Consider the following 144179-nt stretch of genomic DNA (forward strand, 5'->3'; position numbering starts at 1 on the left):
GTAGTCTGAAATCTGCCTTCTATTACTCTTGCTAAACAGATAAACCTTCCTCCCTTTTTTTATATTCCTATTTACTTCAATATTCATGGATGCTGCAATGGCCTTATGATCACCGATTCCCTGTTCTGCGCTTACAGAGTCGAAAAGTTCGGGTCTGTTTGTTATCAGTAGGTCCAAGATGTTATCTCCATGAGTTGGTTCTCTGTTTAATTGCTTGAGGTAATTTTCAGATAGTGCATGCAGTATAATGTCACTTGATGCTCTGTCCCTACCACCCGTCCTAAACATCTGAGTGTCCCAGTCTGTATCTGGTAAATTGAAATCTCCACCTAAGACTATAACATGCTGAGAAAATTTATGTGAAATGTATTCCAGATTTTCTCTGTTGTTCTGCTACTAATGCTGCTGAGTCGGGAGGTCGATAAAAGGAGCCAATTATTAACCTAGCTCGGTTGTTGAGTGTAACCTCCACCCATAATAATTCACAGGAACTATCCACTTCTACTTCACTACAGGATATACTACTACTAACAACGACAAACATGCCACCACCGGTTGCATGCAATCTATCCTTTCTAAACACCGTCTGTGCCTTTGTAAAAATTTCGGCAGAATTTATCTCTGGCTTCAGCCAGCTTTCTGTACCTATAACGATTTCAGCTTTGGTGCTTTCTATCAGCGCTTGAAGTTCTGGTACTTTACCGACACAGCTTAGACAGTTTACAATTACAATACCGATTGCTGCTCGGTCCCTGCATGTCCTGACTTTGCCCCGCACCCTTTGAGGCTGTTGCCCTTTCTGTACTTGCCCGAGGCCATCTAACCTACAAAACCACCCAGTCCATGCCACACAACCCCTGCTACACATGTAGTCACCTGCTGTGTGTAATGGACTCCTGACCTATCCAGCGGAACCCGAAATCCTACCACCCTATGGCGCAAGTTGAGGAATCTGCAGTCCACACAGTCACAGAACCGTCTCGGCCTCTGATTCAGACCCTCCCCTCGGCTCTGCACCAAAGATCCACAGTCAGTCCTGTCGACGATGCTGCAGATGGTGAGCTCTGCTTTCATCCCACTAGCAAGACTGGCAGTCTTCACCAAATCAGATAGCCGCCGGAAGCCAGAGAGGATTTCCTCCGATCCATAGTGACACACATCATTGGTGCCGACATGAGCGACCACCTGCAGATGGGTGCACCCTGTACCCTTCATGGCATGCAGAAGGACCCTTTCCACATCTGGAATGACTCCCCATGGTATGCACACGGAGTGCACATTGGTTTTCTTCCCCTCTCTTGCTGCCATATCCCTAAGGAGCCCCATTACGCACCTGACGGAGCTCCCAACTACCAGTAAGCCCACCCTCTGCGACCACCCAGATCTTGCAGACTGAGGGGCAACCTCTGGAACAGGACAAGCAGCCATGTCTGGCTGAAGATCAGTATCAGCCGGAGACAGAGCCTGAAACTGGTTCATCAGACAAACTGGAGAGGCCTTCTGTTCAGCCCTCTGGAATGTCTTTCGCCCCTGCCACACCTCGAGACGACCTCCCACTCTACCACGGGTGAGGGGTCAGCCTCAATGTGGGCAGTATCCTGGGCAGCCACAGCCCTAGTCTGATTGGGGGATGCGTGGGACGAGATGGCCATCCCTGACAAACCCCCATACGGACCCCCACAGTGATGCCCATTGGCAACAGCCTCAAGCTGTGTAACCGAAGCCAACACTGCCTGAAGCTGGGAGCGAAGGGATGCCAACTCAGCCCGCATCCGAACACAGCAGTCGCAGTCCCTATCCGTGCTAAATACTGTTGTGCAAAGAACGTCCGAACTAATCTACAGAGAGCACAAACAATTCGACACAAACTTTAAACGGTTATTAAAATACAAGATTGCCTAGTAAATGAAGTAATGCTGTTACTTGCGCACTGCTGACACACTGCTCGGCAGTAGAAGGGGACTACGCAATTTTACACTATTCAGGTACTAAAACGCAATGCTACAACTCGCAAATATTATAATACGCCCGAAATTTATGAATTAAAAAATGCAAGTACCAAAAAAACACGCAAAGAAATTAAGAATTAAACTATGTAATAAATAAGTGAGCTAAGAGTATACAACTTGCCGCTGGCAGCTGCTTATCCAACGGCGGCTGGGAGCACACTGGCTGTGACCAACCGACACTGGCTGTTCAAAACAAAAACAGAAGACAGACGACTACGCGAATTTGCACTATTCAGGTACTAAAGCGCGATGCTACAACTCTCAAATACTATAATACGCCCGAACTTTATGAATTAAACAATGCAAGTACCCAAAAACACCCAAAGAAATTAAGAATTAAACGATGTAACAAATAAGTGGGCTAAGAGTATACGACTTGCTGCTGGCAGCTGCTTATCCAACGGCGGCAGGGAGCACACTGGTATTCCTGAGAATACATAAGGTATGTTCCCCAAAGGAGGGGAGAAAGAACAGGAAGAGGATAAACACCCAGCACAGAAAGGGGAGAGCTGCTGCAAAGGCTGGGGGGCCAATGGTAGCCAAGCATGAACTCACTAAAGAGTGGTTAGCCCCTGGGGGGCCGCAATTCTCTGCGACAGGTAGAATGGCCACCACAGTGCATTAATGTTGTATGTGTTTAATGGTGTTACTAGACCTGGTACAATATATAAGAGGAGTGAATGCCATCAGATGTTAAGTGATCATTGTGAACAACACGGAGATGCCGCACACCCACCTGACACACAGTTATCAACACCTGATAAGAGTTTTGAAAGGGCCTCACTGTGGGTCTCCCTTTGGCTGGCAGGCTGAAACGTGTAATGTCGAGACAAGTGGCACATTCAGATGTGACAGTGGTCCAGTTTTGAACAACTGCTTGGGAACATAAGGGCAGGCATACTCATTGTCAAGGTTCTGGTCAACCATCACAAGGGAGGATCGCTGTATTGTGCATCAAGCACATCAAGATTAATCCAAATCTGCTCCTTCCATCAGAGAACAAGTAATGGCCTCCTTGCAATATTCTATGTCATCCTGCCCCATTGGTCAGAGACCAGTAACAGCCAGACCGAAGAAACGCTGTCCCCAACATAGGCTGCTGTTAACAACACGAACAGCTGAATTTGGAGTTGTGCCATGACCAAGAAGCATGGACTTCTGATGAATGGCACTGCACTGTCTTGGACGACCATTGTCAATGAATATGGTGGCAACTTATGGAGAGGTCCCATTTTTCTATTGCTTTGCAGATGCCCTGCAGTGTTACTCCTCACATCTTGGTAATCCCTGATAGAATGTATGGGACCAACTCTAACATGAAATTCATCCTGGTGTTTGTATCCAGGACATCAAGGACCAGGTAGACCAATTGTGGGTCAGCTTGCCTCAGGAGAGGCTAAAATGGGTTTATGATACCATTCCCAACCAAAACAGTACATGCATCCAAGCCAGATGGGGGTACAATGTCATACTCATAAATGGGCTCACACTGCCAAGTTCTTTTTATAATTCACTCACACACACACACACACACACACACACACACACACACACACACACACACACACACACACACACACACACTATCTCTCTCTCTCTCTCTCTTCATTGCAAACAAGATCACTGACGAGATGTTGTCATGTATCATTTACTTGAATTTTCCGTAACGGAGTCTTATATTGTCTACCACAGCACCACAATATCTCCGAGGTAGTACTGCTAACAAAACCACCAAATACAAATAACTGGCTCGTACACAGACTCGGCAAGTCTTGAGAGAAACATAGAACAGCAACTACGTCAGTCATGTGTCTGAAGCCCAACCGTGTTGGTGCCATGTGTTCTTCAACTTCGTAGATTCCACTGTGAATAATTTGAGATACATTTTTAGGAAATGGCTCTTCGAACATTTTGCTCTGAGCAAGATTACAAACCATACCAACGAATGAAACCCAAAATGATAAATATTATTGAATGGTTTTGTCAACCATTCTTTTTGTTCATCAAACAACCTAGGGTATATAAACGTATCCCATCTGGTCCTGCTGTTTTCCTGTCTTTCATTGCCCTTACTGCTGATCTCATTCTACTATAATACCTCGTCCTGTTCCTCCAGCAACTTAAAGTGGTTCTGACCTATCATCATGAAAAAGTTCTTCCTCGTAGTTCTTCTGACCATAGATTCTTTTGTTTTTGTTGACTACCATCATATACAAGTACATGAGGGTGTTGTATGGAAGTTTCGTGTCATATCTTTTACTTTCTTATAAACACTAAAATTGTCATATCTACTTCGAAAAGTTTCAGTATTTGAGTATTTTTGTTCCAGTTTTTCTTTTGCTTCCCTGATCTTCTCCTTCACGACTTTATGCAGTCTTATACATTCGCCTAGGTTTCTTTTGCAGCTGCTTCTTTGACCCTTTTAGTTGTGATATTTTGTCAGTCATCCACAGCATCCTTTTACTTGTTTCAGGTTGTAAGATTTCTTTTTTAATTGCTTTGACTCTCTCACATAAATTATTAATCATTTCCTCTACTTTTGTATCAGACAGAGCTCCGAGGTTTTTGTTCAGTTTGACTTCCACCTTACATTTTTACCAATGATTCTTTCAATTTTCTTATATCGTATTTTACTGTCACTTTATTTTTGATCCTTTTTAATTTTACCCTGAAAAATTTGACAAAAGGATTGTGGTTTCAGGGTACATCAGCTCAATGATGTTTTAACCAATATAAAACTATTATTTTGTTTATTCTGATATAGTCAATCTGATTTCCGATTATGCTATCAGAGCTATATTCCAGTGAATTCCAGGTGCACAGACTTCTTGGTGGGACTTTGAAACATGGTAAGTATTACATGTACCTGTTCAATAGCAAAAGTACTTAGGCTGTTGCAATGTTCATTTCTTTCCCTTGCCCAAAAGCACCTATGTCATTATCCAGTTATCCTACTTTGGCAATGAAATATCTCAGCATTATCGAAATTGTCTTGTTTTGTTGATTTATGTAAGACATCTGAAACAGGAAAGCTCCACTGTCCTGGCCTCAGATGGGCCAACAGGGACTAACTGACCACTATGCCATTCCCAGCCAATGGCATCATTTGGATGCAGTATGGACATTTGTGGGATCAGCACACCTCTCTTCCTAACATTGTCAGTTTTGCCAACCTTGGAGCTGCTACTTCTCATTCAAGTAGCTCCTCAGTTGGCATCATGAGGCTAAGTGGACCCTGCACCAGTCCTCCAGATGATGGAAAATCCCAGGCTGTGCCAGGAATTGAACTTTGTTTCCCACATTGCAGTCAGCCACACTGACCACTCAGCTACTGCCATCTGATATACGAGTACAGAATTATTATCTTTCTTCATTATTATGCTGAGTAGTACAATATTTATCTGTGCTCACTTAGTATTGGAGAGGATATTATTATATCAAATAAATGCAGTCACAAAATTTGTAACCCATTGTACCAGCGATTTAGCCACTAACATACCTAATCCATGTTATCACCCTTTTTATTTCTTTGATGGCACTGTATTTTTCTGCTTTTTGCCATTGTCTGTGCATTTCGTGTGCACATCCTTGTGTCTATATCATGAAGTTTCTGTTTCCCTGGTGCACGACTCAAAACATTCCTACCCACAGATCAGAATGGACGACTGTATCTGTAACACTTTGCTTTGAGCCCACTCATAACCATCATAATACACAATCTTCTTATTTTTCAGATTATATGTTCCCTTTGTGATACAAATTTTTCAGGTATTTTTATGTGACAAATTTACATAAATATGTAACTTAACAAATTTTTCAATTACATTTTATGCAAGTCTGTTCTTCATGGCTATCTTTGCTCACTCAGAATGTGTCTGTCTCAAATAACTTTTGATCGATTCCACACACGAATACTCACTTTCCTTTCAACTGTTGACTGATCAGCAACTGGCTCTCTTCTTCAATAGTAACAGTCCTTAAACCATTGTCATGTGCTATTTCCTGAAGTGTTTATTAAAAAAAAAAAAAAACTCTCTCTTCACTTATGAATCCTTGACAATCTTCATGCATATTTCTGCAGTTGCCGCCATGGTTGACGCAGAAATTCTAATTCTGATCTGCAGTTTCTCAGCTCCTATGTTGGAGTTTGTGCTGTTCTCAATAATTCATTACGTCCCACCCAGGCAGTGTAACACTTTGATATCCAGTTATTTTACAGAGCCACAAACTGTAGAAGAAAACCATTAATGTTTGCGTGACAGATGTCCGTTTTATCTCATGGAAGTAATACCTGAGGAAGTGCTCTGTCTGCCACAAACAAGCTGAAGATATTGTTCTTGATGTGACTTACCTTTCCTCTAAAGAAAAAGACTACTGGGGTGGTCCAGACTGAGCTGTATAAATTAATGGCTGGTTTTGTTTTGCCTTCTCTATAGCTACTATTGGGCCACTGACCCAATGTCACCTGCCCAATACGATTTATCAATAAAGCATGTTTTCATTTAAGGAAACTGAAGTACATAATGTATCCATATTAGTTAATGATACAATTTATCAGGCCAAGGTAATACAACTCAAAGTTGGTGGTACACTTTTTTCTGGATTTTTCATTTTGGAGCATCCAGGGGCACATTTTCCCTTCTCGTACCGAGTCCAAATTACACACATTCCAGCGTAACATCAAGCGCCAGCACGTCGGCCTGGAACATTACAGCAGAGGGGGCTGTGAGACGATGTCAGCCAATAGTACACTGACTAGGACAACACCACAATAGGAGCGGCCCCTATACGAAGAGAATATAAGCACTGCTCTGCCTAGCCGTGGCCGCACTAGAAGATAAGACAAGCCGTCATCCAAACACTTTAGCCATGACTTATGAACTGTTGTTTTTAGCTTGAACTGAAATTGTATATGCCAAAGGACATTGATCATTAGCATGTCGCCAATTGATTGAAACACCTCTTTGTGGAAACAAAGTTAAGTATTGTCAATTTAACCTCCTGTAACAAACTCCAGTAATACGATTTGCTTGAATTCTTGTCCAGCTATCCGAGAAAACAGCTTCCTAGGCACCCTACATTAGACAAGTGGGCAGGAAACGACGACACATATCTCACTTTTACATGGGATACAACCACGCTGGTGTGGTAACCCAAGAAAAATTTCAACAGGTGTCATGAGAGCCACTCTTGTGTATACACGTACCATTTAATGGTTAAAGCCAAAGTCCTTGTGGAGTTTGCATATTTCTTCATTCAGCCTTGTGTGTCAAGTTAAGACTGTAACTAATGGTAACTGGTCACTGCACATACAAAATACACTCCTGGAAATTGAAATAAGAACACCGTGAATTCATTGTACCAGGAAGGGGAAACTTTATTGACACATTCCTGGGATCAGATACATCACATGATCACACTGACAGAACCACAGGCACATAGACACAGGCAACAGAGCATGCACAATGTCGGCACTAGTACAGTGTATATCCACCTTTCGCAGCAATGCAGGCTGTTATTCTCCCATGGAGACGATCGTAGAGATGCTGGATGTAGTCCTGTGGAACGGCTTGCCATGCCATTTCCACCTGGCGCCTCAGTTGGACCAGCGTTCGTGCTGGACGTGCAGACCGCGTGAGACGACGCTTCATCCAGTCCCAAACATGCTCAATGGGGGACAGACCCGGAGATCTTGCTGGCCAGGGTAGTTGACTTACACCTTCTAGAGCACGTTGGGTGGCACGGGATACATGCGGACGTGCACTGTCCTGTTGGAACAGCAAGTTCCCTTGCCGGTCTAGGAATGGTAGAACGATGGGTTCGATGATGGTTTGGATGTACCGTGCACTATTCAGTGTCCCCTCGACGATCACCAGTGGTGTACGGCCAGTGTAGGAGATCGCTCCCCACACCATGATGCCGGGTGTTGGCCCTGTGTGCCTCGGTCGTATGCAGTCCTGATTGTAGCGCTCACCTGCACGGCGCCAAACACGCATACGACCATCATTGGCACCAAGGCAGAAGCGACTCTCATCGCTGAAGACGACACGTCTCCATTCGTCCCTCCATTCACACCTGTCGCGACACCACTGGAGGCGGGCTGCATGATGTTGGGGCGTGAGCGGAAGACGGCCTAACGGTGTGTGGGACCGTAGCCCAACTTCATGGGGACGGTTGCGAATGGTCCTCGCCGATACCCCAGGAGCAACAGTGTCCCTAATTTGCTGGGAAGTGGCGGTGCGGTTCCCTACGGCACTGCGTAGGATCCTACGGTCTTGGCGTGCATCCGTGCGTCGCTGCGGTCCGGTCCCAGATCGACGGGCACGTGCACCTTCCGCCGACCACTGGCGACAACATCGATGTACTGTGGAGACCTCACGCCCCACGTGTTGAGCAATTCGGCGGTACGTCCACCCGGCCTCCCGCATGCCCACTATACGCCCTCGCTCAAAGTCCGTCAACTGCACATACAGTTCACGTCCACGCTGTCGCGGCATGCTACCAGTGTTAAAGACTGCGATGGAGCTCCGTATGCCACGGCAAACTGGCTGACACTGACGGCGGCAGTGCACAAATGCTGCGCAGCTAGCGCCATTCGACGGCCAACACCGCGGTTCCTGGTGTGTCCGCTGTGCCGTGCGTGTGATCATTGCTTGTACAGCCCTCTCGCAGTGTCCGGAGCAAGTATGGTGGGTGTGACACACCGGTGTCAATGTGTTCTTTTTTCCATTTCCAGGAGAGTATTTAGCTGCTTCACATGACTGACTATACTCAGAGAGACGATTGCTTATGAAGCCAGTAAAAAATATTTGCAATACACAATAATAGTTCAGGCACAAGAAAATGTACTTTTGATAAATTCTGTTAAGTCACCACAGATGATGACCATCTCAGCCACAGAAGATACATAGTAATAACATTTGAAATCAGCCATTCTAACAGGAACATGTAGAGAGAATTATTGTGATATATTTGGTGTAATCTGTTATGAGTAGAATTTATAAAAGTTAGTGATGAATTAAGAGACCACTTTTGTTTTTGCAGATTTTTATGAACCATCACGTCCATGTATCTGTTGCTTAGTCCCTTGTTTCCTCCAGTTTTAGTTTTCTGTTCATACATTTACTTGAAGTAAAACAATGTCTCTTCTCCAGTAAGGACAAAACATACAAACAGAGAAATGTTCTGTATTTTAGTGTGTCATTGCTGTCAGCCACACTGTGGTTATTCTGACAACTGATTAAAAATATTGTGACTGACGTTATGTTAACTTGCATATGCAAATTTTAGAGTTTCATAAATTTAGGTAGCAAAATTTATAACTTTATATAAACATGATGAGCACTTAAGATTAATTGGAAAAAAATTTACACAGAAAAGAACCTCTTCATCATGGTGAGGGATTCCTCAAACAATTTTTACCTTTTTTCTAAAAAAAAAAAGCAGTCTTAATTCCATAAAATATTTATTAGAATGGTAACTGGTTTTGACCAGTTGTGATAATATTCAGACCAATCTCTGAAACACAGACAACATTACACCTGATAGGGATACAAAAACAATGAAAGTTAAAAACTAAGACCTATAGAGAAAAACAAAATTAATGAAAAGATGTATGCCATCATTCATTGAGCAGAAGCAGTGGGCATAGCACGAACTATATGAGCAAAGGCACAAACTTTGACTGCTGAATGGCGTAAATTTGCTTTGGGTCAAATAGGAAAAGCTCCGCCCAATGCCTCCTGCACGACATTGGTAGTAGGAGCCAATGAGGAGAAACATCCAGTAAAAATGTGTCAATAATATTATAATTACAAATCTGAACATAAAAAACAGAAATAATACATTAAATTACATCAGCATTATTAATTGCTGTGAGCAGCATTTAATCTGTAAAACGATAAAAAAGTAAATATAGAAACCAACAACAATCGGTTTATGGGAATGATAGCTGCTCTCTCTCTGGCCAGTACGTGAAAGTACAAAACAAACCAGGGGAACTTGTCTGCAGCAAACTTTACCTACTGATTAACTACTACTCATAGCAATTAATGATGATTTAATTTATTATTTCTGGTTTTTTTTATACTCAGATTTACAATTCTAATATTGGACACTTTTACCTTGTGTTTCACCTCAGGTGGCTCCCTCTGATGTCATGCAGCACAGGTGTTCGGCAGAGCGTCTCCTATTTAATCCACAGCATATTCACAGTATTCAGAAGTTGACGTTTGTGCCTTTGCACATAATGTTGGTGCTCCACCTGCTGCCTCTGCTCATTACCCGAGGATATACATCTTTACATTAACTTTGTTTTACTTTACAGGTCTTAAAATTTTAACTTTCATTGCTTCTGTATCCTTTTAAGTTGTAACATTACCTGGTTATCAACTACTGATCGAACGATGATAATAATTTATTGAAACCAGTTACTATTTTAATAAATATTTTATGAAATCTTTTATGAAATCAAGGTTTTTTTGTTGTTAAATTTTACATATATCGCTGCTTTTGCACTAGTGTTTTCCATAATCATCCTCAAAACATATCAAAGATTCAAGACCATTCCTGACTTCCATAAGCAGACTTCTAAAGAGCAGACATCTGATTTCAAGAACGAGAGCCTGGAATCCAGAATAGTAGCTTGTTATACGGTCCTCTCAATGTATCGCCAAGTCCATCAACACTACTCAAATTGCGTAACATCTGGATTCTGACAGATGGAAATTCATTCTAGTGAGTGCCATACAGTAACTTCCCTTGTTGCAATATTTTCTAGTTTGTCTTACAGTTTGAATCACAGTAAATTTTACACATCACTTCATATTAGTAAGTGGTATTATTCAATTTTTTAATTAATTTGCATAAGCTTCCTGGATGAGAAATTCATCAATTTTAACAGAGGATGACAAATACCTTAACTTAAAAAGAGGGTGAAGTGGCATGTACCATCAATATAGTAAAAAATGTTTGGAAGATAATCTGGTACTCAGAAAACTGTGACATTAAGATGCAAAAACTAGTGTATCCTGTAGCAATGCAGTGAGAATTTCTTGTTTTGAATTCCAAGTTCAAAACATTATTCCAGCAATGCAACGATGAAGGAAAGTATGGAACAGAGCTTAACTAAGTACTACATACCCACCATTACATTGGAGAAAAAAACCTACCTAGTCTGTGTAACAAAGTCTGACAAAGGTGAAAGCAGTAATAATGGTGTGTTGTTGCCAAGATGAATGACAGTCTGAACTTCTTAAAAATATAATACATTTGTCTACAGCAACCAATTAACTTAGTTTGTAACCCCTGAAACATGGTTGTCTGCTGTATTCATGTTATTCATTTGATTAGGATGAGAATATGCTGTTGCTTACGTATTAATAAAATTCTCTCATGCTTCTAGCTATTTCAAGTGGTAGAAGCACTCAACCGAAAGCTCATGGGAATGGCCACACCATTAGAAATAATTCATGATGGTAAATCAATCAATGAAACAAAATATTTTATATTCTTAGGTGTTAATAAGAGCCTGAACTGGAAGTCATAGATTATCTGAAACATCTAAGCTCTGTAACTTTTGCATTACAGAGAATGTCAGATTTTGAAGGAAAAATGTAAAAAACTTGACTGACTTTCCCTATTTTCATTCACTAATGTCTTATAGCTTCATAGTCTAGGGTTATATGTCACTGACAAAAAAGTAGTTTCTCGCACAAAAACTTGAAATTAGGATAATGTGTGGTATCCACTCAAGAACTTCCTGTATGCAGCACTTTAAAACAATTGGGCATACTGACAACAGCATCGCAGTACATTTACTCCCTTATGAAGTTTGTTGTCAATAACAGTTTGATTACAACAGTAGCATTTGTAATTATAATACCAGAAGGAGAAATGATTTATACAATCCACCACTCATCCTTAGTGTGGGACAGATAAGAGAGAGGCATTCAGCCATAAAAATCACAGCCAACCTACCCAATTATGTAAAGAACTTAAAAAGACTAACTTCAAACACAGCCAACTGAATTCATGTCTGCTTTAGACATTAAAAAAAGTTACGAAACCGTGTGGATTGTCAGTATGTTGCCATATTTTCCTCTGAGAATGTGTATCTTAACTGTAAAACTGACTCATTTCACATCAGGGTGAGAGGTCACAATTACGATCCCCGCAACATGCACGTAACTGATCAGCTAACCAACCACCTGACATTCATACTTCTACTAAACCACGCATCTGCATACTTTGCTTAAGGACTTTAAAATTTTTCCAGTTAGTGAATAGACAAGCAAGAATAAAACTTTTAGGAACAAAAAATAAGAAATTTAAAAATTAACCAAACTAAAAGAGATACAGTATGTACAAATCTAAGAAAGCATATTTTGTATTTCATGATTCCACAGTAGTTCAATAAGTGTTTAATACGACTTGCTCAAATAAGGTGAGCACTTAAACATAACATCAACCCAGAACTTTCTTTAAAATGTTATTCTTAGAACTTACCAGAAGTTGTCGACAGTATCATAATGACAAAAATATTCAACACACATTTTAATAATGTAGTATGAATGCAAGGGTAGGATGACCTCCTTTGTCTGTAGGTCCACAATTTTTTGTCGTCTTTGTTTAGTTTAAAAATATATAGTCACACAATCTTTGGCATTGTTCACACTTATCTGAACCAACAAAAGGAAAGAAACAAACTGAAAATGTCATAAAAATGTGTGAAAGTACAGTTCATGTACTTAACCTGCTATTTCTCTCTCCTGCACATTTATTTTTATTACCTGTCTGCATAGACGTGGTCCAGCATGTGCCTTAAAAGACAACTGTCTCTTACACTTCTCTTTATTATTACAAATATCTATTTTACATTCAATATTTCTTTATAAATATTACAAGTAAAATTTATTCAGTATTCTTGTTTAAAGCATTGAGTTTCCAAATTTACAATATGGTATGGAACACATCATTTTACCGGTCATGATTTTACAACAGCTTTTAATTCATCCACAACGGAATGTTAACTGTAGTGCAACAATGAAACAAAGGTCCTCTGACTAATCACCAACATCACTATCGTGATCACCAATAATGTACAGAAATTGGAATGCAATTGCTAGAAGTCCAGTGCCTAAAAAATCACCAATGGCAGTTAAGTACGGAATGGCAGAATTGTCTGGATCAATTGCTTTCTTCCACATCCAGTGTACCATCACATGACAGATATACAGCAGCAGTAATACCTGAAAACACAATCTAATATTAATTCCTGAAATTTAAATTTATTTATGTTAATTCAGATCCTTTCAAGGTATCTGAACAGAAATTTATACCACAACATACATATGTGACATGAGATGGGGGAGCCAGGAGTGCTAACATCTGATACATATAGTTTCAGAGTTGTATTAGCAAATGCTCGTGATGTTTTTCCATGATGCTGCTTGGAATGCTAAGCTCCAGGAGGTTTGTGAGACTACTAGCAGTTCCTCTATTTGACTCACAGATGGCAGAGAGAGAATTTCAAAATGGAACTCTGTTGGACTTGGTTGTTTTGAACTGTACTCATCATCTTTGGAGATGTGTTAGCACATTTTGTTCTATGAAGAACCAAAGTGATAGTGATAGAGTGGGATCTCCCACCCCTTCTCTTGCAAGTCACATTACAGATTTAGTTTTTACACACACACACACACACACACACACACACACACACACACACGGGAGTACTTCCCAAACTTTTTTTTTTTTTTTTTTTTGACAATTCTAAATTTATAAGTCTAGATTTGATGTGGGAATTTCATCTCTCCCATGCACAGCAGTCTCAATTTCCCCATTACGAGAGACACAGGTGGTTTCCTACCTTCTCATCTAGTAAATTCCTGATGAAATGTGAGCTGGTTAAAATTACCTGGCAGCCAACCTGCTTGTGTCCTCCAGAAATAAATATAAATGAATTATGAATTGGAAAAAGCAAGATATATGTAGTATCTCAGAAAATTTTAAATACTTCACTGATGAAATTTTGTCTTCTGCTGTTGCTGTGTATTTTCTCACTTTATGCAGGCTGACATTTATTGCACTTTTTTTTCATTTTAGCCAATACTGGGTGTCACCTGGTAATCTCAAACACATTCAATCCATTTCTTTGGTTTTCCTCTTTCCCTGGTGAAATTTCTTCTCTTACAGAGGCATTTGGTACTGAAAATAGCCCAACAAAATGACACTTGTTCATTGATTCCCATAAGTTAGTTTCAAAAGCAGTGTTTCTGCATAACAGCAATAAATTCCCATTGGTACCTGTGGGCGCACTCTGCTAGTATGAAAGAAACCTATGAAAACTACCATTTATATAGAAAAAGCTTCAATATGCAATGTATGACTGGAATAATTGTGATTTATAGGTAATTTCAGTTATTATTGGTCTGGAGATTTGCTACACAAAGTACTGTTTTCTTTTTCCACTGAGACAGTAAGCACAGGAAAAACTATAACATTAGAAAAGAATGGCCTGTAAGTCATTTATTGCCGGAGAAAAAAAAGCGAAACATGACAATGTGTAAACCTAAAAATTTGTATCTACCTCCATTACAAATGAAACTAGGATTTATGAAGATTTTTTTCAAAGCCATGGGAAACACACTTGGTTTCACATACTGAAGACATCAGTTTTCTCAAAATAGTGAAGCAAAAATTAGAGAAGGAATATTTTGTTGTCCACAAATATGATCACTAATTTGTGATGAAAAGTCTGAGGAACCATTGAATCCACTGGGGAAAGCAGCTTGACAAATATTTAAGAAAATTACTCAGTTTTTTTGGGAAATCAAAAGGTAAATTCATGTGGTATTGTCAATGATCCTACAACATTTTATTTAAAGTCAGGTTGTAATATGTCCCGAAGGGTCTACGTCTGCAATTGCACCTACATTTCTTCCTGGAAAATCTTGGCACAGTGAGCAATGAGCATGGGGAATACTTTCATCAGGAGATTTCAGCTAAAGAAGAGAGGTATCAGGGCAAATTGAATCTTAGTATGCTGACCAATTATTGTTGGACCATCAAGAGGGGATGCTCTACATGCAGAATATAGCAAGAAGTCTTTATTCTCATTTTCTATTTGAGTTAGTGTGTTTGAATACTGTATAGTTAAGAATGTCAAAAACATTAGTGTTTGAAATTATGAATGGCTGTCTTTTGGAAACCTGGTGTGATGTGGAAAATTCAATGGCATATTCGAATTCAGGAGAAAAGATACTAGCAGAATCACATCTTTGTCATTCCGAATATAATTATCTGGTACTGGTAATAATTCTGTCTAAACCTATACTCCACCAAACTATTATTATTTCATTTTCATACTCTTGTATGAGCCATACATACATTGGTGCACTAATATATTCTCTCAGATCTCCAAATTTCCTGATGTTGCACTTAACCATATGCTTTCTCTGTATCTATAGAGACCATATGCAGTTCATGGATTCCCTCCCAATAATTTTCCATGAGAATTCAAAGATCATTACTTCTGTTTCTTTGTGTGGTATAAATGTCTCCTTATGTTTTATCTTTGAGAAGTTTCTTCCATGATCTTTTCCCAGACTTTCATGGTGGGTGCTATCAGTTTAACTTCTCTATTGTTAGTGCAGTCTTGCATGTCATCTTTCTCTTTGCAGATGTACGCAACTGTACTGTTGCTTCATCCACTGTCTCAAAGTTTCCTCTTGCCACACCTAAACACTTCCAAGCTTCTATTGGGATTCATCTTGACAAGACATCTGTCCAGTTTTGTTTTATTTGCAGCTGTTATCACTTCTTTCCATAATAAATCCCATGTCACATTCTGAGAGGAATCACCCGCTTCTAAGACTGCTGAAGTTATTTTCCCCCTCCAGTCAGAAGCTTTCCAGGGTTATCGTTCTGTCATTCCTTAATCTTAACCTCATCTTGGACTACAAATTCCACTTTGTACTTTGCTTGTGTAATTTGGGTGTTTGGCTGATTTGACTATGGCCTTTCGTATTTGAAAAAGATTTACATTTCTCTCTTGTGCTCCAAATTTCATCACACCCCTCTTGGCATTTTGCTTTGAAAGTCTCTCACACTTCAACACTCCATTCTTCAAGATAGCCTGGTTTGATGCCTTGATGTTAGAAAGGCAATGCAGCTAGAAGTGTCATTGCAAAAAAACAATTTTTTAAAAGTTTGTGACAAAAAATTTAAGCATTTCTGATAATTCCCTAAAGATGCTATATTCTGTATGTCCAGCAATATGCAATAAAATGTGATATTGTCTTTAGTATTACTGACCTACAGAAGTTCATTGTGTAACAATTATATTAATTCTTATAATTGATTACTGCCGACATAAAAAAATTAAAATTACTGCAACTGACCTGAAGTAATGCAGCTAACAAATAAACTGCTACAAAAATAGGGGTTATTGATGTATGACCAGCCTGCAAGTAACTTATAGTACATGTGAAAATAAGATGGCCTGGTACAACCATCATAAGAAGAACACGAGCAGTTCTTGCATGACCACCTGCAACAAGATGTACATGCAATCAGAAACACACTCCATTTACATATCAATGCTTTCACCCCCAAAATCATCACTATTTACCTCGGCTGCAAAGTGCTTCCAGAGGATTAAGGCAGATGGTTCTGGCATGCTGAGGTAGCTTTCCCAGACGACTAGAGCGATGAAGGGATGTAGAAATACGACTGGCTTGCACAGCAACCAGATTTCCTCCTACACCATTTATAACTGGCTGAAACACAGCTATTCCTTTGAAGTTGGCTACAGTGAAATCTAAGATAAGGCCCCCGACACTGGAATGGTATAGAACAAATCATTACTCCATAACAAACATCCTTTGGTCAATATAAAAACAAACACAGTCTGCTAATTCACAAAGAAGCAAAAAAAGGCAGTGCAAATTTTACCTGCTAATAAGCATTGCAGATATCACTGGTGTCCATCCTGTGTATAACACTTCTTTTGTGAAAGTATTTCTTGATGCAATGACAATCCATACTGGAGTCAGTACTAAGAAAACACCAATTATAGTTGGTGCCAGCCAAGGTTGTGTGTCTATGGATTAAATTAACACACTTTTTAATGTCATACAGTAATAAATATTATGTTATGCACATTTATTTTCTAAATACCAGACAATTAAGTATGTCCCAAAGCAGAACATACAACAACAAAACATTGTGGTAATCCAGTATGAAGTATTCACTGTGTTGCAGTGTGTGTTGTTATGAAATCCCTTAACAATTAAAACTGTGAGCCTGAAAGAGTCTTGAATGCAGTCACTGACAGTTTAGTCAGTAGGAGCTTTGCCCTTGCATGGCAAGGGTCTGGATCCAAGCCTGGGTCCACTGCACAATTCTAACCTGTCAAGCAGTTTCAGTTGATTTTCATTTTTCACTCATAGAATTTAGAGAGAAAATGGTTCAAATGGCTCTGAGCACTATGGGACTTAACTTCTAAGGTCATCAGTCCCCTAGAACTTAGAACTACTTAAACCTAACTAACCTAAGGACATCACACACATCCATGCCCGAGGCAGGATTCGAACCTGCGACCGTAGCGGTCGCACGGTTCCAGACTGTAGCGCCTTTAACCGCTTGGCCACCACAGCCAGCGAATTTAGAGAGAGCATTTACGCATTTATTCCAGTGATTGAAAGTTACCATCTATTAAAAACTACTCCTTATACCTAAATGAAACATTGTCAACATTTTACGGGGAAGAGTAATTAAAAGTGAAGTACCACAGGGACACATTCATTTCAATTAATTTTATTCAACTTAATATGGGAGTTTCATTTTTCCTTCAGTTTTCAGGTGCAGGCTCAATAAATTAATGCAAATGCACACAGTGGAGGAAAAACTATTGCAAAAATGGCCAATTTGCAATTATTTCAGCCATGAAGGGTTACTGTAAAATAATCATCAACATTTATCGTAGAGGAGTGTCTCACATCCTTCAGTTTCGAGAAGATTCTACCAGCTCTACAACATATCATACGGAGAGGAAGGACCATAAAAATGTCTGAACACATCTTTGGAGCTGTTCGAGAACACTGTGCCACCAATAAGTATTTTAGACCTTCTTAATGTTGAAGATACACGCCAATACGTGATGCTTGCACAATAAACCATGTGATATGGCCACTTCCATCATGGTCAGGCTACAGAGTGATCAGAAATGTTGCTAATAATGCCATCCATTTAGATTAAAGCACAACTGAAATCTGTGTGTTAATGAATGTCTGACATGCTCAAAACAAACACAGGTGTTTCACAAATAATGGCTGCAGCTTCAGCCAAACACATAACCAGCTCATCTGTAGCGTATCAGTGCCTTCTGCACCAAATACTTCATATCCGCCTAAGAAAGGAAATCTGTAATACAACATTCTCATCAACACCTTTTACAGCACTATTCACTACATGGCAGTTTGAACACCACCTTTGAACACCTAGCATTACAATTCTCATGAACCGCTATTAGGAGGGAAGCTGTGCACCGACGACATTTTTTTCATTTAAAAATGCCTCTCTATTTACCTCCTCCAAACACTTAAAAATTTTTTATACATCATGCCTTAAACAAAGAAAGCAAATTTCTTGATATCCCTACGTATGAGAAGAAACACGCACTCATGACAACAGAGGGAAAACAGCTATCTGGCTAAAGAAAAGAAAATAATCTAAGAAATTTCCACATTCAGCATGCACACTTAAGTTTTGTCTACGCATCGTGAACTGCCATTTATTTATGGACTTGCAACTTTCTAGTACCTGACCATACACCAACAAGAACAACAAAAGAAGATTACTATATTATTATGGAAAAAGGGTGAAATAATTCTATGAAGTTCAGTGCCATAAAATACTGCAGGAAATTGCCTTGTGTGTGCTGAAAACACTCAAAGAAGTGGTACAGGAAGCACAAGAAAGGATTACACTGGGATGGGATAAAAGCGATCTTACTTTTTCCAGATTTCAAAGTACAAGATGCAGTCTGAGACCTGAAGTTCCCAAATGTGAATAAAATCATGAACATTGTTGTCACACAGAGAGGAGGAAACCTATAAAATGATACTCATACACTCACTCCCACCTCACTCATGTTGACCCACACAATCACTATTTCATATGCCTTTAGAAAATGGAGAAAGGGTGAAAGGTGCTGTATCTGGTGTTAAAACAAAAGTAAAATGACAGGGGATCTAAAAGGAAGGCACAGGGAAACGTGACTGGTTAACCACTTATAAGAAAACACAGGTGAGGCAGTCACCCTGTAAACAAATTAAGAACATCTCCCTAAAATTTGAACAAACACATTGGACAAATCACAAAACCTTAAAATTCTCACCACACTCATTTGAATATTACTTAAAATAGATGGCAGATCTGTCAGCAAATCTGCTGCAGCCCTCTGTTTTGAAAACAATGTACAGTATAATAACCTATGGCACACAGTGATCTGTGTATCATTAGTACCACACATTGGGAAGGTCCTCTCACCGTAGCAAGAAGCCATGTGTCATAGGGCTGTGGCCTATGCAAAGACAAGTAAGGAGAACCTCATCCTGTCTGCATGGCTGGAAGGAGGTACAGCACGGCCGAGTTGTGGGCTTTACTAGACACTTCCAGCCACTCATCTTTCTATCAACACATGACTAACTTAATTAAGGCAGCATACTTTGGGCATCAGGGAGGGGGGAGAATTCTCTCCGCAACTGGCATTTTATGCTGGTTGCCCACATAGGAAGTTTGCATAAAGTTGCTGAGCACAGCTTTCATGACTTGGATTGTTTATACAACAATAAGACACATTCTAAACATGTTGTCATTTAAAGTACTCCATTGGATGTAGTAAATAAAGCTTTAGATCACTACAGCAGACCATGATTTTAACTTTCTCAGGAAGTGAATCTTTGTCAAAAGCGAGGATGAATGGTCCAGAGTGAAAACAGGCTTTGACATGCAAAAACGCACTTCATTAATTTTTTGCCTAATTCTGCATATATCTGCGGCATTAAACTGCGGGGGAAAATTAAACCTTGTACAATGTTTAAGATCTTATGGGGTGTATTGGTGACAGGTCTGTCACCAAGTTTTCTGCAAGCGAATAATGCTTCAGATTTGGGATGAATTGCTCTTTTAAGACAACCACTTCGTAGTTTAATGAGGAAAGAGAGGTCTACAAATACATGTTCACTATTATCAACAAATAACAATGATTAGTTGTTAGACAGGGCCCTATGTCAGACTGGATACAAACCAGGAACTGAGGGGAGTACATTTCTGTAGTTCGTTTGATTTTGCTTTCCTACCAAGGCACGGACATGGAGGGTAAGTTCTTTGGGTCATAACTATCTGTGTTGAAACAATAAAGTCCACCTGGAGAGATTGCCATAAGCTCATGGCCCCTTATTGGTAACTTGGGCCTTTTCACTATGTGAGATATTCACAATGATGCCACCTAATCTGGTTGAGGACTCTCCTGATGAGTGCCAACAGCCAGAGCAATGGCCACCTTGACTGATGGCCATTCTTCGGAGTCCCATTGCCAGCATGCCAGTAAAAGAACAGACACACACTTATAAACATACACATGAAGGTAACAGCTTGGGCATTAATGGTGTGCCCCAATGTAGTTAGGCTGGTTATAACCATTTGAGTATCTGATTCCTCCCCCTCCTCCTCCTCCCCCCCCCCCCCCCCTGCTCCACTCCGCATGCCACATGGACTGGCTACCATACTGAGTAATGGGTATTTTGCGCACTTCCCTGTATGGCCTGGACATCCAGTGGTGGGGGGACATGAAGGTCAAACCTTGATCTAAAAATCAAGCACAATGAACACAAGTTCTGAGTCCAACGGTGTTGGAGGGGATCTAGCACCTTGAGGTCACCAGACAACAAAAGGCAAAAGGAATTAGTACGGCAATGGCTCAGGGCTCCATGCTTGCCATCCACACACTCAAGAATAGTTCTGAGGCCCCAGGTTTCTCTTGTTCTTCACTTTTAAATGTGTCTATCCAGTCAGTACTGGAACTTTTCCACCTGAAGATATGTACTGGCCAACTATTCTTGTGTGTGTGTGTGTGTGTGTGTGTGTGTGTGTGTGTGTGTGTGTAGAGAGAGAGAGAGAGAGAGAGAGAGAGAGAGAGAGAGAGAGAGAGAGAGAGCGGGGGGGTGGGGGGGGGGGGGGGGGACGACGACGACGACAGACTGATGAATTAAAGCACAAGCACTTTTAAGTGAAGTTTTTGCGACTTACCAATGGAATTGTACAGCCACATAGATATGCCCGACAGCAATGCAAGTGTTGTCAGATCTCCTAAACTAGCAGCAATAGGAGTTGCAATATTATCTGGATTGATATTGCACTGTCGAGAGCTCAGAATAACAGCAATCATTACCAGTCCTGCAAAAGGAATGATGATATAAGCCACAATTAAATCACAGGGTAATCAATTTACATACTCACATGAACTTACCCAAAGCAAAACTTGCTAAAGATGCTGTTACAACACTGCTTGCACAAAGTAGTAGTCCATGAGCAACATCAAATTTCCCTTCAGGAACCCATCCCATCACCATTGCTACTACGGATGCTAGGAACCCAACAACAGTAGCCTGGCACTGTAAAGATGTCTCCCATTATATCAGTAATTTTCAGTCGAAAAAAAAAACAAATAAAATAACTAAACCAGCATATATTTACAAGCATAAAATAAACTACAACCTGAGACTACTTTCCAAGCTTTTTACTAGCTATTTATAGGTTTAAGAACACCAACTAAGGTCAACGTAAAATTTAACAGCCATTTTCTACAGTATGTACAGTCATTGTTTGTGGCAGCATTATTATTTTTTTTATTAAGCATTTCTAATCTATGAAAGCTCTTAGTAAATAAACCCAAATAATGTAAGTAAAAAGCTGTGGGAGTGCATATAGGCATTATCTGCTGCATATTATCATACTGTATTAATTGGTACAAGCACTATTATGGAGTTCCTTTAACGCAACATTTATTTACTGCATCATATTTAGGGATATGACGTGTTACAGTAAAATCATACGTACAACTTCCACAGAGATAAGTCAAAAATGGTACAGTTTTCATTAACAGATAAATTGATTCATAAGGAAGGTTTGTATACACATTGCTCAAGGATGAGTTAGGTAAAGTAATGTAGCACGTTAACTACCAGGTGGAAATGAATGAAAGTGCTGGAGCATGTTGCCAGACATCTCCCAGTTGTGCGCAGAAAGTTGGATGTCGTATGACATGAGGTCTGTGCGACTATTTTCACAGCATGGTTTCATGTGCATGGGGAGTATTCCGAACAACTGAAACTACTGTCTGAAAGAGGCAATGTTCACTATGGTTAACAATAGCAACAGATGACTGCTACATTGTGCAAAAGGCAATTACAGGACCCACATCAAACAGCACATGCAATTGCAACCACATTTAACAGGTCTGCAAGGTAGGCAATCTCATGCTCCACGGGGTCATGGCGGCGGTCTCACTGCCCAACAACCAGTACGTTGTGTTCTGTTGACACCTACACATCGGTGGCACCATTTGCACTGATGAGTGGAGTTGTGTACTCTTCTTGGTTAAGAGGAGAATCAGCATGAATAATCATTCTAGATATACCCTCCTATGGCAAGAGGTGGGAACATTTAATGCACCCATGAACAGTGTTGAACGTGATCGTTTTGGTGGTCCAGGTGTTAGGGTGTGGCAATCCATAATACTGCATGGATGTACTGACCATAAAATGTTTTAACACAACACACTCACCAGTCAACATTATTGTGACACCGTACTCCTATTCCATATGATTCTTTTCAGGGTTGCATTTAGCTCAGACTTCATTCTTCTCTCTTTGTAATGAGAAGATATTCAGCAAATGGACTGGCTGGCTGGCTGGCCAGCTCATACCATTCTTTAGAGTGCACGCTTATCAGACAATATTCAGCTTTCAGAACTTGAATGTTGTATCAACACGGCACTGCAAATAATAGCAGCTGTTATAAGGAGAGGCCAGACCCTGTGACACACCAATTTTGAAAAGGTTTGTGTGTGAGACCTGCAATTTAATAGTTATGAAGAAATCTAAGAATTTGAGATTTTGATCCACTGCTGATATATTTGTGGAGAGCCCTCGTTAACTGAAGTGGCGACCAAATGGTCGAATGCAAGCATTTAGATGACATTAAATTTCTGTGATCATGTGTTCGTGTTCAAACCACACTTCTTACAATATTGATTTTCTTTATAGTGTGCTGAAGGGTGTCAAAATCTGCAGATATCAGGGTCTGGCATCTCCTTGTTAGATGTTACATCACTTAATTGCAACCATTAAATGTCTTGGTAGTTTTTAAGTTTATTGTGAATGAGAAGAAAGCATGAATTTTGTATGGGAGATGCTTTAGTCCTCGATACACTTGGGACACTAAGTCATTTGAGGTCAAGGTAAAAAATAAATATCAGGAAGGCTGTTTCAAGCAACCATAGCTTCATTCACAAAGAGATTCCATATGCCAAAATAAGTAAACCTGGCCATGTGATGAAATATGTAAATTTTTGATGGTGGCACAGTGTAAATTCTCACTAATCAAAATTATTTATGATGGAGACAAATAGGATACAAGAGCATCACAGCACATTTCAGGAGCTTTTTCAGCGAGAGACTGTTAGTGCTCTCATGTGGAAGTTATCTTTTTCTTGAATTGAATGGTGAACCAATTATCTTATTTATCCAATTATAAGATGAGGTTTTCTCCCTTTCACCGATTAAATTATTGGTACTGAGGTCAACATTTTTAAGTTATGTAATATATTAATATAGGGGTCTTACATTATAATGAATCTTTGACAATTGAGGTAATGTGCAGATTTATTTTGAAGAACTCTGAAGGTTCTGAGGGGAACAGTGAAACCAGCTCAGCTGAGAACTATGATGAATGTCTGAAGGCGAGTGGAAAGCAGGTAATAAGTTTCATTGTGCTACCAACTCTGGGAATTATGCTACATACCTTGGCTTTTTATGAACATCTGCCATACTTAAACTGCAGTTTACCTGAATCCATTTGTAGTCAGAATTGAACTGGCTTTAAAATTGCACAAATATTCAATAACACAAGTTTCTGCATAAGGTGGCAGAAATCTAGATGGGGTCAGTGGCGTACTTACAGTTTCATGTAGCAATGTTGTCAACACATACCAAGAGGTATTATAGAAATGACAGAGGGTATGTGCCAGCTCTTGGTTCTATGCTCCCAATGAGACAGTAGCGTGCTGAGAAAATGTATGAAAGGAAAAGACAAAAGAATATTGTAATATTATCATGTCAGTATACAGGGAGAAGAAAAATTTGCACACCAGTTTCATAGCGTGAATCCTCACATACTTGCAGGGCGAAAATGTCTGTCACAAAATTTCGTCCTGTGCATATTTTTGTCATTAAATGGATTTTAAAGATTGGAAAACTAGCAACACTGAATGGCAACTACCTCTGTCAGCATATAGGAGGAGTGCTGTGCAGTTGGTGCCAGGGACAGTGTTTTGGGTTAGCATGCAGGAGGCTGAGGGTTCAATCCTGGGTCAAGGCGTATTTGGTTTTATTTGCCAATTTCTTTCTGCCACATGATACTGTAGTACACACCTTTTTCTTAAGCCACATGTATCTGAAATTTACATAGTACATGTTTGGAAATTATTTGCAAAGTAAGTTGCTAGCCCTACTGGTAATGTATGGCCATAATGAAATGTAATGGACCTGAACGAGGCAAGAGTAATAGTTGGTAGTAATTGATGGCACCACTGGGGGAGGCTACACAGAAACAGGTTTCAAATTTTGTAGATGCAGTGATGTGAAACACTTTGGGTCCATGAAATGCAAAAGGATTCTTTAAAAGCTGACCAGTGAAAATGTTTCTACTTCCATTTCTGTGTTCGTAGTATGCAAGAGCAAATGTGTTGCAGAAGACACATTATTAAGCTATGTATGATGATTTAACTAGAGATACCGTACCATGCAGATGACATTCAGCAAATAAAAACAAATATGCCTCGACCCAGAGTTGAAGCCTTCACCTACTGTACGTTAACCCAAGATGCTATCCACTGCACCAACCGCACAGCACTCCTCCCATATGTTGATAGAGGTAGTTAATGTACATGAGCTGTGTTCTCAAATTCCACTGTAATCACAACCTGAAAAACTGCTGCATACTGAGAAGAAACAGCCAAGTATTTGTGACAACCAAGAAAGCTGATCATTTCACTCGCAGAAACTTAAGCCCTGTAATTATTTCCCACCCTAACCTCCACCTCTGAGGCTTTTCAGTATGTACAGGAGAAAAACAATGAGGCTTCCTGATTGCTCAAGAAATATCTGGATGCAGGTGTTGGAGATTACGAATTTTTCCAACTGCATCCCTCACAGAATTGAAAGCAAGTACAGGTTAGTTCATGAGGACAATGAAGAGGGCAAGACTTAAGTTATGGTGCAGAACAGCAATAAATAAGAAACAACTTCCCATGGTGTATAATGAGGAACTACTTGCCTATTAACATCACATAATGAAACTAAGGAACTGGCACATCCATTTGCTACACCATGTGGACTACACTGACAGGATGCCTGTTTATTTTGATATGGCATCAAACGTTACTGTCGATGTGAAGGGCCCTTTAAGTGTTCCTAGAAGAAGTTCTGCCAATGAAAATGCCTCAATGGTGAATGCACTAGCTGATGGGAGGAAGATACAGCCATACATGATTCTTCACAGGAACAGGATACTGCAAGAAAAACGGCATCTAGGACTTGTCTGTAGATGCCAAGAAAAGGTATGGACAACAATGATCTGATCCTAGACTGCTTTAAGATTGTTTGGAACCAGAAAGTTATGGATCTGCTGGCAAAGAACAACACAGACCCGGTAATAATTCATGTGACATGACCTGACAACTCCATGTAATGGATGTAATTGTGGAAATATCTTAAGGCTCGCATGTGACAGCTTTACAGTGAGCAGTGTCTTCAAAGAGACTACACCCTCACTCCAGGGGAGAAGTAAAAGAAACCCTCCATGTTCATGTTAGGTCAATGGATCATTACTGCCTGGGGTACAATGTCATGTGATTCAGTTATGAAAGGATTCAAAAAGTGCTGCATATCCAATGCTATGGATGGCTCAGAAGATTATACACTATTGGAGGAGTGTCAGAAAGAAATGCCAACAGGCTTGCAAATGAAGACTATGTCAGTGGTGGTTAAAAAGTGATACCACAAATTGGTTTAGATAGAAAGAAAAAAAGGAAGTGAAGATAAAAATTAAAAACAACAATTAATGTACCCCATTTCTCTTATTTCTCCTTGTACTATCAAAACTAGCTAATATGGCAGTCATGTCAACCCATCTCATTGTCTGTGAGAAGTTGAGAACAATCTGGTGCACTGGCACATGTATAAACTGAACTTTGCTCTACTGTAGAATATACCTTGCTGATATATTTTACAAATTTCATCTGAACATTTACTGAATATTAACTCAAGATAAACACACCAAACCAGCTTCTACCTTTACCTTACAAGTGTTGCTACTGTTCTATTCAGCAGCCAAAACACACACACACACACACACACACACACACACACACACACAATTCAGATGACATACTTCAAACGAAGTAAGAGGTTGATCAACGTATTTCCTGGACACACAGAAATTTCAGACATTGGCTGTGAGTGGGCACTGATTTAAATCAATGTCCTCCCACAGCCACTGTCTGTAATTCCTTTGTATCTTAATTCATATCGGGTGCTGGATCAAAATACCATCTGTTCTTTTGGACATGTCCAAAAGTACATACATCACATATGTATTTCCTAGACATGGGCCACACTGCAAAACCATTCACATGAATGGAGGAAAAACCAATGACCAGCTGTAGGACATACAGACAAAACATAACACACTAGAATAAATTGCATGAATTTCCTCTAGTGGCAGATACAGTATGAACCAAGATGCAGCCTCAAAATGCCAAAAATATCTAAAACATAATTTGAACAAAGACTGACAAATGTTTATGTTCAATGCCTATTAATTGCACAAAAATTACTATTACAAGGAAAAGGTAGAGTTCAGAAATTGGGGGGGGGGGGGGACGGGAGGGGGGGGGGGGCTACTGCCCTCCAAATTGCTGTGCCCAATAACAGAAAATGAAGGAAGGAGGACACTACATGATTTGAGTTTAATTTGAAGAAAGTGTATTCAGAAGAACAATCTGCAACAATAAAATATAATTTGTATGTTGCATAGCCATTGGAAATAGTGGGATATGACAGTACACTGCTAGTGTGCAGTGGAAATTGTGATAGGTAATAGTCCATAGTGACAGTGATCCAAATTATGCAGACGTGTCATATCAAGGGGAAAATGGATATGGAGCAGGACATAGTTAATATTAGTAATAATACGGTTTCATTGTTTACAGTCACAATATTTGATCAGGCGAATATCTGCAACTGAGGAAGTTACTGCTCAACTTTTGTATTAACACAGAATTTTTGTTCTTGCACCACATACACCAGATGCCTAAACATGTTGATATAACATGATCATAAAGCTGGGTTGTAAAGAACATGTTACAGTGTCCAGTGAAAGTGGTTGCATGTTGTCACACAGAATTAGAAAATGATAAATGTGGGGACTGCATCATTTTATCTGATTGGCAGCTTTCACATTGGCCAACAGCTTCCATTTATTATATTCCTGCCATAAATTAAAATCAGTCAGTAACATGAATTTTGAATCTGAAAGTATAGTGGCTTCCACTTCCCTGTAGAACAGAAGACAAAAATTCTAAAAAAATCCAACTCTTAGTAGTTATACTAGTCACTTGCCACTTTTTCTTGCGCGCGCGCACGCACCCCCACCCACCCACCCACCCACCCACCCACCCACCCACCCACCCCCCCCCCCCCCCACACACACACACACACACACACACACACACACACACACACACACACACACACACACACACACACACACACACAGAGAGAGAGAGAGAGAGAGAGAGAGAGAGAGAGAGAGAGAGAGAGAGAAAATGGCTCTGAGCACTATGCGACTTAACTTCTGAGGTCATCAGTCGCCTAGAACTTAGAACTAATTAAACCTAACTAACCTAAGGACATCACACACATCCATGCCCGAGGCAGGATTGGAACCTGCGACCGCAGCGGTCACGCGGTTCCAGACTGAAGCGCCTTTAACCGCACGGCCACACCGGCCGGCAGAGAGAGAGAGAGAATACTTTTTGCAGTTACCATCTAAAGGCAAAATTATTAATATATGTATCTTGCATCTTATAAATCTAAAATCTGACAAAGAACTGTTATTATTATTATTATTATTGATTTTTTCCTCAGTCTTCCTAATCATTCATCACTAATACTGGTATTCTGTCGTCTTCCATTCTTCTGATGTGGTCCTTCCAGTTGTTCCTGTATCCTTTAATCTGCTCAATGAAGCTGTTTACTCATATTACCTCCCTTATATCAGCATTCCCCCTAATGTTGGGTAGTACTTACCCAGCTTCTCTTCTTAGGAATCTCATCTCCGATGCCTGTATTCTTTGTTCATTTCTTTTTGTTGGAGTCCACCACACAACACTGCCATATGTTGTGCGTGGTACAGACATCATTTTGTAGAACTTTGGTAGTGTTTCCTTTCTTACTCCATTTCTGAGGGTTCTGCAGATAGTTCCATTAATGTAATTAACTTTTTCTACTTTGTTTTATATGTCAATTTCTGTCATGAATGAGATAGAATTTCCTAAGAAGTTATTCAATAATTAATTAAAATTAATTTCAGCCCATCTGAAACTTATGACAGTAATTTATAGAATAAGATTCCACTTTAGATGCCAGTGGGCTTCTGATGGATGTGGAACAAGAACAAAAATTCTGTGTTAATAGAGAAATTGAGTACTAAACATAAAATAAGTACTGGAGTGCCCTTTATTTTTTGATAAGGGGATGAAGAAACTGCCTATTTAGTGGGAAAAATCCATTTCTGTTGAAGAGAACTATGTAAAAATAACTTTTTTTAGTAATCCCCATCACCAATAAACTTGTTTGTTTGTGTGTGTGTGTGTGTGTGTGTGTGTGTGTGTGTGTGTGTGTGTGTGTGTGCGTGCGTGCCTGTGTGTAGGAGGGAGGGGGGGGGGGGGGGAACAAAATCAGTATTAAAGTAGAATTATGCTCATATTATGATTTAATTACTGAAGTAATATAGCTCATCTATCCACAGGGCAAATGAACTGTAAACCACATCATAAGGCACAACATGAGCCTAGAGAGAAAATTCCTCCTCCAGGTTACTAGAAAAAGCAGGTTCTACACATACATAACACCAAATTGTGTGACAAAATCAATTGTATTGTCCAATGCACTGCAGTTAACTATGGTTCCATCAATGTGTGCTAAAAGGGTCACCTCCTGTCTTTCATACTCAGCATTAGAACATACTGAAAGAATGCGTATGAAGTGGTCCCATGATGTTTGCTTGACCATTTTTAAATATTTTAATTTTTTTATACGTGATTGCCATGTATTTGAGAAATTCAAAACAGTTTTTTTACAATAATCTATCTTGCACCTTTACTGGATGGCAGCCATTTTCATTTGTAGGCATGCGACGATTTTTCAGTCCGTAGACATCAGTGAAAATTTGAATATATCTGCACTGGGTTAAGTTACAACATTGCAATTGACATGATTGTTTTTAGAAAAGTGTCCTCTACAACATTGTCTAGTACACAAAATACCCTAAATTCAAAAATAACCGGCCAAAATGACCTCCAAAGTTTGGTATCCAAATTTCCAAAAATCCACTTTTTAGGCCCAAAAATAACAAACAAGGAGTGATTTATGAGAGTCTATTTTTTCCTATAGTTAGATATCATACACTAATAGCCTCAAATAGAGCAAGAACACTTACAGATGTTTCCTTAATTTTTTAAATGAATTTTTGAACTTTGATAATTTTCATTTCTTGTAAAGTTTGAGGTTAGTTATCTCAGGTGGGACTGAATATACAAATATGATTTTTGCACAGTTTGTACACCTATATGATAGCAAGATACTGTACAAATTTCAACATTGGTATATGACTGAACAAAGATATGAATTTTTGAAAATGAGGAAATAATTCACATTACTCTACAACTGATCCTATGGCTGTTGCCTATTTAAATGGTTTATTGTTTCATTGTAATAAAATTTAATTGTAACATTTATTTAGTTAACACTATCACCCAATATTCATTTAGTTTATTTTTAATAATGCAATATTAAACAATAGGAGCTTTTACTTTTGTTCTATGGTAATAAAAATGCCCATTTACGTCAATAAAGAAGTACATTATTGCTGGGTGTGGCACTGTAGGAGTACATTATTGCTGGGTGTGGCAATGTTGTAGTCAGTCTGTTCTACAACCTCTGTTAGAGTGGATGTACATCCTTCATCGAGAGTGTAGAATGTGATATGTGCTTTGTTCTGTGTGTAATTTGAAATTAATTTTGAGAGATTAACTGGAATGCAATAACATGGATGAACAGTGCTCTGTTGGACAGACAGCAAGTGAAGTGTGTCACAGAACAGTTTATGGTTCAATTTCAAAAAACTTGAAAAATGTCAATGACTTTGATGAAGTTAGACAAAATTCGTTTAAATTTCGAATGGTTCTTCTGTATCATCAGTGTGCGAGTATCATGAGAAGAAATATATTCTGAAGTACAACCACATTTTCGGAAGAAAGTGCTGTGATCCCTTAAAGTTCATAAAAAAAGCCTATTATTAAAGGTTTGAGGGAAACAAAACTTGAACATTTGTCCTTGTTATGTGAGAGTTTTTTTTTTTTTTTAGGGCGCAAAACTGCTATGGTCATTAGCGCCCGGTCAGTGACTTAGGAAACAGTAAAAACCGAAAATGGAAACCAGCAGCAATGGGAACGAAACTCAAAAAATTGGAGAAACTAAAAGCAGAAGGCAGGCTTAATATCCACTACAGAAAGGGGTTGGTTGTCCCCCCCCCCCCCCCAAAAAAAAAAAAAAAAAAAAAAAAAAAAAAGGAAGCCTCAAATGACCGACGCCACCCCACTGGCACCAATAAACTCGAGAACGCGATCGGCCGAGCGCATGTCATCTGCTAAAATTGACGATATATCAGGCAACAGCTGTAGACGGGCACGTAACGGATTAAAATAGGGGCACTCAATTAAAAGGTGTCTTACCGTCCACAGCTGAGAACAGTGGGGACAGAGTGGGGAAGGATCACCGCTTAAAAGATGTCGATGGCTAAAAAGACAGTGCCCTATCCGGAGTCTAGTTAAAATTACCTCCTCCCGACGACGCGTTCGGGAGGAAGAGGTCCAAGCACAAGGAAGAGCTTTCACATCCCGCAATTTATTATGGGGAAGTGTCGACCAATGCGTGTGCCATAAAAGAACGACACGACGACATAAAACGCTCTGTAGATCGGCGAAGGGAATCGATTGAATAGCTGGCCGAAGAAGAGAGACTGCAGCCTTGGCTGCAATATCGGCCGCCTCATTTCCACAGATACCAACGCGTCCCGGGAGCCAGAGGAACGCCACCGAGACGCCCCCCATGTGGAACAAGCGCAGACAGCCCTGAATCCGGTGGACCAGAGGGTGCACAGGGTGAAGAGCTTCGAGACTGAGGAGAGAGCTGAGAGAATCTGAGCAGATAACATACTGTATCCGCTGATGCCTGCGGATGTAGTGGACAGCCTGGAGAACAGCGTAAAGCTCCGCAGTATAAACCGAACACTGGTCGGGAAGCCGAAATTGATTTGGGGTGTCGCCAACAATATAGGCACTCCCTACACCTAAAGATGTTTTCAAGCCATCAGTGTAAATAAATGTGGCTTCCTTCATTTGTGCACATATAGCAGAAAATGCCCGACGATAAACAAGTGAAGGGGTACCATCCTTGGGAAATTGACAAAGGTCCGGGGACGGAGCCAAGACGGTGCTGTACCCCAAGTTGTCAAGAAGGTTTTAGGAAAGCGGGAGGGAAGAGAATGGAGCAGTTGACGGAAGCCGACTCCCAGTGGTAAGAGGGAGGAGGGGCGGCCTGCATACCCTACATCAAAGGAGGTGTCGAAAAAATGTCATGGGCTGGATTAGCAGGCATGGAAGACAGATGGCTAGCATAACGACTCAGAAGGACTGCTCGCCGATTGGACAGCGGTCGTTCAGCAGTCTCAGCATAAAGGCTTTCCACAGGGCTGGTGTAAAAAGCTCCAGACACTAAACGTGATCCACGGTGGTGGATAGAGTCGAGACGCCGAAGAATAGACGGCCGAGCAGAGGAGTAGACTATGCTTCCATAGTCCAATTTCAAGCGCACTAAGGCGCGATAGAAGCGGAGAAGGACCACTCGGTCCGTTCCCCAGGAGGTACCATTCAGGACACGGAGGGTGTTGAGCGATCGCAGACAGCGAGCCGAAAGATAGGAAATGTGGGAGGACCAGCAAAGTTTTCTGTCAAACATAAGACCCAAGAATTTAGCGACGTCCGAAAACGGAAGGTTGACAGGTCCTAGATGTAAGGAGGGTGGAAGAAACTCCTTTCGCCGCCAAAAATTAACACAAACGGTCTTACTGGGAGAAAAACGGAAGCCGGTTTCGGTGCTCCAAGAGTAGAGGCGATCGAGACATCCTTGAAGATGTCGTTCAAGAAGGCTGGTCTGTTGAGAGCTGTAGTAGATCGCAAAATCGTCCACAAAGAGGGAGCCCGAGACATCAGGAAGGAGACAATCCATAATTGGATTTATGGCAATAGCAAACAGTACAACACTTAGCACGGAGCCCTGGGGTATCCCGTTTTCTTGGGAGAGAGTAGTGTTCACCCGCACTCTAAATGTGCGCTCTGCCATAAATTTGGGAAGAAAAAGGGGCAGTTGACCTCCAAAGCCCCAAGAGAACAGTGTGCGGAGGATGCCTGTCCTCCAACAGGTATCGTATGCTCTCTCCAGATCAAAAAATATTGCTACTGTTTGGCATTTCCGGAGAAAATTGTTCATGATATAAGTGGAGAGAGAAACAAGATGGTCAACTGCAGAACGATGCTTTCGGAATCCGCATTGGGCAGGTGTTAAAAGACTGCGGGACTCCAGCCACCAAGCTAAACGGCAATTCACCATATGCTCCAAAACCTTACATACACTACTCATGAGAGAAATGGGGCGATAGCTAGAGGGGAGATGTTTGTCCTTTCCAGGTTTTGGAACAGGAACGACGATAGCTTCCCGCCATCGTCTGGGAAAAGTACTGTCGATCCGAATTCGATTATAAATGAGAAGGAGGTAATGCAGACTATGAGTTGATAAATGCAGCAACATTTGGATGTGGATACCATCTGGTCCTGGGGCGGAGGAGCGAGAAGAAGAGAGTGCATGTTGGAGTTCCCACATGGAGAAAACAGTATTGTAGCTTTCGCGATTTTGAGAGAAGAAAGCAAGAGGTTGCACTTCCGCTGCACGTTTCTTCGGGAGAAACGCTGGCGGGTAATTTGAAGAGCTCGAAATCTCAGAAAGTGTTTACCAAAGGAGTTAGAAATTGTGACGGGGTCCACTAACGTATCACGCGCGACAGTGAGCCCAGAGACTGGGGAGAAACCAGGCGCGCCTGATAACCGTCAAATCCGACTCCAAACTTCCGAGGAGGGAGTGAAGGTGGTAAATGAGCTGATAAAGAATTTCCAGCTTGCCTTCTTGCTATCGCGGATGACGCGACGGCATCGCGCATGGAACTGCTTATAGCGGATACAGTTGGGAAAGTAGGATGGTGGCGGAAAACGCGAAGAGCACGTCGTCGCTCACGTATTGCGTCACGGCATGCCTCGTTCCACCAAGGAACTGGGGGGCGCCGGGGCAATTCGGAGGTGCATGGTATTGAACGTTCTGCAGCTGTAAGAACAACGTCGGTAATATGTGTGACCTCATCGTCGACGCTGGGAAAGTGACGGTCATCGAATGTCACTAGAGACGAAAAAAGTGTCCAGTTGGCTTGGGCAAACTTCCAGCGTCGCAGGCGCATATAGGGCAGTTGAGGCTGCAGTCTAAGGACACATGGAAAGTGGTCACTCGAGTGCGTATCATCTAGGGCGAACCATTCGAAGCGCCGAGCTAGTGGAACAGTACAGACTGAAAGGTCCAAATGAGAGAGATTTGTCGTGGAGGCAGACAAAAATGTAGGGACCCCAGTGTTGAGGCAAACTAGATCCGCTTGGTGGAAGACGTCTAGCAATAGTGAGCCACGTGGACAAGGATGTGGAGATCCCCAAAGCGGGTGGTGGGCATTGAAGTCCCCAACCAGCAAATAGGGGGGTGGAAGCTGACCAAGAAGATGAAGGAGGTCAGCTTGTGCCATTGGTGTGGACGATGGAATGTATACAGTACAAAGAGAAAAGGTATACCCAGAAAGGGAAAGACGGACAGCGACAGCTCGGAAGGAAGTGTTTAAATGGATTGGGTGATAATGGAGAGTTTCATGGAGAAGAATGAGTCCTCCATGGGCTGGAGTGCCTTCAACAGAGGGGAGATCAAATCGGATGGACTGAAAATGGGGGAGAACAAAGCGGTCATGGGGACGCAGCTTTGTTTCCTGAAGACAGAAGATGACCGGCGAGTAGGATCGTAAGAGGATCGACAATTCATCCCGATTGGCTCGAATTCTGTGGATATTCCAGTGGATAATGGACATAGGGTGAACAGAAAATGGAGGAATGTGACCAAGGTTGCCGTCAACTCAACGACTGCTCAGAGCTTGCGACCGACAGCATGGAAGGCATTCAGCTGAAGGCAGAAGATCCTGATTCATAGGTTGTTCAGGAGCAGCTCCTGCCACCAGAGATCGGCTGGTTGATCGGCCGCCAGCAGTGTGCCTCAGCGACACAGAAGACGGCCGAGGGCGATTTCCGCCAGGTGGTGCTGTAGATGGGACACGCCTTGGCGGAGAAGGAGATGAACTGGGTTTCTTAGTAGCCTTCTTGGAAAAATGATGTTTAGAGGAAGGAGGAACCGATGGTTGCGAAGTTGCGGTACGTAAAAACTCTTCACGAGAATGCTCTTTTTTGCGAAGACTTGGCGTCTGACTTTTGGGCTCGAGATTTAGCAGAACCCGACGAAGGGTGAGCCAGAGAGTGGGCAGGTGAAAGTGGTGAGGTTGAACGGGCGATCTTTGCGCTGGCCGATCTGAAGACCGTGGCACTAAAGGTGATGTCGCAATTCTGCGTGGCCGCCTCCTTTGTTGGCCGAGGAGAAGCAAGGACAGTGCTGTATTTTCCTGTCTGAGGCACGGTGGGCTGTCGACTGGCGAATAATTTTCGAGCAGCAAAGGTCGACACCTTTTCCTTCACTCTGATTTTCTGGATGAGCTTTTCGTCTTTAAAAATGGGGCAATCTCGAGAGGAAGCAGCGTGGTCACCCATACAGTTGATGCAGCAAGGGGATGGAGGTGGACAAGCACCCTCATGGGCATCCTTGCCACACATAACACATTTGGCCGGATTGGAACAGGACTGGCTGGTGTGATTGAACCGCTGACACCGATAGCAACGCGTAAGGTTTGGGACGTAAGGGCGAACGGAAATTATCTCATAGCCTGCTTTGATTTTCGATGGGAGTTGAACTTTGTCAAATGTCAAGAAGACAGTGCGGGTTGGAATGATGTTCGTGTCAACCCTTTTCATAACTCTACGAACAGCCGTTACGCCCTGGTCAGACAGGTAGTGCTGAATTTCGTCGTCAGACAATCCATCGAGGGATCGTGTATAAACGACTCCACGCGAGGAATTTAATGTACGGTGCGGTTCCACCCGGACAGGGAAGGTGTGGAGAAGTGAAGTACGAAGAAATTTTTGTGCCTGGAGGGCACTGACTGTTTCTAACAACAATGTGCCATTCCGTAATCTGGAACAAGACTTTACAGGACCTGCAATTGCGTCGACACCTTTCTGAATAATGAACGGGTTGACCGTGGAGAAGTCATGACCTTCATCAGACCGAGAAACAACAAGGAACTGTGGCAACGATGGAAGAACTGTCTGTGGCTGAGACTCAGTGAACTTACACTTGTGAGCAGACATAGTGGAAGTTGAGGAAACCATTGCGGAAGAATCCCCATGATTACCGGCGTCTCCAATGGCGCGCTCCTCCCTTGTGGGGGCCCTCTCCGAGGGCACTCCCGCCTTAGGTGATTGTTCACACCTCAGGTCGTACCTCCCGACAAACGGACGGAGGGACCAATCTGCACTTTCGGAAGGTATCAGCTCGGGTAATCACCCCTCCCTGGGCCTGGCCGTTACCAGGGGGCACATACGTGTCCTACCTGTCTACCCGGGGCGGGGAATTACGCGTTACCCCGTCACCAGCTACGCACGAAAATGGTGGGTCGGCCTTCAGACACGCACAGGGAGGAAGAAAGAGAAAGGGAAAAACAAGGAAAGGGAAAGGAAAGAAGAGAGGTCTCAAACGCCGCAGCAGAGAAAAGGGTAAAGAGAAGAGGTAAGGAAAAGAGAAGGACAAAGGAAGGATGAAGACATACAAGCAGAGAAGGCGAAGAATGCGTAACATTTACGAGCGTCCGTCTCCGGACGTAGGCACAAACCATACTCCCAGAGGGGGAGAAAGGGAAGGAAAGAGCCAGAGGTGAGGGGAGGGGGGGGGGCAAAGATGGGGGATAGGGAAGGATGCGGAAAAGGAAGGTATGCAGCCCGGAAAGGAAGGAGGGCCACATTAGCTCGGGGTCCCGTGCTCGCTACGCACGTATCCACAAGAGAGTTGTGGACCTCCTGGGGGGGTTATGTGAGAGTGAAACAGGTTCCCAAGTGAAACGTAATGTGATTCCTGGAAATTCCCGGTGCCCAAATTGTTACTCAAAAATATTTGTTGTGAATCCAGAACCAGGATCACGTAACCTTGTTAATGACATTTATATTCCTAATGAGGAAGCTGTTAGCATATTGGATTTTGCTTGTTCTAAGTTAGACGTATCTCCTGCTTCGAAAATAATAAAATTAAGTAGCAGAGAAAGAAAAGCAGCTATTGAAAATAAGGTACAACAAATTTCAGACAGAGTTCGAAAAGACTTGGAATCACGCTTTAATAATACAGATACCAACATTATTTCTAAAGAAGAAGAATACCTCTCACCAGCATCATCTGACGCTGAATATTTGAGCTTAATAGAGAAATTAAAAATTAAATGTTCAGTGACATCTAAAGAGGAAAACTTTAAAAATTTAAGTTCACTCCCTGACTCATGGTCAAGAGAAAAAATAGTTCATGAAATCAACATTTCTCATCGTTTGGTTAAACTAACCCAAAAATTAGTGAAAGAGCAAGGCATTCTTCCAGTTTTAGGAAAGAAGAAAGGAGTAGGTATTAGTGAAGAAACAATTAAAAAGATACAGCAGTTTTTTAAAGATGATGAAAACAGTAGAATATGACCAGGTTGCAAAGATTGCAAAAGAGTTGTTATAAATGGAGTTAAGATAATGAAGCATAAACAACTAGTGCTGTCAAATTTAAATGAACTTAATGTACCTTTCAAAAATTCTCATCCTGAATGCAAAATTGGAAGGTCAATATTTTGTGACCTCTGCCCTAAGTGGTGTATTTTGGCTAGATCCTCAGTGACACACTCCATATGTGTTTGTTTATATCATCAAAATGTCAAACTGGTGATTATGGGTGCAAACCTCAGTGATCTTAACTACAAAGAGTTACAAGATTTAATGGTCTGTGACATTAACAGTTATGACTGCATGATGAGTTTGTGTAATAAAAGCCCTGGTAAGGAAACCATTATTGAATTGTTTCACGGATATGATGAGGAAATGTCAGACAGTATTACCTTCAAACAGTCTGTCATAACTGACTGGGCAGAAATGATAACAGTGGTTAAATCTCACTAACAGTACTTGGAATCTTTAATTGATAACTTATAAAAACTCAAGAGTCACCACTATGATTCTAAAATGATTTTGCAGAAAATTTTACATTTGTGGTTCAGGATGCAATGCAAGGGTACCACTGGGTCAATGACCAGGCAATAGTGCATCCATTTATTCTCTTCTTTAAAAATGAAGAACATGAAGTTTGCAGTTCTTCAATTTGCATTCTAAGTGACTACTTGGAGCACAACACTTTGGCTGCACTTGTTTCAGAAGTATGTAATAAATTACATAATAGCCAATTTTCCCAAGGTTGAGAAGCTGATATGCTTTTCAGATAGAGGTGGTTGTCAGAATAAGAAGAAAAAGAATTTTTCAAATCTGTGCAACCACAAAGTATACTTTGGGTTGGAGGCTGAATGGCACTTCTCTGCATGTTGCCATGGTAAAAATGCACGTGATTGAGAAGGTGGTACAACAAAACGTGATGTAAGTAAAGCCAGCCATCAAAGGCCAACCACAGACCAAATTCTCACAGTACAGAACATGTATGTCTTTTGCAAGGATAATATTAAAGGCATTACCGATTTTCTGATAAAGAAAGAAGAACTGGTTCTGCATATGAAAACAACACTTCAAACCAGATTTGAGAACTGTATAGCAATAAAAGGAACAAGACATTTCCACAAATTCCTTGACACTGCAGAAAACTTAGTTCGATGCTATGTAACATCAGAAACTGAAATTTATGAGGATCATTGTGTCAGTAAAATTACATCTCTGTCTTTAACGTTGAATGACATAGTGGCATGTGTGTATGATGGAAAGTGGTGGCTTGCAGAGGTTGAACGAATAAGTTTGGAAAACAATGACATTTTTGTGCATTTTTACCACCCTGCTGGCCCAAGAACATCATTCAAGAAATCTACTAGTGACGAAGTTTGGATACCAATGAAAAATGTTTTACGGAAACTTTCAGTGCTTGAACTTACCACAACAACTGGGAGGTCTTATTCTATATCACAGAAGTTGTCTGAAGAAATAAGTGTTCTTAACAGGAACAGTCGCTTCTCGAAGGATGTTAATTGAAAATATTTATTTTAAGTATGTCAAAATAATATAAATGCTAATTTCAGTGATATGTCCATTTTTTGTATATAATCCATACTTCAATAATATTTGATTATATCCCACCAATATCACACATGAATAGGCAACAGATGTAAGATCAGTTTTTGAGTAATATGACTCCTCACTTCCAAAAATTCGTATCGTCAGATATCAATGTTGAAATTTTTACAGTATGTTGCTATCATACAGGTGTACAAACTCTGCAAAAACACTATTTTTATATTAACCATATTTTTATATTCAGTCCCATCTGAGATAACTAACCCCAAACTTTACAAAAAATGAAAATCTTCGAATTTCAAAAATTCATAAAAAATTAAGGAAACATTTGTAAGTGTTCTTGCTCTACATGTGGCTACTAGTGTACGATATCTAACTATAGGAAAAAAATTGACACTCATAAATCACTCCTTGTTTTTTATTTTTGGGCCTAAACAGTGGATTTTTGAAAATTTGGATATCAAACTTTGGAGGTCATTTTGACTGGTTACTTTTGAATTTACGGTATTTTGTGTAATTGACAATGTTGTAGAGAACACTTTTCTAAAAAAAATCGGTCAATTGCAATGTTGTAACTTAACTCAGCGCAGAGATATTCATATTTTTGCTAACATCTCTAAACTGAAACATCGTCGCGCACTTACAAACGAAAATGGCCGCCATTTAGTAAAGGTGAAAGGTAAAATTTTTTTAAAAACTGTTTCAAACTTCTCAATTATAGGGTAATCACATATAAAAAATTAAAATATTTAAAAATGGTAAAGCAACCAACTTCATTTTTATTGGACCACTTCATTTGGATTGACACACATGATTCTGACAAACAGTACAATGTGTGTGTGCGCGTGTGTGTGTGTGTGTGTGTGTGTGTGTGTGTGTGTGTGTGTGTGTGTGTGTTGTGAAGAACAGTATAAGGAATTGGAAACATTGATATCGGTCTGATAACTGCGAATAATCGCACAAATGGAAAGAGTAATTATCTCTACAGGGGACTCCCCCTATCATAGCACTGGCCATGCAGGTGGAGAGATTTGCATGAAGCTGAGGGCTGTTTCAGAAGTAGTGTAGCTACTGGCAAGAACTCCCTAGCTGGACAGGTCTCACTCAGCAAACAAACCTGACACAGCACAGCCTGCAGTGCCCCATCTATTCCCACATCCATTTCCATAGCCCTTCCACAGGCCCCAGGTATCCAACACAAGGCGTGACACTATGTGCTGACAAGTGCATGGCACATGGTAAGATGTGACATGAAGACAGCATCAGGGATACTGGGCAATCTCCTTGAGCAATTAACCTTACACTGGTGTGGGACGCCATCTGATATATCCCCAATTCTCCTGGGATCAGAATGAAGAACAATAGAAACAGCTCAAAAATTGGTCGACTTTTATGACACTTCAAATATACAAACATCAGGCTTGGAACTAATGAAAGCCATTTCAGCAACTGGATTGCATGATACAGTCCAAAAAATGAAAAACTTGACTGAAATTGGACTACATCAGGATCAAATTCTTGTCTGGGGCTTTGAGGAAGAAACTTCTCAGAGAAAAAAAAGAAAAGGAAGGCAAAGAATGACTTCCTTAACATAAATGGAGGGAATGAAAATGTCTTGACCTAATACCTCCAAGAAAGACCGTCTTTCAGCAAAAGGGGTAAAAAGACTCCAGTCACCTCAAAGATAGGGCTCAAGAGAACAGAGGGAGTAGTCTGTTACTCCCACATCTCAGGATAATTAGATACAGAAAAAGTCAAGGCAGAAAACGGGGAAATAGATAAGTCTGGCAACAGGGATATCTACTGGTCAAAATCACCTCACAGCAGAAGGAGCTAGTTCAGATGGCTCTCTTGGGGTTAGAGACACAACACTGCATTTGTCCTACACACTGGAGGCCACATCCACATGGGATGCTACGAATCCCTGTTATTTTAAGTATTCGTGGGTCTTTTGCAGACGAAGACCATCTTTCATCTTAGATGGAGGTTGGAAAATGGTTTTGATGCTATGTTTCCTATGCAGCTTCACAATCTTTGCTACATACACCACATGCGATTAGAGAAGGATAACACCACTTTTCACAAAACTGCAGTTTGAAGTAATGCACCAGGCGTGCCAAAGAATCTTGAAGAAGCAAAGAATAAAACTGCCTGAACATGCAATACCCACCACCTACTTCAAGCACAATGGGAGTTTTATGAAACAAGAGATGGAGCAGTTACACAATCTCTCCTTTCCCCTAGGAATACCATTTTTTTAAATGGAACACTTTGAGGTGGTAGCACTTCAAACTGCCTGGCTAAAACCTACACACTACTGCTGTTACAACAATGACCAGTATGGTGTCAGATCATGGTATAGAGGTGCTAGACAAGTTTTTGCATCACTTCAACAGCATCCATCCGAACACTACCTTCACAATAGAACCAGAAGAGAATGGATGTCATGAAAGATGAAGGTACACTAGGCCATGAAGGTTGTGGGAAGAAGATCCATGCAGACCTATGCCTACGTGTATCAAACTCCCATTATCTGGCTCTCATTTTAAGTGCTAACAATCCTGGTCAATGGGCACAAGCCATGGAAAACAAAGCTAAAATGTCTTGAGAACGTGATTTTTCAAAATAAACAGAGTGAAGGCCAGCTTAGAAGTGTGTTCAAGGAAATAAAAGATGCAGCAATCTAGGAAGAAGAGTAAGGAGATACGAAATTTACTTTTCTTCCCTATATAGGGACACACTTGGCCAAGATTGTCATGTTGCTTGGAAAATATAACATCAGTATCAACTTCCAACCACAGCAGAGGACAAATGATTTTCTTGGCTCTGTAAAGGACTCACTTGAAACTTTACGTATCAGGGATATATAGCACCTCGTGTGAATGTGGCAACCAGTGCATTGGGCAAATGCAACACTGCATCTGTATAACACTGTGAAGAAAGATCAGCAGCGCCAAAGTACAGCCTAAATGAAAGACAGATTTACTTTCTTTTCACAAATTCCCAATGCTTACAGTTAATCTGTCAGTCTTTACCTAGTGAGATGCTGAGGTGATTACCCTCTCTAAACACTCTAAACATTAGCAATTCTGAAATTTTGGTGGAAAAAAGCAATCTGTTCATTATAGCCATCTTTTCTTCCCATTCTATTTTTTTATAGCATTGCTACCACCAAATATTTTCTATTAACCACATTTATCTCCTGTATATGTACTGTTCGCATACCTTCCAACTCTTCAAAACTCACATTAGCTTCCAAATTGGTGTCATTTACAGGATATCAATGTAGGATTTCTGCTTGAAACAAACTCTATAATTCTGTTTATCGTGAGTGAATCTACTGTAATTTTCAGACCTTCCTGATGAACAGCAGCCCCATGTTTCACTCTGTGCTCAGTTTAATCTTGCCATTCAGCATCAGTGTAGTTTGTATAGTTATCATTTGCATAATAACTGATTGACAAACTACTATAGATTTCATGTACTGGTATCTACACAAAAGAATCATTTTAGAATACATTCTTTACATTACAGAACTTTGTACACCTACTTTTATACTTGTTATTTTCACTCTTCCCCACCTTCTGACCTGTATTCCTGGCTTCAGCTACAATAATACTTACAATACTGTAATCCTGAAGGGTTACAATCATAGACACCTTCAAGTATAAACCAATAATGTTGGCTTCTCTACCATCAATATATGTAAATGTGACAAGCACTATACTTTTAGCCATGACCAATTAAGTTTGTGTTGATTAGAGAGCACTTTTTTGAAAGAGGGAAGGAATCAGCAGTGACAACACTACTGACACAAACCTTGAACAGGACACAACAATTTTCAAAAACTACAAATCTTTCAGTTACAGATTCATTGTTTTATTGTAATGTTTATCCAACATTGTGTCAAGAACATCATATTTAAAAGTTATGGGAACAAAAAATCCAGTCAATGTTATGCACATCATGTTTGGCTATTTCGGAGCAGTTAGCCTGTGGATCCTTGCCTAAAATGATCATTGCCTAAATGCTGGTTTTACTATATGAATAAATATAAGGGTCTGCAAAAAGTCATGCTGTAAATCCAGTCTCAGTTAAACAATTAAAAACTTTGAACTACATTATAAATAGTTGTTAGACATTTCAAGATTTAAGCCACAACGCCTCTCCAGAAACAAAAGAAGTGCGACTTCAATGCGTTCTTCACTGCTGCTTGTTGAAAACAAATACTTTACAGCATCTACGTCAATTGTTTATGCATGCACCTATTACTGGCACAAAAATCTTGCTAAATGCAAACCACAAAGTGCAATGTGTAGCTTTGTGATATATATGTTAAAATTAAAATTTTAATTATACCTGTGTAAGGGCCATGTTTCCAACAATTAGGCTCCATTGTTTCTGGCGGCTGTCCATATTCCCTAGGTTTGCATGAGTAGAAAGTCTTGATGCTAGGGTCATTTCCAGATTTCCTTTCAATCCTAGAAGTGCCGGAACGAGGATGAATACTTCAGAGACAACTTTAAACACAACCCAATGCTGAAATAACAGGATGAGACATATAATTCACAAATTAATTTACATCCCAAATATACATCACAAACAGAACACTTAAATCAGTAGCAGCAGGAATTAACAATTTTCGTCTTGGTTGACTGCATCCCAATAACAAATGTTAAGTGACTTCAGCTCTACGAACATGATGCTACACTGGACCAGATGATACATAGTTCCATAAGGCAAATTATTCTGTTATCCACTCACCACTTCTCTATCACTGCCTTCATCGCCCCTTTCTCTGTTACTATTCACACCAACCACCCTCCCCCCCAAGCTAAACTTCTCTAACTGCTCCCGTCCTTCCTCCTCTACAACTTATGACAACCTTTTGTCTAAAGCCAACATTACACTCACAAAACACTACTGAGAAAATTTAGAGAACTAGCATTTGCTGCTGACTGCAAAATGATTATACTGCCTCCAAGTTACATTTCACATATGGACCACGCAGACAAGATAATAGAAATCAGGGATCGTACGAAGGCATACAGACAGTAATTTTTCCCTTGCTCCATTTGCGAGTGAAGCAGGACAGGGAAAGATTAGCAATGGTACAATCTAGCCTCCAACACGCATCACATTGTGTCTTGCACAGTATGTATGTGGATGCAAATATTTATATGCATTACCTATTATTTTACAGAGTTTGGACTACTCAGTATTTCAGTTTATTAAATGTTTCTCGTCACTTACAGTGTACAGTTTTCAGTGATTTGTGCCCATGAAAATACAGTCGCTTTACTAACTTTGTTAGTGCTTCCTTTACTACCAGTTAGATTGGAATGTTATCCCACCTTCCATAGTCTCGCTTTGTGCCCTCAAGTAACTAAAATGTCCCCACTGATTGTAGAATCTGGCAGACATTTTCTTTTTCTCCCTCTTCAAGAAAGCAGTGGAAAATAATACATCTCATTTTAGAGTTGAAAATTAGTGATGGCCTTGACCAAGTCGAGGTCTTCATTATTTTGAGCTTTAAGATTTCCAAAAGGTTAAAGCACAACACAGTTTCAGAAGCGGCACATGTTGCAGCCTGAGTTCTACTACACATCTTGCATACTACTGGTATTTAGAGCAGCAATGTCTACATGCCATATAATGGAGTTCCTCTAGTCCTTTTTACTCCTTCCATCAGAGTACTGTCTAAGTAAAAAGTCGCAGCCTAGAAATCACACTGTGATTAGAGCATGTTTACAAGATTTCAGCGAATATGGCAACTCATTGCAAAAGCGAAAACCCAAATGTGATTTCTGCAGACGAGAAAGAATTTTCTGGTGCAAACTGACAGCAACTCCACAGTTTTTTTTTTTTTCTAATTTATCAAATTCAAGTACAGAATATGGACTGTTCCTCATGATTTGCTTCAGCCAATTCCTTGGTATTATGCAGTATTAAGTTTGTTGCTTTGCCTAATATTGAAACTATACCCAAGAAATGCTATGATCTGCATCATGACGCAGCCGATCTTTCTTACAAAGAAGCTGGCTTTTAAGTTACTGAAATCAGTTCCTAATACACGTAATATTTTTATCATTAAGAGGGGGCAGGAAGGAGGGGGGGGGGGGGGGGGGGGGAGGTGATTGGAGGGGAGAGGGGGATGAAAAGCATAGTACCTGGATAGATGTAACATTACACCTTCTTTGGAAATGTTCATTAGATTTACAATTTGGAAAAAAAACATTCAACATTTAGCTAACTTACCCATGAAAATATTTATAATTTCTGTAGTTCTACAATACTAGAGCAAACCTTTAAAAATCCACTATTTTACATCATTTCTTAAATTTTACAGAAGGTGATGAAAGGATGCCAACTCATAAAGCATTCTAAGATATTAGATACTTTTATATTCAAGATTAGTAACTATTCAGCTTAATGAAAGAGCAAGCTGCATATTTACTTTTCAAAATTTTGCACAGAGGTAAAATTATACAATGTTTTGGTATTTCAAAACAAAATTTTCAAAATTTGTTATAAATTTAAGATTCAAGACCATGCCCATGTTTAAAAGAAACTATCATGGTCTTACACTATATGTATAAAAATCAGTATTTCCATTGTTTTCAATGGTCTATGGAAGGTGAAGCTATTTTTCCTGCAGAGAAATGCTGCCATCATTAATTCTATGGTAAGTTTCACCAACACATCACAGTCTGCAAAAGTATGAGAAGAATAATACCTGGACTTCATCAAGTACAAGCCCAGCAAGCACCATTCCAAGACCTGATATAACAAACGGAATGAACACTTGCACGGCTATGGCCCAAACACTTTCATCAGTGTCCGCACGCTCTGCATGCGACAGAGTCTTCAGCTGACTGATGTCAAGCAACTGGTGTGCCTCTTCTTCCACGTCCGGAAGATTTTCTTCAGTGAAATCGGCGCCCGTCATTTTTCGCGCTCCTCGCCGACGCCGGCTAACCTGTGAGGACCGGCCTCGGCTACCGACAGATCTGCGGGTCATGATGACCGAATTCTATATTACCCTGTAAAAGGAGCACACAAAATTAATTAATTACATGCAGCTGACTGACTAACAGACAAATAATTTTTACAGAACAAATTTACAGCAAATCTGATGCAATGAAATTATTTACTATTTATGTATTTATTCATCAAAGAATCATCTCACAATGATGGAGGATTTGTGAAGACTCAGTACGTCACGATCTTACTGGTAAGGAGCTAATGATAAACATTCTTCCCTTACGAACATGCAACATCATGTGGGAAGCAAGCAGCAGTCTGGAGAGGGTGGGGAAGGGAAAGGAAAGTAGTGTACAGGTGTGGAGAGACACAAATATTGATATCTCTCTCCCCCCCCCTGTACACTACTACCCCCTTTCCCTCCAGATTGTTGCTTGCATCCCCTGTCATATTGCATCCTGGCCCAAGATGCTGGAGTTGGTGGTAGTGTTGCACGAGATGTGCTTGCCTTTTTCTGCGCGCGTGCATGTGAAGTAACCAATCTATCTTTTCCTACATCGTTGATATTCCTATCTGGAGTTTCCATTGTTTGATTTTCTCGAAGTACATAATTTAATTCACAAAAATTTTGACACTGAAAATTGGTGGGATTAGTTTAGTAAACTTGTCGACTTGGAAAACCAGTGGGGTACATGTACACATGTATTTCCATTTAAAAAAACTACTTTTTTCAATCCAGAAATAATGCCACAGTGATATAGGCACGAACTAGATTCAAGACCTTACCGAAAATGCACCAGTGACACTTCGAATAAAGCTCTTGATCAAATGAAGGAAAGGAAAATCAGCTTTCGTGAGGCATCTGAAAGGCGAGTTGCTGACAAAACCTCTGTAGCTATGTTCTAGATTATACATAAATGTAATGTAACTTCTTGCTTTAAGACTACAGTATTTATGTCATTTTAAAATTGGTACTACGTATATTCTCTTTCTTTATCCTCAGATTCCAAATTGCACTGAGTACTTTAATACTGGGAATAAAGAAGATCAAGCGAACAGCAGAAGTACGAGTGCACTACAGAACATGTTTCACATCAGAGGAAGAAAAAATGTTCACAGCTCACATTGTGGCACTTCCTCTTATGGGAATGTAAACAGTTAAAAAATGGGCATTCCGTCAGAATATGGCAGACAATTAAAACTTTGGGGTAATGTGCACAAAGTGGTGGGGGAGCACCACTTAACAAATGGTGATGGCTAAAAAGGCAGTGCCTTATACACAACCTAGTTAAAATGACCTCCAGGTGGGAGTGCTGTGAGAATGTCGTCCAAGCCCCTGGGAGAGGCTTAATAATCCTGAGCTTAATCCCATGAAGGAAGGACCAATGGCTATGCCAAAGTGACACCACCACCTGATAGCAACACAGAGATCATCGCAGGGAATATAGGAACTAGTTGGATGAGGTACGAAGACTGCAGCCTTCGCAGTAATATCAGCAGCCTTGTTTCCTAGCAGACCGACATGACCAGGAACCCACATACACTGCACAGTGGATCCCCTCAAGAGTGAGCAAGTGACAGTTTTCCTGAGCCTGTTGTACTAAAGGATGGGCAGTGTAGACAGCAGAGATATTTTGAAGCGCACTGAGAGAATCAGAGTCTGAGCAGAGAACACAACTGAAAAGCCTGTGTCGCCAGATGTATTCCGAGGCCTGATACGGGGAGAAGAGCTCGGCTATAAATACTGAGCAGTCTACCAGAAGCTGACACTGAAAAACCGCAGCGCCAATGATGAAGGCACACCCGAGACCACGGTCAGTCCGAGAGTCATCAGTGTACACAAAGGTACTATCGCAAACTTCCATGCGAAGGTCATGAAACTGAAGGCGATAGATCGAGGCTGGAGTAGTGTCCTTAGGAAGTGAATGCAGGCGAAGGTGAACATGAGCTACCAAATGAAGCCAAGGTGGTGAACGAATCACACCCACTGGGAAAGTTGTAGGTAGTGTGAAGTTAAGCTGCCAAAGCAAGCACTGAAAGTAGACTTCAGGAGGCAACAGATAGGAGGGACGTGTCCGACACTGGAGATCAAAGGAGTCATTAAAGGAGGAGGCATAGGATGGGTGGCCATGCATGGCAGACAAACAGCATGCATATCTGCTGAGGAGAAAATTGCGGCGATAGGACAGTGGCAGTTCATCAGCTTCGGCACATAGACTCTCAACCAGGCTAGTGAGTGAGAGAGAGAGAGAGAGAGAGAGAGAGAGAGAGAGAGAGAGAGAGAGAGAGAGATGTCAGTGGTCAAACGGACGTCATGATGGTGGACAATGTTGAGAGGGACAGATGTGCAGACGCATAAACAAAGCACCCATAGTCTAGTTTCCAACGGACAAGGGACCCGTACAAACACAGGAGGGTGGTAAGATCTGCACCCCAAGACGTATCATTGAGGACACACAGGACACTGAGGGAACTCTTACAGCAGCATGCCAGGTAAGACACATTGGAGGACCATGAGTGTTTCCTATCGAGCATGAACCCCACGAATTTCATAGTTTCAATGAACTGAAGGGCAACAGGCCAAAAATGTAAAGATGGTGGGGGAAACCAATTGCACTGCCAGAAATTCATACAAAAGATGTGTCAGTCAAAAAGCGAAAGCCATTATCTATGCTCCGTGAGTAAAGATCACCGAGACATCGCTGAAGATGTCACTCAATGAGACAAGTCTATGGAGAACTGCAGTAGATGGCAAAATTGTCAATGAGAAGGGAGCCGAAGGTACCCGGCAGGAGACCAGTGCTTATACGGTTAATGGCGATAGCAAAGAGTATGACGCTCAGGACAGAACCCTGAGGCACACCGTTTTTCTGGATAAAAGCGTCTCAGAAGACAGAACCCTCACACACCCTGAAAACTTCGTCTTTCAAAAATTCCTCAAAAAAAAAAAAAAAAACTGGGCATGCAGCTACAGAAGCCCCACATGTAGATAGTATAGAGGATACCAGTTTTCCGCCAGGTGTCATGCACCTTTGCCAAATCTAAAAATGCGGCCACTGTCTGAGATTTCCACAAAAAAACCATTCATGACATGGGTGGACAAAGTGACAAGATGATCACATGCAGAATGGTGCACTGGGAATTCACAGTATACAGTGGTTAGTAAATTGTGAGACCTGAGCCACCATACCAGCCAGGTATGAACCATACATTCCATCATCTTGCAAATACAGCTGGTGAGAGAGGTTGGGCAGTAGCTAGAAGGAAGGTGTTTGTCCTTACCAGGCTTAGGTATGGGTATGTCGGTGGCTTCATGCCAGCATCTGGGAACCATACCCTTTTCCCAGATGCGGTTGTATGTATTAAGCAAAAAGAGCTTGCACGCAAGAAAAAGGTGCTGCAACATCTGAATGGGGATAGCATCTAGCCCTGGGGTGGAGGATCGGGATGAACTGAGAGCGTGATCCAGCTCCTTCATAGTGAAGGCAGCATTGTACCACTCACAATTCTGAGACGAGAAGGGTATCACTTGAGCCTCCTCCACTCATTTCCGATGGAGGAAGGAAGGGCAATAGTGGCCAGAGCTCAAAATTTCCACAAAATGGCGGCCCAAGGTGTTGGAGATAGCAACAGGGTCCACGATGACATTGTCTACTACGTCAGGCCGGAAACTCGTGAAGGGTCTTGGTCCCAGAGAGCTGTCGAGAGATTAGCCAACACGACAGAACGAAGCGTGGAACTGTTAGAAGAACTAGTGAATGAAATCCAACTTTTTTACTATCCCAAAGAACACGCCACTGTGCACACATCTGTTTATAATGAATGCAGTTTGCCGTCATAGGATGACGGTTAAAAACACAGAGAGCACATCTGTGCGTGAATTGCATGTGCATGCCTCAGTCCACCATGCGATGGCATGCCAACCTCAGGGGGATGGTCAAAAATGAACCGGAAAGAAATTCGGAAGCTCAAAGCAGTTGTGAGGACACAATTTCATTTCCTGAAGGCAGAGTACAATAGGACACTGCAATTCTAAAAGCAGCCGTAAATCCTCTTTGTGGAATCGAAGGCCACGAACAATCCATTGGAGGAGGAGAGTCACAATGAGGAAAAAATGAAGGGGTGTCACCTCAGTGGCTGCCAAGTGACAGCCTTCAAAGTCTCGCTGCTACAGGGCACAGAGGCAGTAGGATCCTGTTCCATGAGGTCCACAGAAGTATTGGCTTTCTTGTGCTGTTTGTCTGTGGAGTCAAACACAGTAAACCGTTTGGTGGTGCGCATCAGTGACACAGAGGTTGGCCAGGCAAAGGTATCACATGGCAACACCATCAAAGAGGATTTTTGAGTAAGTGAAAGAAAAGACCATTTGCCTTTGTTGGACTTCAAGTCTTTCCGGTTAGTATAGAAACACTCAGGTGTTGGTTGGATGGAGGGATGTAGGTGGTTATCACGGGAGTAGTACTCCTGTCCTTTTTGGCCTGCCAGTTGTGTAGCTGGTGGTTTCACCCCTTGAGGTGCAAGTTTGATGGCTTATTGCACAGCTGGATAAGGGGATGGCAATTCTACCTACACATTGGGAGATTTCACAACCTAAGAGCTGAATTTGATGTTGCATGTCTGTGTGGCCACATCTTTCATGTAGCGAGATGTAGCAAGAACAGAACTATGAGTGCCAGATGGTAGAATGCAGAGTTTGGGAGGGGGAGGAGGAGGGGGAGGGGGAGGGGGAATGGCAAGGGAAGGGAAAACATGCTGAATGGAAAAAAAATAGCAAATACTGGAAATGGCCAACTCCAGTTGATGAAATCTCGTGCTCTCATGAGCAAATAGTACCCAAACTTCCAGTTCCCAAACAAAAACGTAGAAAGGTGGTTTTTTGTTGACATGAAATATTGAAAGTTTATTCCTCTGATATTGTGACTTGAGATCCCTTTTATTAATTTTCTGACACTACGAGTGAATTAACTGAGTTAGTAGTATGTGATCTATTGTCATTTCAATGTAATTTTCAATAATTTTACCTAAAACAAAAGAAGCTAATGGACTCGTGAAAAATTTGGAATTGTTGATGAACTGTGTTGCAATAAAACATTCAAAAACAGTAAATGCTGAAATAATTACTTTGCTGTTTATATTTGATTTGGCTTTCAGCAAACATACCTAGATGGGATAAGAATGGTACATTTTGTCTTGGCTATGATTTTCAGAAGTTTTTGAACTAGTACTAAACTGGCCCTATTTTATGTGGTAGCATTAGTACAAAAAGAAAATTATTTCAAAATCTGTTTAATATATAAAGATTGTAACAACAGTTGAATAACTTGAAGCTGGAAGAGACAAAGCAGGCGCTTCTAACAAACACAGTGTGAAACATGCTCAAAAATATGTCAAAACTGTGCTACACTAAGGCATGTACAAGTTGAGCAGTGTGAAGACCACGTATCAGGTTTAGTTTTCCCACAAATGACACTTCCAGTGACATGGAAAGGGAGAATAAAAATTGAACGGTCCCAGCAAAGTGTGAACGAAGTGACAGGAAAAATCTGAAACCCCTGTAGAAGGATATTAGGGAAGACTAAATCAGCATACTACTGCACCCTGAAACAAAGGACTAAACTTCTCAATGGACAATGGATGATTCCTCGAGTCTGATGGAATCACGAAATAGTCATAGTAGCACAAAACCTATGCTGTCTACGTGCTCCAACCATAATGCAGCAGTTCACAAAGCACAACATACATAATTCTCCACATCAATTACCACACATTCACCAACAGGATTTCCCTCAATCTCTCTCTGCCATAACTAATGTTACATAGTTACTCCACTTTGTATTGTCCTGGCCACAATTTGTGACTTGCCACAAGAATCTTACTCCTCTGTGTCCTCTCATCATAACATATAGTACTGAGTCAGTGGACAGTTGTCCATTGACAAACGTAAAAAAATAATTTAACCTTACCTCTCATAATTGGGAGAAGCTATTTTACAGCAAAACAATTAGTCTGATAAGGCAAACTATTTACGTTCAACTTCCAGTCACCGTATGTTTGTACCATGAGGTAAATTTGGGCTATGAAATGACTGGTAAGCTCACTCAGACCTCGTTAAGGCATACCTCATAGTATAGTGTACCTATTAGAATGGTGCCAAAGTTCATAGTATTTAATAAACCCAACAGATACAAACAACAGACTGTAGTCATCAACAATCTATACTCCTTCAATATTTACAATAGCCTGTTAATGCTGGGGTGACTTTTCGATTCCTCGACGGTAGAAATCACATGGTTTTGAGACAAAGAATTTGACAAACCATGGGGCTCAATCAATCCTTTCTTTTGCTTATGTTAGCATAAAGACACCATTTCTTGTCACCAGGAACGATATACCATAGGAATGGTCAGTGTTGTTCATAAGCCAATTGATGAGCCAGTAGAGATGCACATATGGCCACACACAAGTTTTTGTGATTTTGGCTTAAAGCATGCGGTACCCACACAACCAATTTTTAAACCTTCCCCACTGCATGCAAATGTTGCACAATGAAGGCATGATCACAGTTAATCACATTTGTCAGCTCTCAAGTACACTGATGTGGATCATTAATGATTAATGATTTTAAACGACCTTTATCAAACCCTGGAGGTCTTCCTGAATATGGAGAGTCGCTTATGTCTGGTACTCCATTTTCTAGTGTCCACAGCTTCACTCACTATTTCCAACTGACAAAATGTAGACTCAAATAACAACAGTGAACTAAAAATAAAAAATGACAATTGATAAATAAAACCATAGCAAACAGAATACCAAAAAGCAAAATAAAAATTCTATGAACTTATGGCCAGCCTTACAAGTTTAGTTATTACCACACAGAGCAGAAAAAAAGCATAGCACAACATCTACGACGCATCTTACAGAAACTGCTAAATTTCATCAGTGTTCTGGGTTAGTTCATCTGAGGGTGATGTTTTGATTCCCTGGGCACAATTATCAAGACAACACAGCTATTCTCATAAAAATGTTAGTGAGAAACTGAAGCTGGGTAACAGACTGTAAATCTAATCTCAATTACTCTCTACAAACTGAGGCAACTGGGGACACCTCGCGACTGACAAACTGTAACTCACTAAAAAACCCATCCACTTTACTTCCGAATTCCACAAAACTGTCCTCTGGTGATGCGGAGCAAGCACACCTGGGGCAAGAAAACTTACTGCATCAAGTTTAATATTCTGCACAATGTACACACTGTTAAAAAAGTTTGATAATTTTATATCTGAGAACTTTCCTCAGGTATGTGGTTAATCAACATTTGCATCTGTATATTTCCTCCCACTGGTTTGAGTCCCAAAGCAACATGAGAAAATCACTCTGAAGTCTTATGAAACAGAAGTACTACTAACAAATACAAACATTAGGCCAATACGTGAAATGTACCTGGATGGATCAAACACAATAGCCACCTGTCCACAGTTTCAATTTATTACAAACATTATATACTACATATACTTAGATAAAATATAAGACAATTGATCTTCACGTTCTAGTTCTTTATGAGCAGTCATTTATTGGAGTGATCTCAAAATACAGAAAAACTGCACTTTGTCTACATACAGGGTATTTGAAAAACAGTATCTGACATACCTAGAGGAGAGAGTACTGGTCAAAACTAGAAACAAAGGCCTTATAAATATGTATTACAAAAAACTACATACTTGAGACAGGAGCCACTTAAATTTTATTAAAAACTGGTAGTACTCAGTGGTGTGGGTTGTCTCCTTGCTGATCTTCAGGGCTGACTCACTGTTATCCTCATTGCTCATTTTCTACTGGTTGTGCTTGTCCCAACATTTAACTCTCTCACTGTGATGCTGTTGTTTGACATAGCACTTACAACCGTCTCCTAGATCAGCCATTCTTTACACATCTTTTGGAGTTTTACTGGCATCAGATCGGGGTTACTAATTCTACTGAGTGTAAACAATGTAAACAAGAAAATGGAGACCTATTATTCCAAGGTGGGAAATCGCAGACATGATATTCTGTTATGGCTTAGTCAACAGTGTTAATCATGAATATATGAATGAATGTGTCATGTGCACTCAATGACCTTCAATTTCACTGGAATAAAGCAGCATATCATTACAGCAATTTTCAGGAATGGGAGTGTTCACAAGTCCAAGGGACTGCAGTCAATCAACCATACTTTCCATGCCAGATGTGTTGGGGAGATAGTTGTGACAAAAAGATGATGATCCTGAAAGAAGTGAACAAAGAACTGGAGCTGCTAAAGGCATAAACCAAACTCTTGTGAGGTCAGTTCTGCATGAACAGTTAGTTTATCCACATCCACAAGAGCAACAGATGAACACTCTCTCTGATATCATCTAACAGATGAATATCATGGGACAAAACTGCCCTTACCTCAACACTTTGTATTCCCAGATGTTCTTACAGGACTTTCTCCTAGTTTTGACTAGGATGACCTGAAAGATTTCATGACGCTTTTTTTTTAACATGATGTATAACACACACACACACACACACACACACACACACACACACACACACACACACTGCAAGGACCATCAGATAATTTCTAGAACAAACATTGGAGGAAATTACCTCCCTGGCCTTCTTAAGCCCATACACAAAAGGCACACCAGAATTTTAAGACTGCAGTGATAACACAGTTTCCTTTGCCAAAGGCTTTTACCTGTGGACGGCCTCAGTTACGGGAAGGTATACATGGAAGGGGGACAATATGACTGTTATAACCACCAACTTTGTGTGTGCACCACTTCATAGTTTGAGCGTGAAGTTTGTACTTGATTTGGCCAAAAGCGGCCACCCATACTGGTAGTACGACAGCAGTTGCATGCGCAGCCTCCCAGCTGCATCCTTGTTAGAACTAATGACTATACAGGCTGTTGCACAAGGCTCCACTGGCCACTTGGGTGTTGTCTGTTGTATATACTTTGTCTCTCAAGTGTTTATGGTTTGTCATATAATAAAGTTACAGTATTGCTGGGTTAGAACACTTTGGCAATGAGTACAGGATTAGAATCAACAAGTTTCACTTCAGTCATTGGTCCGTTGGATTCAGTTTCCATGGAGACAGTATTTAAATCTCTCTTTGAGTAACAGTAGGCACTGACAGTTGTTATTTCCAGTTTAATGGATACAAGGGCATAATGTGCAGCCCTGCCAACAACATATCCGCCACCATTCCCTGCATATGGTAATGCAGCAGAAGACTGGGATGCTTACTAAAAACACTCCAGACAATATTTCTGGGCATTTGGGGTAGCATACATAAACTTGGGCACGGCTCTTTTCTGCCGTGGATCTCACTTTATGTGTATATCTTTTGTTGTGTCAGCTTGCTCCCTTAAAAGATCATTCAAGTATCTCTTTTGATCGGATGTGAGAGTTACTTTCAACCTATCACTGTAAATGTACTCGCATTATTGGTGCTCATATGGAGTTTTACCATTCCCAAAAGTGGCCAAAACAGTCATACAAGGCATGGGCAGTAGAACTCCACAGACTTAGTCGTCATCGTAATTTTGTGACAAATATTCATAAGGAATTCTACACAGATCAAATGGTTCAGTATGCAATCATACGTCTTGCTCCTGACAGGAAAGTTCATCAAGAGTGAGCTCTACAGTGTGAAAATCCTATGCTTATTGAAGTATTAAACATAGCTCAGTCACTTGAAGTTTCATGGGCTGCAGGTAGTCAGAAAGAAACCTGCTCTCAAGTTTCATAAATTAGTTCCTCTCACCCCTCCCAGCCTTCAGTCAGTTCACAAGGAAACCGAGAAGCTATTGCACAGCAGTGTCACCCTCGAAGACCAAGATGAAGGCACCAGTGGCAACCTGATTATCCCCTGGACCACGATGGGCAGGCCGGACGAAATCAACTCCTCGTCGTTCTAAGTTGGAGCGCAGCTCATCGTCAGACTGCAACAGAAAGTCCCTGTAGAATATAATACCATGGACCAAGTTTAAGCTCTTATGAGGTGTGATGGTAACAGAAACATCCTCCATCTTGTCACAAGCGAGTAATGCCCGTGACTGGGCAGAGGATGCCTTTTTATCCACCTCTCCAAACTTGTCCTCTAAATGCTCTACAAAAAACTGAGGCTTTATTGAGACAAAGGAGTCCCCATCAGCTCTCGTACATACAGGGTACTGGAGCGAATAAGGTTTGCTGCCATCCTTAGCCTGGTGTTCCCCTCATGATGTGACCAGGGAGGGGAACGATTTAAGATCATACTGATCATACTTCCTAGCATTGTACTGAGACTTGAAACACCTAGAGACTGCTGGCATTTGATCACCAGCATGTGACGACGTGGTACACTTCATCACGCGTCATCTGCCCTCATGCCACCTACTCCGACCAGGGGACCTCCCTGCGGGCGCCACCCAGCCACAGCGAAGGCCATGTGGTAGGATGGCCATTGCCGGGAGTCCCGATGCCCCAGGATGACAGGCAATTATTCCTTGGCATACGTGGTGAGTTAAAATGTGCTGGTATCAGCAGTGTGATCCCTGTGTAGTCAGGGGGCTACAACCAACAGGGTACACGGCGGCCCCACCATAACGGACTGGGTACCATGCTGGATATCAGGTGCAAAGAATTCCATGGTCATTGTCAGCACAGAAAATGACACTTCATAGTGGGTTGAGGAAAACACACCCAGGAAGATGTCCTCGCTCAAGAGAGGGAGGATGAGCGGGACTGCAATGCCACAACGAGAAAGTGGGCTAAAGATCTCAATGCACAATGGACACAATGCACCATGTAACGCACCCTTCCCCAATTGGCTCGCTCTTCAGGAAAATTATAAAAATGGAGGTCAAACCCTACAGGGGACCATCAAAGGCCAAAAGGTGTGAGACTCCTTTTCGTTGCCTTTTGCAACAGGCAGGAATACCTCGGGCCAATTCTAACCCCCGGGGTCGCAGAGGAATTAGCCCCAGGAATTTTGTAGTTTCAACGAACGGAAGGGCAACAGGCCCACGACGTAAAGATGCTGAGAGAAAATTTGCACCGCCAGAAATTCAGACAGATAATTTTGTCAGTGGAGAAATGAAAACCACTGTTGATGCTCCAGGAGCAAAGACGCTCAAGACATTGCTGAAAACGCCGCTCAGTGAGACACATCTGTGGAGAACTGTAACAGATGCCAAAATCGTCAACCAAAAGGGAGCCAGAGATGCCCAGCAGGCGACAGGCCATTACAGGGTTAATGGCAATAGCAAGAGGGAGACGCTCAGGACGGAACCCTGAGGCACACTGTTTTCCTGCATAAAGGTGTCCACCAAGGCAGAACCCACATGCATCCTGAAAACTTGGTCTTTTAAAAATTCCTGAAGGAAACAGGGCAGGCAGCCACAGAAGCCCCACATGTAAAGAGTATGGAGGATACCAGTTCTCCAACAGGTATCCTAGGCCTTCTCCAAATCAAAAAACATGGCCACAGTCTGGGATTCCTGCGGAAAACCATTCACGACATGGGTGGACGAAGTAACTATATGGTCAACTGCAGAACTCCATGCTCAAAATCCGCATCATGCAGATGTTAGCAAATTGTGAGACTTGTGCCACCATACCAGTCAGGCATGAATCATACGTTCCATCACATTGCAAACGCAGCTGGTGAGAGAGGTGGGGCAGTAGCTAGGACGGTTTTTGTCCTTACCGGGCTTGCTTAGCTTCACACCAACTTTTGGGAAATGTGCCCCCATGTCCAGATGCGGTTGTATGTATTAATCAGAAAGTGCTTGCCTGCAAGAGAAAGGTGCTGCAACATCTGGATGAGGACACTGTCTAGCCCTGGGGCAGAGGATCAGGATGAACTAACAGCATGATCTAGCTCCCTCATAACGAAGGCGGCATTGAAGCACTCACGATTCTGAGAAGAGAAGGGTATCGCCCGAGCCTCCTCCGCTGGTTTCCGATGGAAGAAGGCAGGATGATAGGGAGCAGAGCTCAAAATTTTCACAAAATGGTGGCCCAAGGTGTTGGAGATAGCAATAGGGTCCACGATAACATCGTCTGCTAGTATCAGGCTGGAAATTGGCGAATGGATCTCGGTTCCAAAGAGCTATCTGAAGTTCGCTCATGCGACAGAGGAATGTGTGTAACTGTTAAAATAATTAGTGAATGAAATCCAGCTAGCTTTCTTCCTGTCCCGCAGAACACGGTGCCATTTTCCACGCATCTCTTTATAATGAATGGAGTTTGCCATCGTAGGATGAGAGTTACAAATGCAGAGTGTGTGTGTGTGTGTGTGTGTGTGTGTGTGTGTGTGTGTGTGTGTGTGTGAGTGAGAGAGAGAGAGAGTAAATTGCATCCTGGAATGCCTCAGTCCACCAAGGGACTGGAACAGGACATGGTAAAGAGGAAGTGTAAAGAATGCAACGTTCTGCAGCAGTAAGGATAACTGCTTGTAAGGTATTCCACCTGTTCATCACAACTGGGGAAATCCTGTTCTCCGAACACCACCACGGAGTAGCAAACTCACCAGCCAGCCTTTGTAAGGTGCCATTTGGGTGTGCATGCAGGTGGGGTAGGAATCAGCAAACGGATAGCACATGGAAAATGGTCACTTGAGTAGGTGTCAGAAATAACGAACCACTAGAGATGATGGGCAAGCTGGGCAGTGCAGAAGGACATGTCCAAATGGGAATAGGTGTGCGAGGAGTCTGAAAGGAATGTGGGTGCTCCAATGTTACGGAAGAAGAGGTTGAGTTGATGAAGGAGGTCAGCCAAGAGGGCAGCTCTCTGACAGGTTCAGGGAGAACTCCAAAGGGGATGATGCACATTAAAGTTACCGAATAACAGAAATGGGGGAGGTAGCTGCTCAATAAGCTGAAGGAAGTCTGCCCTGGTTACATCGAATGACACAGAGATATAAATGGTACAGAGGGAAAAAGTCAGGTGAGCAAGGAGAAGGCAAACTGCAACAGCTTGAAGACAGATAGTCAGGGAGATGGGTCGACTATGAACATCATCCAGTATCAGCAGCATGACTCCCCTATGAGATGGAATGCCAACTTCAGGGGGAAGGGCAAAACAAACAGACGAAATGTGAAAGCTCAAAGCAGTCATGAGAACACAATTTCGTTTCCTGAAGGCAGAGTACTAGGGGACACTGTGATGCTAAATGCAGCCGAAAGTCCTCTTTTTGGGGCTGAAGACCGTAAACGTTCCATCAGAGGAGTGTCATGATGAGCAAGAGATGAAGGGGTGTCACCTCGGCAGCTGCAGAGTGACAGCATGAGAAGAGTCACTGCTACAGCGCACAGAAGCAGGAGGATCTTGCTCCATGAGGTCCACAGAAGCAGCGAGTTGCTTGTGCTGTCAGTCTGTGGAGCCCAACACAGAAAAAAGGTTGGTGGTGTGCACCAGTGCAATGGAGGTCGGCCAGGCTAAGGTGTCATGTGGCAACACCGTCGAGGAGGATCTTTGAGTTGGCAAAGGAGAAGACCATTTGCCTTTTGTGGACTACTTCGAGCCTTCCCGGTTAGCATAGGAAGATTTGGGTAGTGTTTGGCTGGAGGTATGGAGGAAGTCTTCACTGGAGTACTACTACTGTCCTTTCCGGCTTACCGGTTGTGTAGCTGGTGGCTTCACCCCTTGAGGCGAGAGTTTGATGGCTTGTTGCACAGCTGGATGGGGAGATGGCAATGCTACCTTGACACTGGGCGATTTCACAACTTCAGAATTGAATTTGAGGTCGCATGTCTATGTGGCCATCTCCTTCATGGAGCACGGGATAACAACAGAACTATAGGTTCCAGATGGGAGAATGCGGGGTTTGTAACTGGCCAATAACTTACGAGCAACAGCATAAGACACTATTTCCTTTACCCAGATCTCTTTGACAGCCCACTCAAGATACATGGGACAATCTTGAGAGGAGGCAGCATGGCCACCATTGCATTTGACATAATGAAGAGAAGGAGGTGGACAATCGCCCTCGTGCGCATCCCTACCACAGGTTACACATTTGGCTGGGTGTCGACAACACGTTTTACTGCGGTTGAAATGACGACACCAGTAGCAGCGCATCAGGTTAAGACTGTAGGGTCAGACTGTGATAATTTCATAGCCTGCTTTGATCTTGGACAGAAGCACCACTCTAGCAAAGGAGAGAAAAAGAGTGCCAGTGGGCACTAAGGTGGAATCTACTACTATCACTCGATGGACAGCAATGACACCCTGATCAGTGGTATGACTGGATTTTGGTCTCTGTCAGACCATCAAGCAGACTGGTTGTGAGGTAACAGGCAAATTGTGGCGCCCTGAAAATATTCTACATTGGTGCGGCTGCACGGGCCGCTCAGCCAGGCAGCGCCCGGCAGCAACCACGTGGTGGCAAACGTTAGCCGGACGAGAGGGGTGGCCCCGGCGCATGGTCCAGCCGCGTGGTTGGGAATTCCGCTGTGATGAGGATGGTGTTTTGTGGCAGTGAAGGAGATGTCTATGCCAGGAGTGCCAAAGATGGCGGACTTTGTGAAACCATAATAGCAGACATTTCATTTCACAGTTTGTATAGAAATTAATAGTAGCCAGATGAATCGTGATACCTCAAAAAGAAACATGCACATTACTATTATTTGCTCGGTGATTCTGAGGGTCTAATCAGATTTTCAATATTTTTATTAGTTTAAAGTTTAGTATCAGATGGTGAATTATAAAAGTAACAACCAGCAACGAATTTCCAAAATATAAACGCTTCATCCGATTTTGTCGATCGTAATGTCTTTAGAAAGCTATTAGTGTAAACCTAAACTGGTATGAATCACAGGTATGTAACTTAAATAGTACACGAGTTATTGGAGTTCAAAGTGGCCGATTACTATTGATCGCGTCAGGCTACAAGTACTCCACAGTTACACGAAAAAATGGTAGCAGCATGCTTATCAATATATTTATTCATCTATGTCTTTGTATACATCCAATATATACTATTCGTGAAGAAATTGGTTAAATATTTACTGTGTTGTAGAAAGCACAGAAACATTAGGCTACTGACCTACCTTTTGTTGCTATTCCTTTGATATATGTTTAGTTAATTAGTTTATGTCTTTAATAATGTCTGTTAAAGTGTGTTTATGGTCCAGCCATAGGAATATTTATTTAATTTCAAGTATTTAAATGTAAATCCAGTATTTCGAATATGTTTCATTATGTTTGTGACTGTGTGTTGGCATGAAGACATGGCGCGAGCACTCTAGCCAATCACAGCGCTCGTGAATGGGGAGACTGGATGGAAGGGAGTTTCCAGAGAGGACACGAGGTAGTTTGAAGAAGTGCGGCAGTTCGGGAGACTATGGCACAGGACATGGGAGTGAGTGCTGGACACGGATAGTACGGCGCGATGGACGCACAGTCGGCGGAAAGACTTGGACAGTAGAGCAGTCTGCGAATGGTTGCGGAGGATAGAAATATTTCGGAGTGCCGACCTGTCCTCTTGTGTGATTTCCGTGGCTTCTGCAGTGAAGTCTTAGTATGCGTTCAGAAGTGAATGTCTCGCAAACTATGTTGCTGTTCATAACTAAATATGTGAAGCAGGAATCTATTGTTTCCCTGTTATTCAACTTATATTTTATTTAATTCCTGGACCACTGACGCCAATAAGTGTTTTGCAGAAATATACACACTCTTAAAAGTACTTTTACTATCATACTCGTCATTTAAAGTCATTAAGATAGTACCTGCAGATTTTATTTAATTGCAATCTTTCATTTATAAATTTACATGCTACTTTCATAATTCGCAACTGCTGAGTGATAGAAACCTTCGGCCATTCGATTAATGCGTGTATTCTTATCATATACTGTAGACTCAGCAGTATTTGGCCTTTAATGTGGCAACTACATATCCCAGCCCCTAGACAATGAAACCAGACAAAACTTTTAATATTTCAATGTAGAGTCCGAGGGTGCATAGTCATTTTTAAGCTCGCATGGTGTAAATAACACCTTAGGAACAATTTGTAGTTCTATGGGCCTCAACATGAACAGGGTAGCCATGGAGAAGTGAGGTGGCAAGCAGTTTTAGTACTTGAGAATCAGAAGTAGTCTCCAAAAGCAAAGTGCCATTCCATAAACGAGAGCAGCATTTCACAAGGCCAGCAATTACATCAACACCTTTCTGAATAATAAACATATTTACCATGGTGAAGGACTTATCGTCTTCAGTGCATGAGACCACGAGGAAACATGGTGCAGTTGGAAGGGTCTTTGAATCGTTAGCTTCATTACGTTTACATTTCGTAGACACTCAGTGTGTAGATGATTGGCTCATTGCGAGAAAATCCCCAATGATTGCCAGTGTCTCCGATGGCGTACTCCTTCCCACTGGGGACTCCCTTCACAAGGAACGCATCCACCTTAGGTGACTGTTCACATCTCCGTACACCTGACAGAGGGACCAATTGGCAGTGGTGAGGTTGCAGCTCAGGCAGTCACCCCTCCCTGGGCCTGGCCTGTACCAAGGGGTATGTGCGAACCCTACCTGTCAACCCGAGGCTGAGAATTATGAGTTACCCAGTCCCCCGTTATGCGTCAGACCCGTGTGTCAGCCTGCAGGAGTGCACAGGGAGGAAGAAGAAAAAGAGGAACCTCAAATGCCGAAGCGGAGGAATGAGATGAGAAGGGAAACACAGAAAGGACAAAAAACAGTGGTGAGACTGTGCTTATGTCAGTGACAAAACGTGGAACATTCCCAAGAACACCCCAGACATGTTTCCCAAGGGAAGGGAAAAAGAATAGCAAGAGGATAGACATGCGGCACGGAAGGGAGAAGATGCCGCAAAGGCTGGGACTCTGTGGTAGACAAGCACGAACCCGCCAAAGAGTGGCTAGTCCCCAGGGAGAGGAGGAGGGAGTGGGGGGTGAAGTGAGAGCATGATCTAGGTCCCTCATACTAAAGGTGGCATTGTAGCACTCATGATTCGGAGAAGAAATGGTTATCAGTTGAATCTCCTCCACTCATTTCTGATGGAGGAAGGTAGGTTGATAGTGTGTGGAGCTCGAAATCTCCACAAAATAGCAGCTCAATTTGTTGGAGATAGCAGTATGACCCTCAATGACATCATATGCTACTGTCAGGGGAGACATTGGGGAATGGACCTTGGTCTGAGGCAGCCGCTGGAAGTTCACCCACACAACGAAAGACTATGTGGAACTTTTAAAAGGACTGCTCCACGAACTAGTAAAGTTTTTCTGCTATCCTGAAGAATGCAATGACACTGTGCATGCAATATTTGTAATGAATGCAGTTGGCCATCGTAGGATGACAGTTACAAATGTGGAGAGCACGTTTCCGCATGCAAATTGTGTCCTGGTCCACCTCAGTCCACCAACGGACCAGGACACGGTGCAGCAAAGAGAAAGTCCGAGGAATGGAACATTCTGTGGGGATAATAATGTTTATAAGATATTCTGCTTGGTCCTCACAACTGGGGTAATAATGTTCATTGAAAGTCGCCAGAAAGAAGTAAAGCCTCCAGTTGGCCTTAGAAAGCTGCCATTGGGTGTGCACATAGGTGGGGTAGGAGTCAGCAATCTAATAGCATACGAGAAATGGTCACTCGAGTATATGTCATGGAGAATGGACCACTTGAGATGATGGGCAAGCTGGGCAGTACAAAAGGAAAAGTCCAAATGGGAATAGGTGTGAGTGCACTTGGAAAGGGACGTGGGTGATCCCGTGTTATGGAAGATGAGGTTCAGTTGATTAAGGTCAGCCAAGAGGGCACCTCTCAGTTTCTGGGCGAGCCCGAAAGGGGATGGTGCGCATTGAAGTCACCGAGCAGCTTAAAGGGGTGCCCAATACGCTGGAGGAAGTCTGGTACAAAGGAAAATGTGGACTGCAACAGCTTTAAGCCAGGTAGTCAGGAAGATGGGTTGACTGTGAATGTTATCCCGAATGAGCAGCATGACTCCCCTATGAGATGGGATGCAGGCTTCGGGGAAGGTCAAAGCGGACTCTTAAGAAATGCGAGGGCTCAAAGTAATAGTCAGGATGCAATTTTGTTTCCTGGAGGCAGAGAACAAGCAGACGCTGAGATTCTAAGAGCAGCCCTAAGTCCTCTGTGGGATCATGGGCCGTGAACGTTCCACTGGAGGAAGGTCAAAGAGGAAAGGGGAGGAGGGAAAAAATAAAGGGCTCTCACCTTGGTGACTACTCAGTTCCAGCCTTTGAAGACTCACTGCTGCAGGGCACAGAGTGTGGAGGAAACTGCTCCATGAGACCTACAGAGGCATTCTCCCTCTTGTCAATCTGCAGGGTTCAGGGCAGAAAAATGGTTGGTGGTGTGCACTGGCAACACAGAGGTTGGGCAGGTGAGGACATCACGTGGCGACACCATCTAAGATGATGTCCGAGACGGCAAAGGAGAAGATCATATGCCTTTGTTTGAATTCTTGGAGCCTTTCTGGTTGGCAGAGGGATACTCCGATATTTATTGGCTGGAGTGATGTAAGAAGTCCTCGTGGAAGTATTTCTTTTGATCTTTCTGGCCAACCGGCTGTGTAACAGGTGACTTCAACCTGTGAGGTGAAAATTTGGTGGCTTGTTGCACACCTGGAGAAGGAGACAGGGATGCAACCATGACACTGGGCAAATTCACAACTGCAGTGCCAAATTTGAGATCATGTCTAAACGGCTCAGGCTGCAAAGTGTCAAGTTGCAATGACAGAGGCTGCTGAGCTTTAAAAGCTTTTCTTAGCTTCACCATAGGGGTGCATTTCTGAACTTTCACTTTCAACTCCTGAATTTTCCTATTCTCATTATAAGCTCCACACATCCTGCTTCATAATGGGTGATCCCCAGAGCAATTTATATCTTTTGGAGAAAGTGTACAAGAGTTGCCAATTTTTTAGTTGGGCCTCCACTATCTCCACAGTTGGCCCTTTTGTTACATGTTACAGTGGTATGACCAAATCTGACATTTATAGCTTTTGAATGGGAACTACAGTCAAACCTTAAGACAGATATAGCCTGCAACCATACATTCAGGTTATTCCGCAGTGTTGAAAGTTAAAATAAAAGTCTTTTTCCAATGTGCACCTTTGCAGAAGTTACGGGTGTTACATAATCCAGTCATACCAAGATCGTCATTGAAGGAGTTGCATCACGGAAGTTTTAGGTACTTGGCATGACATGGCAGTTTCAACTAGAAATGTACCATTAAGAAGTGATTTAACACTTTTTAAGGAGGTGGTAATGCCCTCCCCCCCCCCCCCCTCCCGCCCCTTATGAATATAGGAAGGGCAAATTATCTCAAAAGTTCCCCTGCTCTCTCAATTAGGATGAAAGTGTTACAGCAGACTAGTGCCCTGTTGTTATAATTCTTCTGAGACTACTTTTCGGATGGATTGAGCACCCAAGCTCGCTCTGTTGGGTGGGTGTAGGCACTACTTGATGGTACATCCATCTTGTTATGGGTAGTTTTAAGCTGAGGTCGCTCCACAGAAATATCAAGAGCCATTAGGGAACAAATGTAAACCCAGGCAGGGCACTCCATGTCTGAGTAAGCCTTATATTACTGGGGTGTGGGGTGGCAGATGCCCCAGAGGCTGCCCACTAGAGGCCGATTTACCTCAACAGCTGTTCACCTCATCAGCATGTAGCACACCTTAAGGATGAGTTTTTGAGATGTGTATCTTCAGAGTCCAGGCAGTGTAGCAAGCGACATGAAATCCCCAATATTCTACTGCGACACATAATTATGGTCCCTGAAGTCCTGACATTGCCCGGAGTTTACGGCAGAAGAGGTCTGGCAGTGCTGACCAGTCTCCAGCTTGGGAAACCTGGGATCATTGTACCCATACCCAACCACTGCTGGTAGAGCTCCCCAGGGAAAAAAGAAAGAAAAACTGGTACACCCTTCCTTCAGCTGTAGGACAGTCTTTGCCTGACCTCTCCACTGATGCCTGTCTAGCCTGGGGTTGACCCACCAATAGCTACCCTATCACCAGCATAGCTCTCAACATTACTGAGGCATGCAAAACCTCCCACCTGACACTGAAGGTGCCTCTGATACGGTGGCAACATCATGGAAGGAGTTTAAGAAAAGAGGTCATAAAAAGATCCTAATTAACAGAGACTGATCAGGGTCACTACTTGCCGATGACAATCGGTTTCAAACTGAAAAGAAATTGCTGCTGTCAGTGAAAGTAGGCCCCATCTCCATAGTTTTCAAGTGAACAATGCAAAGGAAACTGTATGCAATGGACATTTGGAATCAAGTACCTTGCAAAATGCAACTGCTCACAGCAGCATATACAGTTTTAAGTCTTCAATAGAACAAACAACCAAAACTGGATAGTAGCCGACAGAGAAAGCAGGAAGGAATATTAGGGTTCAAAATCCTGTCGACAATGAGATCATTAGAGAGAGAGAGAGAGAGAGAGCATAAGATCAGATTGATTCAAGGACTAAGAAATATTGGGCATGCACTTTCAATGGAACCTTTCCACCATTTGCCTCAGATGATTTAGGGAAATCATGGAAAACCTAAATCAGGATCACATCAAATGAATTCAAACCTACGAATAATGGCTACCATCGGCTGTAGATTGGAATGATGACAACGAAAATTTGTGCCGGACTGGGACTCGAAACTGGATTCCCCACGAGCGGTCTCCTTACCATTTGGCTATCCGTGCACGACTCATTGCCAGACCCAAACCTCCATACGTCGTCAACCACACATCACTGATAGCTAAATGGTAAGGTGACCGCTCGCAATAAGCAGGAAATCTGGGTTCGAGTCCCGGTTCAGAACAAATTTTCATTTTTGTCATTCCATTCTACAGCTGATGGTAGACATTATTTGCAGTAGCAAATTCATCTGATGTGTTTCATAAGGGTTGTGGTCACCGCAGTGCATCGTCATCTGAATAACACAGGCACTGCAATATCGTACCTAAATCAGGAAGGTCAGATACAGATTTGAACAGTCTTGCTTTTAAATGAGAGTCCAGTTTGTTAACCACTGCACCACCACACTCAGTAGTTACTGACTGGAAGCATAATTCTGCCTCTTTTCAAATGAAGCGAGGCTCAAACGCAGTAGTGGCCCTGTGAGGATATTTAAACCACAGTGTGTGAAGGATGTTATTCTTGATACAGATGGTTCTGTGATGTTTTGGGAATGTTTCTCATACTATGACTTGTGCCCATTCATTCAGGTTACTGCAAAAATGGACTACAATGTTTATTTCAACATTCTTGTCGAACAAGTGCTACCCTCTCTCCTGCATGTTCGTTGTTGAATCTTCCTTCTTCCGTAATAACAATAGCCACATTCATAAGATTGCACGCATATACTCCTGGTTTAACAAACACTCACGCATCCTATCATATTTCTGCTGGTTCACAAAATTACCCAACGTTAACTCCAGAGAAAAGGTCTGGTACTATTTTAAAAGCAGGTGAAATGTAGGCAACCATCCTAACAATTTGATAGCTCCTCTGGATCTAATCATCAGTGGGACTTTGAATACCTGAATAAACCTGTGAACACCATCCAACTGATGCTACTACTAAGCCCAGAGATGGTACTGCATGGCATAAGTGTGATATCTACTGGAAGTGACTAACTTTTTGTTCAGTGTGTTTATTTTCCTTATTGCATACTTCTGTGCAACACACACTTGTTTTCTCACTGCCAAATACCCAACAATATGATGATGTCAGACAGTGAATGGCAATAGGTACACTCATTCAAATTTGACATTTTCATCTCTAAAATTAAGATAATAACTAATATAAAAGTAGCAGATGTAAGAATGTCTGTGACATGTGACTTACCAATACAAGATATAAGACTTTAGAATATTTGTTTCGTCTATTGATCTATCCTCGTGAATCATTTTTAATGGAGTGATCAGGCACTGTGCAGTACAGTGGTATGAAAAGACATTTCTGTTTCCCTACACTAGATATGGAACTGGTTCATCTGTCCCAATTATAAGTCTTTTGTAGGGTCATCTTGAAAAAAACACACTTTTGCATTGGGGGAAAAAAAGAAAAGAAATTCGCTCAAATGTATCTGATCACTATAGGCCAACTGGAAATACTTATCTATAACTCGCCACACAAATCAAAACATTGTGTTAGACTGCCAACAGGTTGTTAAACAAGATTGTAATTTATTTTTTCATTCCTCATCACTACCAAACTGAGTTATACCCAGAGAATTTTTCAGAGTGGGAATATAATGACATCTCTCTACGACACCTATAGACATCTCTCCACGACACCTATAAAAATTTCATAGCCAAAACTTCGAAGTAATTGTTGAGGCTTTGAAGCTAAGTGGATCTCATCTCGTATACTGAACGCCACCTCTGCTCCTCTAAACTGTCAGAATGTAAGCCTCCGAGTTAATTGTTTTCCGTTTCAATATCAATTCCTACAAAATGACAGCACCCAACTCCCAATGTGGTCACCTTAATTCATCACATAAATTTGACCTATGACTAACAATACTTTGTGCATCATGTGATTGCCACAGACTTACGTTACTTGATATGTATTAGGCCAAATTACCACCATCATATAACAATGTCACACTTTAGCTTAACTTTAACCTTAACAATTTTCGTAGCAAGTTCTCTAATTGTGAATAAGGGTGAAAGTGTCCTTGTCCCCACAGATTACATCTATACCTAGGACTATATAGAGGTAACAACAGGACGAAAACCAAGTTGGGAAACTAACCTTTCAAACAAGAAACTGATGTAAAGATATTAATATTCTGTAAACTGTCTTCAGATTTACACTTGATAGGAGAAAAAGTTACTAATGCAATTTCAGATTCACAAATAGTAAAATCTGATGACTGTATGAACTGTTCAGTGCTGTGGGTCAAACTGTTATGTACCAGAGTCCACCAAATTTCCATTTCCGCAAGTGAAAAGTATGTGGCTCTGCGTGTGCCTGTACATTCAAACACACACACACACACACACACACACACACACACACACAGTAAAATTTGTATTAATAGTTTTTATATCACTTGTAATGTGTCTCATCAACATTACAGATAACTGATACTGGATAAATATTTCCTCAGCTATGATACGTGTGATAACTTGATTGCACAACCAGAAAGACAGCAAATAAATTCCAAGGAAGGCAAATGCCATGTACATATTGGCTGAGAAGTTTACTCAAGTTTAACATAGTAATGAAGAGCAATTACCTGATCAATTGGAAGCAAACAGTAACACAAGACACAGACAACTAATTCTAAATGCAATCACATTGTTTGCACAAAACAGCACAACACATAAACAACTTCATTAACACTGCTTTTGTGTGATCAGCCTCCCGTATCACATCTAACTGCCTGTAGGTGAGCTTTGAGCCATTTTGGTAACAACACAAATAAGTTTGCTAGATAAAAGGAGCAAAGCAAATGCTATTTCAGGTTCCTGCCACCAATTTGGCGAGCCTCCATGAACTGATTCCAGAATAAGAAGAGCTTCAGCTTTATAGGTAGATTAGTTGTCTACCTTTCTGGCATTGAGCCAAGTGCCTTACAATGCTAAAGGAGGGGAAGGTGGGGCGGGGTGAGGTGAGGTAGAGAGAGAAGGGAGTTTTGCATTTGGGAGCAATGCACTTCCATTCAAATAAAAACACACAGAATATAGACAACCATGCTCTATGAAGTATATAATTTAACCCCCCCGCCCCCCCATACACTCATTCTCCACTGTTTGCTCAGACTCTTGTGCTTAGGAGTTAGTTATACAACACACATTTCAGTGAATGAATTGATATTCATCTCATTATTATTAGACACAGTGATAATGAACAGCTAGTCTTCTTAGTTATAAATGTAACTTCTCTTCTGCAGACAACATTAAGAAAATTTGATTTGTTTATGACTGATTATGGCAAAATATATATGTGAAATGTTCAGATGAAGCACAGTGATAAGTTTTGTTTTTTTGACTAAGTGGTTTGGTAACCCAAACTCAAAGTGCACATGAAGTCTGAAAATTTCTACATGGGAAAATACAGGGAGGACATTTCCACCCTTGATAGAGCCAAATGCACAGTATTTACCTAATTTTAAATCCAAACTACTGCACAATAACGTCCAATGTATGTCCTGATTAAAATGAAGGAGTTAATTGAATATGCTTTTCAGTAGTTCCTGATAGAGGACTAACCTTATTTTGCCACAGGATAAGGAAATATACTGGTTTGCACTTTCCACAGGAAACTTTACAAGAATGGAATGAAACAAACTGCAGTCTAAAGTACTGAGAGTATTTCCAGCACTACATATCAAAACAGCCCATCATTCACTTTTCTCATGCAAATATAAAACAAACAGGTCCATACAGCGGTGTTTCTGGGTCAAGGGTTGATATTAAGAATTATTTCTTCACTAAAAGAGTTTCAGCCTTAAGCTAACCTGAAATCTACTGATTATAAGCAGAATAACATGCCCCAAGCCTATGCTCAAAGGGAGGAAGAGCAGGGTTTAACGGAAGTGACAATGGAATTTTTTTTCACATTTTCGGATTTTTATCTCATAAAATGATTTACATATTTCCCCTCTTCTGGACATGACCTTTATAACACAGCAATCCACTGCCTTCTATATAAAAAATTACCAATTTTATTAGACCTCTAAGTACTGCACGTAAAAATGTTAACATTTTGAACCGGTGTAGATTATATTTAAGAAGAAGTGAGTGTGAGTGTGTGTGTGTGTGTGTGTGTGTGTGTGTGTGTGTGTGTGTATAAAAACGAAGATGATGTGACTTACCAAATGAAAGCACTGGCAGGTCTATAGACACATAAACAAACACAAACATGCACACAAAATTCTAGCTTTCGCAACAAACGGTTGCTTCATCAGGAAAGAGGGAAGGAGAGTGAAAGACGAAAGGATGTGGGTTTTAAGGGAGAGGGTAAGGAGTCATTCCAATCTCGGGAGCAGAAAGACTAACCTTAGGGGGAAAAAAGGACAGGTATACACTCGCATACACACACATATCCATCCGCACACACACACACAGACACAAGCAGACATTTGTAAAGGCAAAGAGTTTGGGCAGAGATGTCAGTCGAGGTGGAAGTACATAGGCAAAGATGTTGTTGAATGACAGGTGAGGTATGAGCGGCGGCAACTTGAAATTAGCGGAGGTTGAGGCCTGGCGGGTAACGAGAAGAGAGGATATACTGAAGGGCAAATTCCCATATCCGGAGTACTGACAGGTTGGTGTTAGTGAGAAGTATCCAGATAACCCAGACGGTGTAACACTGTGCCATTACCAACAAACACTGTCTGCCTGTGTCCATTCATGCGAATGGACAGTTTGTTGCTGGTCATTCCCACATAGAAAGCTTCACAGTGTTTGTTGGTAATGAGGATCACCCTGTGGCTAAACATGCCTTGGTGCATGGCCAGCACATCTTGGCACAGTGTTACACCGTCCGGGTTATCTGGATACTTCCCACTAACACCAACCTGTCAGAACTCCGGAGATGGGAATTTGCCCTTCAGTATATCCTCTCTTCTCGTGACCCGCCAGGCCTCAACCTCTGCTAATTTCAAGTTGCCGCCGCTCATACCTCACCTGTCATTCAACAACATCTTTGCCTATGTACTTCCGCCTCAACTGACATCTCTGCCCAAACTCTTTGCCTTTACAAATGTCTGCTTGTGTCTGCGTATGTGCGGATGGATGTGTGTGTGTATGCGAGTGTATACCTGTCCTTTTTTCCCCCTAAGGTAAGTCTTTCCGCTCCCGGGATTGGAATGACTCCTTACCCTCTCCCTTAAAACCCACATCCTTTCGTCTTTCACTCTCCTTCCCTCTTTCCTGATGAAGCAACCGTTTGTTGACTGACACACACACACACACACACACACACACACACACACACACACACACACACACACACACACACACACACGTAGAAGGCTGTGGACTGCTGTGTTATGAAGGTCATGTCGAGAAGAGGATGGGCACCAGGTTGAAGTTGAAACAAAGCTTGAGAGGCAAGAAACTTTCTGATGGTAAAGCCATAAGAGGCAGGCTCACAGACAAAATGACTGATGAACTACGGCAGTATTATGGGATGGCCATAAGAAATAATGAGGAGGACCTATTGAAAACGAAGCAGGCAGTATGGGCTACCCTCTTCCACAGACTGTCAACTGATGAAAAACCAGTACACTACCTTTGTCCTCCTGGACCTGATTCATGGTGCAATTACCACAATGTTCAGTACTCAAACAGTTCATACAGCCATAAACAATATATCCCAGCAACAGTCATGGATATCACAAAACCTATTTACAGAGACCTGGCAAATCCTGAATTACTGAAGAAGTGTCTGCATGGTCACACTCAAAATCCCAATGAGTTGTTCAATAATCTTATATGGACCCACTTACCAAAAATTGTTTGTGTTGGAATAAAGACACCAAACTGGTGGGTCAGTGATGGCAGCATTGGTAGGGTGAAGATGCTACAGCATATGGTAATTAACCCTGAAGCAAACTGCATCAGGGAACTTTAACAGATGGACGAACTTCGCACTGATACAGCAGAGTATGCAGCACAGTTGGCCACTAAGGAGTCCAGAAAGAAGAAAAAACTTGGAAAAAGGTCAAGAAGATGATATACAGTATGGTGCTGGGTGTCTCTGAATGACAAAGGAAAAAAATTAAGCACATGTTAAGCGAGTTAAACTCTTTTTAAACTTTAGAAGCCGTTCCTGAAAATTTACATTTTCTTTTGCATTTTTCCCAAAAGCTCAGAAACCACTTCGAGTAGAGTATTCCAATTTTCAGGGAGTAATAACATACATATCCTGAGTCTACTGAACTAAAAGAAGAACATATGCTATGCTTAATTAAAATTATTTAGAATAACGCACAAAAAAGTGCACAAAATTTTAACTGTGTAATTAAAAAACGGTACTTCCGAAAGCAGTGACTGAAAAAAATGTTCAAATGTGTGTGAAATCTTATGGGACTAACTGCTAAGGTCATAAGTCCCTAAGCTTACACACTACTTAACCTAAATTATCCTAAGGACGAACACACACACCCATGTCCGAGGGAGGACTCGAACCTCCGCCAGGACCAGCCACACAGTCCATAACTGCAGCGCCTTAGACCGCTCGGCTAATCCCGCATGGCAGCAGTGACTGAAATGCAATTATTGTAGTTCAGTAGACTCAGAACATACAGTTTAGTGTCCTGTAAAACTTTTACGTCAATGACTACAGTGGTTCCTGAAATACAGGGAAGCCAAGTCACTAGATTTGACATTGTTGGGATAGGGCCTTTCAACTCCCCTTAACACCACATCAATGACAGTCATTAGAAGAGTACAAGCTTAGATTGGGGAAAGCAAATGGCAGTGTCCATTTGTGAGGAACTACCCCAGCATCTGCACAAGCAACTTAGGGAAACAATGGAAAAATCTCAACGGTCAAGAAGTTATGAACTGCCGCTCTTCTAAATACGAGTCTAGTGTCTTACGACAGCATCATTCAGTACGTCCCCTATGAAGCAAACTAACGTGCCAGCCACAAAACTGGTGTAACAGTCTTGCGTGTCAGAAGGTAAACTCCATCCCCATGTAGTTCCTCCTCCAACACCTAACATCCCCTCCAATTCCACAGACAAAGTGGACTGTTTATTTTGGCGAAATGGTCCAAAAAATTAATTTCATCAAGTGGTGTGTGTGTGTGTGTGTGTGTGTGTGTGTGTGTGTGTGTGTGTGTCCTTGAGTATGTCAAACAAGAGATGGAAGGAACTGCTGGAGGCAACTGGAGAGAAACACTTTGAGCCAAAATGAATTCAAGATTGCATAAGGTATAACACGAACACCAACTTTGTTAACAAGAATGAAAATAAAAATTTTCATGTTAACAGCCATTTAACTCTAAATCATCATTTTGCTTTCAGACTTTAAGTGTACACATTAGTTAGTAATTTAAATATAAACAGTACCTTGATAATCAGTTACAGAGACTGACTTACCATTGTGTAAGTGAAGCAGTCTGAAAAAAATAAAACAAGAACGATTATTACATTTACATTGCAACTCATCCTATGTGATATTAAAACTACAGGGAAGGATACAAATTTCATATGAACTAACAGACATGGAATAATCAATGGTAGATGATTCTTACAAATTACTTAATAGCAAGTGTATTTTGCTTAAAGTTTGTTGCTGTATAATCAGCAATGTAACAAACAGTAACATTTTGAAAGGATTGATGTAGGAACTACAACTGTCTTCTTGAGAAAAAAACTGCCGTGAATGATTAGGAAAATATCCTAAGACTCTACAGTATAACCATCTCAGATGCCTAGTGACTGTTTAGAACAATAAATCTACAGCCAAATATTTGTGGTGAATAGTTGTGGTGTTAGTAATTTTACAGAAGTATCAAGCCATTCATGACCATTTATTAATGTATTGCCTGCTGGCGTCTATCTCAGGATCTTCAACCAATGTTTGTTTAATGATTTTCCTAACATTTCACCTGATCAAGAGGCTGGCATTGTCAAACATTCACCCACGACTGCAGGTAACAGACCATTGACGATGACAGCTACTCGTACGGGTGTAACATCAAGAGAACCATTAATGTGTGTTTGCTCACTTTATTTATACTCTTATTTCTCATACTGCTCAGAGCCCTTTGACACAGAATAAGGCATTATATTGTGGAATGTCTGTGGAATTTGTAGAAGTTCAATCATAATCATAACAGATCTTCACTTGGCCTTTACTACTTACAGTTAATACAAATTAAATGGAACTGCAATACTGGGGGTTTACGTAACATGTTGCACCTTTCCAAAACAGACTGTAATGAAAGAAATTTCATTACTGGGAGGAATTATTATACTAATCAGGAGTAGGTTAAGTTTTTTTTTAGCTGTAGATGCTACATATAATTAACTGGATGAGTTAATATCACTGAAAATCAGTTTCATGTGAGTAGCCTCTATATGTAACAGAATTCCTACACTCCTGAACATGCTCCTACATCGATATTCATGCATTAACATGTAGGCTACTTCCTTGCCAGCACACAACTGACAGACAAATGCTACACCAAATCTCAAATACATAAAATCTAAAACAACACACCTCTTCAATGGTGGTGATTATGGGTTTAAAGGGTCTGAACAGCTTAGTTACCAGTCGCTCCTTACTAAGAAAGTTTAGTTAAATGGCGATATGAAAAGAAAAAAAGAAGAATGGTCTGATAAAGAGTCTTTGACATCATTGCAGAGACCAAAATCTGTAGTATGTGAATAGTAAGAAAGAGGCAATTACTTCAGAAAACAAAAGAAATTGAAGGAACAACAATTTTTCATTAGTTTCACTATTAGTGGATAGTAGTCTGGTTAAAATAAAAGTACTTAGTTTATTTACACAATAATTTCCCACTACTTTCAATGACACATCTACAAGGATGGGTTACACAGCAACATAGAAATATAGTCTGATTAAAATTACTTATTAACTGACAAAGCACAAACTGGAAAGTTGCTCTTCCAAAGAAAGGGCTCATCACACATGAATTGCCCTGCATTACCAACACATCACAAAAAGATCACTTCATTGCAGTTTTCAAGTAGTGTAGTGTACATATGTAGTACATTACAAGACACTGTCAGCAGCCAATTTACTTTTATCCTGTATAAAACTGTTCCTGTTGATCGCTCACTCCCTGTTGACCATGGGATAATTGGCTGCAAATGTATCAACACTATCGCTATGACAGACATCAAATAGCAAGTAGTTTTAATAAAGAGTGTACAGTGGGTGGATTTTAAATGAAAGTCTCTCAGACAAACATCTTAAATTAACCATAATAACACTTATATGCTCAGTCAGCAGATATGGGAGTCACTACAAAAAGATTGCCTTCACATTAATCAAATGCGAAAAGGGCACAATCCATTTGCCATTCCCAAAGGAATATCATGAGACTAGTTGGAAATGATCACAGAAGAATAGCAACAACTGAGTAGAGTAAATTTTACAAAGAGGGCAATGAAATTTTCCTGTCTTGTCAGTCATGAGACCACTAAAGGAGACAATCTGATGACAGGATGCTTGAATGACTTTGGTAACTGTTCATACTATTAGGTGACAACATTCAGCATCTTCAAAATAAAAACACTGCAAATACTGACCACCAATGTCATATGTACAATACACAAACTGTATCTGTGTAACGAACACTTGCAGCAACCACCACAAAGAGGTCTGCTAAGAAGACCTCAAAACTGTGCAGAAGGGTATGCATGTTATTCAGTCAGATCAGTTTTATGCCTGCAGTCATACTGTGAATACTGAAAGACATAATCAAGATTCTCTTACAGTCTTCATTCTCAGATGCTGTAACAGGGATGCTGGACACTAGATTGTAGTATCTCAGTTCTTCCCCTTTCTGTTTTTCAATCTTTTTGACATGTTGAAAGGTTCCTAGCAGGAAATATGTGCTTTTCAAATTTAGGCGTATTACTGGTAATGTAAAAATGGTTAGAAGTAATAAACAACTTTTCTATGAACAAGGTAGGATATTTTGAATACCAACGTGGCACACAGTTGGAACTTTCAACGTGTTCCACATATGGCGTCACAGTGATACAACTGTCCCCCAAAACAAGCATTACACCGAGAAATGTTCCAATAACTTAGACTTTCTGAATTAGTTTTTCTCTCACATCAATTCTGTGAGGGGACTAAAGTGGAGGTATAATTTCTGGACAAGCACAGAAAATTCCACGTGTTCGTTACCCGCAATGTGGATGGAAAAAGCTCATTCTTAAACTAATTTATGAATGTAAAACTGAGTCACCTATGGTAAATTGCAATGACGTATTGGCCTATTCGCTGTGCAGTAAATGATACGCCGATGGCAGTACATGAACGTACACTACATTGGATACAGGATGATTTAAATGGTATAATGCGACAAATTTGTCATACACAACACCACAAAAAGATTGTAAAATGTTAATGTGTTGGAGGACACGTCACTGGTGAGCGTATAGCTTATGGAGATTGAACCCAGTACCAAGCACAACATATACACAACAGCTATTACAAGGACTTCGTTTTAATTTGTAAGGCTGATGATTGAATATTAGATTGTCAACGTTTATAGTAAACTTGGAACGAGATGAAAGAGTTGTGAATTCAAATGTCAACCCATACTCATACCAATTAGCCATAATACTGGGCACAGCAAGCTGATCAGGTTGTAGAAAACTGTATCTAACCAGCTTCACAGGACATACATACAAGTTTAAAAAGACACGACCGCGGTGAGAGACGACAAAAGGCGAAAGTAGGCGGACTAACACTTAGACGCGTTTAATTTTTTGTGCATTGTAACGAAGTTTACAAGCTACATCTTACTCCGGGAAACAGATACAGTAACTGGTATTTTGGGTAGATGTACACACACACACACACACACACACACACACACACACACACACACACACACACAGAGAGAGAGAGAGAGAGAGAGAGAGAGAGAGAGATATTTTTAGGAGAACAGTCTCCAAACAGAACCAAACATGTGCAGACTTTCTATTTATTTACCTCAAAATACGCAGGCACAAAATATACGACGAAAGAAGTTATTAAATACGCTACAGTCACTTAAAATAAAACCTACTGTACCGTGGCTGAATGCCACCTAACAAATAACGATAATACGTGCAAACTCCGCTTTTATCGCAATAGCATGCAAAACCTTGGGCATGCAATAAATAAAACTTTCTGGATTTTACGGTTTATACCTCTCGACAAAAACGTTCTTGACGCTCACTAAACGGAAGAAAATCCTTTCTGAAAGTTTTTATTTTATGAAACGAAAATCGGGTGACGCTAAGAAAAACTGCGTCAAAAATTTGGTACTGCCCGCTCATTTTTAAAGCCTATACAACATCACCCGACACGCACACGTAAATCCTCACGACCACATCACCGGACGCACACGCAATCCCTCACATCCACAGCATCACGCGTACTGTTGTTCGACTGTCACTTGGTTTACCACGTGTTAGCACTTCGTTCGAAGATATGCACAGCAAGAGATGTGCCAGGAGATCGCCAACTATACAGGAGGTGCTCTGGAACAGTTGCTTCTTGTGGTGAGATTACACACTGTAGTAACTTCATATGAAGATGACATTTCAGATGTATGTGAGAACCTGCAGAGCATTAATTCATTCCTTATTGAAAATTACAAGAGAACAATTTACGTCTATACACTTTTTTTCCAGAACTGACTTGAAAGCTAGTATGAACACATTTTCAATGCAAGTCTGACTGCCAGTAATCTGGTGTATGCGTTATCCTATATTGTAATACATTAACGTAAAACACTAAAATCAATATTTATTTAAGATCTCCAATGGAGTAGGAACTGCACAACGGAAAGTTATTTAATTCAGTCTTAAACACCATCACATTATTTACATGAACATATTAACTAGTAGGTTGTTAAAAACATTTGTACTAACTCCATGTATCCGATTCCTGTATGTAGTAATGGCGTAAGCCCTTCGAAGTCTTAGACATTTTTGTGGCCCTAATGCTCTATTCGTACCTTTCAATATTCTAGGAAAAGAGAAAAATACAATAATTTTACAAGAGTTCTCGGTAAGATTTTCTAGCATAAACATCAGATATAATTGTTGCGACATCATTCTGTATTCTGATATTAATGTCACTGTACTTTGAGTTTTGCCAGGAAACGATTCCAGAACTCATTACTGAATGGAAAATTTCAGATTAAACTTTCCTAATTTTTGACTCCCCTATAGCAGTAATCAGTCATGTGTACTGTTTAGAATCTGTGTACGAGATGAAAGGACAACAATACAAGAAGCGGCAAGTAACTCTACATAACGAAAAGTGTGAAGTCATCCACATGAATACTAAAAGGAATCCACTAAATTTCGGTTACACGATAGATCACGCAGGTCTAAAGGCCGTAAATTCAACTAAATACTTCGAGATTACAATTACAAATAAATTGGAATGATCATACAGATAATTTTGTGTGGAAAGCAAACCAAATACTGCAGTTTATTGTCAAAACAGTTAGAAATTGCAACAGGTCTACTAAAAACACTGTTTGCATTATGCTCGTTCACCCCATTCTGGAGTACTGCCGAGTACTGTGAGATCCGAATCAGATACAACTGACAGATGTGCTGACAAAGAGCAGCAGCTCGTTTTGTATGATCGTGAAATAGGGAACAGTGTGCTGTGGATATGATATGATAATTTGGGTGACATCATTAAAACAAAGGCGTTTTTCGTTGGGACAGGATCTTCTCATGAAATTTCAATCACCAACTTTCTCCTCAGAGTATGAAAATGGTGTCCACCTACATAGGAAGAAATGATCATTGTCATAAAATTAGGGAAATCAGAGCTCACACAGTGAGATTTAAGTGTTAGTTTTCTCTCCACGCTGTTTGAGAGTGGAATAGAAAGGAAATAGGTTGAAGATGGTTCAGTGAACCCTCTTCCAGACAATTGTAAATTTTAGGGTAATCATGCAGATGTAGCACTTCATTAATTCGAAGCAGTGGGTTTTTCAGATAAGGTTGCGACCTACCTAAAGTCCCAAAAATTTACACTATATGCTTTGTGAATTTTATTGTTTGAGAAACTATTTTTATAGTCTGTCAGGTTCTATGCGAAGTACAGAACTGCATTTTTTTAAATTTACATGTCAAGTTCCATAGGACCAAATTCAAGAGCAAATCTCCAAGCTCATGGAACGTATCAGTACATGAAACTACAACATAAAAGTAATAACAGATAAAAATAAATGTTTATGAACCCAAAAAAAGTCAGCCCACAAGATTAAGTAAACTCAATCAACAATACACTAAGAATCAGCTTAATTTTTCAAGGAAATCGTCGATAGAATAGAAGGAGTGACCCATGAGGTACCTCTTCAGTTTCAATTTGAAAGTATGTGGATTACTGCTAAGATTTTTGAATTCGAGTTGTAGCTTATTGAAAATGAATGCAGCAGTATACTGCACACCTTTCTGCACAAGAGTTAAGGAAGTCCAATCCAAAGGCAGGTTTGATTTCTGCCAAGTATTAACCGAGTGAAAGCTGCTTATTCTTGGGAATAAGCTAATATTGTTAACAAGAAATGAAATATATATAATTTATTTTTGAGAGGCCAATGTCAACATACCCAGACTCGTGAACAGGGGCTGGCAAGAGGTTCGTGAACTTGCACCACTTATTTCCCAAACTGCCCGTTTCTGAGCCAAAAATATCTTTTTAGAATGGGAAGAGTTACCCCAAAATATAATACCATATGACATAAGCGAATGAAAATAAACAAAGTAGACTAATTATCATGTCAAACAATCACACCCTTCTGATGCCATTCGAATAGTAAAAATGGCAGCATTAAGTGTTTTTACAAGATCCTGAACGTGGGCTTTCCATGACAGTTTATTATCTATCTGAAAACCTAGATATTTGAACTCTTCGGTTTCGCTAATCATATGCCCATTCTGTGAAATTTAAATGTCAGGTTTTGTTGAATTGTGTGTTAGAAACTGTAAAAACTGAGTCTTACTGTGATTTAGCATTAGTTTATTTTCTACAAGTCATGAACTTAGATCATGTACTGCACTACTTGAAACTGAGCCAATGTTGCACACAACATCCTGTACTACCTAGATAGTGTCAGTAGCGAACAGAAATATTTTAGAGTTACCCGTGATACTAAAGGGCATATCATTTATATAAATAAGGAACTGGAGTGGCTCCAACACTGATCCCTGGGGCACCTCCCACTTGACAGTACCCCACTAACACCCCATGTCACAGCTATTACCAGCAATGTGAATAATGAACTTTTGCTGCCTGTTGCTAAAGTAAGAGATGAACCAATTGTGAGCTACTACTCGTATTCCATAATGGTCCAACTTCTGGAGCAATAGTTAATAAACAACACAATCAAATGCCTTAGTTAAATCAAAAAAATATGCCAAGCGTTCAAAACCTTTTGTTTAGTCCATCCAGTACCTCACAGAGAAAAGAGACTATAGCATTTTCAGTCGTTAAACGACTTCTAAAGCCAAACTGTACATTTGATAGCAAATTGTGTGATATAGAATGATCAACTATCCTTACATACACAACCTTTTCAATAACTTTTGCAAACACTGAGTACTACTAAGTACTGAGTACTTTAATCGCTCACGAAACTGACCATTCCTAAAGGAAAAATTACAAATATTGCTAAATATCTGTATCACAGAGAAGTATTTCAAACAATCTTGGAGAGGCATTTGCCAAGAAAGTTATACGATTTCATGTAGAAACTAAATTTTTATTTAATTTATCAGCAATGCTCAGAAAATGATTGTTAAATACTGTACATATTTCTGATTTATCAGTAACAGAAATATTTTTACTGTGAACTGACTTTATATCGTCAACTTTGTGCTGCTGACCAGACACTTCCTTATCAACTGACCATATGCTTTTAATTTTGTCCTGTGAATTAGCTATTCTATTTGTACACCACAAACTCTTTGCCTTCCTAACAACATTTTTAAACACCTTGCAACACTGTTTGTAATCGGATACTGTAGCTTGATTGTGACTACTTCTAACATTTTGATATAATTTCCACTTTGTTCTACAGGATATCCTTATCCCACTAGTCAGCCACTCGGGCTGCCTATTACTGCTAGTGCCCTGTTTAGAAAGTTCTAATGGAAAGCAACTCTCAGAGCATTAGAAATGTGTTAAGGAAAGCATTGTATTTATCATCTATGTTATTGGCACTATAAACATCCTGCCATTCTCATTCCTTGACAAGGTTTAAAAAACTATTGCTGTTGGATTAAGTTCCCTACATAGTTTGTAATTATATTTGACATTTGTTTGAGTACAAAAGCCTTTTACTGTTAAAATTTGTGCATCATGATCTGAAAGGCCATTCACACTTTTACTAACAGAATGCCCATCGAGTAATGAAGAAAGAATAAAAATATTGTCTATGGCTGTGCTACTGTTCCCCTGCACCCTAGTTGAAAAAACACAGTCTGCAACAAATCATATGAATTTAGGAGATCTACCAACATCCTTTTTCTTGCAGCACCATATACAGAATTTATATTGAAGTCACCACATATAACTAATTTCTGGTACTTCCTACAAAGTGAATCAAGAACTCCCCCTAGCTTGAGGAGATATGCTCTGAAGTCGGAGTTATGGGACCTATAAACAACAACAATTAGAAGTTTAGTTTCACTGAACTGAGGTGCCCCTGCACAACATTCAAATATCTGTTCAGTGCAATGTCGTGATAAATCTATGGATTCAAATGGAATACTGTTTTTTAGCACAGCCGTTGCCGTTGATGCGATTGTTACGGAAGGGTGTGAAATTTAAGTGGGCAGACGAGTGTCAGAAAACCTTTGACAAACTGGAAGAAGTGTTAACATCAAGTCCAGTTCTTGTGTTTCCATATTTTGAAAAGGAGTTTATACTAGCATGCGATGCATCGAATCAAGCACTAGGGTGTTGGTTGGTTGGTTGGTTGGAGAAGGGACTAAACTACGCGGTCATCAGTCCCTCCGACATTGTTGTTGTTGTTGTCGTCTTCAGTCCAGAGACTGGTTTGATGCAGCTCTCCATACTACTCTATCCTGTGCAAGCTGCTTCATCTCCCAGTACCCACTGCAACCTACATCCTTCTGAATCTGTTTAGTGTATTCATCTCTTGGTCTCCCTCTGCGATTTTTACCCTCCACGCTGCCCTCCAATACTAAATTGTTGATCCCTCGATGCCTCAGAATATGCCCTACCAGCCGATCCCTTCTTGTACTCAAGTTGTGCCACAAATTTCTCTTCTCTCCAATTCTATCCAATACCTCCTCATTAGTTATGTGATCTACCCATCTAATCTTCAGCATTCTTCTGTAGCACCACATTTCGAAAGCTTCTCTAGATTAACTAAAACTGATGAAATCCCACATTAAAAGAAGGCACTACAATATTCATAAAATGATAAACTATTGATAGGGAACGAAGGAAAAGGATGGAAGAAGAGGTGAGGGAAAGAAATTGACTAATGACAGGGGCATGAAGGAAGAAGCACAGGAGACAAGAGAGATGCTGAAGACATAACAGACCCCATAAGGAAAGGGGTGGGAAGACGAAGGGCCGGGGTGAACCACCAAGCCCAGTTGAAGCCAATCCAGTTGGGGTGAAGGGGGGAGCAAGAGGGCCTGCCACCTCCTCCACTCACCGATAAGGTGGAAGGTCCCTCTCTTAAAGTGACAAAAAAACCCCACCACGAATAAAACGCAAAACGAGATCTGCCGTTGAGGCATTGTCAGCCAACACCAGGGGTAGCGAGTGTGGAAAGCTGAAAGTTCATCGCAGGGTGGCTAAGTAGGGGCAGTCCAATAAGATGTGACACACACACACACACACACACACACACACACACACACACACACACACACACACACACACACACACAAAAGAGAGAGAGAGAGAGAGAGAGAGAGACCCAAAACCTGACGACCTAATGCAGAGCGAAGGTCTATTTCCGGAATACCAATAGCAAGAGTTGGCCTGGTAGTAGCTAACTTAGCCAGTCGATTGGGAAGTTCATTTCCAGGAATCCCAACATGGCCCGAGGTCCAAATTAGAACCACCAAACATACACGTTGAGCAAGGAGAGAAAGGGAGTCCTGGATAGCGATAACCAATGGGTGGCGAGGGAAGCACTGGCCAATAGCTTGCAAACTGCTCAATGAATCACTACAAGTAGTGAAGGACAGTCCTGAGCTGGAACAGATATGGTCCAGTGCGCGCAAGAAGGCTACCAATTCTGCAGTAAAAACACTACATGCAATGGGCAAGGAAAGAAGTTCTGTGCATCACGTATAGGTGTAAGCAAACCCAGTGCAGCCAGCAACCATGGATCCATCAATATAAATCACTTCTGAACCCTGGAATGAACTGAGGAGACAGTAGAATTGGTGGCGAAGAGCCATCATTGGGACAGAATCCTTTGAGAGATAAAGACAGAGCTGTGGCTGTGAGATGCACCAAGGTGGGGTATGTGCGTGAACAGAGAAGAGAGGTGGTAAAGGGAGTTGATGGAGTTCAGAAAAGAGCGACTGAATGCGGACAGCAATGGTAAGCCCACATCATGGCCGCCACTGTGCCATGGTGATCTCTGTTTCTGGATAAAGGAGACCATCATTAGGGTGCTTTGGGGTGCAGCGAATGCTTAGCGCATAAGATATCAGCTGTTGTTGGCGCAAAACTCGCAGGGGTGGAATCCCTGCCTCTGTGAGAAGGCTAAGTACGGGGTTAGTATGAAAGGCACCAGTCGCAAGTCGGACCCCACAGTGGTGGATGGGGTCTAGGATCCGCAGCGTCGAAGGTGATGCAGAACCATACATTGGACTTCCATAGTATGAACAAGACTGGACCAATGCTTGATACAATCGCAGGAGAACAGAGCGGTCTGCACCCCAGGCAGTATTGCACGGACACGTAAGAGCATTGAGCTGGAGAAGATGAGGGAGCCATGACAACCGGGCATCGAAGACCAGGCGCATGAAGCGATGGGTGTCCACTACATCGAGGGGCTGGCCATCGAGGAACAGTTCCAGATGGGGATGGACTGTACGGTGATGGCAGAAATGTATGACACATCAGGGCCACCAAATACTGAAAGCCATGGGAGAGAGCCCATGAGTGCGCCTGGCAGATTGCCCCCTGTAGACGGCGTTCTGCAGCGCCCATTATGGAGGAAGCGAGGTAGATACAAAAATCGTCAGCATACAAAGAGCGGGAACACCATCGGCCCAACAGCTGTCACCAGACCAATAATGGCTGTGAGAAAGAGAGGGACACTCAGCACGGAACACTGTGGAACCCCATTTTCTTGCCGATGGGGAGTGCTGTAGGAGCAGCCAACTTGGACCTGAAAAGAGCGACAAGAAAGGAAGTTATGGATAAAAATTGGCAGAGCGCCACAAAGGCCCCATTCGTGAAGGGTGGTGAGGATGTGGTGGCGCCAGATGGTCTCATGGGCTTTATGCAGATCAAAGAAGACTGCAAGGTGGTGTTGCCAATGGGCAAAAGCCGACCAGATAGCAGACTCCAGGTGCACAAAGTTATCCACCGCAGAGCAGCCACAGCGAAAACCACTTCGAGTCGATGACAAAAGGTCACATCGGAAAACTTTTCACATATATCATCTGATTACAAATGACACTTCGCCAATGCACTGCCCTTTTATACCTTGTGAATGTGATACCCCCACCATCTGAATACATGCATATCGCTATCCAATGATTTGTTACATCAGTGTGTAACTGCGTTAAGAGGCCATGCTTGCACTTTATTAAAGCAATGTGCACATGGAAACATTTAAAAAAAATGTCGCAAATGGAATACATGCATTCAAACAGGAGTAAGTTAATAAAAGTTTAAAAATATTCGCGTGAACTTTGTATAAATATAGTTTTCATGTTGCACTTTAGTTACGGAAGATTACGTAACGAAGAATGTACGAGAGCGTGCTGAAAAGCAATGCCCCGAATTTTTTATGTGAAAGCTCAAAGCCTTTTAAATAAAACAACCGTTATTAATCTGGTTTATGCAGGGCTGCTCCCTGCATCGTTCGTTCACAACACTTCTGTCTATGTTTAACTTATCGGGTACTACTATAAGTCTGTGTGGTCACTTGCTCACGTGGTACCTCGCCGAATCCTTCAGTACTCTGTTACTTAAGTCTGCGCTCCGCCCAGACGAGGCAGTATATATAAGTATAAAATATATATAAATTTAGAGCACTTGCAAGAAGAATAAATTGTAATAAAAATAAAATGTTAAAACGCTGTGGCTAAAAAGGGACGCCAGCATGCCCTCAAGCAGACAGTCTGACTGCATCGATATCACAACGAGCGAATAGCTAGTTAGGTATTTCGGTCAGCACTAAGGGCATCTTCGCCTTATTCAGCGTAACCTTGTTGTTCTGACAACTCTCACAACTTCGAATGTACTCTTCTATGTATTTCTTCATACCTCTCCATGAGCTACACCTTTTAATAAGGTTGTATGTGTGGCTGATTCCTTGGTGCCCATCTATTGGCAAATCACGAAATTGCTTAAAAATGGTTCGTTTCTCCTCTTCAGCAACCACCGGATGCTGGCCGTCTTGTTCTTCCTCGTAGAGCTCATCCACATTCCTACTGACTACAGCCGGGTCTTCTATGATGTGTCACAACCCATTTACTACTTTGCGATCTTTTTTGTATATTATCTCAAAGTATTTCATTAATCTCGATGACAGATCACTTTATGCGCCAAAAATTTCAAGGGTTTATGATCAGTACGTAGAATGAATTTCCTTCTGTACATGTTAACGATCGAAAGTGCTTCACGGCCCACAACATGGCTAAGAGCTCTCATTGGATCGTACTCTATCCTCTCGGCGCGGTTCAGCGTTCTGGATGCAGAGGCTACTGGTAGATCCCATGCTAATTATTCTGAACTCTGTAAGCCACCGATCCACTGCTTACTAGCATCCGTTGTGATAAACTGCTTCGTAAAATCAGGAAACTATAAGATTGGGGGCTTAACTATTTTCTCTTTTAACTCCTGGAAGGCTGTTTCCTGCTGAATCGAACACCCTTAGTTTGCTCCATTCTTCAGTAATTCCTGTAACGGTTTCGCTATCGGACTGAAGTCCTTGATAAAACGACGATAAATTGACACGATCCCTGGGAAGCTCTTTAACTACTTTGTGGTACTGGGTCTTGGATACTCTTATTGCGCTCATTTGTGTAGGTCTGGTTTAAATCCTAAAGTTCAATTCTTTTATCTTGGCGGCTCGTGCATGACCGCACAGACGCGGGAGACTGCTGTGTTGCCAGTTGCACGCGCCAAGAGAAGCAGCGCCATAGTATAGCATAGTTCGCAAACTTACGTTGCGGGGGGAGCGCGCAGTTTGTGAAGTAAAGCCACCGCGGCCGCATTAACGCTTTCGCTGCTACAGAGACGTGCTCCCCGCATTCCGCGCTGTGCGCGATTTTGTCATTACTACACTGTTCGCCTGTGCAGACACATGGTGTTCGGACTGCTTTGACACACTTATCATTCGATTTCACAAAAGCTATTTGGCCCAGAAATTTGATTTTTACACATCTTCTTAACTGATACCTTCCCCCCATAAATGACATTTTTGTTTCGATGTTCAACGCAGTTATTGTGCAGCATTAAATGTAGTAAACCATTGCACGAAATTTTGAAGAGTTTGCAGAGGTAAAAGTCCACAGCGTATACTTTCCGTATGGTCGATTTTAGTTGCCACTAGAAATTTCAAAAAATTACATTCAAACGAATAAAATTCATGAAGTAAGACACTTCGATATTGTTTTTAAATAAAGAAAATATTTAGTATCATACAAGGTTTGCACTCAGAACGATTTGCTTACCAGCCAAACACCATAACCATTACGCTAACGCAGCTAGTCATTCAATAGAGGACTTTGAAGACATAAAATACCGACAAACACTGTTGGTATAACTATGAATTACGTTTCGTCGAAGTACAATAGGAAAAAAACAATTGCCGCTGTTCTTTATTTCGAAAAAGCGGTTAGTGAAAATGAATTTCCTTGCTATCGCCTGAATTAGGAGGCTTATTGCTTGTTTGGTTTAATTAATTAACACAATATGAAGCAATTGGTATAAAGAATGCTTTTTCCAAATTTTCTTTTATAGAAAGTCTCCTATCAAGACATTACTTTTGTTCAGTTACTTTATTTATGACTGAACGTTTCTAAAACTGAATACACTCGTCCGTGCTCTGCACTGCAGTCGAGCTCTGGCAACATCGTTCTTTGTTCATTGGCCGACTGTGTTTTGTGACATCAGATGCGCAGAAACTCGACCGCCGTCATAAATGACGCGCACTTTAGTGTCTGATGTGTTGTGAAGTAAGTTACTTCTTTCTGTAGGAATTTGCACGTGTACAAATGTAGTTTTTAGTTGTGCTAGTGGAACCTCTCAAACGCTTCTCCAAGTATGGCATTATGCTATTCTAATGTACCACTGAACAACTACATTATTTACTTATATGAACATCTTGTATCCCTGAAGTTCGGTTGGTACTGTGTTCAGCACTCGAAACACTTGTGATGCAACTGCCTCTCTGCATGGTCATTAAGGCTTCAGGCAGATAAATCCCCATTTGCAACTGCTGCTTCTACATTACTTTTTGTAGTCAGATCTGTGTTCTGCACTTTTGACGTTAAAATCTTTTCTTCTCGTGGGCCTATTCGTATAACGACACACATGCCCTCTTTACATTCCGTCTGCTGCTCGTCTTTGTTCCTTTTTTTCCCTTACAAGTGGCACCCTGTCGTTTCTTATTTCTTCTCGTTCCTCGCTCTGAAGGTCTCTCTTCTCTCTCGTTTTTAAGTCCGATCCTACCTGGATTACTAATGATAATTTTGGTGTCGCATTTGCCTTCGCAATCCGCTTCTCTCGGTCGCCTAATGTCAGTTACAGGGGACAATGTTTCTCTCTTTGCAGCTGTCTCCTGGTCCGCAAGATTCGACGGTTTGGCTCCTGTTCTGTCTGTAACCGTACTGGTCTGCCCTTGACCCATAGCGTCTTGTCGCGTAATCTGACTATTTTTTAAATCTCGCAGAAGTGTGCCTAAAATTCCTCTATACGAGACAGTCTCTTACTTCTTCAGTGATCGCTTTAATTTTTATTCTTTCGTCAGCGTTAGTACACATCGTATTCTTCAATGCCGATTCACTCATTACACTCATCTGGGCGACGCTACCTACTATGAAGCTTGTGGCTCCCGCGCTTACCAATGCACATCTTATGTTTACGAAATCATTCCTGCCATTACAGTTTACTGAGTACAGCTTTGCGGCATTGATTGACTGCATACTCATGCTGTTCTTTAATTTCCCGTTTTCTGATTCTTCGTATTTGGTAGCCTAGCATTAAATGATCGGGCGAAGAGTCTTGGTTCTTTACAAACTTAATGTATCATGGTTCTTGTCTTATCAAAAGGCCCTGGATGCCCTCGGAGATCGCATTGATAACACGCCGTTGGTCGCATGCTACCAATTTCCCTGTGATGAACTCTGCACAGTGTCTTCTATCCTTCTCGGCAGTGGAGGAGGAGGAGGAGGAGGAGGAGGAGGAGGAGGAGGATGGACTTTTCGTTTCTCTGCTCCACTACAAGTCAACTATAAGGCGTCTTTGATGATGACATGTCTCTCCGAAGTGCATTTCCTTCGCCTCCTTTACTGCATTTAAAACAGTAACCTCTCTGGTGACTGGATTCACCGAACTTTTCTTTACATGAGACGAAGGATGCTGCTTTCGTTAATGCTAGAGCCACTGCTTGGGCTAAGGTTAAATCCTCTCCTCTCTCTCTCTCACGATGGTTTTAATCTTCTCATCTTCGATTCCCTGTATGAACACTGCTAGCATCAGCTTCCCAATTAGAGCTAGACTTCTCGGAAAGTCCGATTCCCTCTCCACTCCCTCGACAGCTTCTCGAAATTGGTGCTGCAATGTGTCAACGCGACTCGCCCATTCGGCCATACCTGCGGTCCTTTCTACCTGCTAGAGAATAACAAACATGCATGGTGATCCAGAGTCCATTTTGACTCTTACACGGGAACCTCCCCATCGCACCCCCCTCAGATTTAGTTATAATTTGGCACAGTGGATAGGCCTTGAAAAACTGAACACAGATCAATCGAGAAAACAGGAAGAAGTTGTGTGGAACTATGAAAAAATAAGCAAAATATACAAACTGAGTAGTTCATGGGCAACATAATCAACATCAAGGACGATGTCAGCACAGGAGCGCCGTGGTCCCGTGGTTAGCGTGAGCAGCTGCGGAACGAGAGGTCCTTGGTTCAAGTCTTCCCTCGAGCGAAATGTTTTCTTACTTCATTTTTGCAAAGTTATGATCTGTCCGTTCGTTCATTGACATCTCTGTTCACTGTAATAAGTTTAGTGTGTGTTTTGCGACCGCACCGCAAAACCGTGCGATTACTAGACGAAAGGACGTGCCTCTCCAATGGGAACCGAAAACATTTGATCCAGGAAAACACGTCTGATATATTCTATACGACACTGGTGATGGCATGTGCGTCACATGACAGGAATATGTTGTCGACCCACCTAACTTGCACATTTTCCAATTTTTTCCGTGTGAAGACCGTCAAATCCTGCATATGTCCAAGCAAATCTGAACATGTCCTGGAATTTTGGAGAGCGAAGTTGATTATGTGTGAGTGCCTGAACTCTGATAATTGTCCGAAAATAAAAATTTAAACTTTTCACTCGAGGGAAGACTTGAACCAAGGACCTCTCATTCCGCAGCTGCTCACGCTAACCATGGGACCACGGCGCTCCTGAGCTCACATCATCCTTGATCTGGCCTATGTTGCCCATTGACTACTCAGTTTGTATAGTTTGCTTATTTTTTCATAGTTCCACACAGCTTCTTCCTGTTTTCTCGATTGATCTCTGTTCAGCTTTTCAAGGCCTATCCACTGTGCGAACTTATAACTAAATCTGAGGGGGGTGCGATGGGGAGGTTCCCTTGTTAGTTCTCCAATGAAATTCCATTCACATCTGGGCAAGTTGCTGTCAAATCGCGTGCGAGTAGTTTACTCCGAGCTGCACGTACAATCAGAGTTAAAAAAAAAAATTATAGCACATTACGACTATGGTTGGTTGGTTTAAAAGAGGGGGGGGGGGGGGAGGGGGGAGGGACCAAACTGCTAGGTCATTGGTCCCTTGTTCCGAATAAAACAATGCCACAAGGGTGAGAATAAAGCAAGTGAGACTGACAACACAAAACGGAGAGAAAGGAAAACCACAAGAACAAAGGAAGGGTAACAAACACTTAAATGGACAGAAAGGGAGAAGAAAACCTCAAACGCAAGAAACCGGTAGAAGAGATTAAAACGACAAAACATTACCATGGCTGGCTGACAATGAGAATAAAAGCGAGAAGCCAGCCACTGTGCAACACATTGAAACCTCCACCCTAAAAGCACTAGGGTGGAGAACACAGTGGTACAAAGGACATGTACTAAAACTTAGATCAAATGGTAAAACCCACCATCACGAATAAAACGTAAAACTAAATCAGCCGATGAGGCTTTGTCAGATAAAATTAGCGGCAATGAGTCCTGTAACCGAAGATTTCGTCGCAGGGCAGTCAAAGTGAGACAGTGCATCAGAACATGGGCCACTGTCAACGTGGCGCCGTATCGACACTGAGGCGGTCGTTCACGGCGTAGGAGGTAGCCGTGCGTCGCCCAAGCGTGTGGCCAATGAGGAGCTGACAGAGAACCACAGAGTCCCTGCGAGAGACCCGCACATTCGTAGTCTCCTTAATGGCACGCAGTTTGTTGTGCGTACGGTACGGAGACTATGCCATTCCGCCTCCCAAAGCCGATAAACCTGGCTGCGTAAAAACGGAGGTCAGTTATTGGAATGCCGATCTCCATAAGCGGTTTCCGTGTAGCCTGTTTGGCCAGCCTGTTAGCAAGTTCGTTGCCTGGGATTCCGACGTGTCCTGGGGTCCACATAAACACCACTGAACGAGCGGACTGTTCCAGGGCACAGATGGACTCTTGGATGGTCGCTACCAAAGGATGACGAGGGTAGCACTGGTCGATAGCTTATAGGCAGCTCAAGGAGTCAGTACACAGAAGAAACGACTCCCCAGGGCATTAACGGATGTGCTCAAGAGCACGAGATGTGGCCACCAGCGCTGCAGTGAAAAAACTGCAGCCATCGGACAAGGAATGCTGTTCAATATGTCCTCCATGGACATACGCGAAGCCGACGTGACCATCAGCCATCTAGCTGTCGGTGTAAACCACTTCATGGTCTCGGTACATGTCAACAATCGAGAGGAAGTGACAGCGGAGAGCCGCAGGGTGAACTGAGTCCTTTGGGCCATGTGAAAGGTCCAGGCGAAGCCGCGGCCTAGGTGTACAGCGTGGAGGTGTACGCGAATGGACCTCGAGTATAGTTGCTAAAGGCAAGGACTCCAGTTCAAATAGAAGTGGTCGTACGACTATGGCTTGGCGTTTGTTAGAATGCTAGGTCACAACTGTTAACGAATTCTCTGAGTTCATGTCCATTTCCATCAAAATATCTCGGAATCAACTTAAATACGTCAGACAAGACTATATACTGAGGGGGACCTCACGACCTTCCAGATTCATATTACACGTTTTCTTCCTTTCTGAAAGCCATATACATTGCTTCCATGCTGCACTGTAATAGACTCCCCACGTTTGTCGGTCGTGCGGCGGTGCTGTGCTGGCGTCTCGTGCAAGCTCAGAGTTGGAATTTGATGCGGTCAGCAAGCTCTTGTCGCAGATTCGAGTGTCAGTGGCCCTGACCTCGACTGTCTTAACTGCTGCGAAAGGCGCCCTTTCTTGTTTACTGCAGCGGGCTGTCTACTGTTGTCTCATAATTCTGCAACAAAGGATGGTGACTACTACTGTCTACTTTCCTGCCTCACTCCTGCTGCACGCTAAGAAGGAATACTCTGCCTATTCACTGTACCTGATCCACCTCGAAAACTCAAGTCAATCCGTCGTACGATGGGGCTGCTTACTTCTCCTACGAAAAAATCCTCTCTTTCATACTCTGAGGCATCTTGCTTTTTGGTAAATGTAGTCAGCCATTAATCGAAGCTTGGAATCCATACCTGGGACCAGTTTAGATGTCGTAATCCGACAAGGGTTGCGACATAAATACTTAGAAACTCACGCTCAGGTCAGCGGTGACGCGAGGTTTTGGATCATCCGTTTCTTGATACACGGGCGGCTGTGTTCCAGAGTGAAACAGCGACAGGGTCAAGCTCAGATTTTTCATGTGTGATTGTAGAGAGCACTGAATGCCTCGGATATGGTGATAAGGAAACTAAACTCTGCATTGGCTTACTGGTCTGTTGTTTATTTGCTTCTTTGCGTGTTTGCAATTAACATGCGAAAGAGCACTGGCACCAGTTTATAAAACATAGCTGGAGCCTACTAGATTCTCCAAACAATCACTAGATCAAGTGGCCACCCCGCCCTGTAACTTTATTAAGATTCGGGCATACACGGTAAAGTATGGTACTGCAGACCACGAACCATGGAACTGCCAGATTCTATTGCTCTTATCGAACCCTTAGGTCCAAGTACTTGTCACAGCGAAGGAGTCATACAAACATAGGTACATGTAGACAAACGAGCGATAGAAACCAATAACCCTGGTCCAGAGGTATGTACTGGTAAGATTTGCAAGTCGTTCTTAGTGTACAGGCTAATCTGAATATGATGCTCACTTGCACAGGATTTGCTTTAGGCTTTTGGTTACTCGAGCCTGCTCGATCTGGAAGGCTACTCGGCCTGGAACTCTGCTGTTCGTTGGAACTCGAAACCTCTGCCTTGACTGACGTTTATACTCCATTTGGGATTGTTTGCTTACTGATGGGAAGTGAATGCCTCGGTTTTTACCTCAAATTCGCAGTCAGTGAACGTGAAATTGGCGGTTTCCCAATGCATGTGACTTAACGAAGTGGCGAAAGCGGCTTGCACTGTACGTAGTCTTTACCTTAGTTACAAGGCTTACAGCTAATGTTCTTACTTACATGATTTTTCTTTTTTGTCTGGCAATCTTTCACGATTCGGGCATTACAGCATGCGAGACGTGAAACGGTGCCGGTGAACACGAAATAATTATAGTTCAAACAGCTCTGCAGCATATCAACTTGATGCTGAGAAGTCACTGCTACTATAGCTAGACGTTTCATTTTTTTTAATTATTATAGTTCATCGATTCCAAATAGTTAAACGCTGCACCAATATGTAACCGTAAGGAGTATGATTCTCGTGGGTCTGTACTACCTGAAGTCGACTTTTTAAGGAGTGATGTAAGCATATTAATCTCAATACACTTCGTCGTCTTCAGGACGAGTTACTAAAAGCAATGGTTTCAGACTTGCTTTCACTGTCGATCCGGTGTTAGACAAAATGACCTTCACACAGCTGTTGAGCACAGACAGTGTAGGAACTTTACGGCTAGTCGAGCGCAGGGAACGCTTAAGAATGCTTTCCTCATTTTAGCGACAAAATCTCGAGTCGGAAACGGCTAGTTGATTTGATTTCTTCTTACTAAGGCAACAAATTGTACGAAACGATTCAACGCAGCTGGGTGTAGTGTTACTTGCAGGTATCACACCCAAGTCGCGCAACAAGCTATCGAAGAAACGGTCATTTTACGGAAACAACGGAGTCATTGTTTCTGAAATACTGCTTGACAGCAATATCGTGAAGCTGTACATCCACTGCCTGATTTAATCCAGCTGTCCATTCCTATCAGTTGCCACATGCCCTCTCCATTGCAGTATAACTGATAGTAACTTTCCTGTCAAACGGATACAATTTTTTTAATTACTTATGCCGAGCAACATAGCTTACTATGAAAAACTGGCCAAGTACGAGCAGGACTCCCCCTCTGAGGGTTCCGTACAAACTAAATTATATATATATATATATATATATATATATATATATATATATATATATATATAGGGTGTTTCAAAAATGACCGGTATATTTGAAACGGCAATAAAAACTAAACGAGCAGCGATAGAAATACACCGTTTGATGCAATATGCTTGGGACAGACAAACTTTCGAAATTACAGTAGTTATAATTTTCAACAACAGATGGCGCTGCGGTCTGGGAACCTCTATAGTACGATATTTTCCACATATCCACCATGCGTAGCAGTAATATGGCGTAGTCTCTGAATGAAATTACCCGAAACCTTTGACAACGTGTCTGGCGGAATGGCTTCACATGCAGATGAGATGTACTGCTTCAGCTGTTCAATTGTTTCTGGATTCTGGCGGTACACCTGGTCTTTCAAGTGTCCCCACAGAAAGAAGTCACAGGGGTTCATGTCTGGCGAATAGGGAGGCCAATCCACGCCGCCTCCTGTATGTTTCGGATAGCCCAAAGCAATCACACGATCATCGAAATATTCATTCAGGAAATTAAAGACGTCGGCCGTGCGATGTGGCCGGGCACCATCTTGCATAAACCACGAGATGTTCACAGTGTCGTCTAAGGCAGTTTGTACCGCCACAAATTCACGAAGAATGTCCAGATAGCGTGATGCAGTAATCATTTCGTATCTGAAAAATGGGCCAATGATTCCTTTGGAAGAAATGGCGGCCCAGACCAGTACTTTTTGAGGATGCAGGGACGATGGGACTGCAACATGGGGCTTTTCGGTTCCTCATATGCGCCAGTTCTGTTTATTGACGAAGCCGTCCAGGTAAAAATAAGCTTCGTCAGTAAACCAAATGCTGCCCACATGCATATCGCCGTCATCAACCCTGTGCACTATAACGTTAGCGAATGTCTCTCGTGCAGCAATGGTAGCGGCGCTGAGGGGTTGCCGCGTTTGAATTTTGTATGGATAGAGGTGTAAACTCTGGCGCATGAGACGATACGTGGACGTTGGCGTCATTGGACCGCAGCTGCAACACGGCGAACGGAAACCCGAGGCCACTGTTGGATCACCTGCTGCACTAGCTGCGCATTGCCCTCTGTGGTTGCCGTACGCGGTCGCACTACCTTTCCAGCACGTTCATCCGTCACGTTCCCAGTCCGTTGACATTTTTCAAACAGATCCTTTATTGTATCGCTTTTCGGTCCTTTGGTTACATTAAACCTCCGTTGAAAACTTCATCTTGTTGCAACAACACTGTGTTCTAGGCGGTGGAATTCCAACACCAGAAAAATCTTCTGTTCTAAGGAATAAACCATGTTGTCTACAGCACACTTGCACGTTGTGAACAGCACACGCTTACAGCAGAAAGACGACGTACAGAATGGGGCACCCACAGACTGCGTTGTCTTCTATATCTTTCACATCACTTGCAGCGCCATCTGTTGTTAAAAATTGTAACTACTGTAATTTCGAAACTTTGTCCGCCTGAAAATGTACTGTTGTCCCAAGCATATTGCAACAAACGGTGTATTTCTATCGCTGCTCGTTTAGTTTTTATTGCCGTTTCAAATATACTGGTCATTTTGAAACACCCTATATATATATATATATATATATATATATATATATATAAAAGAGAGAGAGAGAGAGAGAGAGAGAGAGAGAGAGAGAGAGAGAGAGAGAGAATCAACGATCTCGACAAACTGTCTATTATCGACACTGATACTGGCAAGATTCCGAGACTTTCGACAATGTTTAATTTTTTAGTTTTAAGTCTTATAAAAAATTATGAAATAAATACACTACTGGCCATTAAAATTGCTACACCACGAAGATGACGTGCTGCAGACGCGAAATTTAACCGACAGGAAGAAGATGCTGTGACATGCAAATGATTAGCTTTTCAGAGCATTCACACAAGGTTGGCGCCGATGGCGACGTCTACAACGTGCGGACATGAGGAATGTTTCCAACCGATTTCTCATACAAAAACAGCAGTTGACCGGCGTTGTCTGGCGAAACATTGTTGTAATGCCTCGTGTAAGGAGGAGAAATGCGTACCATCACGTTTCCGACTTTGATAAAGGTTGGATTGTAGCCTATCGCGATTGCGGTTTATCGTATCGCAACATTGCTGCTCGCGTTGGTCGAGATCCAATGACTGTTAGCAGAATATGGAATCGGTGTGTTCAGGAGGGTAATACGGAACGCCGTGCTGGATCCCAATGGCCTCATCACTAGCAGTCGAGATGGCAGGCATCTTATCCGCATGACTGTAACGGATCGTGCAGCCACGTCTCGAGCCCTGAGCCAACAGATGGGGACGTTTGCAAGACAACTATCTGCACCAACAGTTCGACGACGTTTGCAGCAGCATGGACTATCAGCTCGAAGACCATGGCTGCGGTTACCCTTGACGCTGCATCACAGACAGGAGAGCCTGCGATGGTGTACTCAACGACGAACCTGGGTGCACGAATGGCAAAAGTCATTTTTTTCGGATGAATCCAGGTTCTGTTTACAGCATCATGACGGTCGCATCCGTGTTTGGCGACATCGCGGTGAACGCACATTGGAAGTGCGTATCCGTCATCGCCATACTGGCGTATCACCCCGCGTGATGGTATGGGGTGCCATTGGTTACACGTCTCGGTCACCTCTTGTTCGCATTGACGGCACTTTGAATAGTAGACGTTACATTTCAGATGTGTTACGACCCGTGACTACCCTTCATTCGATCCCTGCGAAACCCTACATTTCAGCAGGATAATGCACGACCGCATGTTGCAGGTCCTGTACGGGCCTTTCTGGATACAGAAAATGTTCGACTGCTGCACTGGCCATCACATTCTCCGGATCTCTCACCAACTGAAAACTTCTGGTCAATGGTGGCCGAGCAACTGGCTCGTCACAATACGCCAGTCACTACTCTTGATTAACTGTGATATCGTGTTGAAGCTGCATGGGCAGCTGTAGCTGTACACTCCATCCAAGCTCTGTGACTCAATGCCCAGGTGTATCAAGGCCGTTATTACGGCCAGAGGTGGTTGTTCTGGGTACTGATTTCTTAGGATCTATACACCGAAACTGAGTGAAAATGTAATCAAAGGTCAGTTCTAGTATAATATATTTGTCCAATGAATACCCGTTTATCATCTGCATTTCTTCTTGGTGTAGCAATTGTAATGACCAGTAGTGTACTTTTTTCTTGTGATGTAATTAGAAACGAACAACTTTCGGATTTTTTCATTTAATTTTACTAAGAGACCTCGCTTCTTGTCAAATTTCATGATTTTAGGTCAACGGGAAGTACCCTCTAGGTTTTGATTAGTGTTTGCGAGTATCAAAACATGCGACATAAATAACCGTATCTTATGACTGCACTGATGGAGAAGCTTCAAGTTTGTACACCAAGGAACCGTAGACCTTACTATGTGACAAGTTTCAACTTGATACGTCTACCCGTCCCTGAGAAAGAGTGTTTTTAACAGACAGTCAGTCAGACAGACAGACAGACAGGGGACAAGAAAGTGATCATACAAGGGTTTCGTTGTTACGATTGATGTACGGAACCCTAAAAAGAAGACGAATGCTTTCTAGAATGTTGTTGAAATAAAGAGATACACGAAGGAAAGCTAAATACTAGTAAGAGGGAAAGTACAGTCTTAAAAATAAATTCTCAATCAGCATAGCATCTTTAAGGAGTATGGTCAAGTAAGAAACCTTATTCCTTGAGCGCTGGAAGTATAATTTAACTCTAATGAGTTTTTGAGATCAGTTAAGAGATGACTAACTTCGAAGTTTTCTGTGACTAATCTGTAGTAGGGATTTGGTTTTCCTACTATGGATTAGTCATGAATGCCCGTCAGCCGCTATAGTTGGAAACGCACGGAGATTGAGATATCATACAGCACATCCTTTTACTTTTTCTGGAGTATCTACTTTATCCTCTGGCCCAGATCCCTAAAAACTTTTTTCTTTCCAATCTTCAGCCTCTGTCTGTACCAAAGATCTTTTTAACTTTCCATCATGTGTAAGAGGTGTGGTGCATCTCTTATGTCAATATGTGAAAGTTAATTTAAGCCGCCTCAAACTAAATTGTAAATGCAAGGCTAATATTATTAATGTTGACATTTCTTGCGTTAGTGTATATCGAATTAAATAAAAGAGAGGAAAGTTAACAGGAAGGCTGCTCGATAGTAAAGTAACAGTGAAGAATATACACAAATTAGACAATATTTCAAGTACAAAAATTTAAAAAATGCTAGTTTTTGAAAAGACAATGATGAATGTTTTCACACTGTGACATATTTCGTTTTTATTTCATATTACTTTTGTAAAAGACAGAGACTGGAAGATTTTCTCCAAAGTAATAGGAAGTTAGGCACATATGAGTGATGGGAAGTGTTACTAATGATGGGGAGTAACATTTTGTACAAAGGCCAGGGGTCATTCTAGGACTGTAGACGAAGAAGACCTAAGGCTTCGATTGTAGATGAATACGATAAGTTGTCACGGAGAGAGTGGAAAAATCTTACGAGAAATAATTAAAATCTGTATGCGTCTGGTCCCACGCCGGGCGGCATTCTGGTCAGCGTGTGGCCTCCATGTTAGGGACGACTCATCTAATGAAGTCTGCGACTTAGTCTCGCTCTTAATTTCTGGAATGCAGAATTCTCCCACAATTTCAATAACTATGCAGATGGAAACAAATAAGGTAGAAATTACTTCACGCTGTAAGCTGAAAGGATAACAGGTCTACAAGTAAAAAACTGCACAGGATTTTTACAAATTTTCTTATTGATTTCAACTGGATGAAAACAAAAAAAAATTCGTTACTGGTATCGGTTAAAACAGTCTCGGTTGCAATTTTTTGTTTTTTTTTATTTTTCAACTAGGCGTTTCATCTTATTTAGGCATCTTCAGGTTGATCTACATAGAAAACAGAGAACAAACACATGTATTTAAGAATCACGGTCGCGTTGTGAAGATTTTGATAACCTAAAGGCATGTATAAACAGATCAAATACTGAAAGAACAAATACCTTAGGTTGGTATTTCTTAGAACAATCTTTTAGACAGTATAGCCAAAGGGCAACGGGGCAACGTCGAATACATCAGGCCAACATCGCCTTCGTTAACCTAAGTAAAAACTAGAAATATAAAATAGTAAAAACAGATAAGAGAATTCACCAATGATCGGACACTCAGAAATGCAATCATATTGCCGAAGCCTAGATGGACGTGACTCCAAGACCTGCATAACGCGTTAACGTTCACAGTTTTATTTATTTATGTTTATGTGCATTAAATTTATAAAGTTTTAGTGGCTACGTGTATCCAGTTTACGATCTCTCATTCTCACCAGCAGCTGCGTGGCAGCGCCACCTATTGAGGTGGTCTGTATTAGGTGTCAGTACTAGCACACGATGCTATGGTGCTTTATGCTTACTACTTGAGCCCCAACTTTTTCTACTACTCGCTCCTGTGAACGGGAACGCTTTATGCCATGTCCTGGAGTCACGTCAATCTAGGAAGGTACGGTCTTATCATAAGGCTTCGGCAATATGATTGCATTTCTGAGTGTCCGATTAATGGTGAATTATCTCATCTGTTTTTACTATTTTATATTTCTAGTTTTTACGGAGGTTAGCGAAGGCGATGTTGGCCTGATCCATTCGACGATGCCCATTGGCTATACTGTCTAAAGGATCGTTCTAAGAAATACGAAACTAAGGTACTTGGGCTTTCAATATTTGATCAGTTTATACATGCTTTTAGGTTATCCAAGTCTGCACAACGCGATCGCGATTCTTAAATAGATGTATTTGTTCTCAGTTTTATATGTAGATCAACCTGAAGATGCCTAAATGGGTGAAACGCGTAGTTGAAAAATAAAAAAATAAAAATTGCAACCGAGACTGTTTTTAACTGATACTGTTAAGCACTGGTTTGCTGTATGCAACAGATGGATTGGTACAATTCATTACGTCAATTTCTTTCCTATACTTAAGGTTTCTTTGTATTTAGCGTAAAATCACTAACTTAATTTTTTTTAAATGGCCTTAAAACTAACAACTTCTTACATTAATTTTATCAACTAAAGTTGGACTGGGCAACAAATGACAAAAAAAAAAAAGTGTGAATGGTTTACGAGAGTAGTGGTATGGGGAGGGGTAAGATAGTTTTTGTATTAGATGGAAGGTTTAATGATCTTGTTGAAACAGATTAAATTACTAGTGATGTTGAGCATGTCTTGACGTGTTATTTGTGGTAAGAAAAATACATGTAAACGAACCTGCCGTTGGATTAGATAACGTTTCAACAAGCTGAATAAGTTCAGTTTCTCGCTGGCCATCTAACGCCACATTCACTTTGTATACCCCATTCGAAAGCTGTTGGGTTTGTATAATTTCTCCTGACTGCTTCTGTTATGTTTGTGGTGAATACACAGTGAAAGTCAACAAAGAAACAAAAGCGAGTTTTAAAGAAAGCCAATTGAAACTCTGAGGTCAAGACGAAGCACGGACTCCGCATAAGGTACACAGAAGACGCGAGGAAGATCTTCGTTTGCGTTTTAAGGGTAAGAAAAACTCTTCGTTTTGTCATTCCTATGATATGGGATGAACAGAAAAATCACCCAACTGACTGTTACTTCTGTTCGGTAGATATGAAAGAATTTTATACAAATATAAAAAGAATGTATCTAAACCTCACCTTGATTCAGCTATTCGTCCAGTGCCCACGGCTCTGAAATACTTGCTCCCTAGCCACCCTCTAATTTAGATGACATCCTGAATGAATCACATGACTGACACATTAACTTCCCAGGACGAATCTAGCTCAGATTTTCCTGTAGATGAGGTTCAAATGGCTGAGCACTATGGGACTTAACTTCTGAGGTTATCAGTGCCCTAGAACTTAGAACTACTTAAACCTAACTAACCTAAGGACAACACACACATCCATGCCCGAGGCAGGATTCGAACCTGCGACCGTAGCGGTCGCGCGGTTCCAGTTGTAGCGCCTAGAACCGCTCGGCCACTCCGGCCGGCCCTGTAGATGAGGGACTTCAACTTTTTCCTGAGTGAGCTCAACGACCTAGTAAAAGACTCAGGGTTTTCAAAAGGTGCAGTCGAATTGCTAATATCAAGACTAAAAAATGAAAACCCACTGTCATCTGGGATCTCATTTTCGTGGTACAGGCATCGAGAGAGAGAGAATTCACTCCGTTTCTCTCCAAAGATGGAAATCTAGTTTATTGTAATGAGTTTCATGGCCTCATGAAACGTTTTGAAATAGAATACGATTAATCAGAATGGCGCATATTCATTGATTCTTTTAAAGCTAGTCTCAAAATAGTCTTGCTATATAATGGAAATGTATTTGCATCTCTTCCTATGGGACACTCGGTTCATACGCAAGAAAACTATAATGATTGGCTACGATACTTGAGAAAATCAGTCATCAAGAGCATCAATGGATGGTTTGTTGAGATTGCAAAATACTAGCCATATTGTTAGGTTAGCAAAGAGGATATATGAGAGATCTTCGCGTTCTTTGTGTGACAGTAGGACCAGACAGCCGTACTGCACAAAAACTTACTAGCCACCACAAGACAGTTTAATCCCCATCGATAAAAACGTCACTAATGCGACCTCGATTCCATATGAAAAATTTTTATTAACACCCCCTTCATATTAAATTGGGGCTTGTAAGGCAGTCTGTCAAATCACTACCAACAGACGTGGATTGTGTTCCAAGTTCCCGGATCTCACTGAAGCCAACTTAAAAGAATAAGTTTTCACTGGCCCTCACATAATAAATCTTTTTATCTGATTCCTCTTTTTGGAAACTATATAAGAAAAGGAAAAAGAAGCGTGGGTCTCTCTGAAGAACGCAGAGAAAAAATTTTTTGGCGAATGCTAAGGATCCTGACTACAAAACCACTGTACAAACGCCTTCTGGCAGTAAATGAAGCTCAAGTATATCAGATGGGATTAAAAGTTCATTTCATACACTCCCATACTGACTGTTTTCCAAAACACTAGGGAGCCTGCACTGAAGAACAGGGTGACAGATTTCACCAGGCTCTCCGTGATATAGAGAGACCTTACTAACGAAATGCGACGTCAATGTGTTAGCTGACTACTGTTGGTTGCTCCCTCGAGAAACCAGAGAAGGAATTCGGGAAAAAAGGAGTTCGCAGAAGAATCAATGATAAGAAGAAAATGTTTCATAGGGAAAAAAGTGGACCTAAAATTGTATATAAATCAGAAACAATTGTTTGATTAGTTGTAATATAAACATAATATCTTTAGTGCATCGTAAATAATAAGTGATGGGACGTTATGGAAGTCATTTTTGGAATCTCCGGCCTTTAAAACTTATAATTCGGCAAAAATATCCCACGCAGCTGGAAAAATAACTTTTTTTGCAGACCCATGTAATCAGTCAGTCATTGCTCTAAAGAATGCAATTGGGCCATTGGATCCAGGAGGGCCATTACCAACGTGCAGGGGTAAGAAAAAGTCGGAGCGTTTTGGAAATGAGAATTCTAATATACGATCGAAACCTAAATTAACGTCAACACAATTTTACAACCAGGAAAATTTAAACAGCTTACTAAAATCCCTTATGAACAGAACATAATAATTTTGGCTTTATGAGGAACAAGATTCGAAGATGAACATGTATTTGAGTTCAATGATTGCAGGCTTTTTAAAGAGAGGCCCTGTAAATGCATGGGCAACGGCCTTGCCGCAGTGGATACACCGGTTCCCGTGAGATCACCGAAGTTAAGCGCTGTCGGGCGTGGCCATGCGCTGTTGCCATATTTCGGGGTGCACTCAGCCTCGTGATGCCAATTGAGGAGCTACTCGACCGAATAGTAGCGGCTCCGGTCAAAGAAAACCATCATAACGACCGGGAGAGCGGTGTGCTGACCACACGCCCATCCTATCCGCATCCTCAACTGAGGATGATACGGCGGTCGGATGGTCCCGATGGGCCACTTGTGGCCTGCAGATGGAGTGCTGTAAATGCATAATGACAAACATGGGAACGCTTTCCTTGCGAACAAGAGAATCACTGACTTTGTGAAGGAATTTACATCTCCCTCTGAAAGAATTTCTCTGCTAATGATAAGATGTGCAAGCAAAACATATTCACTAATTAATGCCCATGCATCAGTCAATGTCGATAGAAAAAAAAGCAACCGAAAGAAAGTAGTTCTGGGAACTACTAGAATCGGAAACCTGGAAAATTCCAGGTAATGATATCGAAATTTTACGGTGTGATACTTCAATGCCAAACCTTGGAAATAATGTTTTCACAAAATCGTCTGAGACTTTCCAGCATAAAAGCGAACAAATAAAAATTGTGAAAGACTTCAAGGATTGTGTCAGTCGTTCCAACAAACTAACATCCATAACTTTCAAGAGATTACCACTCACAAAGACGACCTGGATATCGCCAATAAATTCTTTAGACAATTCCAAATAGACCCTGTAGTTTCATTAACAAAAACCAGAAGGGAATAATGAATGTGTGGTTAAGGAAGGAATAAATATATAACAGACCACTAGTTAACATTTGTCAAGATAAAGTTCATCCCTCTCAAAATCAGTTTATTGTTAAGACAATATAAAACCAACTCCATCAAACTTAAAATGGTTTTCAAAAAAACAGGACCCAAGGCTTCTACAAAGTGCTTAAATATAACAAAAATATACCCCCAAGTCTTCGTTGTTGAAAATAAAATGGAAATACAACAATACCCAAGAAAGAAACCTGAATTATTAACTAAATATTTAGAGAAAATATTTAACTGCAACGAACCGAAAGTGAGACTTCTCACTTCAACTCTTAAAGTGAAATTATCAAAATCGAAGACACGACATAATACGAAACTTGCAGAAATTATTAAAAACATGGAAAAACAGCAAAGCAGCAGGCTAAGATGGAACTGACACAGCACTGAGATTTATTGCAGAAGTTAAATGAATAATGCAGAATATATGGTTAACAGAAGAAGTCCCAGAGGATTGGAAGTGCGCATTAATTCATCTTTTATATGAGAATGGAGGTAATACTAATGCCAATAGGTACAGAGAAACATGGAATACATAGCAAATTCTCACCAAAGTACTACTTATCAGGCTAGAAAAGGGTCTAATCTCGTAATCACAGCAGAATAGCATGATACTTGCACTATGTCGCTGTGTTTGTGAACTTCAGAAAGATATACGACACTACTGTCAGGACATTTCTGTTTTAAACACTGGAAGATATGGTGAGATTGTCTATGATAAAACAAGAAAAACAATTTGGCAAACGCTAATAAACACAAATCTAAAAGTTAAATTTTCATGTTCGCTAGTGTGAAACATCATCTCTATTGCACAAATGCTCATAGCTCTTAAGGTATGCATTTTAGAGCTCATGTTTACTAGAGTATTTTCCTTGTTTTGGTCCATACTACACCTCTAAAGTTGCCTACCCTACAATTTTAGCAACAACAGTACCGGTACATGTTTTCCACAGTTAGAGGTATTAGAGTGGTTTTCGCTTGTATCTGTCGACTCGTTCGTTTCCTAACGAAGGGTCCTGACCTCAGATATATACATTTATCCTTCTCCACCATCCCTGATAGTTTGTATCACCACGGGATCACCCTGTATACAGGGTAGTCCATTGATAATGACCGGGCCAAATATCTAACGAAATAAGCATCAAACGAAAAAACTACAAAGAACGAAACTCGTCTAGCTTGAACGAGGGAAACCAGATGGCACTATCGTTGGCCCGCTAGATGGCGCTGCCATAGGTCAAACGGACATCAACTGCGTTTTTTAAAAATAGGAAATCCCACTTTTTTAATTACATATTCGATAGCAACCCCAGTGATGTCTGAGACTTGATGTTTTGCCGGACTCCTGATATTCACGGTACGCTCGTGAAATGATAGTATGGGAAAATCCCTACTTCATCGCTACCTCGGAGATGCTATGTCCCATGGCTTGTGCGCTCACCATACCACCACGTTCAAACTCACTTAAAGCTTGATAATCTGCCATTGTAGCAGCAGCAACCGATCTGGCAACTACACGACACTTCTTGTATTATACAGGCCTTGCTGACCGCAGTGGTTTACATATATCTGTATTTGTATACGAATGCATATACCCGTTTTTTTTGGCGCTTCAGTGTATACCATGCTTATTAACATGAAGATACGGGTTTCAGCGGTCATGAGAAATAAATATTATTAGTGTATGCATGAAATGACTCAGTAATTGCCAGTGAGGTTCGAGGTATTTAGCGTTCGACGGCTGTAAGAGTAACTTCTGTAACATGAGTGACCTGATTGTCGATGCTGGAAATTGACGGTCATCAAATGTTGCTAGAGAGGAGAAAAGTCTCCAATCGGCTTGGGAAAACATCCAGCATCTTGGGCGCATAGATGGCAGTTGTGGCCGTAATTAAAGGACACATGGAAAATGGTCACTCGAGTGTGTATCAGCAAGAGTGAACCATTCAAAGTGCAGTGCTAGCCGAACAGTACCGACCGAAAGGTCCAAATGAGAGTAGGTTGACGTGGAGTCAGACAAAAATGTAGGTTCCCCAGTGTTGAGGCACACAAGATGCGCTTGGTGGAAGAGGTCACTCAATAGGGAGCCTCTCAGACAAGGACACGGAGATCCCCAAAGCAGGTTGTGGGCGTTGAAGACCCCAATCAGCAAGGGTGTTCTTGAGCTCGGGCGGACGGCAAATCTGTCGGAAAACGACAGGCACAAATGTTGCAAGCAGTGGGAGGAACGAATGCAGGCGTATGCCGTCCTGCTTTGAAGGCGGCCACCGTTAATGTAATAATAGCAAACCTGGCGATGCTTCTCAAATGCTAAATCTGTGTGAGAATTGGTGGTACATCGTAATCTCCTTATCTCCCCCCCTCTGTCCGTCCATCTCCTGTTCCCCTTATCTCTTTTCACCTCCTCTCGCCTCTCTGTCCATCCTCTCCTTCCCCTCGCTATGTCCATTTCCTCCCGCCTTTCTGTTGATATCCTCTTCCCCACTCTCTGTTCTCGAACCTTATTTATTGTTCTTGCTAACGAATCTTCGATCGGGAATTGAAGTCACTTAAAATTAAGTGATAAATCAGTTGGAATTATTGGTATAAGCGATACGAGATACTCTCCTGCTCCTGGATCTGTGAGGATAGTAGCTTCATTTATAGTAATTCGCACAATTTACCCTGCAAACGGGTATCACTGCAAAGTTACGGACGATTCAGATTTCATAGTAGTATTCTAATGATAAGCCGATAAGCCATAAGTACAACTTTCCCGTTAAAATCAAGTGCGAGGAAGAAAAACAACAGTACACAGTTGTGTACAATTTTTGTTTAAAATTATATATAAGGAGAAAGAATATGTATGGAAGAAAGTTTGTCTAATGGTTTAAATGCCCATTATTTTAGTTAACTGCGAGAAATGAAACGGTATATATTCACACCACGTAATTTTCATTCTAGCAGTAAATACAACACAAAACATATACATTTTTCTTTAAAAAATATTTAGCCCATGCTTGAATATTTATTAGAGCACCGTGCAAAAATTTCAAGTAAACTGGTCAAGAACTTTGAAATATTTTCTTACAATATTTCCTGTTTAAAAAATTGTTACGAAAAAATTCAATATGCTCCGCAATTTCCGAGTTAATTAGCACTGACGGTGGCCAATCAGGCCGTTGTGCGCGCAAATTCAAGCGCCTGCAGGATAAAAGTAGTGTCAATTGTTCTCATAGTGCACGAGACGAGCAGTCTTTGGCTCCTTACTACCGTTCTATGTCCAATTTTTGCATACCTCTCATGTTCGGTTTTAGGAAACCAAACGAACACGTTTTTCGACACCGTCTATGGCAGGTCGCTTGACTTTGTGCGCGCAACGGCCTGATCGGCTAATATCAATTCTAATTAACTGCCTAAATTTTGATAAATAATCAGCATTGGCGGCCGAAGACTTCCGGCATAAGAAGTCAGCCTCATTCTGCCAACGGTCTTCTCAAAGAGGCTGGAGGAGCGGATAGAGGTTCAGGGCACTCTCTTGTCCTAGGGGGTGGGAAATTGCCCCTAAAGGCGGAAGAATCAGCAATTATCAACAACATGAGGATGCAGAAGGCAATGGAAACCACTGCATTAAAGACACGTAACGTGTATCCACAGGACATGTGGCCTGTAATTGAAGAAGTGTCATGATGATCTCTCCATTGGCAAAAGATTCCGGAATAGTCCCCCATTCGGATCTCCGGGAGGGGACTGCCAAGGGGGAGGTTACCATGAGAAAAAGATTGAATAATCTACGAAAGGATAACGTTCTACGAGTCGGGGCGTGGAATGTCAGAAGCTTGAACGTGGTAGGGAAACTAGAAAATCTGAAAAGGGAAATGCAAAGGCTCAATCTAGATATAGTAGGGGTCAGTGAAGTGAAGTGGAAGGAAGACAAGGATTTCTGATCAGATGAGTATCGGGTAATATCAACAGCAGCAGAAAATGGTATAACAGGTGTAGGATTCGTTATGAATAGGAAGGTAGGGCAGAGGGTGAGTTACTGTGAACAGTACAGTGACCGTGTTGTTCTAATCAGAATCGACAGCAGACCAACACCGACAACGATTGTTCAGGTATACATGCCGACGTCGCAAGCTGAAGAACAGATAGAGAAAGTGTATGAGGATACTGAAAGGATAATGCAGTATGTAAAGGGGGACGAAAATCTAATAGTCATGGGCGACTGGAATGCAGTTGTAGGGGAAGGAGTAGAAGAAAAGGTTACAGGAGAATATGGGCTTGGGACAAGGAATGAAAGAGGAGAAAGACTAATTGAGTTTTGTAACAAGTTTCAGCTAGTAATAGCGAATACCCTGTTCAAGAATCACAAGAGGAGGTGGTATACTTGGAAAAGGCCGGGAGATACGGGAAGATTTCAATTAGATTACATCATGGTCAGACAGATTCCGAAATCAGATACTGGATTGTAAGGCGTACCCAGGAGCAGATATAGACTCAGATCACAATATAGTAGTGATGAAGAGTAGGCTGAAGTTCAAGACAGTCAGGAAGAATCAATAAGCAAGAAGTGGGATACGGAAGTACTAAGGAATGACGAGATACGTTTGAAGTTCTCTAACGCTGTAGATACAGCAATAAGGAATAGCGCAGTAGGCAGTACAGTTGAAGATTGGCAGGGCCTTCAAGAGGAGACAGGCTGACAAAGTTCAGGAAGAGGAAGAGGAAATTAACAAGAGACTCGCCTTTCTTCCATATTTGGGGCCCACATCAGCCAAAATCGGGAGGCTATTAAGAAAATCTAACATAAATACCGTCTTCCGACCACCGCCGAAGACGAAAGAGCTGCTGGGCTCAGCTAAAGACCCACTCAAACTAAACACACCTGGTATATACAACATTGCCTGCGAATGTGGTGTGCAGTACATTGGTCAAACGCAGCGCTGCATCTCAAAAAGGTGCGAGGAACACATCAGGCATGTTCGACTTGGACAGATAGAGAAATCTGCTATAGCTGAACATAGCATCAAAGAAAACCACACCTTTGACTTCGAAAACACCAGGGTGCTATGCCGAGCCGGGAGCTATTGGGATAGCGTCATTAAAGAATCAATAGAAATACGGGTCCACGAGAACCTTGTGAACAGGGACGAAGGCTATCAACTGAGCGCGGCCTGGAATCCAGCATTAGCCGCAATACGCCAGGAACGTAACAAGAACCGTCCAGCTCACGAGACGCAATCAGAATGCTCTGACAGAGACACGAACGGCGCACCCGCTTCCCCCTCCACCTCGCCGCCGGCTCCTCTGGACCCAGCCTCCCGCGGCCAGGTGGTGGGGGGCACACCGCAGGTATAAAGGGACCGGCATCCGCAAAGTCTCGGCACTTCGCCAGAAGATGATGAGTATGTCACTCGTCGAAACGTCGCTGTTTGAAGACACCGCCACCCGGCTGGAAGCCCGAGAACTCTTCGCCAGCTGTATACGCCGGGAAAGCATACACTCACAATACTTCAGTTGATTGATGAAAGGAGGAAGTACAAACATGTTCCGGGAAAATCAGGAATACAGAAATACAAGTCGCTGAGGAATGAAATAAATAGGAAGTGCAGGGAAGCTAAGACGAAATGGCTGCAGGAAAAATGTGAAGACATCGAAAAAGATATGATTGTCAGAAGGACAGACTCAGCATACAGGAAAGTCAAAACAACCTTTGGTGACATTAAAAAAAAACAACCTTTGGTGACATTAAAAAAAGCAACGGTGGTAACATCAAGAGTGCAACGGGAATTCCACTGTTAAATGCAGAGGAGAGAGCAGATAGGTGGAAAGAATACATTGAAAGCCTCTACGAGGGTGAAGATTTGTCTGATGTGATAGAAGAAGAAACAGGAGTCGATTTAGAAGAGATAGGGGATCCAGTATTAGAATCGGAATTTAAAAGAGCTTTGGAGGACTTACGGTCAAATAAGGCAGAAGGGATGGATAACATTCCATCAGAATTTCTAAAATCATTGGGGGAAGTGGCAACAAAACGACTATTCACGTTGGTGTGTAGAATATATGAGTCTGGCGATATACCATCTGACTTTCGGAAAAGCATCATCCACACAATTCCGAAGACGGCAAGAGCTGACAAGTGCGAGAATTATCGCACAATCAGCTTAACAGCTCATGCATCGAAGCTGCTTACAAGAATAATATACAGAAGAATGGAAAAGAAAATTGAGAATGCGCTAGGTGACGATCAGTTTGGCTTTAGGAAAAGTAAAGGGACGAGAGAGGCAATTCTGACGTTACGGCTAATAATGGAAGCAAGGCTAAAGAAAAATCAAGACACTTTCATAGGATTTGTCGACCTGGAAAAAGCGTTCGACAATATAAAATGGTGCAAGCTCTTCGAGATTCTGAAAAAAGTAGGGGTAAGCTATAGAGAGAGAGGGATCATATACAATATGTACAACAACCAAGAGGGAATAATGAGAGTGGACGATCAAGAACGAAGTGCTCGTATTAAGAAGGGTGTAAGACAAGGCTGTAGCCTTTCGCCCCTACTCTTCAATCTGTGCATCGAGGAAGCAATGATGGAAATAAAAGAAAGGTTCAGGAGTGGAATTAAAATACAAGGTGAAAGGATATCAATGATACGATTCGCTGATGACATTGCTATCCTGAGTGAAAGTGAAGAAGAATTAAATGATCTGCTGAACGGAATGAAGTCTAATGAGTACACAGTATGGTTTGAGAGTAAATCGGAGAAAGACGAAGGTAATGAGAAGTAGTAGAAATGAGAACAGCAAGAAACTTAACATCAGGATTGATGGTCACGAAGTCAATGAAGTTAAGGAATTCTGCTACCTAGGCAGTAAAATAACCAATGACGGACGGAGCAAGGAGGACATCAAAAGCAGACTCGCTATGGCAAAAAAGGCATTTCTGGCCAAGAGAAGTCTACTAATATCAAATACCGGCCTTAATTTGAGGAAGAAATTTGAGGATGTACGTCTGGAGTACAGCATTGTATGGTAGTGAAACATGGACTGTGGGAAAACCGGAACAGAAGAGAATCGAAGCATTTGAGATGTGGTACTATAGACGAATGTTGAAAATTAGGTGGACTGATAAGGTAAGGAATGAGGAGGTTCTACGCAGAATCGGAGAGGAAAGGTATACGTGGAAAACACTGATAAGGAGAAGGGACAGGATGATAGGACATCTGCTAAGATATGAGGGAATGACTTCCATGGTACTAGAGGGAGCTGTAGAGGGCAAAAACTGTAGAGGAAGACAGAGATTGGAATACGTAAAGAAAATAATTGAGGACGTAGGTTCCAAGTGCTACTCTGAGATGAAGAGGTTAGCACAGGAAAGGAATTCGTGGCGGGCCGCATCAAACCAGTCAGTAGACTGATGGAAAAAAAAAAAAAAAAAAAACTGGAGCAACATTTCGAATTTTCTTCTGCTACCTTACAAGCTTTTCAAACTGTTTCGGACCACTCTCGATATTAAAAATATATAGCTTGTATCCATCTGAACGTCTAGTAGAGCATCGTGGAAATATTTGAAGTAAATCGGTCAAGAATTTACGAGAATTTTAGGAAAAACACTAAACAACAACTTGCTTTTATATAGTATAGATTTGTTAAGCACACTAATTTTCAGCGTTCACCTGGATTCGTTTGTAGCAAACCCAATTGACAATATTTCCAGGTTCCGAAAAAACAGCCCAGGTTCCGAAAGAAACAGTTGCGCACCAATACACCACGACCAATAATTCCTAAGTATTGACGTGTAACTGCTTCAATTGTTAAAAAGTTCTTAATTTTACTCCACGACAGTTATATTACAGCCTTTTAGATTGAAATCGGAAGATGGTTTCAATATAAATGCTGAAACCGGTCGAGGAGTAAAATAACGAAAATCTTAGCAACCGGAGCGGCTATTAATCAATTCAGTACACAGTTGGGGGAGCAGTAACGCTCTCGAAAAGTGGGAAAACCAATAAATAATTTCTGATTAATTCCAGCAATTCTTTTTGTTGATTTCATGTTAATACAACGGGTGAAACTTTCCTGGCATATTAAAACTGTGTGCCGGACCGAGACTCTAACTCGGGACCATGCCCTTAATGTGCCAGGAAAGTTTCATAACAGCCCACACTCCGCTGCAAAGTGAAAATTTCATTCTGGAAACATCCCCAGGCTGTGGCTAAGCCATGTCTCCGCAATATCCTTTCTTCCGGGAGTGCTAGTTCTGGAAGGTTCGCAGGAGAGTTTCTGTAAAGCTTGGAAAGTAGGAGGCGAGGTACTGGCGGAATTAAAGCTGTGATGACGAGGCGTGAGTCGTGCTCGGGTATCTCAGATGGTAATTCCGTTTCAGCCGCGCTCGCGAGTGGCCGCTGTTAACTGCTGCGCTGCACTTCCTTGTTTACATCGGTGTACTTGTGCTTCGCCGAGTGCTGTCTGTCCGTTAATCTTCGTGTTCCTTCATATTCCTTGTGATCTGTTCGCTCTTTCTGGTCTTGCTGCTGCTAATTGTAATTTCGGTTGTTGAACTGAAATTGCGTCGCTGGATTAACCATGGCTACAAACCTCAGGAAGAATACTCTGGTATTTGTTTTTGACAAGGAATCCCGTCCTGTGCAGCCGACATCCCTGGAAATTGACTGGATTACACAGGTAATTGGTCTCAATTCTGAAACCGTCCATACCTGGCAACTGGATCAGGAAAAAGTGTTTTTGTCAAGTTAAGCAGTGCTGAGACTGTTGGTAAAGTGTTACGAAAGTGGGGTTATGAAGTAGATATTGTGCATAGAAATGGTTATAAAAGTAAGGTTTTCATCTATAAATCGGAAATTCATTACAAAACCGTTAGTGTCTTGAATCTTCCCACTGAAATTGAAAATGATAAGATTAAGGAAGCTCTTTCGAACAACGGGGACGTTAAATCAATTGCAAGTGAAAGATTGTCGCCTCGCTTTAAACTGCAGTGTTTCAACGGGGTCCGGTGTGTAGAGATGGACGTTAAGACGAATATTCCGTCTCACATAACTGTTTGTGGGTATAAGGCACAAATTGTTTATACAGGTCAGGAAGCTACATGTCATACGTAACGAAACCGGCCACTTTAGACAGGAATGTTCACGGCGAACTTTTGTTCTTAAAAGTAATTTGATACAGCGTCAGAAGCTTACCTTAAATGATCAGTTACCAAAGAATAGCCCGGATCAACTGGTTGAGAAGGTTAACGCAGCGGGCCAAGCTGATGTCTCCTATCACGATAACAGTCAATTCCCCCCGTTAACAACAAAGGGAAACCCTGTTACCACTACTCGTGAACCGAAATGCAACCGGAAAAAAACGACCTCCGGACAACTGATAGTTGTTCAGAGGACGAGCTGTCCTGTCCAACTCTCTCACTTCGAAAGAAAAAACAGTGCGATGAGGAGTCAGAGGAACCGGAAGGCAAAATGCGAGTGGAAACTGATGAACAGAAAGATAATACACATACGGTACCAGAAAATGAAGGGGGTGTAATCAGTATTAATTTGCAAGAAATAACAGGTGCAGTAACCGATTGCAAAGATCAGCAGCTATCTGTTAATAAACAAATTCAGGGACAGGCTGCAAAACTGCAGTCTCCATTTGTTTCCCTCGATCAGAAAGTAAGTGACATTAATAACAAACGAGGCAGTGGTGGCCAAACTGAAATTACGGTCAACACCTCAGGGCAGGCGCCGGAAACAGAAATTGCGAAAGTGTCTGCTGCTGCTGCTGCTCCAGATAAGCTGCGAAGTAAAATACTGACGCAACCAAATGAGAAAGTAGCTCGTAACCATGGGAAGGGAAAATTCGGTAAGGGCGATCCAAGCCCAAAGAATGTTCGGTCCTACACGAATCACTGGAAGAAAAATCAGAAAGTTTACCAGGAAATGAGCCTGCTTGCGGCTCAAGAGAAAACATCGGAAGTAGAAAAAAACCAGACAGTAACTAATGAACTGATTGAAGTGTTATTCCATGTCCAGCCTTCCGAGAAAACTATTATAGCTTAACTGAACCCTGAACCACAGGAAACAATTAGTTCATCAAAACAACATAGTTACAGCGCGATGACGCAATCTTATTCTGTTACCACAATAAACATAAATAAAATTACGTCTGGTTTGAAATTATCGGCCCTTAAGGAATTTTTGTACGAATCCGCGACTGATATTGCCCTGTTACAAGAAGTTCTAATTTCGGATTTAGTAATTCCCGGTTTCGTCAGTTACATCTAATTTTATCCGTCATCCATTCCTGAACAAAAACAACAACAGATTAATTTTACTAAAATTACCACACGATGTACAGCGAACAACACTAAATTAACCTTCATACAAAATCGTTAACTCACTGAAACGAACTCCACTACAAACACAGCCGACACACTAACAATTCTGGATAATGAGCAAAAGCAAACTGAGCCCATTACACCACACAAACGAAAACCCTGAACATACCACCAGACAGCACAACAAACTACGACATCTACAAACACGCCACACTCACAAACCAAACTCCGCGCCGTCATGACGTCACAAACAACGCCCTTACGTCACAGGTCAAAGCCGCCGCGTGGGATCGGACGCTTCTGTCGACCCGACAAGAACGGGAAACCGAGGATTTCTGAGTGTGAACAAATTAAAAATGAACACACGCCACTAAACCAAACGACAAAAATGATAAAATAAAACGACCACAAACTTCCCAAAATCAACTAAAAACAATATCCACTGGAATCGAACGCTTCCCTTGACCTATATAGAGCAACAGAAACCACCGCTACAAAACTACCGATACCAAACCACCCACAGCTACAACCACACATTGAAACTGAATACTTCCCTTCAATTATAAAGATCAACAGCATCTCTCAGTACCAAATCACAAATAACAACAAACAACCAGACGCCCGCCCCCCCCCCCCCCCCCCCCCACACACACAAAATAAACAAAAACCAAACAACTCACCACATAAAAGCTCCAGTGCTGTCCTCTAGGTCAAACATCACAATCACACAGCCACACACGACTATACACACAAAGACACCAACAGAATAAACCACAACCAAATAAAATTCCCCACCCCCCATCGCCCATCTCCCCTCCCCCTCTCCCAAAAAAATCGAAGACCTTGAAACAAATAACCAAAAACAAAAAAGCAGGATCACACACTACAACTAAAAAAACAACAAAATAAATCCTCCACAACAAAATCAAAAACCCACGACAACCCTCAACCACCTACCTACCTACCTCCCCAAACCTTACCAACCCCCCCCCCCCCCAAACCTAACTAACCCACAACCTTTGGCCTATACAGCCCTTAAAAAAACCCTAAAACTACAATAGCCCTCAGGAATGCTCTTCCACCAACAGTACTCATCTAAATGAGCCTGAAGGTTATAAGAGTGCCTCTTCACCCTCCCAATAACAGATTTAACAGCCCCCCCAAAACCTCTTTAGTATTAGTGCAGGCCCCACTCTCACAATTCTTAAACTCGACACTGTGGTTAACTACTAAATGCTGGTACCACTCCTGATCCAACCTGCAAAAAAACGGACACTACAGTACTACCCTCTTCTACATATTCCTGAATCAAACCCACTAACTCCCTTTTTGTACTATGCTCTACGACCCTAAAAACACATTCTGAAGACCCAGCCCCCTACACCCATATACCAACCACACGCTTACCCCTCCCATAGTTTCTCCTCCCAAAACTGCAACTCGTTAATCTCTACAACTAGCCCAGGCCCACCCAATTTACCCCTGTATTTAATATATTCAGAACAAACCTTGCGACAAAAAGAATACCAGTCAAGCACCATTCGCTCGCTCACACCCACCTCAGGCGCACAGAAACTGTAGGAGAATTGGTAAAAAAATAATAACTCATCAACACAATCTCACGCATACCTAGATTTCTCGAACCAGGAACCTTGACGTGTGGAGCGCCATACGTTATCCCTCTGACATCTCAACATATAGCCGTGCCAGGTCCAAGACGCCGGAGCTTTGGTAAGCCTCGTAGGTTCTCCACACAACGCACGAATTCAGCCATAAGATCGAAAAGCTGCAGGAACTTTATAAGCGACAAGGGAGTGTCGCCCGTAAGCCCCCATAACCGAAAATTATTAATCTTCTGGGTCATTTCTATACCTAACAAAGACATAACAGTAGTATTAAAAATTCACACACGGCGAACCGAAAACGACACTACAGTAACTTGGCATAAAAAAAAAACTACACCATCAACTCACTGCAAAATATTCCACTAGACACACAGTCAGCACCACGACACAACCAGTTCATGTCTACCACTCAAATGAATCCAATACTACGCAGTACACACAAACACCACCAGAGAGCACCACAGACCACAGCAAAAACGCCACCTACAAACACACCACCTAACACGAAACTCCCAAATACACCACCAGATAGCACCACCGACAGCTTCAACATGACACCTACAAACACGCGACACACACGAACTAGACTTCGCGTCGTCGTGACGTCACACACCACAACAGCCTTACGTCACGGGTCATAGCCGACGGGTTGAATCGGACGCGTCCAGGACGAAGTCCTCTGTCCATGTCGCTCTTAGCCATTTCGCTGGAACCTTTCCTCCGGCGTGTCCATGCTAGATTGAAAGGCTTAACATTATCAGGAGATAACAGTTATAAGAGCCTATGCTGACGATATAGGGTCATTATAAGGAATAATGACGAGGTAACCACCCTAGAAACAGTGATTGATTCGTACTGTAGAGCATCTGGAGCAAATGCAAATGAAAAAAGTAAGATGTTAAATCTCAGAGGTTTTGATAATATCAACGTCGAGTGGGCAAAATTAGTCCGACAACATAAAACACTTGCGATCACCCCACAGCATGCCCCATGAAAATGACGGCTTTAAATTGGAAAGTTGCTGCAGATGAAGCGCAAGGAGCCATTATAAAGAATTTAACTCGATATATGAACCAAATTCAAAGAAAGTATATCAACTCATTCATCCTTGCTGAAGCTTATTATACTGCCCAACTGTTTCCATTAGTCCAAAATCACCAACTTTTTGTGGGGAGGAAGTTTTCAGAGTACCTGCTAGAGTAGCCACTTTAGATCCTAAAAAAGGCTGGCGCATTGCCCTGTTCATTTTTGCACTGTGATGTGTAAGTCAGTTTAGCAGTGAAAGACCTATATAATAAGTCTGATCACTTCAGATATTTAACATTCAATTAATGTCCAGAAAGTGTAGTTGGAAGACTAGACAACTTTACAATATCTCCATTCTGCCATTCTCAAGTATTTCAGCAATTGTCTAATATGATTATTAAATTGTTTTTATGTGCGATGGGTATAAATCTTCCATATTCTGTATTTGGTGACTTCCATACATTTGTGTAAAATGCTCATAGCTAAGCTGAGAAGGTTAAAGATCAGTTTCTACCCTTAACCTGTCTCTCACTGAGACGATTTCCTTGTGTACATTATTATATTAAAAATTATCCCACCAACTTGCTGATATCCTTCATAAACAGCTATTTATGCTTCTGTAAAGATTGTAGCATATGTAATTCAAAGTGCAGATTTAATTTTTCATGTTTGAAGTTTGAATGTCTTTAAAAAAACTTTTATTGATGTTTAACTTAATTCTTTCTGGTACTTTAGTCAGTAACACAACCTTCTGTTGTATTTCTTTAGCATCAGCATAATTGCAATGATCAAACTTTTTGTTTAAATCATTTCCTGTGTGACATGTGTACATGGTTAGTACATGTACTTATGTCTTTGGAATGTGTAACATTGTTTCTTTAAGAAATGTTTTTATCAAAAAAAAAAAAGATGGTAGAGTACTTGCCCGCAAAAGACAAAGGTTCCGAGTTCGAGTCTCGGCCCGGTACACAGTTTTAATTTGCCAGAAAAGTTTTATAACAGGGCACACTCCGCTGCAGAGTGAAAATCTCATTCTGAATACAACTGATGTTTGCTACATCAGCCTCATGGGTTAGTTTTATGATTTTACGACAGTGTTTCTGGTAATAATGCAATTTTTGCCTCCCAGAATCTCAAATATGCTTCAAGCAAATTGTCTTTAGATCTTGAAACATTCGGAAAGAGGATACGAGAAAATGTTGAAGCAGATTCCGCGAAACACTGTTTGTAGTCATGGATGAGACGAGCCTATGTTGCTGCTATAGCATGCGGTAGAAAGGGTGATACGAAAGATAAGGTAAGGTAAGCTAGTAATGAACAGCAAAGGTAGTAGAAGAGCGGGGATTTATTGCCGAAAACATAATGTAGGCGGTGAAATATGATAGGAGAGTGGTGATAAAGTGTAGCTGAAGATGACGCACTAGATAGCTTCTGTTGTAACGTAGGTTCACTGCTCGACAAACAGATATAAATATGCTTTCTCTTGAGTAGCAGAGAATTAGACTGTCCTCCCAAGACAGAAACGTGTTGCTCATATTTGCGCGTTATGTGCCAAGTGCTGCGCTCCATAGTGCAGCTGAAAAAGATACTTACGTCTTCAACGTGCAGGTGGGTGCGTACAGAACGGTTGGCGCCGCTTCCTGATATTCTGATAACGTTTGCAACTGCCTCAAGAACGTGCTGAACACGCTTACAGAAGCGGGACGCCTTTGAGATTAGATAACAGCTTACGCTACAGCTGTTCGTGTATCACTGGCTCGCCGAAGTATTTCCAGATCCTTCCTTGCTGGACATTTTAATTTATTAATATGTCAGAGACGTTCCCGTAATGTTCGCCAACGCCCTTAAAGTAGCTGAGTAAGCAAGAAAATATTTTTATCGTAGCTGCGGCTTCCAGAAAGAAAAGTTGTCTACTAACAGCGATCATAATTTTATGATTTATCAGTAATATTAATAGTTATTGAAGAATAAATCTCATTTTCTTCTACTATTAGCAACATACAGGGCGATTATAATTGAAGTTAAACTTTCAAAACGCTGTAGAAATAACAGCACTGGTCAGAATGACGTCATATTGCAACGGCATATTATCGGAGAAAGGGGAAAACGTATAGCAGAAGAAAAAAAATAGTGTGAAAATTAATCAATAGATGGCTCTGTAAATGGAAACACCTGTCATGAGCACGACACGTTGATGGTATGTGTAAACATGCCGGGTGCACGGCTTTTCCTTCTTTCGCGTCTGCGAATTCGCCATGACTGTCTCAGTGTAGGATCGCGCTCTGCTTGTAAAACTGTATCACAAGGATGATGACAGTGCACACGTCGCTCTGCAGACGTTCCGGATACTGAAGGGTTCGAAAAAAAGGCATGGTCCGAAGACTGTCGTGTGTCTGGAGAAAATGAATCGGAAATTGGAAAACACGTGTTCTTTTTGTGTGCAACCTGGTAGAGGGAGGAAACGAATTTATTCGACGTCAGTCGAAGCAGTGGCCACAGCAATGCAGGAGGAAACGAGGGATGGTGTGCAAACGTGTAGTGCACGGAGACTTGTCCGAACACGGAACATATCCGTGAGCACGGTGCGTAAAATTGTACGAAACATCCTTCTTTGCTATTCATTCAAAATTACCCATGTGCACAAGTTGCTTCCTGTTGACCTGCCACAAAGAGAGACCTTTGTTTTAGAATTTCTTGCTCACATGGAATTGGACAATGTGTGGTGTCACCGCCAGACACCACACTTGCTAGGTGGTAGCTTAAATCGGCCGCGGTCCATTTAGTACATGTCGGACCAGCGTGTCGCCACTGTGTGATCGCAGACCGAGCGCCACCACAAGGCAGGTCTCGAGATACGGAATAGCACTCGCCCCAGTTGTACGACGACTTTGCTAGCGACTACACTTACGAAGCCTTTCTCTCATTTGCCGAGAGACAGTTAGAATAGCCTTCAGCAAAGTCCATGGCTACGACCTAGCAAGGCGCCATTAGCCTTACATAGTTTGATAGTTATCGTATGAAATGCCAACAAGAAGAACGATGTATACAACAAGGATAAGTATTCGAGGAGCTGCATACTTTTCTTATTAGCTTTCACTACTTATCCTGTTCCAGAAGTCACGCCCGTCTGCGTTAGATAGCGTGCATAAAGGCCTCCTCTATCTACAAGGTGTTGGCACATTTACCAACACATCATTGGCGACGAGGCAACGGAAAGGGTCTTGTTATTTCTAATTACTTACATTTACTTGTGTCATGGCTTCGCCAGATGTACTGTCCGAATTTTATCGCTTGCAGAATCAGCAGACGCAGGCGTTATTGGATGCCCTTGGACAGCTCGTCCAGGGTCAACGTGCCATTCAAACCGATGCGGCAGCCGCCGCTTCACCGCTACCGCAACCACAACATGCAGTTGCACCGCAGTTTCGCAATTTTGATGCAGAGAAAGAGACCTGGACTGAATGGTCCCGCCAGTTTGGATTTCATCTCGCCGCCTACAGAATTCAAGGTAACGAGCGGCAGCCTCACTTATTGTCTTGTGTCGGCGTGCAAACGTACCGTGTGATAGTGAAATTGTTTCCCCGACGCGACGTAGCGACTCTGTCCTACGAAGAAATTTTGTCGGCATTGGACGCCTATTTCAAAGAAACAGTTAATGTAGTTGCAAAAAGGTATACTTTCTTTCGTACAAAACGTACGGCCGGTCAAACCAATCGGGAGTGGATTGCAACATTGCAAGGCCTTACAAGGGATTGTGCGTTTGAATGTGACTATGGCCTTCCTTATTCAGATACAATGGTACGTGATGCAATAGCACAGAACGTTTCTGATGTTCGTATACGGGAGCAAATTTTGAAACTAGTTAATCCCTCCCTTCAACAAGTGATAGACATATTGGATAGGCAAGACACACTTGACTGTGCTCAGGAATATTTTGAAACTTCGCCAGCAGTGTGTCGCATTAACCGGCCCGCCGGGCGCGCTGCAAGGAACTGTAAACAGCCTTCGCGCATGTCCGCACAACCACGTGTCCCGCGAAAGCGAGCTAATGCAGTGCTAAAATCATGCCCGCGGTGTGCAACTAGACATTCGCGTGAACATTGCCCGTCACGCCAAGCTATTTCCTTTTTCTGTAATAGGAAAGGACATGTTCAAAGTGTTTGCCAGAAAAAGCTCAGATCAGACAATCACAATCATTCCCGGCCTTTGGCTTCGCGCCGGAATCGAACCAAGGACACTCAGGCTCGTGGACCTTCGCCCATGGACATTCATGTGAACTGTCTCTAACAGTGACAGTGTTCGTCCCACAAATACTGTGAGTCGACGTCGCCGGAAATCACGTCAATTAGCAAGTGATGGTGTACCTGCGTCTGTTCAAATTGCACAAAACAGTCGCTCTTGTCGTCAGCAGGACAATAAACTTTTTGTAGATTTGGACTTTAATGGCAAGGTCATACCATTCCAGCTCGATACCGGAGCTGCAGTTTCACTGCTCAATCAAGACACGTACAAACAACTGGACAAACCTCCGTTGCGTGCCGCAAATGTTCCGTTAAAAACATATTCAGGACAGCAGATCCCTGTGTTAGGACAGTGCAGCCTTCTTGCAACATACAAGGGACAAACAAAACTTGTGTCATTTTACGTTCTTCGTTCTTCTACTGCAGCGAACTTGTTTGGTTTAGATTTATTTCAGTTGTTTAACATGTCTATTGTAAATCGGGTCCTATCAGTGAACCAGACTGTGCCTTCAGACAGTGTTTCTCGTCTGTGTGAAGAATTTGCAGACATTTTTGCACCGGGCCTTGGTTGCGCTAAGAACTATGAAGCACACTTGGAACTGAAAGTCAACGCGCAACCGAAATTTTTCCGAGCGCGCAATGTTCCTCACGCATTGCGTGATGAGGTCGCAAGAACATTAAACGATTTAGAATCACAAGGTGTGAGTGAATGTGCGCAATGCCTCTTCTCTTTCAGCTCCGCTTCATCGCTTACGCCGTACAAGTGTTCCGTTCGTCTGGACGACGGCATGCGAACGCGCCTTTCGTCAGTTGAAATCGGCGTTGCTTTCTAATACTTGCCTTACGCCATTCGATCCCCAGAAACCCCTTTTGTTGATGGTAGATGCATCGGATTTCGGGATCGGTGCTGTGCTTGCGCACAAAGTTGGCTCGCATGATCGCCCTATTGCCTTTGAGTCCAAATTGCTCTCGTCTGCGCAAGGAAATTACTCACAGATAGAGAAATAAGCTTTGGCTCTCGTCTTTGGTGTTACTAAGTTCCATGATTTCTTGTATGGTCGTCACTTTACCATCATCACAGACCACAAACCTTTGACGTCGCTTTTCCATCCGAACAAGCCTGTACCTCCGCGTACAGCGCAGAAATTTATTCGCTGGTCTATTTTCCTCTCGCAGTACCGCTACGATATCTTGTATCGGTCCACTGCTAAGCACGGAAACGCCGATGCGTTGTCCCGTTTGCCTGTTGCTGAGGATAAAGCATTCGATTCTTCCGAACTTGCTTGCCTGTTCATTGATTCGGAAACCGATGGCGTCGTCGAATCGTTTCCGATTGATTTTCGTCGTGTAGCTACAGCCACAGCTGCTGACCCTGTCCTTGCTACCGTTTTGCGTTTTGTTGCTACGCAATGTGCTTTGTCAAAGTCTCGGATCGAGGATCCGTTGGTTCGCCGATTTTTTGCTCACAAGGAGAGACTTTTTGTTCGACGTGGTGTTTTGTTGTTGCGTTCTGATAATGATTAGTCCAGAGTCGTGGTCCCACGTTCGTTACAGTCCTCTGTCTTACGGCTTCTTCACCAAGGACATTGGGATATAGTGCGAACGAAACAACTTGCTCGTCAGCACTGTACTTGGTTCGGAATCGATGCTGCGATTACGAATATGTGTTCTTCTTTCATGGCGTGTGCCGAACAACAATCCGCACTGCCGCGGAAAGTCTTTGCATGGCCAAAAGCCACTTCCCCTTGGCAACGCTTGCACATCGATTTTGCTGGTCCATTCTGGAATGCTCGATGGTTGGTTCTGGTAGATGCCTTCAGTTATTTTCCTTTTGTTGTCCGGTTGTCTTCCACGACGTCCTCTGCCACCATCCAAGCGTTGTCTGCTATCTTTTGCATTGAAGGTCTTCCGCAGACTATTGTTTCCGATAATGGCCCACAATTCATGTCCGCAGAATTTCAGTTATTCTGCCAGGCCAATGGTATTCAACATCTGACATCCGCGCCGTTTTCGCCTCAGTCAAACGGTGCTGCTGAACGATTGGTCCGGACTTTCAAGTCACAGATGTTGAAGTTGAAAGAGTCGCATTCTCGGGAGGACGCATTGTTGCTCTTTTTCTCTTCGTATCGCTCTCAGCCCCGAGATGGTCGCTCGCCGGCTGAGTTGCTCCACGGTCGTCCTCATCGAACCTTGATGTCTTTGCTGCATCCGCCGCATCAGGTTCCTGTGCAGCGGCAGACTTCTGCTTTTGCTCCAGGCGACGTTGTATTTTATCGCAACTATCGAGGTTCACGGCGTTGGCTCGCAGGGCGCATTCTTCGCTGCCTCGGCCGCGCGATGTATTTGGTTTTGGGGGCCTCTGGTGAGGTGCGTCGGCATCTCAATCAGCTGCGCCTCTGTAGTCGCACGGGTTCTGCCGCTCCCCGTCTGCTTTCAGCGACGGTGCCGTCCAGTAAGCGCCCTGGGGACCCATCTACTGGCTCGCCTCATCCCCAGGTGTTACCGACGATGCCGTCCATTTTGCCCCATGGCAACGCGCCGCCGCCGCCGCCGCCGCCGCCGCCTGTTCTCCCACCGGCGCCGCCCGCATTCGACGCTTCGCTGCAGCCGCCACGCGCCTCCCTGGGTCACGCGCCGCCGATCGCTTCCCGTGACCAGCTGTCCTCCGCCATGGAACTCTTGCCCGCTCCGGACCACATGACGTCATCGCGCGTCGGGTACCCCGACACAATGGAGGTCGACCCTTCGGCCCCTCCTGTCTCTTTACGGGCGCATACACCGCATGTTGACGTGCACCCTGGACTAGGTTTTCAGGCGTTTCCTAGCTCCCCTCGGACCGAATGGCCGGGTGCGGGTGGCACAGCCTCGCCTGTTGTTAGGCTCCCCACCTCATCGCATACGTCAGCATGGGGTCCTCCCCACGGCGGGCGGACGCCTTATACCACGACCGTTCGCCGATTTGCGGGGGAGGGATGTGGTGTCACCGCCAGACACCACACTTGCTAGGTGGTAGCTTAAATCGGCTGCGGTCCATTTAGTACATGTCGGACCCGCGTGTCGCCACTGTGTGATCGCAGACCGAGCGCCACCACAAGGCAGGTCTCGAGATACGGAATAGCACTCGCCCCAGTTGTACGACGACTTTGCTAGCGACTACACTTACGAAGCCTTTCTCTCATTTGCCGAGAGACAGTTAGAATAGCCTTCAGCAAAGTCCATGGCTACGACCTAGCAAGGCGCCATTAGCCTTACATAGTTTGATAGTTATCGTATGAAATGCCAACAAGAAGAACGATGTATACAACAAGGATAAATAAAAGATAAGTATTCGAGGAGCTGCATACTTTTCTTATTAGCTTTCACTACTTATCCTGTTCCAGAAGTCACGCCCGTCTGCGTTAGATAGCGTGCATAAAGGCCTCCTCTATCTACAAGGTGTTGGCACATTTACCAACACATCACTATGATTGGGCGTGGAAGATTTTGTGGGCAGACTAAGCCCACTTCCATCTGACAGGATATGTCAATACACAGAATTGTCGAGTATGGGCAACAGAAAATCCACACGCAAATTAACCAGTGCCACTTCATCATGAAAAGGTCACTGTGTGGTGCGGGTTTACAGCATCGTTTATCATAGGGGCATATTTTTCGAAGAGACAGCTGCTTCCGGTGCTGTTACCTGTGCCGTCACCGGTAAGCGCTTGAATGTCTTTTCTGCAACCAGGTAATTCCAGGTGTCTAACAGCGTGGATGTGTGGATGGGATCATTTTTATGCAAGATGGTGCACATCCGGACATTGCAAATCCAGTTAAGCAGCTGCTGAAGCGCCGTTTCGGAAATGCTAGAATTATCAGCCGCCATTTTCCTACAGCATGGGCGTCCCAATCACCTGATCTTAACCCGTGTGACAGATACACGCCGGCCGTTGGTGGCCGAGCGGTTCCAGCCGCTACAGTCTGGACCCGCGCGATCGATACGGTCGCAGCTTCGTATCCTGCCTCGGGCATGGGTGTGTGCATCCTTAGGTCAGTTAGGTTTAAGTAGTTCTAAGTTCTAGGGGACTGATGGCCTGAAATGTTAAGTCCCATGGAGCTCAGAGCCATCTGCATACACGTGTCTGTAAACAAAGTCGGAACTTCCTACCACTCGTTCAGTTCCTCGACGACAGAAATCCGTTCCGTGGCCATCCGCTGTGTAAATGTCCTCATCGTCGGAACATCAGCGATTGCTGCGAATCAGTTCATCAACTGCCTGGACATTACCGCCTGGGATCGATGTCAATGGCCTTAAGTCCCGATCGGCATCAACCACGTGTATGTGGTCTTGGTGAAACTTTAGGCACCATTTCATTACGGCTGGACGCGACATTGCATTTAGTGCAGACACTGTCAAAATTTCAATGCGGCTGGTCCCGGTGGAGATTCGAGTCTTCCCTCGGGTATGGGTGTGTGTGTGTGTGTGTGTGTGTGTGTGTCCTTAGGATAATTTAGGTTAAATAGTGTGTAAGCTTAGGGACTGATGACCTTAGCAGTTAAGTCCCGTAAGATTTCACACACATCTGAACATTTTTGAAAGATTTCAAGGTGACTTTGCGTGTAGTTTAGACGTTTTGTCCATGAATGTCGTACTGTCCTGCGCGCTTCAACGTTGGGGTACGTTTCCAGTTGCCGCACGATTTAACTTCGACCGGATGACTCACCTGCTATCTCTACCGCAGAAGGACTGAGTGGTCAGGAAACCCAGAACATGCACACTCTTCTGACAACGTTCCACTTGTTGCGCAATGGTCCTAGCATGCGACGAAATATGTAACTCACTTCTTTCAAACAACTTACGGGAATTCAGCCAGGTAATATTTACAGCGACCGCCGATATTTCGGCGGGAGTACACCCCGCCATTTTCAAGGCACAAACTGCAGTTTGTGCCTTGAAAATGATAGGCTGTACTCCCGCCGAAATACCGGCGGACGCTGTAAATATTACCTGGCTGAATCACCGTAAGTTGTTTGAAAATTGTATGAGCCTGGAGAAACTCGGGTCTCACATGTAACTTACTCTTTCAGGTCCCCTTGTTTTACTGTCGGGGAAAGTGTGGTGTGCTACGGTATATTGCAATTCTGTCCCAAAACTATATCGATATCTCCGTTACGGCTGAAACCTACGTACCAAGGAATTTTTCAAGTATTGATTGCTCCTATTGCTTCAAAATCTTGCTGTCAAGATTTGTTTTTCGTTATATCGAGGGAGATGCGAGAGATTTTGTTTCAAGGATCTGAATTGCTTCAGTCGAGATGGACTTGGTACGTGGAAAGTAGTATCAACGTGTACTGATTCGGATGATAGTCGCTTACGTTATCAGAGATCTGTTTTATAAATGTAAAGCACAAAATTGTGGACATTCTACAGTAGTAACTTATTTTGTCAACCGATTTCGGCTTGCAAAGCCATCATCAGATATGATGATGATGATGATGATGATCATGATCATGACGACGACGATGATGGTGGTGGTAGTGGTGGCCGTGTAAGACGAAAACAGTTTAACTAAATAACTTAATATCGTACAACATTCACAATTTGTGCTTTTGCTCCTGAGCTCACACTATCCTTGATGTTGCCTATCTTGCACGTGGACTACTCAGTTTGTATATTTTGCTTATTTTTTTCATAGTTCCACACAACTTCTTCCTGTTTTCTCGATTGATCAGTGTTCAGGTTTTCAAGGCCTATCCACTGTGCCAACTTATAACTAAATTTGAGGGGGGTGCGATGGGATGGGAAGCTTCCCTTGTCAGCACTGAGACTTAAACATCTGAGGTCATCAGTCCCCTAGACTTAGAACTCCTTAAACCCAACTAACCTAAGGACATCATACATATCCATGCCCGAGGCAGGATTCGAACCTGCGACCGTAGCAGCAGCGCGGTTCCGGACTGAATACTGCGTAGCACTTTACAAATTGTAAGTACACTCTAAGACAAAAGAAAGATACACCACGAAGGAATTATCCGAATGGGACGGAAATCGGTAAATGCGACGTGCATGTACCGACAAACAAATTATTAGAATTTCAGAAAACATTGGGTTATTTAATCAAGAGAAAGAGCTTCAAAAATTGAGCAAGTCAGCAACGCGTTGGTCCACATCTCGTCCCCTCATGCAAGCAGTTATTCGGCTTGGCACTGACTGATAGTTGTTGGATGTTCTCCTGAGGGTCATCGTGCCAAATTCTGTCCAATCGGCGCGTTAGATCTCAATCTGAGAGAGATTTAGCGACCTTGCTGACCAACGCGTGGTTTGTCAAGCACGAAGACAAGCAGTAGAAACTCTCACTGTGTGCAAGTGGTCATTATCTGGCTGAAATGTAAACGCAGGCTGGCTTGTCTTGAAGGGCAACAAAACGGAGAGTAGAATATCGTCGCCGTGCCGTTGTGCTGTAAGGGTGCCACGAATGATAACCAAAGGCGTCCTGCCATGAACTGAAATGGCACTGCAGACCGCTACATCTTGGTTGGTTGGTTGTTTGAGGTTTAAGGGACCAAACAGCAAAGTCATCAGTCCCTTGTTTCAAATATGCTCCATTCCGCTAATGGGACATCTCAGGAAAGTCAGAACATTAAAATGGAAAAAGGTAAAAACGCAAAAGGGCAGTCATGTTGTCATTGGTAAAAAACAAAATGAAGGAAGTCGGCAAGACAAGCAGCATACGCAAGACCACCTGTGACTTAAAAGGTGCAACTGCTGGAATGTAGAAGTACGTATGGGAAAAGGAGACTAACCAAGCCTTAAAAAAAGGGTAAAAACAGATTAAAAGGGGAAGAAAAGAGGATTTCGGTCAGGGAGGCGAATCGGGAATCTCCGAACTCTGCTTACAGTGGGAGACACCCAAACACTCACCGCCCTGCCCCAATACCAGAGAGAGAGAGAGAGATTAAAAACCTTAAAACTGAGAATAAAAACCACTTTCCCGGAGGAAACCGAGAACCAGAGAGACTATCCGGGAATCGTCAGCCAACATCAGAGGTAAAGTGTGGGGGAGTCTGTACTTAGCACGCAGAGCCATAAGAAGGGGGCATTCAACCAAAATGTGGGCTACCGACTGGAAGACTCCACAACCACAAAGTGGGGGTGGCTCATCACGCAAAAGAAAACCATGGGTCAACCGAGTATGGCCAATGCGGAGATGGCACAGTGTGGTCGAGTCCTTTCGGGAGAGGCGAAAGGAAGAACGCCACGGGCCTGGTGTCACCTTAATTGCACGAAGTTTATTAGACAGGGGAGTAGCCTCCCAAGAATTGGCCCATGACTGCGCGAAGTGGGATTTGATGTGAAGCCATAAATCCGCTGCAGGAGGGGTTACAGAAAATTGGGGGTAAGTGACTGCTCCCCCAGCCAAACAATCAGCAAGCTCATTACCCGGGATACCCACATGGCCAGGGACCCAAAGGAAGTCAATGGAACAAGCAGCACCGTGAATATCAGCGAGATGGTCATGGATGGCAGAGACCAAGGGATGGCGCGGAAAACACCGGTCAATAGCAAGAAGGCCACTCATCGAGTCCATACATAACAAAACGCTGTTGTGTTGGGACTGTTTAATAAAGGTAAGGGCCTGGGAAATTGCTATCAATTCCGCAGTAAACACCCCACATGTAGGTGGCAGCAGATGATTTTCTGTTCCGACAGAGGACGTGAAGGCATACCCCACATGAGCAGCAGATTTAGAGCCATCAGTGTAAAAAACAACAGGATCCCGAAACCCCCATAAAATTTGGCGGAAAATGGAACGGAGATCCATCCGAATTCGAGGCCGAGGAACTAACCAATGGGGGGGTGGAGGGGAGGGAGCGAGGAAGGCAGGACAAAGAAGGAAGCTGAAAATCACGGCAAAGAGATGCAAGGCGGAGCCCAACCGGTAAACCCGCCCGAGGTCGGGAGTCGGGTGGGCGACGTCCATGGTCTGGTAACAGAATAGAATAGGAAGGATGAGTGGGAGAGGAACGGATAGTGAGTGCATAAGACACCAGAAGCTGGGACCGCCGAACAGAAAGGGGGGGGGGGGATCCCAGCTTCAACCAGGAGACTATCAACAGGGCTAGTAGGGAAGACACCAGTGGCCAAACGGATACCACGATGGTGGACTGGATCCAGCACGTGCAGTGTGGAAGGAGCAGCACGATAAAGACGGAGGAGGAGGGAATGGTCCGCACCCCAAGAGGAGTGGGAAAGGAAGCGAAGGACATTGAGTTTATGGAAACATCCTACCTTCAGGAGTCTGATATGGGGCAGCCAAGTGAGCTTGTTGTCGAAAAGAAGACCCAGGAAACGAAACTGTGGGACCACAGGCAATCGTTGTGCAGCGAGATAGAGCTCTGGATCAGGGTGGATCGTAGTACGGCGACAGAAGTGGACCACTCGCGATTTTAAAGGAGAGAATTGAAACCCGTGTGAGAGGGTCCATGCAGAGGCACGCCGTATAGCTACCTGGGGCTGCCGTTCTGCAGATGCCATCGAGGAGGAACTAACCCAAATGCAGAAATCATCCACATACAGGGCAGGGGCGACCAAGGGACCGACAGAGGCCACAAGTCCATCGATAGCAATGAGGAAAAGGACACTCAAGACAGAACCCTGTGGGATGCCCGTCTCCTGGGTCCGTGGAGAACTAAAAGCAGTACCAACTCGAACTCTGAATGACCGATGGATCAGGAACTGGCGGATAAAAATCGGGAGTGGGCCCCGAAGACCGCACTGGTGAAGGGTAAGTAAGATGCGATGGCGCCAGGACGTGTCATAGGCTTTGCAAAGGTCAAAAAACACTGCAACCAAATGGCGGCGCTGGGAAAAAGCCTGCCGAACTGCGGATTCCAAGCGAAGTAAATGATCGATTGAAGACCGTCCCTCTCGAAAGCCACACTGGTAAGGCGACAATAGATCCCGAGATTCGAGGACCCAATTGAGCCGGCGGGCTACCATCCATTCAAGTAACTTACAAACAACATTGGTCAAACTAATTGGCCGATAGCTGTCAACAGATAGGGGGTTCTTACCAGGCTTAAGGACAGGAACCACAATGCTATCCCTCCACTGAGAAGGGAAGTCACCCTGGAGCCAGATACGGTTAAACACCTGAAGAAGATGTTGCCGTTGTGGAGCACTGAGATGTTGAAGCAGTTGGTTATGAATGGAATCTGGGCCAGGGCCGTATCATGAGAAGAAGATAGAGCAGAAAGAAATTCCCATTCAGTAAAAGGTTCGTTATAAGATTCTGACTCACAAGGGGTGAAACATAAGGTGGAAGCTTCAGCCAGCTGTTTTTGACGAAGGAAAGCAGCTGGATAGGAGGCTGACGCTGACGCCACTGCAAAATGGGTCGCAAGATGTTCTGCAAGAACTAATGGGTCCGTACAAATGCCATCTGGGAGGTGAGGGCCTGGGAGGGTGGACTGCCGATGGCAACCTTGGAGAGAACGAAGTGTAGCCCATACCCGTGACAGAGGGACAGTAGAACCAAGGGAAGAAACGAATCGTTCCCAACATATCCGCTTGCCCTGTTTGATTAAATAACGGGCTTTAGCACGGAGGCGTTTAAAGGTAGTAAGGCTGGCTACGGATGGGTGCCTCTTAAAGTGTTGCAAAGCTCGACGGCGATCACTGATGGCAATGGCAATGGCAATGGCCGTACTCCACCACGGGACTTGCCGGCGACGAAATGGTCCAGATGAGTGTGGGACAGCAAGGCTAGCAGCGCGAACAATCGCGTCAGACACGTCACGTAGGACGTCATCAATACAACCCGACAAAGAGGGAGAAAACTCGACCTGTGCAGTGTATAGAGGCCAATCGGCGCGGTGGAAAGACCAACGAGGCAACCTGTCCATCGGGGAGCGGGAAGGGAGCATGATAATCAACGGGAAATGGTCACTATCACAAAGGTCGTCGTGTGGCGACCAGTGTAATGAAGGGAGGAGAGAGGGAGAAGAAAGAGAAAGATCAATGGCAGAAAAGGTACCATGACCAGCACTGAAATGAGTAGGGCAGCCATCATTGAGAAGGCACAGGTCGTGATCTGCAATAAATTGGTCTATAAGAAGACCTCGTCTAGATGGAAAGGCACTGCCCCACGAAGGATGATGAGCATTAAAATCCCCAAGGAGGAGGAAGGGAGGAGGAAGTTGCTGAAGAAGGGTGGTTAAGGTAGCAGGTGTAAGAGTCCTGTCAGGAGGGAGATAAAGATTGCAAACTGTGACTGCAGAGTCTAAGTGGACCCTAACAGCAACCGCTTCCAATGTAGTTTGGAGAGGAATCCATGTGCTAGCAATGTCTGTACAGACCAACGTACAAACGTTACCAGAAGCCCGAAAGGGTCCGACCCGATTTCGACAGAAAACACTGAACCCACAGAGGGTCGGTGAGAGCATCAGTAAAATGAGATTCCTGGAGAACCACACAAGCTGCAGAGTAGGACGAAAGAAGGGATTTCAATTCCGGAAGGTGACGATAGTATCCATTACAATTCCATTGGAGAACCACAGAACGATAGTTTAAATGAGGGCTGAACACGCTAAATCCAGTCATACCGCCGGGTCCCCACCCGTCACCGACAAGGAGGGGGCGACATGCATGAACGACAGGTCAGAATCCGGTTGTGAAGTCGGGGAAGGGACCTCCGGTGACACCAGAGGCTCCTTGTCCCGGGACTTATGTTTCTGCTTCCGTTCAGGCTGAGATCGAGGAGGGCTGTGTGGCATGAAGGAGCCAGCTGCAGCAAGACCAGGAACAGAAAGAGACCGGGCGACCTGGGGGCCGACAGACCGCGGCTCTCGCGGTCGCCGCGCAGCAGCAGACCTTTGACCTGGAAGGTGCCGGGAAGGGGCATCCCGGGAGAGGCGCCCTTGACCGGCAGACGCCGAAGGAGTGGGACACTTCTCCGGCTGTGGAGGGGAAGCAGCGCCCATAGGAGAAGGTGTGGGAGCCGCAGGGGAGGGGGGGAGGAGAGGGGTCCGGGATGGGGGTAAGGAAGGGGGAGGAAGGGGTGAAGATGTAACCAAGGCGTAACTAGATGTCATGGACACAGGGTGCAGTCGTGCATATTTCTTACGGGCCTCTGTGTAGGTTAAACGATCGAGGGACTTATACTCCTGTATCTTTTTTTCTTTCTTATATACTGGGCAATCTGGTGAACGTGGAGAATGACTACCATGACAATTTACACATACAGGAGGGGGAACACAGGGACTCCCCTCATGGAGTGGACGTCCACGGTCACCACAGAGAGGGGCCTGGGAACAGCGAGAAGACATGTGGCCAAAACGCAAGCACTTAAAACACCTCATAGGAGGTGGGATGTACGGCTTCACATCACAGCGATAGACCATAATCTTAACTTTCTCAGGGAGGGTATCCCCTTCAAAGGCCAGGATAAAGGCACCAGTATCAATACGATTATCTTTAGGACCCTTCTGAACACGCCGAACAAAGTGAACACCCCGCCGTCCGAGATTGTCCCGAAGTTCCTCATCAGTTTGAAGGATGAGGTCCCTGTGAAAAAATCACACCTTGTACCATATTTAGAGACTGGTGAGGGGTAATGGACACAGGAATTGTGCCATTATGGGTACAGGCACGAAGGGCAGCAGATTGGGCAGCTGAAGCAGTTTTTATCAGCAACGAACCCGACCGCATCCTGCTCAGGGAGTCCACTTCGCCAAACTTGTCTTCAATGTGTTCCACAAAGAATAAAGGTTTGACACTGGTGAAAGTATCTCCATCAGTCCTGGTGCAAACTAGATAATGGGGGAAAGGTTTTGCCCCTAGACGACGGGCCTGACCCTCTTCCCAGGGGGTAGCCATGGAAGGGAAGACCGAAGGGGCAAGAGAAGCAGCACTTGAGGAATCAGTTACACGCAGAGAGACGGCCGCAGAAGAACGGCCAGAGTTTTGGACCCGTATGCGTTTCATCTGCATAGCGTCCACCCTGATACGACCCACTCCGATCAGGGGCTCTCCTCACGGGCGCCACCCAGCCACAGCAAGGGCCATCTGGCACGGCGGCCATTGCCGGGAGTTCCGATGCTCCAGGATGACGAGCAACCACTCCAAGGCATGCATGAGGAGGTCACAGCTCAGGTATCAGAAGTGTGATCCCTGTGTGTTCAGGGGGCTCAACCAAAAGGGTACATAGCGACCCCACCACACGGGCTGGCTACCGTGCTGGCTATGCACCCTAGCATCAGACAACGACGTGAAAGAAAAGGTGGAATGTACTAGGAAGGCGCACGTCTGAGACACTAGGTAAGGTGCTCTTCCCCAAATGGCTCACACTACAGAGGAGAAATTTTGTAATGGAGGTCAAACCCCAGAGGGGGAGCAAGGAATGCCAAAAGGAGGAGATGATTACGCAACAAAGCCGGATTGTAAAACCAACAGAACCAGGAGGATAGTCGGGGCCAACATAAGCAAGGACACCAAGAGAGAGATAGGAGAGGGCGACGGGAAAGGAGCAAGGAGGGGAAAGGAGGGGAAGGAAATGCAGCACTGGAGAGAAAGATGGCTGCAATAGCTCGGGGCCCCGTGCTCGCCACGCACGTATCCACAAAAGAGTTGTGGACCCCCTGGGGGGCCGCTACATCTTGTCGTCGGTCCGTATGCCATGTGATAGATTGGTATACCATCACTGTTGAAGGTCTCTCCGACCACGTCTCCTCTGGTCATTGGGGGCTCAGTTGTAAGTGGGACTCATCACTGAAGACAATTCTACTCCAGTCAATGAGTTTCCAGACCGAAGACGTGTCTGTTGTTGGTTCAACATCCTGGTGGAAATATTTTAATTGGAGGCCTCTTCGGCAACGTGCCAGTGGCACCCAGTGTTCGCAGGTGGTCACCCATCCAAATAATAAATGAACCTGATGTTGCTTATTTGGGCGATAAATGCTATATCCAACTTAGAAAGGCCATTGGTTACTGATAATGGTTCAAAAGGCTCTGAGCACAATGGGACTTAACATCTATGGTCATCAGTCCCCTAGAACTTAGAACTACTTAAACCTAACTAACCTAAGGACAGCACACAACACCCAGTCATCACGAGGCAGAGAAAATACCTGACCCCACCGGGAATCGAACCCGGGAATCAGGGCGCGGGAAGCGAGAAGCGAGAACGCTACCGCACGACCACGAGGTGCGGACTACTGATAATGGTTTGCAAATTTACTAGTCATATTTTAAGGACGTATCACAGTCTCAAGATAACAATCAAACCCAGAGGACGTACTGGGAAATTAATAGGCCATCTCTGAAGTGTTATACAATTTAGGGAAAGCTGAGAGCTCAATTTCGAACAACATTATACTAGTTGTCACATGCAAGTAGTGGATTAGCTCCTGTAGAAAGAATACATAGAATATTCATGGGCAAATCACTTAACAGTACTTCAATAGCCAAATGAAAAAACGAACAGCAGATTGACATGCATGAACAGTTAAGTCAAACTTTACAGGGAAATGTATGCGAGAGGACGCAATGACAACCTTTTGAGAGTGTGAATCTTGATTTCAAAGTAATGTAAACTCACTAACACCATATAACTTATCAGAGTTCTAAATCGCGAAAAGAAATCCATACATTTTTTCACGAGTATGAAGGCCCACATAATGTAATAGGCTTACCACTTCCTAAAGCAATTTTTTAGTTCACCCTGAACCTGGAAGAGCAAGGTCATTGGGTAACATCGACTCAATCAATAGGTTTATACCTCATTTAGAGACATACTACGAATATATGAAGACTGGATGCAGCCTCGTGCCATTGCGGGCGTGTAACGCGGTAAGCAAAGAATGTAACCCGGGCAGAGACGAATGGAGAATTACTGTAGCGACAATACGGGAAATGTATTGACACAAGTAAGTTTTACACAGGGCAGATTGCTATGGCCTGGCGCCTGGGAAGGAGCCTCTCGGAAACGGTGAAGTCGGTCGTCTGTTCGCGTGCCGCTGTCGTCAACATCTGTGGGTACAGGTTGAAGGACAGTGAAACCAAGAGTAGGCGACAAAATGTTTGACGCCCACACGTCATAGAACGTGGAAGTCGGAGGCTTGCCCGCTCTGTAGTGTAGGACGTGCGATGATCTGTGGCACGCCTGACGACAGAGTGCAACGCTGTTGCAGGCACAAGTGTTTAGGATCACGCTGTAAAGCGCAAACTGTTGAGCATTGAGCTACACAGCAGACGATCACTATATGTTCCTATGTTGGCCAAAAATCATTGCCAATTATGATTGCACCGGACACAAAATCGTAAAGACAGAACAGCGAATCGATGGAAACTTATCACCTTGTCAGGTTAATCACGTATCTTTTTATACCAGGTCGATGGTCATGACCCGACACCGTCATCCAGACGAACGGCTGGTAGAAACACGGACAGCGCATGGACACAGGCCGGAGTGAGCCGTGATATCCTATGAGGAACATTCACCTGTGCTTCCATGGGAACTGTGGAAGTAATCTAAGGGCACTATGACCGCTGTGGACTACGTGAAAACTACTGCGAAGCAGCTGCATCCCTTCTTGCTTGATGTCCCTGACAGCTATGGTATCTTCCAGCAAGATAACTGTCCATGACACAACGCCACATCGTCTTACAGTCGTTTGAGGACCGTAACAATGACATCACGTTGAGGCCTTGGCCACCAAACTTGCCACGTCGCAACCCGCTAGGACAAATCGGAGACTCGCCTGCAACTCACTGACCTAAAATTTACGGAATTGTTTTTTGTTATGGTTTTAGGGCGCAAAATTGCTACGGTCATTAGCGCCGGTCTGTGGCTTAGGAAAAGGTAAAAAACCAAATTGGAAATTAGCAGCAATGTGAGCGAAATTCAAAGTGGGGAAACTAAAAACCAGAAGGAAAGCTTTTGTCCCCAAAAAGAGCTTCAAATGACTGACGTCATCTCACTGACACTAATAAACTCGAGAACGCGATCGGCTGAGCGCGTGTCATGTGCTAAAATGGAAGATATATCAGGCGACAGCTGTAGACGGGCGCGTAACGGAGTAAAATAGGGGCACTCTAGTAAAAGGTGTCTCACTGTCCACAGTTGAGAGCAATGGGGACAAAGCGGGGGAGGATCGCCACTTAAAAGATGTCGATGGCTAAAAAGACTGTGCCCTATCCGGAGTCTAGTTAAAATTACCTCCTCCCGACGACGAGTTCGGGAGGAAGAGGTCCAAGCACAAGGAAGAGCTTTCACGTCCCGCAATTTATTATTGGGAAGTGTCGACCAATGTGCGTGCCATGAAAGAGCAACACGACGACATAAAACACTCTGTAGATCGGCGAAGGGAACCATGCGAACAGTAGGCTGAAGAAGAGAGACTACAGCCTTGGGCGCTATATCGGACGCCCCGATACCAATGTGTCCTGGGATTCAGAGGAACGCCACAGAGACGCCCCACGCCCCCCCCCCCCCCCCCAAGTGGATTTGCGGAAATTGCGTAACCCGTGCGTGGACACCGGGTGCTACATCCTGCCCCCCTCCCCCTACACACACACACACACACACACACACACACACACACACACACACACATACATACATACTCGTGTGGTTTGGCAGGCTATGGCCGATCCTGATCTAGTGGATAACGTAGGATGCTCCGTGAGGCTATTCACGGTGGTTACTGCTGTGTATGGGAGACTGGCAACACAAAAAAATTAGAGGAATACAAGTAGCCTTGTAAACGATCAACGCTTGGTGCATGGATTGGCAGTTGACTCCCAATGTAAATAAATGTAAAGTAATGCACATAAATAGGGGAAAATACTCATTACTGTGTGGTTACGACATTGAAAAAAAAAATCATTTGAAACGTTATCAGCTGTAAAGTTTCTAGCTACATGTATCAAGAGTGACCTTAAGTGAAAGGACCGAATAATGTTATTTGGAGAAAAAACAGATGACAGGCTGAGATTAACTGGAAGAATCTTAACGTAATATAATTCAGCCATGAGTGAACTGACTTACAAGATCGCCGTTCGACCAGTTATTGAATGTTGCTCGCCAGTTCTTATCAGGCAGGAAGTAGAGATGGTGGTTATCCATATACAGGGTGGTTATAATCATTAATGTTTCGCTACTTGAGCCAGAGTAGACAGAAAACTGTTTACCGTCTGGGTACCAAACTATACAGGAATGATATTCAGACTGCGCGCTACAGGATTTGCAGTCTTAGTAGTGTGTCATACCTGACGCTAGGCACCGGTACTGGCACGGCAACGCAGGTTGAAACATGAATCAGCGTTGAAACAAGCATCAGTGTGCATTACAGTTGCTGACAGTCAACTTGGGTTTGGACAAGGCGCGCAGGGCATTCCTCGTAAAGCTGTTTTATCAAATGGTTCAAATGGCTCTAAGCACTATGGGACTTAACATCTGAGGTCATCGGTCCCCTAGACTTAGAACTACTTAAACCTAACTAACCTCGGGACATCACACACATCCATGCCCGAGGCAGGATTCGAACCTGCGACCGTAGCAGCCGCATGGTTCCGGACTGAAGAGCCTAGAAGCGCTCGATCACAGCCGCCGGCTGTTTTATCAAAACAACAGCAATAGTGCTGCTGCTCCTCGTGAGTATCGACGCATTAAACTTAAATATGGAGAGGTCCTCTTCACGAATTGGGGTTGGAGAACATGTTTCGGAAATTAGAATTAACTGGCGATTTGGGAATTGCTCCAGGGAGAGGCTGATGGCCAGTTGCGTCACAAATTGTTGAAGTTCCCGTTGCCATGGTTGAGATCTTCAAACAGTGCTCGAGCTGTGTCATGACATAAGAATATTAGATGTTCTGTCGTTCGAGAAGTGCTGCGAACATTTGTGAAATGGTATCTCTAGTGCGATTCCACGCTGTCGCGGATCCAGTTGGTCGTCACATTGAGCAACGTCCGGAACTTTTAACGTAAACATGGTACACAATTAACAAATGTTACCCTCTCACATGGAAATTTAAATGTGTTTCCCTTCACTGGTTTATTCGTTGTCTCTCTTCCGTATGGCCTTACACGTGTTTCCACAAAGTTTGATCGTACTATGATCACTGTTTTTTCATAGGGGCCCACAAGTTTAACTATAACCAGTCTGTAGACACAGCTCGATTAACCATTTGTTCGTTTAGTAAGAGCGATACGTTAAGGAGATATCAGGAAACTCAAGTGGCCGACACCGCAAAAGAGGCGTTCTGCATCACGGAGAGAATTACCGTTAAAAATTCGAGTGCCTACGTTTCAAGAAGAGTCAATTAAAATATTACTTGTACATATATCTCGCGGAGTAAGCGTAATGGAAGAATCAGAGAAATTTCAGCTCATACGTGGGCTTAGTGACTGTCGTTCAGGCGCACCATTCGCGAACGAAACAGGAAATGTGAGGAGTGACAGAAGTACCCTCCGACACACGCTGTAAGAGGATTTGAGGAGCGTAGATGTGGATGGAAGAAATCTCTCTTCTTTCAGAAAGCTATTGTAATTGCAGAATTTTGAATTTTAGTGTTTGGTGAAGTGTGTGAAAACTTGCGTTCTCTTACGATCTGGGCAGAACTTGTTATTCTCACTCGGCTTATCCTCCGCCAGCTGTACAACCTTTTAGGCGGTAGCGCTTGCTATCGCGTGACATCTGCTTTGCGCAACAATTGCGTCACGCATACGTCTGTGGCTTCTGGGAAGCGAGGTTTCCGGAAACACTGCAATATTGCCATTATGAGACGAACAAATTAATAATTGAAATGAATTTCCTCCGAGAGTCCGCGATTACTGTGTGATGATGCTGGCAGTAGCCGAAACGTCGTAATAAAGAAATTTTCATAAGCGATCTAGAAGTTTTTATTTACAGAATTAACACGAACAGTCACCATGATTTACAAGCTCTCTTTAATAGTGTTAATGATTGTCACTACACTGTTCGTTACCTACATAATACAGATGAAACTTGACAGGAATCCCACTTTCGTTGAGATTACCACCCGGAGATTACCCATAAGCAGTACAGCGTGCCGAACGGCGTTTATGAACTCCAAACCAATCCGTTTAGGGTACAATAACGGATGTTTGTGTTTGTTTCATCTATGTCTAGGTCACAAGTGGTCGAGAACGTAATAGAGGCCATCAGCTTTGAGCATCACCTAGTACAGCGACAATCATGTCATACAATCACGCATGTTTCAAATATCAAATTAGAGGGACCCGTTTTCTGGGGAAAACTAGGGAGATTATCTTGTAATTAACACTTTCTACAACAATAAAGACTTAAAAACATCAGACCACAGTTGGAAAATATAGGATATAATCCAAACGTGAACAGCCGTTCGAAGCCGGTAGGAGCGCTATTTTTGTACGAACAACTTTCTGAGTAGGGCAACCCCAGCTGAGAGACATACAGCTATGCGGCTTTTGGAAACATGTCATTCTTGACAAGCTGTTACAGTTTTTATGACATTTGGAATGGTTATGAGTGTTGAGTGTTCTCTAGCTTTATTGATACTGGACATTTTTGTAAATAAACAGCATTGTTAAAAGTGCTTGGTTACTATTTTCTTTTCTGCCAGAATGAACTTTTATTTCGTACACATCCACTGTTCAAAAATGTCAGATTTCGACAAAATAGGAACACAGAAGTTTTTATCGAGAAAGTAAATATATCTACGAAATGATGGTTCTTTCGCGATATACAACATTAAGTGCTCATAGCTCTTAAGGTACGCATTTTAGTACACATGTTTACGAGAGCATCTTTCTTCGAATAATTGTTTCTCTCATATCCCTGAATGCTGACCATTCTTTCTGAGACGTGTACCTCCATACATATTATAAAAATGCATGTATGTGTGTTCCAAAACTCCTCCTAAACTACATCTATTTGAACAAATATCACTTACTGTCCGGAAACAAGCGCTGTGAGGGTAGGAACCCACTACCTCTCCAAGGGGTGGAAGTGTAGCCCGCGATGGGCAAATATCCAGACTTTATTCATCCCGTATTTGAGAGTGAGAGCACAGTCACCCGCAATAAACTTTACACATAATTTTAAACCTTTACGAACCTACCACTCGCTGACACTTCGCACAAAATACTGAATGGAAAAATGATTATCGCTTATTACATTTTCGCTGTTCATGCAGTAAAACAGTCGCGTAAGGCATGACTTTTTAATTTACTGCTGACTCTGCTCTCAACATATTTTGCAGGCAGTATCCACGTATTCCGCTGAATATATCTGCAAAATTATATCAACGTACGATACATAGTTCAGGAGGTAGGAAGTCATAAACATATAGCTGCAGGAAAACTAACCTCGAGGGCGAAATTCGCTAGTTATACAGGTGAAATGCGTGTACGAATATCAGTGAAATATGCTAAATATATGTGACAAGTGCGTAAACGGGTGAAGCCGCGGGTAGAGAGCTCCTCCTCAAACCCTGGATCGATTTCAACCACGTTTGGTCCCTATGTTACTTACTGTTTGGAAAGAAATGCTGTGGACAAAAGAACCACCAACCTATTATAGTGGTGGGAGTGATGGCAGAGAAGTATGAGGGAGGAGGAGATGGAGATACAGACAGGGGAGTTGGGGATATGGACAGAGAGAGGGTGGGGGTGGGACTGGGGGAGGTGGTCTGACAGTGGGAGAGCGAGAGCAAAGGGAGAGATAGACTAAAATACTGAAGAGGCAAAGAAACTGGTACACCTGCCTATTATCGTGTAGGGGCCCGGCTAGCACGCAGAAGTGTCGCATAACGACATGGCATGGACTCGACTAATGTCTGAAGTAGTGCTGGAGGGAATTGATTCCATGGATCCTGCAGGGCTGTCCATAAATCTGTAAGAGTACGAGGGGTGGAGATCTCTTCTTAACAGCATGTTGCAAGACATCCTAGATATGCTCAGTAATGTTCATGTCTGGGGAATTTGGTGGCCAGCGGAAGTGTTTAATCTCAGAAGAGTGTTTCTGGAGCCACTCTTTATCAATTCTGGGTGTGTAGGGTGTCACATTGTCTTGCTGGAATTGCCCGTGTCCGTCGGAATGCACAATGGACATGAATGGATGCAGGTCATCAGACAGGATGCTTACGTTTGTGTCACCTGTCAGTCATATCTAGACGTATCAGGGGGCCCATATCACTCCATCTACACACGCCCCACACCATTACAGAGCCTCCACCAACTTGAACAGTCCCTTGCTGACAAGCAGAGTCCATGGATTCATGAGATTGTCTCCATACCCGTACACGTCCATCCACTCGATACAATTTGAAACGAGACTCGTCCGACTAGGCATCATGTTTCCGGTCATCAACAGTACCATGTCGGTGTTGACGGACCCAGGTGAGGCGTAATGAAGCGTAAAGCTTTGGGTTGTGCAGTCATCAAGGGTACACGATGATGTTTTGTTGAATGGTTCGCACGCAGACACTTGTTGATGGCCCAGCATTGAAATCTGCAGCAATTTGCGGAAGGGTTGGACTTCTGTCACGTTGAACTATTCAGTCGTCGTTGGTCCAGTTCTTGCAGGATCTCTTTCCGGTCGCAGTGGTGTCTGAGATTTGATGTTTTACCAGATTCCTGATATTCACGGTACACTCGTGTATCGGTTGTACGGGAAAATCCCCACTTCATTGCTACCTCGGAGATGAAGTGTCCCATGTATCGTGCGCCGATTATAACACCACGTTCGAACTCACTTAAAACTTGATATCCTGCCATTGTAGCAGCAGTACCGATCTAACAACTGCGCCAGACACTTGTTGTGTTATGTAGGAGTTTCCGACCGCAGCGCCGTATTCTGCCTGTTTGCATATCTCTGTATTTGAATACGCATGCCTATACCAGTTTCTTTGGCGCTTCTGTGTAGAAGAATAAACACATACCTGGACAACAGCAGATATTCAACTAGAAAAGAGTAAGCATTGTCATGACATATTCAGAACCTCACTGTCACCTACCAAGCTAACCTAGACCTCAGTCCACTCTATATAAGTCTGCAAGCATAGTCTCCATTAAAAAAATAATCACATATGGTATTCTAGTTCTAGTCAAAAGAGAATGAAGAAACATCACCTACTTCATGTTTCTGGAGTAGACATCAGAAATGAGCTCCGCATACTCGCTTTTAACTCGCCATCGAGTCCTGTGACGACGTCTCCAAACTCGCCATCTCCGTGTGCCACAGCCCAGGCGTCACCTGAGTCTGTTGTCTGATACAAATGGACTCAACTCTCTCTCTCAGAAAGGAGAGAGAGAGAGTACACGAGTCCGCGAGTATAACCGCGGACTCGCGGCATTCCCGCTACATACAAACGGTTTTGAAAGAAATTTCCACAATGAAACTGTAAATTACTCTTCGTTTACTTCACAAAGTCATGATTTTGACTTTATGGCCATTCTCAAGTGTAAATAGAAATGTTACAACAGGCGCGACCTTCCTAAATGACAGAAGCAACCATTGGGCAAGGCGAATATTATACACCAATATAACAAATGATTAGTTAGCAGTTAATATTGTTGTGTTTGTACCTACATTTATATAGAAAACGTTTTCGACCACTGCTGTACATTTATTTGAATATTTAATGTCTATTCAGAGACTGCCTGACAGTTACGTTGACATAAACACACTTTCGAGACGTTACCAGGTCTGTAACAACTGTCAGGAAACTGGACATGAGGATAAAGTGCAATCTCTAAATGGTAATTAATTATTAAAATAAATTACTGAAATGAATGATAAGCTATACAATTCGCTACTAGCCCATAAACGCAAGTTGTCATGCCCAAATGAATACAGAAACAGTGCGCCTTTTTGTCGCAGGGATTAACTGTGACGTTTCTCTGAGCCCAGATTTCGATTGACGTAGCCCATATGTTTTCCAAGGTGGAGATGGAATAAACAAGAGTACAATCATTTTGATCCCACTGGACGAAATTTGCATGGTTTTCCTATGAAGAGCGGACTATATCACTCCTCCTCTAATGGAATACATTTGCAATTGTGTAATTTGAGTAAGTTAATTTTCGTCTTACACCATCCACAATCTCTCAAAACACAACTTTGTTAAAGACCATCTGATCCCGACAATCGGTCGTTTCGTCTTGTCAGTGCTACATTACAGCAGCAAGATCGTGTACTCTTATTTGGTTGTAATAATATGTCACGACTAGCCTTCCGCTCCTTCGTGCTTCAGTACGAGGGAACGAGTCGATGAGTACGAAGCGATCGCAGCACTGAAGTTCGCAGCCGCGTCATACTCGCGGAATTACACCAGGAAAAAAGCCAGTTAGTTCTGATTAACAGTGGCGCCTTCGTTTGAGAGATATGCAACCTGCAACATTATACTTGTATTTGCTCCGTATCTGATCTCTGTCAGGCAGATGCTAAGATTAAATAAACGTTTATGTTTCTACCATGTGAGCCAATATTTTGATGTTGACCATTTTGTTCAGCACTATATATTTCAGGGCGCCCTCAACATTCACTT

General features: G+C 42.6%; 1 protein-coding gene across 6 annotated transcripts; it reads right to left on the minus strand.

Moving 5' to 3' along the window:
- Positions 1-12844: 12844 nt before the first annotated feature.
- Positions 12845-78284, minus strand: LOC124555520 (solute carrier family 41 member 1-like). Of its 6 annotated transcripts, none has more exons than XM_047129467.1 (10): positions 78047-78284; positions 74246-74265; positions 45929-46235; positions 43552-43731; positions 21544-21688; positions 21324-21470; positions 16965-17112; positions 16642-16850; positions 16412-16560; positions 12845-13258 (listed from the first exon to the last, which is right to left on the minus strand). In XM_047129467.1, exons 3-10 carry the CDS (start codon positions 46211-46213, stop codon positions 13073-13075), a joined length of 1449 nt encoding a protein of 482 aa, XP_046985423.1. In that variant the 5' UTR covers positions 46214-46235; positions 74246-74265; positions 78047-78284; the 3' UTR covers positions 12845-13072. The 6 variants fall into 6 exon arrangements, with proteins under 6 accessions (XP_046985423.1, XP_046985424.1, XP_046985421.1 ...); XM_047129468.1 differs by having other exon boundaries at positions 74216-74265; XM_047129465.1 differs by having other exon boundaries at positions 77847-78284.
- Positions 78285-144179: the final 65895 nt, after the last annotated feature.

The sequence above is a fragment of the Schistocerca americana genome, chromosome X (genome assembly GCF_021461395.2).
Source record: "Schistocerca americana isolate TAMUIC-IGC-003095 chromosome X, iqSchAmer2.1, whole genome shotgun sequence".
Classification (NCBI taxonomy): domain Eukaryota; kingdom Metazoa; phylum Arthropoda; class Insecta; order Orthoptera; family Acrididae; genus Schistocerca; species Schistocerca americana.

Bases quoted from the DNA above. Each gene is read 5' to 3' on its own strand.
- LOC124555520 (XM_047129467.1), bottom strand. From the start codon at position 46,213: ATGACCCGCAGATCTGTCGGTAGCCGAGGCCGGTCCTCACAGGTTAGC. The intron at 21,689-43,551 runs GTATAATTAAAA...ACATCTTTACAG, and splicing joins GAAACATGGCCCTTACACAG to TGCCAGGCTACTGTTGTTGG. The intron at 17,113-21,323 runs GTAAGTCGCAAA...TTTAATCCATAG, and splicing joins GTGGCTGTACAATTCCATTG to ACACACAACCTTGGCTGGCA.